Source organism: Neophocaena asiaeorientalis, unplaced genomic scaffold (assembly GCF_003031525.2).
Source record: "Neophocaena asiaeorientalis asiaeorientalis breed wild unplaced genomic scaffold, Neophocaena_asiaeorientalis_V1.1 scaffold183, whole genome shotgun sequence".
In the NCBI taxonomy this organism is placed as follows: Eukaryota; Metazoa; Chordata; class Mammalia; order Artiodactyla; family Phocoenidae; genus Neophocaena; species Neophocaena asiaeorientalis.
In genome coordinates, this window is record NW_020175199.1 from 1,251,845 (window position 1) to 1,396,023 (window position 144,179).

Here is a 144,179-nt window from a genome sequence, read left to right on the forward strand (position 1 = left end):
GAAAATCATCATTTCTAGTATTGTATCACCTGATGTCCTAGATACCCTCCCTTTGTCTCTGAAAATCCATTTTCCACCCTACTTTGAGCTCTGGAAGCCTGATCTGCATAGGCTGCATTAACCAGCCCCCTTTGGCTTCTGGACTCCTATTAGACTTGGCTAATGGGAAGCACCAGCCAGAGACTGGAAGGATGGAAAACAGAGAAATTGAGGCATTTATTCTCCTTGTTCACTTCCTTCTAGATCTCCATGGATTGGGTGTATCTTTCTATAAAAGGCCTCAGCTTCTGTTAGACGGCCCTCTCCACATAGCCACTTTCTGGGTTCTAACAACTATTCCCTTTAAATCCTTTCTACATCTTTGTAAATAGTCCGTTTATTAAATTCTCCTCAAAATACCTGCTCTGAGTGTGCCAATCGTAACTGTCAGGAACCTGACTGATAGACCAGAGATAATATTTTCTGTATTTATTCCAACATATTTCCAATAACTAATGCATAGTTTGGATCATTCTCCTGTCTCTTAATATTTTCCCATATTATTAACTATTATTTGAAAATATTACTTGCATGGTAATATTTTTCCATTTGTGATTTAAGCATTCAGTAATTATTGAACACTTAAATTATTTCCAATTTCTTGCTATCATGATATGATGAAAAATATCAGTATTCCTACCTTTCTGATTAAAAAGCTCTTTCCTGGGCTTCCCTGATGGTGCCATGGTTAAGAATCCACCTGCCAATGCAGGGGACATGGGTCCAGGAAGATCCCACATGCCTCGGAGCAACTAAGCCCATGCACCACAACTACTGAGCCTGCGCTCTAGAGCCCACGAGCCACAACTACTGAGCCCACATGCCACAACTACTAAAGCCCGCATGCCTAGAGCTGTGCTCTGCAACAAGAGAAGCCACCGCAATGAGAAGCCCGTGCACCGCAACAAAGAGTAGCCCCCGCTCGCCACCACTAGAGAAAGCCCGCATGCAGCAACGAAGACCCAACGCAGCCAAAAATTAATTAATTAATTAATTTAAAAAAATAGTAAAAAGCTCTTTCCTTACTCTGAGGTTATTAAAATATTCTCCTATATTATCATCTAAAGCTTTATTGTTTTGCCTCATATTTAGATCTACAATATAACTATAGTGGAATTTTCTTTCAGGACACCCAAGCTGTCCCAACACCATTGATTTGAGTGACCATCCTTTCTCCCTTGGATCTGCAGGGCCACCGTTTTCATAAGTTATATGTCCATATATACATAGGTTTATTTCTAGGCTTTAGTCTGTCCCATTGGTTTATTTATTCTTGTGTCAATAATACTATATTGTTTGAATTAACATGACTTCATAATAAGTCTTGATATCCAGTACAGTAAGTCCTTGTACCTCTTCTTCTTCTAAATTGTCTTGGCTATTCTTTTTTTTTTTTTTTTTTGGCTATTCTTTTATTTTTAGGAAGAGGAGAGGTGCTGAAGGATTTCCTGTTTTGTTTTTAATTTTATTTTTTAAATGAACATACAATAACGTTGAATTTTTTGAGGGGTACAGTTTTATGAATGTTAACACAACTATAGATTCATTTTATTACCACCCAAGTCCGGACATAGATGGCTTCATGACCCCAGAACTCTCTCATGCTGTTCCTTTGCAAGCCACCTTCTTTCCCACCCCAGCCCCTGGCAATCACCGATCTCTTCTCTATTGGTAGCGTTTTTCTTTTTCGAGAAATTCGTCTAAATGGAATCATACAGTATGTAACCTTTTGAAACTGCCTTCTTTCACTCAGGACAATGTCTTTGATATTTATCCAAGTTGTTGCATGTTCCTTTTTTTTTTTTTTTTTTTTTTTTTTTTTTTGTGGTACGTGGGCCTCTCACTGCTGTGGCCTCTCCCATTGCGGAGCACAGGCTCCGGACGCGCATGCTCAGCGGCCATGGCTCACGGGCTCAGCCACTCCGTGGCATGTGGGATCTTCCTGGACCGGGGCACAAACCCGCGTCCCCTGCATCGGCAGGCGGACTCGCAACCACTGCGCCACCAGGGAAGCCCGCATGTTCCTTTTTATTGCTGAGCAGTATTCCATTGTTTGGATGTGCCAAAGTTTGTTTAAATATTCGCCCTTTGGAGGACATTTTGGTTGTTTCCAGTTTTTACCGATTATGAAGAAAGCTGCTATAAACATTTGTGTATGGGTTTTTGTGTGAACATAGATGTTCATTTCATTAGGGTAAATACGTAGGAGTGCGACTGAGGGATAAGAACTGTATGTTAACCTTTGTAAGAAACTGCGAAACTGTTTGCCAGGGTGCTTCTACCATTTGGTATTCCCATTAGCAATGATTGATGGTTCCAGTGGCAGAACACCTGACATTGTCTTTTCTTTTAAGCCACTCTAATAGTTTGAAGTGATGTGTCATTGTGGTTTTAATTGGCATTTCCAAGTGACTAATGATGTTGAACATCTTTTTATGTATATATTTGCCGCCTTCTCTTTGGTGAAGTGTCTATTCAAGTCTTCTGCTTTATTTATTTATTTTTTGATTGACAGAGTTTATTTTCTTATTGTTGAGTTTAAGAAATTCTCCCTATATATTGGATACAAGTCTTTTTTGTAGGAGATGTGATTTGAAAGTATGTCACGCTCATCTGTAACTTGTCTTTTCATCCTCTTAACTGTATCCTTCACAGAGCAAAAGTTTTTAATTTGAGAGAGAACTTTGATGCTGGTGGTGCGCCAAAGATGACTGAAGCAATAGTTGTGGTAAAAATTCCTTGATGGCCTCAGGGTGATGTGGTGCCCCGGGTGTCTGTGATGGTGGTTGTAGGGGTCAGAAAAGGAAGGCCTGTGTGACCTTAAGTGGTCACCATCACGATCTTGCCCTCCAGGTGCAGCCCAAGCATGTGAATAGAAAGTAGTAGCAGCCAAGGTGGTGAGAGAACAGATTAGAACAATACTGTCTGGGGTTTACGGAGTGACATCTTAACAGACTGCCCTTAATGGAATTCAGAGGAGGGGGAGGTCCCTTTTGTGCAGAGTGGTAAATTAAAATGAGTTCTTTGATCCCAACACGTATTAAATAGTAGTAATTTCTCCTTTTCCTGTCCTGGATATTCCACTTCACCAGCTGCAGCAAGTTGACTATCCCATTAGCTTAGTACAACCTAAGAACACTGTCTTCCAAAATAATTACCTTGGGTTCATCTACAAAAGGCTGAAACTTTCCAATAAAAGCAAACACAAAGATGTGCTTTAAACAAGCTGTGTGTGCCCTCTCATAGTTTCCTGTCAGATTCCCAGAGAAAGTCCATTATTCCTCCAGATGAGTTTTTTGATCACTTAAACAAATAGAGCATTCCGTTCCTCTCATGATTTGTCATAATGAATATTTTCAAATTAATGTATCACACAGTTAATAAGTATGGTATTATTGTTTTCTTATAAATTTGCTATCAAGCTTTGGAATAAACAGGCCCATGGCAGCAGAATAGATCTATACAGTTTCGAATAGTTTCAAAGCTTATTTCTATTCCTACCATTCTAATTTCTGAAAGAATAACAGAAGCATAATAAATTCCTCCTTTCTTGAACATAATTTTTCGAAGCTAATGAGAAATATAGGACACTAAAAATGTTAAGCCTCAAAACTGAAATCTTTCAATATTTGTCCAACAAACATTAGCTTTTGTCCCATGTAATAGACAGTGGGATTTTCCATTGCTGTTGATGTTTTAGAGTAGTGAAAAGAAGGTGGGAAAGAGATGAGAATCTTCTTTATTTCTATAGAGGAAGATGTTTTCTATGATGAATTTAGATTGTATATAAATATAGCTCTATTCCAAGTTAATATTAACATTAAGACACATTTTAGAATAACATAAGTTTAAAAGGGGGGCTTGGGACTTCTCTGGAGGTCCAGTGGTTAAGACTCTGCGCTTCCACTGCAGGGGGCACAGGTTCAAAGATCCCGCATGCTGTTTGGTGTAGCCAAAAAAAAACGGGGCAAGGGGGGTTATTTTGCAAAAGTCCTTCTTTGATAACATGGCCAAAGTCAATAGTCAAGATGAAGAATAAATCCATATTTATTTTTTAATGATTTAAAACAATTTTTAATTTATTTTTTGATTGCATTGGGTCTCCGTTGCTGCGCGCGGGCTTTCTCTAGTTGTGGTGAGCGGGGTCTACTCTTCGTTGGCAGTGCGTGGGCTTCTCATTGCGGTGGCTTCTCTTGTCGCAGAGCACGGGCTCCAGGCGCACGGGCTTCAGTAGTTGTGGCTCACGGGCTCTAGAGCCCAGGCTCAGTAGTTGTGGCACACGGGCTTAGTTGCTCCGCAGCATGTGGGGTCTTCCGGACTAGGGATTGAACCCGTGTCCCCTCTATTGGCAGGAGAATTCCTAACCACTGCGCCACCAGGGAAGTTCCTAAATCCATATTTATTAAACAAAAGGTATTAAGAGATGAAATGCTCTCTCTCTTTTTTCTCTCTTTCTTTTTAAAGAATAAATAGGTGATAAATTCAGGATGATCAGTAATCTGACTGAGGTATTCTTAACCTGTCACCATAGGATCTGCCCCAGAAGAACTTTTCTTTCCTCAACTTCAACCTCCTTACATTATTTCTGCTTCCTTACTTTCTCCTCTTCACTTTCTGAACTTTACTGTACTGTGCAGTGGTGGTGCAATAGGGGCTTAGTAATTCAGCTTTTCACAGTAAGTAAACAGGTTCCAGCATGTAGGTAAATGAGTGTGAATGGATCCTTGAAGCCTCAAAGGAAGGCCAAGAGAATTTTAGCTTTCAGAATATGTATTATCAAAACAAAACAACTCAGGAAAGCACCAAATGAACTTTTGACTTTAACAACATCGCTTCTTGGAGAACTCACTTGAGAGAAAAACAGTAAAATGTATCCCTGGGAAATTAGTTGTTAACTATAAGGCAGTTAATTTTAGGGGAACATTTTCCAAATGTGATCATTTTAATTATGTTATTCAGTGTTTAAGTCTTTTTTTCTAGCAATAATTAGAAAACTGGGTAAGTTGTCATTTCATTTCATGATTGATCAAAATCAGTAATTCTTTGTTTTTAGGTCTTTATTGTATCAATTGGAGATATTTGTAACAAGAAGTTGTAATTGAATAATTAGATTCTGAATCTGTAAAGAACCTTGGAAAAGTCCTATCCACACTTTCCCTACTTCCCAGCCCACCCACTGTTAATTTCCTGATGTGAATACTGAGAGGCTAGAACACTTGTCGAAGGCCACTGGCAGAGTTGGAAGTAGCCTAGAATTAGCCAAATGCATCAAGAGTTTAACTGCCCCTCTGACTTAGCTCATGGTGTTCTCATCATCTCAATTTTTTAAAACTTGGTTTTCATCTCACCCACTCTTGGAAAGTTTTTTGGCAGAAACTGATGCCTCTCCTTTGCTGTTCTCTTGTAAAACCATGACACGCAGTGCACATGGCATTTATCTTCTATGTTGTAATCACGGATTTCCCTTTATCTCCCTCACCAGACTGGGATGACAGGTATTGTGTTCTGAAATTCTGTATCCTCAGCACCTATGTAATATCCTGGATTGTTCTAGGAAAGGATATAGAACTCAAGTCAGATTCATCTGACTAAATCCTAGGACTGCTTTCAGAACTCTATTGAAGGAAGTTATCCTTAGGCTGAAACCATAGCAGTAAATATGATGTTAGTCTGAACCTGCCTGGGGCCACTACCTGGAGCCTGATAATGAAGCCAACACTGAGGAAAACAAGAGTTGTGAGAAGAACAGATAAATATTTGTTAATATCCCTCAAGCTTCTGAACACTGCAATGCTTGAAATCAGCAGTATCAACTAGGATGCTTTTGGCTATAAATAAAGCATTCCATTACAATGAGCATTTCTTTTCCTCATATAACAAAGAGTTCAGGTGTAGATTGTTCTAGCAATGACTCAATAGATCAAACTAGGGCTCTTGGCCCACACATCTTGTCCAATCACTGCAGCATCACTTCACACAACCATGTCCAAAGACAAGAAGGAAAAGTGGATTCTCCTTAAGGACTTTCTCTTTTTATAAAGAAGGAAAGTTTTTTAAGGGCCCTAAGTTGGCTTCTCCTTATGTCTCACTGGCCAGGATTGGGTCACATGCTCATATCTAGGTCAAGGGAGGCTGGGTAAGGGCAGATCTGTCATTTTTCACCTCCACAGTGAGAGACAGGCTCTTCCAGCAAGCAAAAAAAATGGTGGTAGGGGGAGGTAGACCACTAGCAGGGTCTACAACACTGATTTTCCACGGGTTTTTCAGGTACATGAGGAAAAATATTTAATTTATTTAAGACTCTTTGAGTCAGTTTCTGTCCCTTACAACAAATCATGTATAACAAAATATTTCATTTTACACATTTATTTTTTATTATAAATTTCTTAATATTTAAGATAAATTTCTTATAAATTATATACCACTTCCAAAGAGATAAAAAATTATGAAGATTATAAAGGCTATTTTTTTTTTTGCTGTCCATATTTTCAGGAGACCCAAACATTCATGTATGTTAAGTAGAGCATTCATGCACTTACTGAGAAGATAATTGAGCTATTATCTCACAAATAGGGTTTTGGTACAATTTCAACGTAAAATCAGTTAATATTTTATAGAATTATTCACTGTTATCTGTTTTCGATCTCTGAGATTAGAATTTAAGATTAGTGTGCTCTTTTATCCACCACACATTCTGCAAATGCATGTCATTCCATTGCTCACGGTTTAAAAGAAATTCACAGAAGAAGAACATAGAGTGTAAAGACATAAAAGCTGTACTCAGTTGACTGGCAGAATTGGGACTCAGAAGTTTTCTGTACTTCACAAGAAAAAAAAAAAAAAACTTGGCTACTTCCAGTAAAAAATGTATTTCTTTAGTGTATTTTTCAGTGACTAACTTTTAAAGACTTGAACCATTTGTAAATTAGATATTCTTTCCAATTTTTTTTCTTAATGATGTTGCTTTATTTTTTTCAAAAGCCAGGACAGATGGCTTTTTTATTTTCAAATTTAATTATAGCTGTGCATATGAGAAGCAAACTTGTCACTGCCTTTTGCATGAATTTTCTCAAAATTTTGCAGACAATTTTATACATACTAAATTTTCTCAGGTTTCATAATGGGTTCAGAAAATAGATATCAGCAGGACAGCTGGACAAATTTGGAATGAGTAGTATTAAAAAATGTGCCTTGTACCCCAATCACAATTATATTGAGATATCGAACTCTTATGAGTATAATTATATTTTAGTGAATAAAAATATAATCTGATCAGGGAAGCAAGGTGAATGCTAATCCTAATTGCAGTTTTTTTTTTTCCAAGAAACTTAATTTAATGGATGGACTATTTGTTTAGCTTCAAAACATGTTCATTTGGTTTGAGGCACACCCTGACAACAAAAAGAGTGGGTGATCATTTTTACCGAGGAGCTCTGAGAAATGGAAGAAAAAGAGACATCTAAAAGTCTATACACATAGACTTAATATAACTTGAAGCAGAATATGACACTTCATGGGAAAAATCTGAGCTTTTTTTACCAGCTTCCATGAACCTCCAGGAGACCACGGCATGCAAATAATTGCAGTTTTGAACTCTCTTTAAAGTCATTCAAAATTTTAAAAAATCTATGGTATATCTCAAATCATGTTAAAAATCATTAAAATTGATGTAATTAATGCCAACAATTACTGTCTAAAATGTGAAGATGATAAAAATATTTAGACAAACTGGAAAAAGTTGGGGAAAAATATCAAGCTTGACTTGACTGGGCCTCTAGAGTTCCTCAACCTTGGCACTGTTGGCACTTTGAGCTAGATAATTCTTATTGGGGCAGGGGGCCTTTCCCATGTATTGTAGGATAGTTAGTAAGTATCCCAGGTCTCTTCCCACTAGGTGCCAATAGCACTCACTTCCAGTGTGACAACAAAAGTGTCTCCAGGCATTGACAAATGTCCCCTGGGGGCAAAATTGTCCCCCTAACCCCCACTGAGAACCACTACTGTGGATCCAACTACCAATTTACAAGAAATTCAGAGGACAGAGGAACAGGAGATGGAATCAACAAAATTTACTCTGTGGGAAATTCTGCAGATCAAATGACCTTGTTTTTTCTACAAATAAATTGCAAGAAAGAAAGAAAAAGAGGTTAAAAGAGACTTAAGAGGCATCAGCCAATTGCAATGTATGGAACATATTTTTACCCTGATTCCTACAAAGTATAAAAATATTGTGCAACGATAAGAGAAGTAAGAACACACTGAATGGATATTTGATAATAGTATGGAATTACTGTAATTGTGAGATTGTGGCTATGTCCCTAAAAAAAGATTTTATCTTTTAGAGAGCCTACTGAAATACTTTCAGAAGACATGATATGGAATTTGGGATTTGCTTCAAGGTTGATCCAGGAGGGCTGGGGTTGGGAGGAGGGAGCAACTTAAATAAAACAAGACTGATTATGAGTTGATAGTGTTGAAGTCAGGTGATGGGTTCATGAGAATTCACTTAATTAGTTTCGTTTACTTCAGATTATGTTTAATATTTGCTATAATAAATAATTTAAAAATATTTAGACATGTCTTTTCGAATAGTTTTAGCCTCATACACTATCCCTATAGTAACAGCTTAATTTTGTACTGAGTTATTAATTAATAAGTTAATTGGCCAGAGAAAAACACAGTGCATTTGCTTTAATCTATATTGGTTGGCTCTATTGATCAACTTAAAATTATTGGTAAATCACTGTCTTATATTAGGTAGACAGAACAAAATCTGACACAATGCTCAGTATTGTAGTTTTCAGGTAGTGCCCCCCTCAACCCTGGGGTCCCACAGAAGTACTTTCAGAAATATTTGATTCAAATTTCACTTTTTAAACACTTTTTCCAATTATTTTTTTAAACTGTCATTTAAAATAATCCAACTTGGAGATTTACCTATCTGTTAGCCTATAAGTAAAGTTAACTTGATTTTCCTGACACTGAAGAGTGAAGTTACGTCTGCCATCACTGTTTAATTGAGTAAAGAACATACTGCAATTGCAAGGTGAGAGGTTGAAAAGTAGTACAATTTCCATGACTAGTTTGTGTGAATTCAAAATTTCTCAGCGTTTTGTAACCCTCCCCAAATGCAAATATTTAAAGTACCTTATGACTGCAACTTGCAATACTAATATCCAAATATTAATTTTTTGTTATCCTTGATCATTGTATAATACTATAGAAATGTTTTCAATTATACTAAAATAATTGTGTGCCAATCAAATGCTGTATCATTTACTTTATACATTTGAAAAAATAGTGCTAGAGCAAGAAGTTTGAATATCAGTGTCCATGTGGAAAGAAAATCAGGAGACCTAGTGAGGCCTGGACATCAGGTTTGAGCAAACATACCAGATGGATCTGAGGCAGAACCACATTTCAAGAAATGAGGCCTTACATGTTAGAAATTTCATTCCAGTTAGAAGCCCCATAAGGTCAGGAATCATATCTGGGTTATTCACAACTGTATACCCAAGCCATTACCAACGAATGGCTTGTGAGAGCTTTATTTCCCACCTGAATCTCCATTAGTTCCCACCAAGACACTCTAAATTCCAAATTAATTATTTGCAAAGTCTCTAATTCATAGTTTATATAAGTTTCTCGAAATGATTAAGTTATTATCTAAGCAAACAGACTCCAATTCCATTTTTAAACGTGGTAAATATTTAGAACATGTAGAAAACACTTAGAAAAATGGCATGCTTTCCTAAGCATACCATTTATTCAGCATACTAAGGTCCATAGATACAATTTAAGAGTAGAAAAATAAGCCATGAAATCAAAGCCATTAGGAAAATATGTGCTACTTTTAAGTGATGTAGGTGAGAAAGGAATTGGCCCCAATTAACTTAAATGATAAACTTAACATTAAGAATAATTGGTTGGGGGACTTTCCTGGTGGCACAGTGGTTAAGAATCTGCCTGCCAATGCAGGGAACTCCGTTCAAGCACTGGTCCGGGAATATCCCACATGCCTTAGAGCAACTAAGCCCGAGCGCCACAACTACTGAGCCTGTGCTCTAGAGCCTGTGCTCCGCAACAAGAGAAGCCACTGCAGTGAGAAGCCCGTGCACTACAACCAAGAGTAGGCCCCGCTTGCCGCAGCCAGAGAAACCCCATGCCGGCAATGAAGACCCAATGCAGCCAAAAATAAATTAATTAATTAAAAAAAAAAAGAATAATTGGTTGGTAGAGTTTTCAAAAAAGAATTGTGTTTTCAGGTTAATGATTCTGCTTATCTTTATCCTGCAATTATTTTCACAATTTTTTCCATTTTATTATTCATCTGTAACTTAGCAATTGCTAAATGAAGTGGTAAATTCTATAAGTACATAAAGGGAATGAACTTTCTCAAATATAGAAACTATGGAAGAGCTTAAGCCTCTGTCAAAAACCCAGCATCTCTTCAACATGCCTAAGATTCAAAGGTTTAATTCTTATTCAACATTTCAGATCTATATTATTTACTATAGCTTGTTAGATAGTATGACTCTTGCTAGTATTATATCCTCTGCTAAAAGAAAATTCAAAGAGTTTGATCCTTAATCTCTTGGACTCTAGCCTAAATTAATGACAGATTTGTGTACCAAACATGAAGTCATAAAAATCCAAACCAGAGTACAAAATAATTTTAAAATTAAGGATGTTAATGTCCCCTTTTATACTTTTAGCTAAACATCTTGAAAATAAGTTTCCCCTAATCAATAGTGTAATAATGAGAATGATGTTTGTACTCTGAAGTCAAATATGATTAATTTTAGAGTAAATCAATTTTACAAAATTTATTAGAAGTAGAACTAATAAAATTACTGTGGTATTATCATATTAGTATATGATAATTAAAGAGAAAATGAGCATATCAAATTTAAAGGATCAAAACATGATTTATAATATCCATAAGGATTAATAACTTACAAGAGAATCACTCATTTCTTTAAACAGCTTTGGTTTATTAAAAACTAAAAGTGTGAAATGACTAGCACTCATTTCATGTTGACCTATTTTAGAAAAAAAGCAAGTTGATTATTAGGAAAGCAAATGAGAGCCAAGAGAAATAATCTATCCTAATTGATCATTAATTAATTTTGACTGGTTGTTCTTGCTAGACATTTGTATGAAATTATTAACATTGAAAGTACTTCAATAATTTAGCCAAGTATTTGACACAAGTTATTTTAATGATACATGAAAGACATCTTGTTAACATTCTGGAGTGAATAATGTTATTCATACAATCATAAATATGATGATCATAATAATAGATTCAGATTTGTAGTCTCATTTTTTAAATTGATTACCATGGCATCAGACCAACATTTTATCTAGTTTTGTATAACCTTTTGATATTAACCTTGTTAATTTGGGGTTTATAGCCACAGAAATAAATAATAATGATCCTGAGGAATTATTTAATTCAACATACAGCATTTTATAAAGTATATGGGAGAATTGAGACTGAGGGTGAAGGTGGCAAGGCTTTTTCTTATACTTTTCATCTGAAAAATCAAGTACATAAAATTAAGCAGGTAAAATCCTATGTTGGTTATACTTCTAACAGAAACCTTTCTCTAATAAAACCTGAAAATGAATTCAACAACACTAAGGCTGACTCTTGACTTTAGAGAGACTGAGATGTGACTACTGATCAAGAGCTCTATCTTAAAAGCTAGATTATGCTTTATTTTTCAAAAGAAAAATTGCTGCTACTGCTAGGAAGAAAAAAATTACTTTCTCAGTGGACAAATGAATATGTTTGTTTTTTGGTTAGTGCAGCTGTACCATAGTGCAGTCAAGGAAGCGTTTTATTTAAAAGACATTACAGCTGTCACGACCCCTGAGCTCCTGGTGATTAATGAATCTTACATAAACTATGACAATTGGATATGGAAGACTGGAAAACAAGTGGCACAGCAGGATCTTCAATACTAGGCATCTTTTCCTTCTCACTCTTTTCTTTCCATTTAACTGTTTACATGTCCCATAGTACATGTAAACTTTTAGGCTCACAGCCTGAAAGAGAAACCATAGCAGGAGCCTTTCATATATTTCTGTTGATGTTGATGAACATGAGGAGATGGCCATTGGGGAAATCATAAATTGCTACCTGGGTGAAACCTTTACCAATACTGTAAGCAGTCATTTTAAAGTGATGGAAAAATATTGTGGTAGCCAACCATTAACAACCAATTCATGTCCTTCAGTAAATGTTATCATCAAAAAGGCCACATCAGAAAACCACTTTATGAAATGTTCTTTTGTCAGATATAGGAACTGCACCTTAAGATGCCTTATAGTATATATCAGTGTTTATACAAATACATAATAAATGAAAGCTAGCAATTTATCATATTACTAAAGATCTTTAGGAAGAGATTGCCAGTATGCCTCAGTAGCATATTAAAGGTATTTAATAAGAAGTAAATTCTTTGTTATTTTTATAACATTTTACAATCATTACATTGTTTCTATCCTCTTTTATACAATTGTGGAATAGAACTAGATAGATAATCTCTAAGGCTTGTTCTAATTTCTAAAATTCTGTGATTGAATCTTTTTTGCTCTGAAAGTCCTATAGTACATTTTAGTAATAGTCACAAAAATTCTGACCTGATAAGCCATAAAGAATTGACATCAACCCAGATCTTTTTTTGCTAACATTGTTACACAATACATTTTATTCTATACCTTAGAAAAACATAGTATAGCACCTATCTTGTTCATCTGGTGATAATTAATAAACCATTCTCATATTCAAAATATGTATTGTAAGATCTTCTATTTATTTAATAAATTTAATCTGTTATTCTATTAAGATGAATTTTCTGGGACAACCTACATTTTTTCAGGGGGAAATATTTTGTTTGAATAATAAAAGGTGATTGACATGCTTAGTCAACAATTAGTTTGTTTCCCCTATTAATGAATTAAGGCATAGAAAAAAAAGATACACTAAGGGCTTTTAAGAATTCTTTTTTTTTTTTTTTTTTTGCGGTACGCGGGCCTCTCACTGTTGTGGCCTCCCCCGTTGCGGAGCACAGGCTCTGGATGCGCAGGATCAGCGGCCATGGCTCACGGGCCCAGCCGCTCCGCGGCATGTGGGATCTTCGCGGACCGGGGCACGAACCTGTGTCCCCTGCATCGGCAGGCGGACTCTCAACCACTGCGCCACCAGGGAAGCACCAAGAATATTGAAAATTCTACAGACATCTTCAACTTATAAAACTTATATTTGTTAAAACTGCAGTATGTTAAAAAGTAACATAGTAATCCCGATTTTGTTAACCATTATTTTAATTTTTTTAATTTTATGAATTTGAAACACAGATAACAGAGGCAAATTTAGTTTCAGTAAATAAATATAATGTTCAAAAGGGGAAACTAATTTCACATTAGGTAATAAAATACGTATCATTTTGTATGTAATTTCTATAATTAGCTTGAACATAAGAAACTATTAAGCAAAGATGCAAAGTAGAACTCAATTAAATAAAAACTATGCAGAAAAATAAGGTATTAGGCATTGGGAAGAAAATTCTTTCAACAGGGAAACTACCTTATCTTTTCTATTTAGTATAAATATCCTTTCTCAGTACAGCAACATTTAAAAGAATATTTTGGTTAGATATTTTTCAAGTAAAAATCAAGTGTATGATTAGTACATAGAATTCTTCAAAGTATTTAGAGCTACACATTAAGGAACCTACACATTAAACCTGCATGTAAAATCTAGGGTTTTATTAATACTATGCTAGGGAGAAAGAGTGACATTGTTATACTAACATCTACAAAGCAACAAAATGAAACTCCAAAAGATGAAGATATTGTTAGGACATAAAAAGTACAGATGTACATCTAATGACTATATGCTTTGGCATGCACAAATGTCCTTTCAAGAACTCAGAGCCACATTATTTGAGTTATAAGTGACAAGTTTCTTGTTGATGCTATACTATATACTATTCTATATTTTACTTATTTCAACTAAAGAGTTTAGTGCATGTTTTACAAAAGGAATATTTTTCTGTAAGTAGCAGAGAAATGATTTGAAGAAGTAACTCAGCATTTCATGTATAATTATTCATCACACATCATCCTCATTACTGTGATAGCACCAGACAACCAAGCACTTTATAGAATTAGCATGGAGCCCCATCCTACCTGCCTGGCCATTCATAACACAGCGAATGGCAAGCCAAAAATAACATTCCCATAAGACCCAGAATTCTCTCTCACGGACAGCTCTAGTGAACAGTTTACGGTCGTTGTTAACCAGTGAAGAAGAGCTCAACAGGCTCACACACTTTGCAAAGTGGTCAAAGGATTCTCCTGCCTTTAGGTTTTCAGAAAATAATAGAAACAGCATTTTTTTTTTTTTTTTTTTTTTTTTTGCGGTATGCGGGCCTCTCACTGCTGTGGCCTCTCCCGTTGCGGAGCACAGGCTCCGGACACGCAGGCTCAGCGGCCATGGCTCACGGGCTCAGCCGCTCTGCGGCATGCGGGATCTTCCCGGACCGGGGCACGAACCTGTGTCCCCTGCATCGGCAGGCGGACTCTCAACCACTGCGCCACCAGGGAAGCCCAGAAACAGCATTTTTTTCAAGACTCTGTGATTCATTCTTTCCAATGTGAGGATCTCAATGGAAGACAGGGGTCAAGCCCTTGGAACTCAGAATGCGGGGGTGAAGGAAAGGCAGATGGAGTTTGAAAACAAAACAGTTTAATAAGCTTGACTCTGCAATTTGTGGTAAACAAGCCAACTCAGTGCTCACCTTGACATCACACAAAACAAAAATGTAATATTTTCTAAGGTCAAAATAAACTTTTTTCTTCTAAAATTACCTTTGGTTTTACTTTTGTTAGCCACAACTTTTTAACTTACAATAAAATTTTAAAAGCATTAAAGACTCTTTAAAGAAGTTTATGGTTGTAAAAGAAGGTGTGCATAGTTATTTAGCTACTTTAGATGGAAATATTACTACTTCATGCTGAAATTATCAAGTCATTCATTCCACTGTTATCTGATTTAAATCTAGAGTTTTCATAACTTCCCTAATGTTTTCTTCTTGGGATTAGGATTATATAGGGGAGAATAAACCAATTCAGTGTTGTTAATGATACTACTGGCATATATTTGCACATGCTTTACATTTTTCAAACACTTTCACAAATACTGGATACCAAAAAAAAAAAATCCAGTGACAAGGGAAGAATGATTAATCCTATATCACAAGTGATGAAACTTACATTTACAGATGTCAAGTGACTTGGTGCATAGATATTTGGTGGCAGGGCTAAGACTATAGTTTAAATACCATCTCTTAGTTTGGTACTTGTATCAATCAGGATGGGCTAGGTAATGCTGTAGTGACAAACAATCCCCAGATCCAGAGGCTCAAAACAACAAAGATATATTTCTTGCTCCTAATATATGTCCATCAATAGATGTCTGTGGGTTCTCCAGTTCTCTCACTCTGAAACCCAGGATTTTGCACCATCCACTGTCTGCAAGGTTGCCTGTCACTGGGACAGGGGGAAAGAAAATTATAGCAAATCACATACTTGCTCTTAAAGCTGCTGCACAGACACTTCTGCTCCCGGTTCATCAGCCAAAGCATGGCTCATAGGCACAGTCAACTGCAAACAGGCAAACTTAGGAGCAAGGGAACCAAACCAAAACTATTTTGTGAATGTCAGTGATTACAACAGTCAGTCCTATTAGGCACTAAACATTCAATTCACTCTTCTTCCTATAGGCAATATGTACTCACCTGTCCCTGAAGGAGAAAACCCAGAAGTGTCTTTCAATGAGAACATCAAGTTCAAAGAGCAGAATCTATGGGTGATACAGTGTAGTCCCTACACCAGGAAGAAATATGCTTCATGTCTGAGTGTGGCTCTGCTTGATCCAAAAAACCTCTGAACTAAAAAGGCAAGTCATCATTTCCCTAAACATCCAGTATACACTGGTAAACTTGTGTTCAGGGTAACCTCAATAACTATTCCCTGGAGAAAAATAGGAGACACAGCAGTTGCTGGTGTGTAGCAGGTGTGAAATCCCAGTAGGCAGATATTGTAAGGATCCTTTATCCCGAGACGAGAGAAATGTTCCTTGATTAGACCCGGAAGGGGCTTCCCAGTCCACTTATTCTCCATGGCTCTCTGTTCTAACCTTTGAAAAATGCTGTCTTTTCCATTTTCCTTTTTGGACACATTCAAAGTGAGCATCAGAATATGACCTTGTTAGGACACAAAGCAGCTTCTTCAGTGGCTACATGTGCAGAAGGAGAAAAGCAAAGATAACATGGTGAGTTTTCCTTAAAATCGAATATGTGCAATTTGACTGCTTTTTATTCTGTAATTATTTACTTCTTATATTTGTGGTGTTCAAATACCCTTTCTTGTGGACTTTTATATCAGCAGCATGGTGGACTTCATGAATAATGGTTCCTCTCACTATTGAGTAATTTTGCATGAAACATAAATTTTGCATAAAATATAACTTTTGTAGCATTGCTGAGATCTCCAGAAAGAAGAAAAATCTCTAAGGGACTAAAATTAGAATAACAACAAAAATAACCAACCAAACAAAAAAACCTTGAGTTGAAACCAGAGCTGTAAGCTATATGTGCACACATGCATATGCACTGACACACAAAGCATTTTGCTTTGTCACTGGCAAGTAGAAGGATCTGTACCTGGGAACCTTATATTAAACTTAAGAATCTGGCCTGACTGGTCTTAGGTACCTAGAGCCTTTTGGCTCCAAGCAGAAGCATAGGCAAATCCTCTCTGGAAAAAAGTCAAGATTAGCTGAATTTGAACACAATAAATAAGACGATAGAATAAGGTTTAACCTCTGTCTAATTGTAGTCCCTGAATAACAGAATAGAGAGAACAGAAGAAAGGCAATTTTTGAAGAGTTAATGCTTAAGAATGGAGAAAATAAATCCAAAGTTACAAGGTGAACAATGTATACTTAGTGAGATAAAGAGTTAAAGATTAGAAACATTTCCTTTAAAATCATGAAGAAAACAAATATGCCCACTATCACCACATCATTTAACACTATAATGGCCGCCTGTCTCAGCCACTGCACTAAGTGAGATAAAAAGAATAAGGAAAATGAGAAAAGAAAGAAACAAAATTGTTATTATTCACACTGAGTCATTTACATAGAATGCTCCCCCCCAAAACCTACAGACGGTTTATTGGAAATAATAAGAGAATTTAGCAAGGCATCTGGATATAAAACCAGCAGATGAAAATCGGTTTTATTTCTATATACTAACCACAAAGCGAAGACATATTTTTAAAACATTATTTCCAATAGCAAGAAGAGATACATGGAATCCAAAAATGGAACAAAAGATATGCGAGGCCTATGTGGAAAAAACTGTAAAACTTTAAAGACATTAAAGAATCTAAATTTGCAACATATGTGATGTTCACGGATAGGAACGCCCAATAACCTAAATATATCATTTCCTTCTAAATTCAGTGCAATTCTAATCAAAATTCCAGTAGGCTTCTTTTTTATTTCTTTGGAACTTGAAAAGCTGATTCAAAATGTTATGTGAGAGTGCACAGGCCTAGTATGTTGGCTGGATACTCTTGAGACGGAGAAAACAATGGTGCATATCCATAAAGAGAACCTTAAAAGAACCAAAGCAGGAAGAGAAGGGTTTGTCTTTAGCCTAACTGATGGCATTAATGCGCCTAAAAAAAAAGTTACCTAGAGAAGGAGCTGGGTTTGTCTTGGAAACGAGGGGTGCATATGAGAGGCTGTGAGGGAAGATGGGGAGTGGAAGAAGCAGAATTAGAAAAATTTGAGGAGGTGAGTCTGCAGGTATGCCCTCTGTTAAACGTAGATGGGTCTGAGTATTGTAGCATGATGCTATTAGATATGTAAGTCAGCGGTTTTCAAACATTTTCGTGCAAAACACCTAAAAGAATTTTTAAAAACTTTTTACCCCTTACATATTTTTAAGGCGGCATCTGTTATGTTTTAGCATACATCTAAATAGTTACAAAGGATGTAATTGCTGATGTATTAAAAAAATATAATTTAAAATTTAAAACATATTTATTTAGTGTATCCAATGGAATCCAAAATGTCAAAGACCCAGCCACCATTTAAATATATGAACAACTTAATCTATAAGTTGGAGATTTTAGTGTTCCTTTTCCTACTTGAACTTGTATTTTTATTCCACTTCCTCCACAGAATTTTATGCTCATATAAAATATTTTTATGCTTGAGAGGTCTTTATTGCTCATCCTATCATGTTTCTCTGCAGCAAACATATGCATGTTAATTGGAATTTTATATTTAACTGTCAAGAGTTTTCTTTTGGGTTACATTATTAAAATCATTAGTAGTACACAATTGATAAAAACAAAATAAGTATATTACAGATTATAATGGATCAATATTAAACATCAAAAGTGAAATTTTCCTGGCAATGAACCTCATAATGAGATGGATGAGCCTCTTCTTCCCTCCAATTAGTTTATGCATCCATGGGTGAATATTAAATAATGCTAGAATGAGCCAGCTTTCAACATCAAGTCCACATCTGGTTTTCATTTTTATAAATGTAAGCCCTAAGCTTGTGGTTCATTGCTTATAGCAACATCAATACCGATAAATTTAATTGTCCCTTTGGCTCCCAGATGGCTTTTATACCCTGGGGCATACAGTAGGAATGGGTAAAAGTGATGCCTTTCTTTTGTCAAGTGGGAACAGGTGGCTGTGAAAAGGGGCCTCATGTGAAGCCTAGAGAGCAGGCAGGTCACAGGATGGGGAATATAAGTTGAAGATCATGATGATGATTCCTTTAAAACTGCCCAAGCCTATATAAACCCTGACAAGGTCTTTGTGTGCTATAGTTTGTGGCTCATTGATTCAAGTCCTAAAACCAATTCCTCTGGCTGATTTGCTTGCTCAGTATGGAGCCCTCTGATTTTAACGCCATTCGAATGTCCTTAGGCCTGTGTGTAATACGCATGTCACGTTAACAGTAATAACTCAAATTGCACTTAATTTCATCCCCACCTGCTGACAGAACCTCTCATCCTTTGCAAATTCCACCCACCCAACCCTCCACCCAAGCTCCTAAGCAGCGGCTCTTAAGTGTTCACAGATAAATCCACATGGCCAGTTCTTGTCTCTCACTGGGCATGGGCACCAATGCATTACGGTTGTACTTTTAACTTTCACATAGTATAAAATGTACTGGAAATGAATTAAATGTAAATTAAATTTTGTAAGCCAAAAAATGTATTATTATTTTTTCAAGTAAGTATCTGTTAAAATACCATACATTATTACCATTGTTTAACTTGTACAAGAATATTTTAAATGTTTTAGAAATATTTCTTATTATGAAATGTTTAAGACACACAAAAGAATATATGTAATATTTAGGTAAGTTACCAGGTAAACATTAAAATGAATACATGTGAACCCATCACCCAACATAAGAATTAAAGCATTACCATTACTAAAGCATGCTGTTTCCATCCCAGCCCACTGCTTTTCTCCCAGAGAGTCACTCTCCTGAGTTTTGTTTTTAGCACTCTCTTCCTTTTTAAATATAAACTTGTAAATACATATATAAGTATATGTATGTATTCCTAAGCAATGTATTGTTTAGATTCTCTTATTCATCTTTATAAAAATAATATATTTTATGTACTCTTCCTCAACTAGCTTTCTTCATTCAGTATTTCTAAGATTCAGCCATGATGTTACATGTATCTATGGTTCATTCATTTTTGTTGATATATAATATTCCATTGGGTAAGTCACCACAATTTTTTTGCCCATTCTCCTGAAATGAACATTTGGATTGTCTTAATATTTTTGTTATTACAAGCAGTGTTGCTGGTGCACATTTGCAAGAGTTTATCTAAGGATATATAGATCTAAGAGTGGAATTGCTGGGTATTCCCATTTTCAACTCTGTTAAGATAGTTCTGAATTTTTTTCCAAAGTGATTGAACAAAGTTACATCCCCTCTACCAGTGTATAATATCTTCTTGATTTTCACTTTCACCAATCCTTAGTATTATCAAACTTATTATTACCAATCTAGTGACTATAAAATATTATCTCAATTTTACAGGTTAAAGCTAATGATAAATTTGAGCAACTTTTCACATTTTATTTGCCATTTGGATTTACTGTCCTGTAATATGTGCCTACCATAACTTTTGATCATTTTCCACTGGGACTTTTTTTGATTTGTAGGAATTCTCCCCATATAATCTAGGTATTATTTTTCAGTGGTGGGTAATGTATCTTGAATATATCCAACCCTATTCACATAAGCTTTTCTCATTCAGTTCTCAGTGTTCCTCAGGTCCTGTACGTTAGCTCATAGGTACTGGTGTTTTCTTCCTGCAGTAGCAATGCCTCATGTTTATGTGGGATAGCCAGTTTACAAAGCACTCTCACAAATCTTATCTCATTTGGGTCTCTCAACAACTTCTAAAAGAGAAGTTGGGTATTATTATACTTGTTTTATAGATAAGGACGCTGAGTGGCTTGCCCAAGGTCACAGGGCTAATAAGTCTTCAGACTCCGTACTCCATATCCCCCTTATGATTCTATGATGCTTCAGCTGTTTATAGATGATGGCTTATTCATTTAAGCAAATGCTGCACTTCTGCTTAGCATCTTTACTTCAGTTCCTTCTTTTTTATGTTTATAATTCAAGATACAGCTCTAGTCTATGAAGTTCATTCTAAATTCATTACCTACAAGATAATGTAAGTATCCAGATGAGTGAAGGAAGCTCCAATATGATTATTTAATAGGGTTTTTAAAAAAAGAATGTCCAGGGCTTCCCTGGTGGCACAGTGGTTGAGAGTCCACCTGCTGATACAGGGGACACGGGTTCGTGCCCCAGTCCAGGAAGATCCCACATGCCGCAGAGCGGCTGGGCCTGTGAGCCATGGCCACTGAGCCTGCGCGTCCGGAGCCTGTGCTCTGCAAACGGGAGAGGCCACAACAGTAAGAGGCCCACATACCGCAAAAAAAAAAACAAAAAACCAATGTCCAGGAGGATACCAGAAACCACAACAGTTACCTGTTCTGGGGCAAATCACATTTTTGAAAGTAATGGGTCTATTATGTAAGAAAGCTGATTTCAAATTCAGTATTTTTCTTTCTTTTGGCCTTTTAGAGAGTTAAAAAGAGGAATACAGTGAATAAAGAGAAGAAAAATGTACTTTAATATTTATTAGTATTATCTAAATTGGCTGTTCTATTTATGTCAAATACTGATTTTCTATTTATTTATTAATTACTAAATATTTGTTGTATTAGCTATAACTAATACTTATAATTAGTATTAAATGTTGAACTTATAATGGGAAGTGATATTGATAGGACAGTAATTCCATCACTCAACCTCTGGCTGAAGCTCCTACACCTGGGCAGTTGAGTCAGAAACCACCTACTGTGGGAGCCCAAGTGGGTGGGCTGTTAGCTCTCAAATGAGAGATGCCCAAGTGTTACCTGTCAAGCATTTGAGACGGTGAAATGTAGTACTTCTTACTTTCTGGGAGTTGTTAAATTCGTTCATTCATTCACCCTCAAGCTGATCAAACCACTGCATGTGAAACCTTTAATCATTTGATAGTTTTCATAGATTATTCAATTTTTATGTACATCACATACACCAGAGAAAACTATGTTTGATGAAATTAGCAGTAATAAGAAAGGACCTGAGTATAAATAAAGAAATAGCATTCCTACTCTGAGGTATTTTAATCACCATATAATAGTTGTGTCTTAAGCACTTCCTGGGTACATCCCTTGATGAGTAATAAAGAGATAGAATCTCATTGTACCTTCTTCTCCAAAGAGAAAAGTTTTAATAGCAACTGTCTGTTCTACAGATAATTACTAAATATGACCTTTCCTAGGTCTCTTTTTTCTAGTATAAATGCATCTCCAATTATATACCTAGTATTTACTCATCAAATATTCCTACATCAGTGTCCAATTTAAAATTTGTTGGCTTGCTATTTTATCTTTGATTAGTGGCATTTTTGCTACTTTAATTAGGGTACTGAACATCACTGTCAGTACTAAGGTTTTTGTTTTTGTTTTTCTTGGGTCTTGCTTTTTTGGCACGTGTGAATTTTGTTTCGTATAAAACAAAATGACTTTCTCGTGGTCTCTGATGATGGTCTCCTTTAAAATTAAAGGAGCATCTGGTTTTGGTGTGGGGATGATCCACGATTACGTTGTGACTGATCTATATTAGTTACTTGTACATTCTTTTTTTTTTTTTTTTTTTTGGAATTTCACAAGGGGAAAACTACAAGTAACGAGTTTTATATAATTAAATTTGTTACAGATTTTCATGTTCAGGATAAATGATTTTTCAACCTTGGGTGAAAAAACTTGCATCAGTTTAAGGTGACTGTGTTTTACCTTAGGACAACTGTTGCATGCCAATTTGTGCCTGCGCACATGCGTGTGTGTGTGTGTGTGTTTAAACAGTTAAAACTGAGTTAAAAGATGTAAATTTAAAATTGGTTGTGTATCTAATCTGCCCCAGGTTCAGTAAATAAACAATTCTTTAAAAACAAACAAACAAAAAAATGGTTGGCTTGGTCCTGTTTCCATGAAGTGATGGTTTCTCTAAGTATTTTGTTCTGAGTCTGAGAGCTGTGTATATGAGAAATAATATATGGCTGATAACGAATACCCTGTGTGTATTTCTGAGTCAGGTACTATACTAGGCTCATAAGGCTCACTTTGAATAGGGGATAATTATACCACAAAGTGGTAAGCATGAGAGAGAGGTGTGCATAAGGGGAGAAGGGTACCTAATGACTCTAGAATTCAGGTCTGTGTTTGGAGAGAATGAGTTGAACTCTGTATTGGTAGTTTTGAACTCTACATATTTTATAGTTGTGTGTAAGGATATGGGTCATCCCTAATGACCCATACATTCCTAATGTAAGGGGAGAGCCATTCTTAGATGGGCAGCTTCTAGTGTCACTTGGTCCAGGGCCTTGAAGAGGCAAACTACCCTTTTGAGAGAAAGGGCATTCTTTACATTTTCACAAATTCATCTCCAAACTAACTGGTTTAAAAAAGTCTTGTGGATAATGTGACCACATAACTTAATATCCACTTTGCCTAGGACAAGACAAGATTTGTGGGACATTGGGACGACAGACCCAAACAAAGACTGTCTCAGGCAAATAAACAGTCACTTTATATATGGAATGAAAAGTGACCTAGGCCTTTATGAGGTGAGCTGGGATGGTTGATTTGATAGATTCTACCCTCAGGAGAAAAAATTGTCAGAAGCCAGAGACTTCTGTTGCCTTTTCAAGGGAAGGACTGTGGATATTTTTTGTTGTTGTTTTTAATAAATTTGTTTATTTATTTATTTTTGGCTGTGTTGGGTCTTTGTTGCTGTGTACAGGCTTTTTCTAGTTGTGGCGAGCGGGGGCTACTATTTGGTGTGGTGCGTGGTCTTCTCATTGCAGTGGCTTGTCTTGCGGAGCACAGGCTCCAGGCATGTGGGCTTCAGTAGTTGTGGCACATGGGCTCAGTAGTTGTGGCTCATGGGCTCTAGAACACAGGCTCAGCAGTTGTGGCGCACGGGTGTAGTTCCTCTGCAGCATGTGGGATCTTCCCCAACCAGGGCCCGAACCCATGTCCCCTGCATTGGCAGGCAGATTCTTAACCACTGCGCCACCAGGGAAGTCCAGGACTGTGGATTTTTAAAGAGTTTACAAAGGCCTGAAATCTTTGGCACTTCAAATCTGATTTTTAAAGATTCCATGCTTTGCCATTATATTTAATTCCCAATAATTAGTTTCCCATTATGATTAAAAGGGTCTTTATATTGGTCTTTAGTGACAGCAAGAAATGGGACTCTGGGGAAATGATACCTCATTCAGCTGTCACTTTGGATGTTGGTGGGGAAAGAGTAATGAAAGAGGTTTTTTGCAAGAAATAACAGACTACTCGGCTGGGGGGGAGGGGCATCTGGAATTACAAAGAAACACTGTGGACACAAGAAAAGGGCTTGTGAAATGCCTGACACGGTGTCTCACCAGCCTGATTAATAAAGCCATGATCTCTAAGTGACCCCGGGTGACAATCTGCGCTGTGTGTGAGTGATCGCTGAGGGCAGTGTCATTTGGTTCTCTGGGAGTGAGACCACGGGTTGTCTGTGGGAGGCCAGGGACTGCAGCCTTGGGTCAGCCCACCCCGAGCGCTTTGGAGGGCCTACGGTGGGATGCAGGCCGAAAGCTCCCTGCGCAAAAGGCTGGCCTTGAAAACCAGCAGCCGAAATCGTGCACCAGGTCAGGTGCTCTGAGTGACCAGTGCTTTCCCCACGACCCCGCCCACTCCTGTCTCAGGCCCGCCCACACCCCAAGCATTGCCTTAAGTCGGCCCACCGCTCCCTATTGTCCAGCAGGCACTGAGAACTCGGGTCTCCGCAACGTTCAGGCGTGGGCGGCGCGGGGCGCACCCACTGCGCGTGCGCGCGCCGGCTCGCAGGCCCCCTCGCCCCCTCTACGCCGGGACTTGGTACGGCCGGGACGTCCCGGCGGTTGGCGTCCTCCGCTGCTCCAGCCAGGGGCGGGCTTTTCAAATCTTACCTTTGGAAGAGTGGCGGCGGCACAGGCTGTGGCGCTGGTAATGGAGGGGCAGATCCTGAGGGGACCCGAGCTCCGCCCGGCGGGGCTTCCCGCTCAGCAGGTGAGTGAGGAAGGGAGCCGGCTTCAGGTCCTCAAGCGGTCGTTTTGCCTGGACGACGGGAAATTCCCCCCACACCACCGCCCATTCGCGTCTCGTATTCCGCCGTGGCCAGGAACAAAGAACTAGGCGACTGCACTTTTGAGGCCCTAATGGAGCTTGGAAATCTCCCCGTTCCCGTCTCCCCACTCACTCCCCCAATTTTCTTAGGGAGGAAACAGGCCCGGAATGGGGAAGCGGCGCCGGAGTCTCGAAGCGCGTTTTGGGGCGCACCTGTCCGCCGCCCCTCCTCCCAGGATTGGGACGCTTGTCTTTTTGCAAGGGTGGGTGACGCAGGGGGAATGGGAGCCCCGGGATATCCCGGAAGCCCACCCGAGGCCCGTGGAGGACACTTGGCTTATTACTAGATTTGACGCAAAGCACAATCACTGCAGGAGCTTTGTCTACACACAGTATAAACTTGGTGGAGAGGGGTGGAGAAGTAAACTGCAACCTCTGAACTCGAGAACAAGTTGGTCTGATAGTGGATTCTTTTTGAATTGGATAGGAGAGCAGTTTGGTGTTTGGTATTTATCCATGTAAAATGTGTGTTAGGAACCTTTCTACTTAATATAGTCCAACATTATTTCTTGGCCGTTATTAAAAGTTTATACTTTCCACTCTTAACCTTTAAAGAAAACTTAAAAGATGGGACTTAGAACTCTGATGTCTTTGAGCTGGATCTCCACTTCCAGTTTACTCTCCACCGTGTTTTCCCTATTTTTAAAGTAGATTAAACCATATGAAATTCCGAGTTTTGTAGGTCAAAATTGGTAGAATATTAACAATTTTGTATTGCCCCACCTATTACCTTTGCTTAGCAACCCATTTTCTTTTCTGTAAACCTTAGAACCCTCAGCAGATAGAAAATTGTTAGGAAGTCTCCATAATGCTGTGAAAAGGAAAGCAAGACCTTGAGTCGTTATGCAAAGAGGGCAGTAACTTTATCAGTAATTTATGCTGTGTTATGCCAGCATTTCCAAAAATTTCAAACATTTCGATGCAGAGTGTTTCTTTTCTGTTCTATCCTGTTATGTACTTTTGTTACCGATATTGGGGCCCGGCTGCTGGCTGCTCAAAAGCCAATAAAGAGGCAAGATTGGTGGAAAGGAGTTTGCTTTGTTTTGGATGCCGGCAAAGGCCGGGGTCGGGTGGTGGGGTGCGGTGTTGGACTTCTGTCCAAAGGCTGACTCTGCCCCGCTGACAACCTCTGGACATGAGCTTCTGTAGACAGAGGGAGGGGCCACATGTGGAAACGGCACAGCCAGCTCTGACAGCCGTCTTGAAATTGGTCTTGCAGTGGTCTGACCAGCGTCGTCGTGATTATTTTAAGCACAGTTAACCTTCAGTTCCAGGGTTGGTTTGTTCCCATTTCTTTGAGGCTAGTTCTCGGATTCTGGCAGCTTATGTCTCGGCGCAGTCTGGTCGCCATGTAGTTAACGTCCACCTGCTGGGGGTTTCAGTACCTATCAGACAGCTCCCAGGATGTGGCTCAGAATATTACCTATAGCCCTTGAGAAGGAACTGAAGGCCCTCGACTTGGCTTACTGACTAAATTATTATTGTTTTGTCCCATCTGACTGCTTTTCTTTGCTTCTGCATGTTCTCACTTGTCTGATTAAACTTATCGTTTGACTCAAGTTTTTCCACGGGCAAAAAGGCAGGCTGCGGACATGGGGGGCAAGGACCACAGGGTCCTGCTCTGTTTCCCTTTGATTGTACTAATTATTTTTTTAAATTTGATTTCTAGTGAATTGGTGATCTTGAGGTTCTTGCACTTACCATGTAGGTGTTGGTGAGGCCGATCAAGTATATTTCTTGAGCTGTGTGCACCAGTAAATGTTTTTGTATGGTACAAAAGAGATAAGAGGATAAGGTCATAAAAGAAGTTTAGCTACATGGAATGAAAAGAAATATTTAAATATACGTAAAGGCTGGATTATTTACATGTAGGAAAGTACGTTACTTAACGATTCTTAGGCAGCAACAAATTAAAATAATTGAGTTGTGGAATTCCTTCTGTTTGGATCTTGGAGAAAAATTGCAAAATAGTAATAGGTTTTAACCTAACAGGAATATTGAGGGTCAGTAAGAGAATTTTATACTTGACTAACACTGACTCTTTGTGTTTCCTTTGATCCTAACGAACCTGCCGTCATATAGGGATAGCACCAAAGATTTTGAGATGGTCACTCACTAGTGTAATACCTTTACTCAAACCTTGGAGTCATCTGTGACTACTCACAGCATAGAATATTGGCTTTGGAGTCAGATTAAGGTAAAATCCAACTCTGTTGTGCAGCCTTGAATAAGTTACCTGTCTTTTCTAAGTTGCAGTTTCTGCAGTTGAAGAATGGTAAACTGCTTATCACAGAAATTTGTTGGAATTTGAGAACCTCTTTAAAGTACTTACCACAGTACCTAGCACTCATACATGCTTGAGAGATGACTTATTTTTGTTATTATCTTTTGTCCCATTCATCTGAATAGTTGGCATAGCCACCTACCTTTTCTTACAAATGTTTAAGCTTTTGAAATTTTTATAAAAATAAAATTTGAGAAATAATATTTTCTCATTGCAGAAAAGTAAACATAGAAACATGAATTTAAGAATTCTTTCTCCAATTCCATTCCCCAGAATGAGCACTGTTAACAACTTCTAGACTTTTCTCTGTATGTAAACAACTCTTAAAATACACAAAATTTCTTTTGGAAAGAATGTATACTGTATATACTCTTCTGCAATCTTTTTCATCTTGCTCTTTTAGCTAACATGGTTTAACTATACCCATTAGTTGGGTGATAGTTTCTATCTGGATTACTACAGTTTTCTTACCAGCAGCCCAACTTCTTTTGTTTTTTTTCTTTTTTTTAGTCAGTGCCTAATTCCAACACTAAAGTCATTTTCTTTGTACTTCCTTTGTGCCCTTCTAGCTCTTAAAATCTAGTATATTTCCATTTTCTACATTATCTAAGTTTGCACATTTAAGTCATCTGTTTCATTCTTAGCCTTGCCCTATCCATTTATTTTTACCTGCCTGACTTTAAATACCTACGAGATAAGGCTTCTCTTTGACCTGATAGCAAGCCCTTATTTAGAAAATTGAAGAAGCAATAACAAAAGGAAGGCTCTCTCCCCATTCTCCGCTCTTCTTGGAGGCTTGAATTCACACACTTCTAAGAGGGATGCATACAGGGAAACATGCTTTTGTCCCGGGCCCTAGTCAGTCTTGACTCTGCCATTATGGTTGAGGCAGTGGTGATTTTCGCTCCCTACTCTTCCTCTTTGAGGTCAGTAAGCATCACCATTGAATGCCACCCTCATTACATGATCATTGTTCTCTCTGTGGTTCGCACTAGACATCACTCCTAGCCTAGGAGCACTTTGTACCCCTTTGTAACTTAAAACAAATCCTTTGACTCCATTATGTTTTTCTTGGCTAGAGTAGTTTGCTTGACCAGAGATGTTTTCTCTGCATGTAAAGTATAGATGTGTACTATATATTATAGTATATACTATACTAAAAGAACTTGTATGGAGAACACAAAACTGGCGAATACAATGGTCCATTTTTTCACCCTGAATGTGTTAAAAAAAGAAACTAGCACAACATTTTAAATCAACTATACTCCAATAAAAAAAATGCATACACTTAATTTATCCATCTTCTGTCAGCCCTCCCAGATCCACATCCACTCACTGTAGAGCAGGGGAGGTAAGGTCATAGTTTACTAAGTATGTTCATTTGGCTGGGTTAGGGATCAGCAAACCACTTCTGTAAAAGGACAAATAGTAAATATTTTCAGCTTTGTGGGCCACACAGTCTCTTTTGAAATTATTCAGCTCTGCCTTTGTAGCTTGAAAGTAGCCATAGACAACACAAATGGTCATGACTGTGCTCCAGTACAACTTTATTTACAAAAACAGGTACTGGCCAGGCTATAGTTTGCTGCCCACTGCTCTAAAGGACAGAATTCTAATATAATATCTGCTAGCTATATCTCATTTCCTTACTGAATATTTAATCTTAAAAATACTGTAATTTTTTTTAAACCCTGACTTTACATTTCCTTTCTCCACTATATCTCATGCCTCTCTACTTTTATGAAGTCTTTATCAATAAGTGAAGAAAGACAATCTTCATTTACCAGATGGAAACCTTTAGAAGTCCGAACTGATTCCTTAGTGTTGTCTCTGGCCACCTACTGGTTTCTAAAGGTTGTTGCAACTTTCCAGATGGCTGGGGAATTTCAAGTAGTGCAGCCCTGGTTCTCTGCTGTGGCTGTGCACTGAATCACCAGAGGAGCTTTAAATAAAAGTGCAGGTTCCACCTCCAGAGATCCTAATTGTTTTGGGGTAGGTCATAAGCTTAGGTACTTTTGTAAGGCCCTTCCTCTCTGCCTGAGGTGATTCTAATGTGCAGCCAGCTTTAAGAAGGACTGTGCTAGTCCTTCAACTGGCTGCCTGACTGTAGTATTTAAACTGGCTGCCTGACTGTAGTATTTAAAAAGCAAACTTGAATTTAATGGCACCAGATGGTATTCGTTTATATTTGAGTTGTGGGGTAAAGTTGTTCATCCCACTTTCAAGTTTCTCCCTAAGTAGACTCTCCAATGCTAACCCGCCTGCCAGAGTTTATTTCTATAGACATATGGGTCACATAGATAATTCTTATAATTGATTACTAATTACATTAAAGAAGAATTTACTTTGGGACTGACAAGTCATAAAAAGATGAGATGGAGTTGTTGAAATTCAGTCATGTGTAAAGAAGGAAAAGCAGCAAATGACTACATTTATATAGTACATCAGTTTTGAGTTATACTACAAAAGAAGGTTTTTCTGTGGCGATTACATGATGTAATTACAGGAGGTAATTAAACAGATCTGTTTTCTGCGTGTGAATAGCACATTTGATTGATTTGGATAATCAAGTTAAATCATCTGCAGTTTTTCTTTTTGGGTAATCATAGACTATTGCTCTAACTTTCAGCTTTTCTTTTTGAAAAGATTGTCCTTTCAATATCTGGAAATTTTGTTATTAGATTCATTCAGATTTTTGATATAAATTTTATTCCAGTTAAAAGGTAAACTATAGCGTTCATTTTTTGTTTTTTCTAACCGCAGAAGCTAGGATGATCTCTTCATTTTTAGAAATAGACATACTGAAGCATTATTACATGTTTGTAGTATATTAAAGAGTATCTAGTGATTTATAGTTTTTAAAAAGTCACTGAATTTAAATCAGAACAATACATTTCAGTTTATAGAATTTTGATGTTACATATGAAACTTGTTTATAGAGCCAGGCCATTTTAAGATCATTGTACAGAATGAAAGACTTTCAGAACTAAAATGATTTAGTAGTTTCATGGTGACTCTTAAAACTAAAATAAATATATCCAAAAACTGTGTTCTAAATCTCTGTTCCAGGTAGCTAAAGCTTCTGACATTTTCTTAGCATAGTTCTTTCACTCTCTTGCTTCTGAGATTTTATTTACATTGCTTACCCTAACAAATAGCCTGTTACCTCTCTGCTGTTAAACCTTAGTTCCTTTATTCAGCATCTGTTCTTTTAGAAAGTTTTTCCTTGGTTAATTTAGTGTCATCAGTTACATCTTGCCATCTCACAGTGCAACTTACACAATACATGCATGTGCTGTATTGTTCACATTGGTTATTATATTCTTGTATTAGTTTCCTGAGGCTGCCATAACAAATTACCAAAACTGAGTGGCTTAAAACAACAGAAATTTGTTCTCTCTGAGTTTTGGAGTCCAGAAGTCTGAAATCAGGGTACCTGCAGGGCCATGTTCCTGCTGAAGGGACTAGAGAAGAATCTGTCCTTGCCTTTTCCAGCTTCTGGTGGTTGCTGGCAATACTTGGTGTTCCGTGGCTTGTAGACTCATTACTCCAGTCTCTGCCTTCATCTTCACATGGAGTTCTCTATGTATCCCTCTGTGTCTTCACTTGGCTTTCCTATGAGGCCAACAGTCATTGGATTTAGGGCCCGCACTAATCCAGTATGACCTCATCTTAACTAATTACATCTGCAAAAGTATGTCCAAATAAGGTTACATTCTAAGGTTCTGGGAGGACAGGAATATGTGGGGGACACTATTCAACCTTGTACAGTTACAGTAAGAATATATATTATTTCTCACCTTTGTTTCTGTTCTGTTTATCTAGTAGATTGTAAAGACTTCCTAATAAAGCAAGAAATTAAGATTTTGCACAGAGCCTTTAAAAGATTTTATACTAGAATACACTAAAACTTTGTTACTTTCCCAATGTATTATAAAATTATAATACTAGATAGTACATTTTCCATCTATTAGGGGTAAAAAGAAATGTTATAATTTTGGGTTTTGCTACCTTTTAAAAATGCTTTTTCTCTCTCTCTTTTTTAAGGACTGCAGCATTCAAGAAAAAATACATTTAGAAATTCGAATACGAGAAGGGGTATGGAAACTCCTTTCTCTGAGCACTCAGAAAGACCAGATTTTGCATGCAGTTAAGAATCTCATGGTGTGCAATGCTCGAATAATGGCCTACACATTGGAGCTGCAGAAATTAGAAGAGCAGATTGCAAATCAAATTGGAAGATGGTTAGTGACATTGTTTACCTATGGCTTTTAATGTACTTAAATATTTACATTAAAAACACCATATAGGGCTTGCCTGGTGGCGCAGTGGTTGAGAGTCTGCCTGCCGATGCAGGAGACACGGGTTTGTGCCCTGGTCCGGGAAGATCCCACATGCCGCGGAGCAGCTGGGCCCATGAGCCATGGCCGCTGAGCCCGCGCGTCCGGAGCCTGTGTTCCGCAAGGGGAGAGGCCACAACAGTGAGAGGCCCGCATATCGCAAAAAAACCCCCAAAAAACGAAAAAAACAACACCGTATAATTTAACCTGAAATGTCAAATCACCAAAGCTTTTAAAAAATACACTGAAGTAGCCTCTGATATCATAAACATTTTTAAGTAGGGCTCAGAGTAAACTTACTATTAAGGCAGCAGTTTTTACTGGCCAGTTTTGTTGTGTTCAGTACTTCCAGATTGTAAAATAAAGTGGTTAAGAAGCAAGGAGTGAGGAAATATTTTAAGAAGAAGGACTAAGACTGATATCTGAGTGTATAGAAATGTAAATTAAAAAAAAAAAAACTAATTGCTTAAAAATAAACTGACAGAAAGATACTAGCTGAGAGTAATGGAAACTTAGAAATTGAAATGAGTGGGCAGCAAAATTAAAGATATAAATGGAATTAAAGCTATGAATGGGATTAAAGCTATGAATAGACTTAACGATATGAATGGAAGGGAACTTAAAAATCTGCTAACACATTCCTTTCATATGTTGAGTGTAAGTTCCAGAGAGGCAAGTGACTTACTCAAGGACACTTGAGTGACACTAGTGACGCTAGAACACTAGTGAGTGTTCTAACTAGTGACAGAAGCTAATGAGAGGTTACTTACCATTTGCTAAGTAACTTCTGGTCCTTGTTCTCTCTGTCACTACATGCTGCCTTTTTGGATCAGGTCTGGATTTTGTGTATGAAATTTACATCCTATCCTATTTACAATGCCAAGTCTTATTTGGACCTTAGGATTGACTCGATTTAGTGGCTAGATATTGGTTTCCTTTTTAATATAAATGGTTTCACATTATCCATTGTTGATCGGTCTTAAAGCTGTAACACTAACTAAAAGTTTCTTTTTAGACATTAATGGCCATTGATTGGGCTGTTCATGGTACACCTCCATGAAATTCTTGCAAAGTAAGGTAAAAACACAGGTCAGAGAAAGATTTTTGTAAAAATAGAATATTGATGAAATCGTATAATAAACACTTATGTACGAAGTGGCTAATATTTATTAGCTTTATTCCCTTGGGATAGCTATTTACTCTCTTTGTGCCTTATTTCCTTCATTACAGTTGACATAATAATATTTACATTTTGAAAATTAAGATGATATATATTAAAAACCTAATAATACCTTTTATGTAATTAGTACTCAACGTATGTCAAACAATTTTCACTATTATTTATCCCTGGCATTATAAAATGAAATTATTCCAGTATCATAATCCAGGAAAATACTTTTCAGATACACATACACTGGACTAAGTCAGTGCTTCACCAGCTGTGTCAAATATATTACTTAGAGTAGATGATTTTGTATCACAAGATATGCAAAGCCAAGGAATAAATATGGCATATCTTTTTATAGCATGAATTTTTAAGATAAAGCATGAGGAATTTAGGATTGGGGCATGGTTTTGGATTATGCTACTCATCGGGATACATGTTCCTTCTCCCCAGCCTTTATAACAATATGTTGTCAAGGGGTGGGACTGTTTAAGTGGAAGAATTTTAGAAGCACTGGTTTAAGTACAGTGTGGGACTAAACACTCAATATTATATCATTTCTCACAGTTATATGGAATGCTCCTCTGGGAATCATGTCTACCCTTCATATTCATGTTCTTTAAGTATTTATAATGAATTGTGAACTGGGCCATTTTCTTTAACAACTTTCCTGAAGTTGCTGATTTGGAAAAATGTTAAATAAGCTTAATTCCTGTTGGATTTTTATAACAAAGATAAGAAAAAATATCTGGGACTCTCAACTGAAGATGTGTACAATTTTCAGTTTCTTTACTGATTATCTTTGATAGATGAAAATAGCTTTGATGCTATATTTGTTTTATATTTGAACATTTATATTTGTTCATCACTTCTTGCCTCCATTAATTATTGAATTATTTCTTTAAAAATCTGAATATTCTATATGAATTATTTTGTTTACAACTTCATTTTGTTATGTGCAGATATAACCTGAGGTTACAAACGTAACTGGAAATTATAGTACTTTCCTTCTTACTATATAAAAATGATCTAAAGATAAAAGAGAATCCATGATAGTTTTTTTAGTTGCTTGAAGAAAGTTATGTAAATTATGCCATTTGATTAGTCAATCCAATATTTATTGAATATCTACTACTTGTAGAACACTTATTTAGTATTGTGCTACTGTATCCAAATTCAAAGAACAGAATTTGTCGAAATGTGAGTATATTTGTATATTCAGCAGTCAAATACCTTACCTTTAGAGACTCAGTAGTCTGTTCCTTAGCTTGGTTTTGATGGTCTTTAAGATAGAAAAGTGCTCCACTTTTACTTTGCTACCAGAATTAAAATAGCATTTTAACGAGTCTCCTACCTACCACTAGTCTTCCTTCTCTAAAATTTTATGATAAAATGTAAAAAAAAATTAATACAGACAATACATCTAGACTCTTTCAAAGAAGAATCAAATCAGTATGAAATGGTAGAATCGAGAAAGGTCTAATGGAAGAATTGGGTCTGAATCTTCCAGATCATAAAGGATGGGTAGTGTTTGGTTTGTTGAGTAGAAAGAAAGCAGATTAAAAGTAAGAAAAATAGCAAAACAAAAGCTTAGGGTGAAAAATGAGCATGAATTCAAGAACATTGAAGAGATGTGTTTGGTTGAGGCTGAAGATCAAGCCAAAGTTGAAAAGGACGTGGGTAGCAAAATTCAAGAAAGTTTACAATGACATCAGGTTAACTGGTATTAACTGATAGCCTTTCAAGGTGCCAGATACTGTGCTAGGGTTTCACAAATACCACATCACAAACTGAGAGAGGTATAAACCTCTTTATTAAAGATTTGGGAACAGGAAATTGGAAAATATTAGATAACTGTTTCAAAGGGCACACAGTGACTCTGTGACTAGGATGTGAACCCAAACGACTTAAAAGCCTGAGCCTTGCTTAACCCTCCCCAGAGAAGCCCATGTATTTTGTACTACCCCAAGCTGCCCTGTTAAGTTGTTATAGAGCTTTACATTTATTTCATTATTTATCTTTTACCATTTTATTTTCAGTAAGAAAGAGGCATGATAAAACAGGTGTTTAGGAAGGTTATCTGGCAGTAGAGTATTGAAAAGGATGGTGAGACAAAATAATTGAAATAATAAATTTTTAGGGAAAATATTTAAGAACAGGCAGATAGAGAAGTGATCAGATAAGTAACTTTTGATGAGATAAAAACTAGTGCATGAGTTTTGGGTTTTTTTAATAGATATTTACTCAAGGTCCTCTTGATACAGTAACAACCATTCTGCAAACAGTTTCACTTATTTCTCAATTTATTATGAGTTTATTAAAGTAAGCAAATAGTCTTACTTCATTTTACAGCCTGTTTAAACTGGGGTTCCAGGAAAGAGTTAAGCCCTAATGCCCCAAGACATGCATTGTATACAATGACTTAACTTCCGTGTATTTAGAATAGTACTAGTTTGGTACCATTCTTGGGAGAATTGAGAAAATAGTCATTCTCTGGTTTAGTTGAGGAACCCCACTTGAGAAATCAGTGATATAGTCATATCATTTATTCTTTTTTTAACCACCTATCTGAGAATATTGGTAATTGGTTAAATGTTCCATTACCATAATGTTCTAATAATGTAACAGAAGCTTTGTTCTCCTTAAATGTATGTAATTATGAAACACCTTCTGGTATACTATCTATTTTTTACATCTAAATATGCGAACGATACCCAGGTTTGTGTAAAATTCATAATAGAGTTGTGTAAAATTCATAATTATGAAACACCTTCTGGTATACTATTTTACATCTAAATATGCGAAAGATACCCAGGTTTGTGTAAAATTCATAATAGAGTCAGGGTGACTCAAAAAAAAGTAGAATATGGAAAGTTTTCTAGGTTGAGTAGACAGTAGCTAGTGAGGGTATGGAGTGGAGCACGGACAGCTGACTGCCTTATTAGTTCAAAGGGTAGGATTACTTGGTTACAGCAGTCTGTCAATATGCCAGTCTTTTAAGTGGTAAGCGAGACTATCTCCCTGCCTTTTCTCTGCATGTTATAGCCATATATACCTACTTAAAAGACTTGCTTATATTGGTCCACTTCTTAAAAAACAGCTAATGGTTTCCATTTACTAAAATTCCTTAGGTAGGCATCGCATTCCAGGATCTTCGTGGTCTGATCTCAAACTACTTTCATAGTAGTTTACAAATTAGTTCTTAACTTTCTACTTTACAGATTTATTTCAGCCAAATGCTTGATCTGTATCCCCAAAACAGTTCTTGAATTTTTCTGTCTCCAGTGCTTTTGCTTATACCGAAGTGCCCTATCTTCCATTCCCATTTCATAAGACCTCTTTTGCTCTGCAATACCCTACTTGCATCATCAAAGTTTCCCTTGAAATTGTATTCAGAAAAAGATCACTTCTTCCTTTATGCTCATAGTAAGGACTCAAAAAATGATTATTTGCCTCCTTTTAGTTCTAGTAGCATCTGAACCATGAATATCTCACTGTAGTATACTATATTCTATATTCCATTTATGAGCATGTATTATCAATTAAAGTATAAACTTTTAGGGGCAGGGACAATGTTGGTTCTTACTTATTAGATGAAGAAATAGAGATGATATCACCACTCATTTCATACGGTCATTTTTGAGGATTTAGTGCCTGGAGCTTGGAGGCAACTCAACTAATGTTGATTCTTTTCTCTTTCTTCTTTGTATCCCCAGAACACCTAACAGTGCTATATAACTATTTAAGAGCAATATAATTTGTGCTTCATAACGTTTTGCCTCCTCCTCCCTTCCATGTGTATCATGAGCAAATAGGGCTTATAATTTAATAACAGTTAATTATATGGCAGTTACTCATTTTTCTTCTTGTTACTTTCTTCCATGTTCTTAGGTTCTTCCTGTTTTTATTGGCCTCTGTGCTTGACATGTTCCAGATTATCATTTACTATTTTCTACTTCGTTCACTTTTTTAAAACCAACTTTTTATTATGAAATTTCATATGTAAAAAGTTTAAGAATAGTATAGACATCATGTATATTCTCCACCTGGAAGGACCAGTTAATAGTTTGCCATATATGTTCATCCACTCTCCTTCTCTATCTTGGTACTCATACACACAGACACATACTCACACACATATGCATGCATGCATGTACACACATACACATTTTTTCTTTTTCTGTGTTGAACCATTTGAAAATAACTTGCAGACAACATGGCATGTATATCTCAGTAGTTCAGCGTATATCTTCTAAAAACAAGAACATTCTCCTATATAACCAAAATATGGTTATCATATATAAAATATTGACAGTAATTGCGTAATCGTCCACTAATATTCAGTCCATATTCAATTTTACCTAGTTGTCAAAAGAAAATTCTTTATAGTTCCTTTTCCAAAACCAGAATTCAGTCAAGATTCATTTGGTTATGTTTCTTTAATCATTTTACCTTTATCTAAAAACTCCTTGCCATTGATGCTTTGAAGAGTCTAGACTTTAAAAAATATCCTTTAAAAATACTCTGCACTATATATTTGTCTATTTAGGGGAGGGAAGAATTTCTGCTCTAACCCTCTTGGTTCTTTTGACTGGTCTAATAATTAAATAGGTACAAGACATTAATAGGAGAAAAACAAATTTAATTTCGTACATATGGTGGTCCCATAGGTATAAGACTCAAGAGGTGACCAAAGCATGTTGTTTATACACCCTTTTAGACAAAGAGTAAATTATTTGTGAAGATTTGACAAAACGAAAGGGTTTGGGCTTGGAGTAGCAAATTAATGAAGAAGTAATGAAGTTTGTTTATACAGCTTCCTCTGCCCCAAACTCTGTATCTCTGGTAATAAGGATGCCCTCCATCCTCCAGCATAGGGAGGATATCTTCCCATGGGAGCTTTGTTTCCTGCTTTCAGGGGAACAAAGGAGGATTAGGGTGTTCTTCTTGCATGGGCTGTTTCTCAAGTGACTTGATTTCATTTTATTTTTAATAAATTTATTTATTTATTTATTTTTGGCTGTGTTGGGTCTTTGTTGCTGCACGTGGGCTTTCTTTAGTTGCGGCAAGCAGGGGCTATTCTTCATTGTGGTGCACTGGCTTCTCATTGCGGTGGCTTCTCTTGTTGTGGAGCACAGGCTGCAGGCACGTGGGCTTCAGTAGTTGTGGCTCGCGGGCTCAGTAGTTGTGGCTCACGGGCTTAGTTGCACCGCGGCATGTGGGATCTTCCCGGACCAGGACTCGAGCCCGTGTCCCCTGCATTGGCAGGAGGATTCTTTACCACTGCACCACCAGGAAAGTCCTCTCAAGTGACTTTAATTCAAAATAGTCAACATTCCACTTTGGCATATTTTGGGGTGGCCTCCCACAAACCCCATCATCTAATTGTTTCTTTTGGTATTATTGAACCGTTTCTCACATTCCCTGTTTTTGCTGTAACTGGAAGTTGGATCAGACTTAATCAGACTCAGGTTAAACATTTTTTTTGCAAGAATTTTTCTTGGTTAGGTTGGGTACTGTATATGCTGCCAGTGTGGTACGATGTGATATTTGTTTTTACCGCTCTAAATGATGCTGAGTTTGATCCCTTGGTTTAGATGGCGGTTGCCACATTTCTCTGTGATATAATGGTTTTCCCTTTGCAATTCATAAGTAACCTTTGGGCTATTACATTGGGGCTGGGAGAATATTCTGTTATCCAACAAGCTTTCACTTAATGACTGTATCCATTTATGATCCTTGCCTAAATTATTAGGGCTTTACAAGACAGTGATTATCTAATTCTATTATTTTTTTCTATACTTTTTAGCTAATATTCTTCTGTAAGGAAGGCCATTCCTCTTCTTTCTGGATTTTTATTTATTCAATGTTTTATCATTTATAGTCATTAATCATTTTGATAGATTAAATTTTCCTAATTTTGTTCAGTGGAAGTTCCGTCAAACTGGCTTCTTTTTTCTTTTGACCTGCTTCTGTATAAGTCTTTAAGAGCTTTCTTACTTTCTGGCCCAAAAGGTGACCCAGGTTTGCCTTGTATTTTCTGTGCCTTAGACCTAGAGTCGGCCATTTCTCTAATGACTCCTGATTCCCTTTAATGGTGAATAGTACTTTGAAACCAAGATGTGGGCACTAGGTGTGCTCATTGTTATTAGGGATCACTTCTTTTAGGTCTTGAAAAGGACATAGCTATGGGAAAGACTTTTTTAAAAATCATGAGTTTATATTGATATTTATAGGCTTTGTTTTCTTGAATTACTTTATATTTGTATCTCTTTCTCTTATGCTGAAAATCTTAATTGCTAACCAACAGTAATATATTTCCTTATTTGTTTTATATGTTTCTTATTTGTTTTATACTATGATTATATAAAATAGTTTCATAATTATAGTACCAATATGATTGCTGACATAAACCCACCTGGGCAAGTTCAAGATGTCCTTGTAGTTCTTTTCCAACATACAGAAATTATGGAAACTTTCCAATATACAGAAAAGTTGAAAGAATTGTACAGTGAAGACTGATATATCCATCACCTAGAGTCTGCAGTTAATATTTTACTATATTTATTTTATCCTATATCCTTTTATTTATCTGTCAATTCATCTTATTTTTTATGATGCAGTTCAAAGAAAGTTCCGTTTTGTGAGTGTGTGTGTGTGTGTATACATACATTCTTGTGGATAAAGGGTTTAGGAGACTATGTTTAAAAGTTACTTAAAATGATCTTTTTCTCTCTGTATGGTTATGTTATCAGTTTCATAAACAGTCATTTGTTACTTGTGTCAGTTTGGGGTTGCCTTTTTTTCCCTCTTTGAATAAATCATGCTTTCTGGATATGTTGTATTTCTTTTTCCCCAAAGCTGGATTAGTAGTACCTGCCTCTGTCCCCACTTCAAGAGGCAGCCACTGTTCTGCTTTTTTTCCCCCCACCATATGTTTTGCCTGTTCTAGAGCTTAATACAAATGGAATTGTCCAGTGTGTACCCTATCCTTTTCATCAGCATAATACTTTTGAGATTCTTCAGGTAGCTAGCGTGTATCAGTGATTTGTTCCTCTTTATTGGTAAGTAATATTTCACTGTATGAATATACCACGGTGCCACTTCTTTCCTCTGGGGTTGACTTTTCTCTAATTTCTTCCTGGTTTTGGTTGCTTGCCAGTCCCTTCAGGTAGTTGTTTTTTAATAGTTTTTCCATATTTTATATTGTTTTCTATGGGAGAATTTCTCTGATATGAGCTATTCCAACATTACCAGAAGATAAATTCATTTTGTTGCATCTTGAGCAAATAAATTTTTAGTTTTTTCTACTTTATGAAATATTTTGAAATTCTCTTTCTGACTTAATATGGTCAATTTTCATGACTGTCATGGGCTTTTGAAGTTATATTTCATTTTTCAGAGTACGAAGTTTGATATGTATATATATATTTATATATATGCAAAAGATTTATGTTATTGATTATGTTTTTATCTTTTGACCGCTTGAACTATCTTTGACTGAAAGGGATAGGTTAAGATTTTTGTTATTAAGGTTTTGCTGTCTTACCCTTGTATATCCTGTACTTAATGTTTTATGAAACATTTGGTACTTTAGTACTTGTTATATATTTATTGCCAGTTGCAGCCTTTAGCATTATAAAAGTGTCCTTTTGTTGTTGTTGTCCTATAATGCTTTTGGATCTGAGTTCTACAGTTTCCTGAGAACAAGATCATATACCCTGATTTCTTATTGTTTGTATTTGTTTGGTGTATCTTTGCCCATCTCTTTAGTTTATTAGCCTTTGTGAATTGTTTGGTTGAAGGTGTGTTTCTTGTATTCATCCCAGAGTTCGGTTTTACATTATAAGCCTATCTGAAAATCCTTTTACTAGAGGAGTTAAGCATACTTACATATATATTACTGATATATTTGGTTTCAGCTTTGTCACATGTTCTTTTATGTTATGTTAACTTATGTGTATTATAATTATAGCTTGTCTTTTACCCTGTAGTCTGTTTTCTTTTTTTAAATATTAATTAATTTATTTTTGGCTGCGTTGGGTCTTCGTTGCTGTGCGTGGGCTTTCTGTAGTTGTGGCGAGCGGGGGTACTCTTTGTTGCGGTACATGGGCTCCTCATTGCAGTGGCTTCTCTTGTTGCGGAGCATGGGCCCTATCTAGGCACGTGGGCTTCAGTAGGTGTGGCTCGCAGGCTCTAGGGCGCAGGCTCAGTAGCTGTGACGCATGGGCTTAGTTGCTCCGTGGCATGTGGGGTCTTCGTGGACCAGGGCTTGAACCTGTGTCCTCTGCATTGGCAGACGGATTCTTAACCACTGTGCAACCAGGGAAGCCTGGTCTGTTTTCTTTATTTAATTTAAGAAGAGTTTTATTGTTCATAGAAGTTACTAGAACTTTATATTTAAAAACTATATACTGATAACTTTATAATGACCTTAGTTCTTTTTTCTTAGGCTTTTCCTATTTTGTTTTTCTGCTTTAAATGATATCATTTTGTTTCCACTTACTATTTTCTGTGTAGAAATCAATGAACTTACTCTATTTTCCCATGTCTTCCTTTTCTACCTTTCTTTTTTTTTTTTAGGGTTGTATTTCTCCTTTGGTAGGTGGATAGTGTTTACATACTAATCTTGTACTTGTAACTTCACCTTTGTTTTAGTCTTTGATCTGCAATTAAATATATATAATGTTCACTACCTGTCCTTTTGTTGTACTTTCCAAAATTATCTCTTGTTTAGAGGAAGCTCATGAGCTAGTAGATTCCACAACCTGAGTGCAGTTTTCTTCATTCTTGCATGTTTAAAGTGCTTTTCTTTAGTGTTGGTACCTAAAGTGCAGCTTGGCTGGATACAAAATCCTTGGCCAACACTTTCTTTCCTTGAGCTTCTTGAATACCTTGCTCCATTGTTGTCGTGTTATCAACAAATCTAATGTCTAATTTTTTTTCCTTTGTGGACTGATTTTTTTCCCTGTAAATGACTTGGTCTTTTTATCTGGAAGCTGAAAGATGTTTTCTTTATCTTAAAGGCTGGTAATTTTACTGGAATGTGACTACGGCTGAGCATTTTAGCTCATTTAGTGCCTTTTAAATATGTAGATTCAGTTCTTTTATTTTCAGGTTTTCCTGGAGTTAAAGCCTCCAGAAAACATTAATTCTGTCCTATCTCATTGTTTTATTTTTCTTATTTAAGGACTCCAGTTGCACACAAGTTGGATCTTCTTTGCCTGTCTTCTATGTCTTTCACTTTTTCTTTGATGTTTTTAAACTCTTTATTTTATTTTTGTTCTTTTGGTTCTTTGGGTTCTCATCCACTGTGTCCCTTAGTGTACTTTCAGTTTTATATTTTTGTCCTTGGGCACCTTGTATTTACTCTTCATTTTAGAGATGATTTTATTTTTTCCAGCTTCTTTCCTTGTTCTCTTATTTTTTTCCTTCTTTTTGCATTATTTACCTGCTCTTTATCCTTTACTAATGTGAGATGTTAGATTTCAGATTCATGGTTTCTCTCATATTTGCAATAGCTTACTTAGCTACACTTAATTCATTTTGGAGTATCGTGTTACCTTGTTTGTTATTCTATATTTTTTGGAAAGTTTTTGGTGGGGTATTTTTATCAGCTGAAGCATTCTGATTCTTTCTACTTTCACTTTATAATAGCTTTCTATGGGTGTTTGGATCCTTTTTTGTTGTTGTTCCTAATGAAACAAAATTAAATACGTAGGATGTAGCATTTTCCTGGGCCAAGTGATGGTGGTGGGGAGGGGGTTGGGTAAAAAGGCTCTCTTGGTTTCTTAGTTCAAGAGTGTTTTCTATTACTGGAACTATGAAAAGTAGTTTCTTTAATAAATGGTTCCTTTTGGGATGTTGGTTGGTTGGTTTTCTGATACTTTGATACTGGTTTGTTTCTTAGGGTTTTTAACTTAAGCTGCTTTCTCCTTCTTCTCCTCTTCCTCCTCCCCCTCCGTGTCCCTCTCCCCTTTTCCTCCTCCTCCCTTTTTTTTTCCATGGCCAAGTCTTCAAAGGATACCTCCCCTATTGCATGTCTGTCTTCTCCACAGGACTAACAACTTCTGAGCCAGAATTATTTTGGAGCCCCTACCAGTGCTGTGGTAGCAGTGGTTTTATATGCATTCTCTTTTCTTATGATCTTCTAGAGGAGATCATAAGTTGATCTTATTTGCATTTTGCAATACCAGACTCTTTACTTGTGTAAGGCCTCCAGGAACTGGTTTTGATGTTTTCAGTTGTCAATTTCCTCTCTTACATGTAAATTGAAGTTTGTGATAGTCTCTTTTCCAGTTATGCTGTCGGTGTGGGCTGTAGATGATTTTGCTTTCCTTGTTGACGTGAAACCTTTTGTAGGATTTCCTGGAGAGACTCTAGTTTAGGTGGCTACCATTATTTTACACAAACTGGAAAGTCATACTCTGATCACTTTAACAAATGATTTAGTACCTCTTCCACATAAGCTCCAGGTTCCACATAAGCTCCAAGTTAATACTGAAGCCAAAAACACAAACACGCACAAAGTAATCCTAGTATTTGTGTAGCATTTCTGAGAATGATTCAGAATACATTAAAAATATTATTGCATTCAGTAGCTGTGAGGTAAGTAGATACTTCCTGCATTTTACAGGTGAGGTTGCTGAGGCTAAGAGGTTAACAGCAACTCATTAACCAGTTATTGATGGATAAGAGTCACACCTAAGACTTTAGTCTAAATCTACTGCTTGCTCCACCAAAAAGACATATCCTATTTTACTTCATTTAGTATTCACTAAGTCTTTACTGAATGCCTTAGAATGTACTGAGCTGTATACCAGGCACTGGTGATTGAGCAGTGAACAGAATAGACAAAAAAATCCCTATTCTTGCAGAGCTTACATTTTAGCAATAATATTCTCCTCTGCCCCAACCCACTAGTCTGTCTCTTGCCTTAACTTCTTAAAACTGTATTTGGTTTTGTGAAAATAATACTAGTCAAAGACATTTATAGTACCTAATTTTAGGTATCATTCACCATAATTCTGATTTTAATAATGCCACAAAAACTAGTTTCTCATACTCCAATTGCCTGGTTTAATTGCTTATATACTACAATATAAACAAAAATAAAAATGTGGATTGCCAGTGAAAATTAGGTACTCCTGGTATTTCTACAATAAAACATGGTATAGTTAAGACATTAATTATTTTATTTTTTTAAACTTTATATTGTTTGGTGTCTGTTGAAAAGAGGTTGTTGTCTCAAGGTTTGAAGTAGAAAACTGGTCTTCCCAGCTTAACATAGTTATGAAGATATTAATTTTATACCACATAGTTTTAAGATGGTTTAAAAGTCCACATTAAGCATTTCTGTGTGTTTTAGTTTTCACTTATTTGCACGAGGTGAAGAATTTTATAACCTGCTTTGAAATAATAGAATAGTATTTAGAATTCTTCTAAATGCTTTGTTAATATAAAATTCTTTCATCATTGTGTTATTTCTCATTGTATCTTGTTAATTCTGGAAAAGAAATGCTATTTTAAATTCCCATATGGAACAATATAAAATAGGATAATATGTATTTACTTAACCAATTTTAATACAGATTTTTGAGCAACAAAGTGGCTGATTGGCACCCTCTGTTGGTCATTTTATTTACCTACAGGCAGAAATATAAGTTAATAAAACAAAGTTAAAAGTTTGTCTTATATATTTTTATCTCTATCTTTTAAATCACAAATCCTACCAAAATAATGCTCTAAACTGGGTTGATAAGAATAAGGTACAAAAAAAAAAGAATAAGGTACACTATTATTTAGCTGTGCTTTTGTTTGAATGATTTTGTGGTTATTTGCTTTTTCCTCAGACTGGCTCTCTAACTGTAGCATTTAGAATTGACATTAACATTGCAGATTTTAAAACAACTATTGATTTAACTGTAGCAAACTGTTAGCTACAGTAGCACATTATTAAACAGATAATGTTTAACAATTTATTGTCAACTTGGATTAATTAGAAAAACATCACATTTTAGCACCCTAAATAGCAGTTGAGTTATTTGAAATGAAAATAATTCAAGCTTCTGAAACATGAGTCTGGATTACTTTAGTTCATCTCTCAATTTTTTAAAGAAAGAATCATTCTGTAAGATTATATGGTTAATTGGATTTATATTATAATTTGATAATATTTGTATATAATAAGTTTGTTGACAGGTCCTGAAAATGCCTATGCAAGTAATTTTATACTTATAGGGGAGAAAGCTATATTCTGCCAGGTGGTTGAATAGTTTGGAGGGGCAAAGTTTTTTTGGTAAATATTCAGCAAGTTTGCTTTTGGTGATTCTAGTATTTTAGAATTTCACTTGTCTGCCAAAGCCTCAAGTTTAATCCAATTTAATAATGCCTAATGGATTTCAATTTTAACATAATTTATGACCTATTCCATAATACTCAAGTTACTCACTGTATTAGAGCTTCCTTGTATTTTTTCACTGAAATAAATATTTTAAGAATTTATATTATGCATTGCTCATATAGAACGTGTTTTTAGAAGTATTACAAATGTCAACCAACTGTATTTATATTGTATTTCTTGTACCAATTTGAGGAAATTGAGATTTGTGTTTGGTTTCTAGTGGGCCTTTCAGTATATTATTTTCACCACAACATAGTAGACTATTCAATTGAATTTTTCACTCTGATGAATTAATAAGCCAGCTAAAATTCTCCAACGTGACAAACTGAACTTGAGTATAAAATACCGAACTTGACTCTTTTTAAAATTTATGATTCAACAAAGCATTATTTTGAAATAATGAGTACTTTTATTTTTCACTGAGTGAATTTCCTTTTAACTTAAATACCAATGTGACTATAAGGTAATTAGATAGGATCCTGAAAATTTATGGCTTTAAGTCTACAACATTACTTTAGTTACACCTAGTGCTTGATTCTGTAAATACCATATAAATGTCCCATATAAGCTTATCGACTTCAATACATCAGTAAATTCTTTTTGCTCCTTTGGAATATATTTCGCCTGTAATACTTATGTGCTTAATCCACTAAGAGAGTAAAAAAAGGTGGGATGATGTATTTTGTTTTCAAATTTGGATACATGATAATGAATATATTTGCAATCTTTTTAACAAGGCTACTGAAATGTGTTAAGATGTGTCACTCTCCTGCAACTTAGTTAGATACACTTCAAACTCCCACCCAATCTTTCTCCAAAAGCTCTTTTAGAATCAAAACAGTATTCAAATGAAAAGTTTCTATCTTACCACGTATTTGAAGTACCTAGTTAAATTAACTGGCAGTTAATTGGCTAACTAAATTAAATAGAGGCCAAAAAAGAGTGCAAAGAAGAATACTCCTGGATACATTGCTCTAGAAATGGAATGCTAATCTCTAAATGCAGGTTATTAGGAAATAGGATATTGGATAACTATTCAGAGATGGGATTGATTTGGTCTAATAGAAGATAACTATTTTGAAAAAAAAATTTTTTTAATATTTAAGTATTTATTTATTTGGTTGTGTCGGGTCTTAGTTGCAGCTCGTGGGCTCCTTAGTTGCAGCTCATGGGCTCCTTAGTTGCGGCTCACCAGCTTCTTAGTTGTGGTACATGGGCTCCTTAGTTGTGGCATGCAAACTCTTAGCTGTGGCATGCACGTGGGATCCAGTTCCCATACCAGGGATCGAACCCAGGCCCCCTGCATTGGGAGCGTGGAGTGTTAACCACTGCACCATCAGGGAAGTCCCTGAAAAAAATTTTTATGATAATAGTATAGTCTACAGTCAGAACTGGAAGTGTCTTATATCCCAAGAATTTCCTTTGAGACCTTTTCTATTGTCATGATAATGTTTTCCTCTCCACATTTTATTCTCTCTAGAGGGCTACTCCCTTCCTTTGCCAACTTAGTTCATTTATTGTTTCAGTGTATGCTTAGCTTTTTAGAACTTCAAGGAAATGAAATATGATATTACCACACATGAATATGTAGCAGAGAGTAATTTTTAAAATATTTGTTAGATTTTATAAGGATAAGATACTCTTGGGCAGCATGTTCATGGTTGGGAAGTTCATTAACTTTTTCAGGCAACTATAATCTGGTAAGCTAGAAATGTAATTTATGAAATGGTGATGCAAGGTATTATACTTCCTAGGACCTGTACAAATATTGCACATCTTGTTTTTAAATGTAAGAGGTCACAAAAGCCTTTCATTGTAGAGTAAGCCATTATATAATCATCAGGGAAGGTAAAGCTTGTATGAAAAAAATCAAAGATAATGGCTCTATATATTTCTTTTAAAGCCAGCTACTGTTGACAAAACATCATAAAGTTTGAGTCAAATAGTTTATGTTAACTGGAAGTCATTATTATTCAAGGATATGTTTATTTTTAATATTTAGGCATTTGTGAAAGTTCGTTAAAACAATTGCTTATTAGAGAAGATCCTTTTTTTCATTAGGGTATTTTTTCTTTTGACAGTGATGTGAATTTTGAAAGTAAAGCACGAACAGCATGTAAGGGAAAGATTGCCATATCAGGTATGCTATATTGGATCATTTTTCTATTGCTGAATAAATTCTATAAAGTAACTTCCTAGAGTTAGTGGGGCTTTTTAATTCCCTATGTCCATTTTCTTTTTTCATTTTATTTTGCATACCTCTATCAGAATATTTGTTCTAAAACACTGTTTTCATCATTATGCTCTACATTTGTGTAGAATTTTACAATTTGAGAAAACTGTTTCATGTATCTTACATATATTATGAAGTTTTTTCCTCACTGCAACACTGTGTAATAGATAGGGTAGTTCCCTTTTTCTATAGACTCAGAGGTTAAATGACTTTGGTTGAGCTGGGCTGCAAACTCAAGTCTTTAGACTCCCCATTCCATTTTTGCTCAGAAGTTTCAATACTGTGTTTAACGTTTGTCTACTCCAGAATTTCCATGAGGGTTGGAACCCTGTTTGCTTTGTTCATCACTATATACCCAGGAGCTAACACAGTACTTGTACGTAGTTATCACTCAGTGAATATTGATTGGATGGATGACTATACTCCATTGCCCATAGGATAGAGACTAGACTTCCCCCTAGAGTTTTCTATTCCCAAATATTTTTCTAGTCATATCTTCCACTACTCCTATACATAAGCTGTCTGCTTTAATGAGACATTTCTCTCCCTGTTCTGTCAACACACCCCATGTTCCTAATACCCAGTTAGCTGTTGAAATACCTATATTATCTTCAGGATCTCTTTGCTCATCTATAAAGCCTTCCCTGTTCCCTGCTAGAAATGTTTTTCCCTTCTGTAATTCTTAATGCAGTTAGGAGACACTTTACCACTAGATGGCACTTATGCTGTGTTGTCTCAGTTTCTCCAAAGTGTTAAGGAAGCTAAAGACAATGGCTTGGAGATGCCACAGATTGAAGTGAATAAATACATGGCTGACTCATGTGTATGCTAGTTAGATAATGTACCTTTTATAGATATTATCTCATTGGTACGTTTTGGAAACAACAGACCTCCAGCAGTCCTTAAGTAATAACTAGTTTGTTTCATTGGTTAAAAGCCTCAGGGAGGCTGCTGCTGTATTTCAGGCCCTCTTACCCAAGGAACTGTTTGGTTTTTTTTTTTTTTTTTTTCCCCAAGGAACTGTTTTTAAAAATGTCTTCATGTTAAAAATTCTCCTACAGGAAGGATATACCTGAATTTTACATATGACATAATTGTCCTAAATCAGAGGAATTACCCTCAGCAAAAATTTCTCAGAAAAATATCTGAGCTATATATAAAAATCCATTGCTTGTTTTATAGTTATTTATATTTATGTTTTCATCTTTCCAATTATGAATGGAATAAAACATGTTTTATATCTTATTTATCCTTTTGATGCCAAGCATAGCACTTTTACATATTAGTTGTTCACTATGTTCAATACATTTTAATGTGAAAAAACAAAATATTATAGATCTTTAAAGGGGGTTCTCTAAAAATACTTAAACATAATCCTCCATTCCTTGCTTCTGATGTAGTGCCACTCAGTACACAAATGAGATGTGTTAATTTGCTGTTGAAGACTGAATGCCATGATAAAGTTAGCCTCTACTGTCATTTCATAATAGTTTATTGACTGCAGCAATCATGAAATTAGCATTAACTCTCCATTTAGAAGAGTGTTTAAATAAAAACATTTAAAGTAGAGAAAAAACTATTTTCTTGACCATGAATACTCGAGTATAGAAATTAAACTTATTTCTGCATGTGTTTCTTCTTTTTAAAAGATAATTTTAAATTAAATTAAGGAGCCAAAAGTCTCAGAAAATGGGATACATATGTAATTTGTTTACATCTTTGCTTAGGCTTAATTATATCTTGTCTGTATATTTGTGAAAGATAAAAACAAAGAACATTAAAAACGAATTCACCTTTATGAATCCATTTTCTTTTGACATGGGAATGAAAATGTGACTTTTGTTTTGATCAAAATGAATATTTGCAACAAAGTTTCATAATGTTTCTGAGATTACATTGATTTCCAGGAGATACCTGGGATTTCTATTTCTAGCTTCACTCACTGGCCAGATCTTTATAAAAGTAAAAAGAATAATTGAGGTTTATCCCGATTGTTTCTGCTCAACACCAAATAATTGCATATGGTAATTGTCTCAGCCTATTCACTAACTACTAATTCGATGACTAAAGCCAAATCAGTTCACAAAGTACCTCGGTTTTCACTTTTGAAAACGATAGACTTCTAGGACCTGATAGCATCAAGTTAGCTATCCTATTATGGCTCTTTCACTTTACCATTAAAGTGTCAATTAAGACATTAAAAAAAAGACAAAGGTAAGAGTACTGTAAATTAAAACTGAGTCAACCATTTGCAAGAAGCTGGAAGGAATTTCTACTCTTCGAGACTGAATTTTAAAATGTAGCTAATGAGTTACACATCTTTTGCCATCTGAACAGTACGTGACCACCTGGGAAATAGATAAGAAATGTCCACCTTCTCCTCTTGAGGATCTGACATAGCTAGGCATGGGAAAGGGCAAGACTGACCAATAGGCCATGGTTGTACAGCAAAGTAAGTAAGGGTCCATGTTCCTTCCAAGATAGTGTAAATAGTTAATACCACCCTACTAGAAAAAGAATAGCTGTGAAAAAGAACAGTTGTGAACTGCAGTGAGTCAGCAATTCTGGTCAAGCAAGAAGCAGGACCTTTGACAGGACATCAGCCAAATCATAATTATAAAACAATAAAGGTGAGCCCATTAAAATCAAGAACAAAATAGCAATGTCTATTATATTAATATTACAACAGAGTTTTAGAAATTTTAGCTAAAATAGTAAGAATGAAAGATGAAACTACTGAAAATAAATAGATAAATTGAGTACTATTTGAAGATAATAGATTGCAGACCTAGAAAATATAAGGAAATTTACTGAAACATTGTTTGAATTAATAAAGAATTCAGTAGAAGTGGCTAGATTCAAGATATATACATAAAAAGTTGTAGCTGCTCTCAACACCAGCAAGAACGAGTTACAATAAAAGCAGCAAAAAACAAAAACATTAAATACTGCATGAATAACCTTAATAAAAATATGAGGGTAACTGTATTATGCTACTCTATGTAAATAGCATATTGTAAAGTTAACAGTTCTCAAGTTACTTTGGATACTAGAATTCTAATAAAACATTGGAGGGGGAATTTTGACACATTATTTCTAAGATTTACTTAAAGAAATTAGCAAGAGAGAATAAAATGTTTTTGGAAGGACATATTTCTGACAGATGGTAAAGTATATTATAATGTTTCAATGGTTATGATGGTATGGTATTGGTATCAGGATAGATAACGATTCACTTAGATCTATAAAGCATATAGCCAAGGAAAGAACACTTACTCAGAATGGCATATATGATAAAGATGGCATCATTCAATCAGTGAAGAAGAGAAGGCCTATTAAATATATAAATGGAGCTAGAACTGTTTTTATAAGAAGAATATTTATATGTTTACCTCACATACTCAAAATTCTTACAAATATTAAATAATTTTTTAAGATTCATTCATTCATTCATTTATTCATTTATTTGGGCTGCATTGGGTCTTCATTGCCACGTGGGCTTTCTTTAGTTGCGGCGAGGGGGGGTTATTTGTTGTTGCCGTGCATGGGCTTCTCATTGTGATGGCTTCTCTTGTTATGGAGCGCGGGCTCTAGGCTCACGGGCTTCAGTAGTTGTGGCACACAGGCTCAGTAGTTGTGGCTCACAGGCTCTAGAGCACGGGCTCAATAGTTGTGGCTTGCAGGCTCTAGAGCGCAGGCTCAGTAGTTGTGGCGCCTGGGCTTAGTTGCTCTGCGGCATGTGGGATCTTCCTAGACCAGGGCTCGAACCCGTGTCCCCTGCCTCAGCAGGCAGATTCTGAATCACTGCACCACCAGGGAAGTCCCTAAATAATTAATTTTTAAAAGTACAAACCAGAAATATATTTTTAAAAAGAAAAAGAAAAATGGGCCATGGATACAAACATATTCACTGAACTGGCCAGTAAGTTTATTAACATTTTTCTTAGTCAAGAAAATGCAAATGTCCAGTGGCTAAGACTCCATGTTCCCAATACCTGCCTTCGATCCCTGGTCAGGGAACTAGATCCCACATGCTACAACTAGAGATCCCACATGCAGCAATGAAGATCCCGCGTGCTGCAACTAAGATCCGGTGCAGCCAAATAAATAAATAAATATTTAAAAAAAGAAAAGAAAACGTAAACAATTAAATCCTGTCACTTGACTATTAAATTAGTAAATATATGTATATTTAATTGAAGTACAGTCAGTTTACAATGTTGTGTTACTTTCTGGCATACAGCAAAGTGATTCAGTTATACATATATGTGTGTGTATATATATATATTCTATTTCATATTCTTCTCTATTATAGGTTATTACAAGATATGAATATAGTTCCCTGTGCTAAACAGTAGGACCTGTTGTTTATTTTATATATAGTAGTTTGTATCTGCTAATCCCAAGCTCCTAATTTATCCCTCGCCCACCCCCTTTCCCCTTTGGTAACAGTAAGTTTGTTCTCTGTGTCTGTGAGTCTATTTCTGTTTTGTAAATAAGTTCGTGTTGTATTTTAGATCCAAAATATAAATGATACCATATGGTGTTTGTCTTTCTCTTTTTGACTTGCCTCACAGTATGATAATATCTAGGCCCATTCATATTGCTGCAAATGGCATTATTTCATTCTTTTTTATGGCTGAGTAGTATTCCATTGTATTTATGTACCACATCTTTTTTATTCATTCATCTCTCAGTGGACATTTGGGTTGCTTCCATGTCTTGGCTGTTGTAAATAGTGCTGCTATGAACATTGGTGTGCATGTATTTTTTCAAATTATAGTTTTGTCCAGATATATGCCCGGGCTGGGATTGCTGGATCACATGGCAACTCTATTTTTAGTTTTTTTGAGGAACTTCCATACTGTTCTCCATAGTGGCTGCACCAATTTACATTCCCACGAACAGTGTAGGAGGGTTCCCTTTTTTCCATACCTGCTCCAGCATTTGTTACTTGTAGACTTTTTCACGATGGCCATCCTGACCAGCATGAGATGGTACCTCACTGGTCAGGTAATTTTTGTAGTTTTGATTTGCATTTCTCTAAAAAATAGTGATGTTGAGCATCTTCATGTGCCTGTTGGCCATCTGTATGTCTTCTTTGGAGAAATGTCTTTTTAGGATTTCTGCCCATTTTTTGATTGACTTGTTTGTTTTTTTTGTTACTGAGTTGTATGAGCTGTTTATATGTTTTGGAAATTAAGGCCTCGTGGATCGCATCATTTACAAATATCAATACTTTCTCCCAGTCCGTAGATTGTCTTTTCGCTTCGTTTATGATTTCCTTTGCTGTGCAAAAGCTTTTAAATTTGATTAGGTCCCATTTGTTTGTTTTTGCTTTTATTTCTATTGCCTTGGGAGACTGACCTAAGAAAACATTGGTATGATTTATGTCAGAGAATGTTTTGCTTATGGTCTCTTCTAGGAGTTTTATGGTATCCTGTTTTATATTTAAGTCTTTAAGCCATTTTGAGTTTTTGTGTATGGTGTTGAGGGAGTGTTCTAACTTCATTGATTTACATGTAGCTGTCCAGCTTTCCCAACATCACTTGCCAAAGAGATTGTCTTTTTTCCATTGTATATTCTTACCTCCTTTGTTGAAAATTAATTGACTATTGGTGTGTGGGTTTATTTCTGGGCTCTCTTTTCTGTTCTGTTGATTCATATGTCTGTTTTTGTGCCAGTCCATGCTGTTTTGATTACTGTAGCTTTGAGGTATTGTCTGAAGTCTGGGAGAATTATGCCTCTAGCTTTGTTCTTTTTCCTCAGGACTGCTTTGACAATTCTGGGTCTTTTATGGTTCTGTATAAATTTTACGGTTATTCAAGTTTGGTATAAAGTGACAGGGGTTAATGTGACAGGGATTGCATTAATTCTGTAGATTGCTTTGGGTAGTATGACCATTTTAACAATATTAATTCTTCCAACCCAAGAGCATGGTATATCTTTCCATTTCTTTAAATCATCTTTAATTTCCCTTATCAGTGTTTTTATAGTTCTCAGCATATGTCACCTCCTTGGTCAGGTTTATTCCTAAATATTTTATTTTTTTGATGTGATTTTAAAAGTGATTTTTTTTTTAAACTTTCCCTTTCTGGTATTTCATTGTTATCGTAAGTAAATGCAACAGATTTCTGTATGTTAATCTTGTATCCTGCTACCTTGCTGAATTTGTTTATCAGTTCTAATACTTTTTGTATGGAGTCTTTAGGGTTATTTCTATGTACTATCATGTCATCTGCATATAATGACAATGTAACCTATTGCCTTCCAATTTGGATTTTTTTTTTTTTTCTTGTCTGATTGCTGTGGCTAGACTTCCAATGCTATGTTGAATAGAAGTGGTGAAGGAATTCCCTGGTGGTCCAGTGGTTAAGACTTTGTGCTTTCACTGCCGTGGGCCTGGGTTCAGTCCCTGGTTGGGGAACTAAGATCCCAGAAACTATGAGGATCCTTGTCTTGTTCCAGAATTTAGTGAGAAGGCTTTCAACTTCTCACCATACTCACTTTGGTAAGAGTTTTTATCATGAATGGATGTTGAATTTTATCAAGTGCTGTTTTTGCATCTATCGAGATAATCATGTGGTTTTTGTCCTTTCTTTTGTTGATGTGGTGTATCACATTGATTGATTTGCATATGTTGAACCATCCTTGTGACCCTGAGATAAATCCAACTTGATCATGGCATATGGTCTTTTTTATGTGTTGTTGGATTTGGTTTGCTAATATTTTGTTGAGAATTTCTGCATCTGTATTCATCAAAGATATTGGCCTATAATTTTCTTTTTTGATAGTGCTTTTGTCTGATTTTGGTATCGGGGTGATGGTGGCTTCATAGAATGACTTTGGGAGTGTTCCCTCCTCTTCAATGTTTTGGTATAGTTTGAGAAGGATTGGTCTGAGTTCTTTGTATGTTTGGTAGAATTCCACAGTGAAGCCATCCAGTCCTGGACTTTGTTTTGCAGGGAGTTTTTGTTTTTTGTTTGTTTGTTTAATTAATTATTTTTTTGTTAAATTTTTGGCTGTGTTGGGTCTTCGTTGCTGGGCGTGGGCTTTCTCTAGTTGAGGCGAGCAGGAGTTATTCTTCATTGCGGTGCGCGGGCTTCTCATTGTGGTGGCTTCTCTTGTCACAGAACACGGGCTCTAGGTGTGTGGGCTTCAGTAGTTGTGGCACGTGGGCTCAGTAGTTGTGGCTTGTGGGCTCTAGAGTACAGGTTCAGTAGTTGTGGCACATGGGCTTAGTTGCTCCGCAGCATGTTAGATCTTCCCGGACCAGGGCTTGAACCCATGTCCCCTGCATTGGCAGGCGGATTCTCAACCACTGCACCACGAGGGAAGCCCCTGGGGTTTTTGGTTTTGGTTTTTTTTGGAGATTCTATTTCACTTCTAGTGATTGGTCTGTTCAAATTATCCGTTTCTTCTTGATTCAATTTTGGTGGGCTCTATGTTTTTAAAAACTTGTCCATTTCTTCTAGGTTGTTCAGTTTGTTGGCATATAATTGTTCATAGTGTTCTCTTATGGTTTTTTTGTATTTCTGAAGTATCCATTCTTACTTCTCCTCTTTCATTTCTTATTTTGTTTATTTGGGTCCTCTCTTCTTGGTGAGCCTGACTAGAGGTTTGTCCATTTTGTTTACCCTTTCAAAAAACCAGCTCTTGTTTTTATTGGTTTTCTTTATAGTTTTTAAATCTCTATTTTATTTATTTCCTCTTTGATCTTTATTGTTTTCTTCCTTCTGCTGACTTTAGGTTTAGTTTGTTCTTTTTTTTTCTAATTCTTTCAGGTGGTAGGTTAGGTTATTTATATTTATTTGAGTTTTTTTTGTTTTTTGAGGAAGGCCTGTATTGCTATGAACTTCCGTCTCAGGACTGCCTTTGCTGCATGCCACAGATTTTGAATGGTTGTGTTTTTACAGTCATTTAAACTTAATTGATATTTTCAGGACATTATATCCAAAAAAATCCAGAATATACATTCTTTTCGAGTGCACATGGAACACTGTCTAGGATAGACCCACATACTAGGACACAAAACAAGCCTCAGCAAATTTAAGAGGATAGAAAGTTTTTCAAGCATCTTTTCCATGTACAACGGCATGAAACTGAAAATAAACCACACAAAGAGAAACAAGAAAAAACAATTACATGGAGACTAAACAACATGGTACTAAAAAACCAGTGGGTCAGTGATGAGATCGAAGAGGGAATTAAAAATTACTTTGAGACAAATGACAATGAAAACACAACCATAAATTAGTAAATATATTTTAAAAGTTATTGTTGGATGAAATGTATGTAAAGTGTTTAGCCAAGCTTTCTACCTGGTTGGGCAGAATAGGGATGGAGTAATACAAAGATGTTCTAGAAAAGAAATTGGAAATAGGCACTAAGAACCTTAGAATTCTAAACAAATAAAAATGTAGCCGAAAGATCATGGGATCTAAAAGTAAAGCACATCATAAAGGTAGCCAAATAGCTTATGTTCAGAAAGATTTATAATTATTTGAAAGTGGCATAATTAATAGGTATGAAAAATATGCAAATAAACTTCCTAAGTGTAATAAGGAAATGTCTTAAACAGAAATTTTCCAGAAAGGTTCGATATTGTTTTTGTACTGAGTACAAAATTAAAACTAACTTCACTTTATCATTGAGATTTCTACTGTGCTGTGTTATGCTGTAATCACACATCTTAATCTATTTGGTAATACCCTAATTCTCTAACTTTGAAACTAGGCAGATAGCATAAGAATGTCAGAGGAAAATTGTTACTACATAATGTTAACCTAGTATTAAAAGTAAAGGGAAGAATGGAGAAAACTAGGAAGGCAAAATTTTGACTGTGTCAAAGCTCTAGATTAATTTCCGGAATAAAGATTGTTAACACAGTCACTTTGGAGTTTGAAGAACGTGTGAATGAGAGAAATATGTTTAGCTCACTTTTAGAACGTATGCCCTTTTCTTGGCCTGAAAGAAGTAATACATTCCTCTTTTTAGTTTTCTTAAGGAAAATGCTACAGTTTGTAACATGAATATACAAAGATCTGCAAATTCTTTTGTAGACAAGTTAAATTTTCTTAATGGAGAGATCTTGGATTTGTTTGTTAAGAGCTGGGTCTCTCCCAGAAACCAATGATCTTAGACAAGTCAATCTTAGACAACTTAATTTTCTTCATCTTTAAAGTTTGCATAGTGGACCAAAGTTCTAAAGTCATTTCTACCTCTACTATTCTATGATTTTGAAATATATTTAACTACATTTGCTGCTACTGCTTACCCAAAATAGAAATTGAACACTAGGTTACCCAAATTTCACCTATTTCAAAAACATAAATCATGAAAAGAAAATTTTATGGCATAAGCTTATTACAGACCTTTCTTAATCAATTAATTTCTTGAGTAGTATTTGGTGGGTTTTTTTAGTAAAATAAATATAACGGATTTTATATTCCTAGTCTAAGCTGTTTTTAAGAGAAAACATTATTGTGTTTGAACATTTAAATAATAAATAAATATTGGCTTTAATGGTCAGAATCCATTGTGGAATTCAGAGGTTTATTTCACTCTAAGAAATGAAATTTACCAAAATTATTACTTGTCATTTCTTTTCCCTCTCCTCTATAGATATTCGTATACCACTAATGTGGAAAGACTCTGATCACTTCAGCAGTAAAGAACGTATGTATGATTTTAATTGTAATTGAAATATCTTCTGTAATATGTAGTAAATTTGAGATTATTAGGAGAAAAAACTGCTTCTCCACTGAAATAAATGGATGTCATTTGACAGAATAAGCAGAATCTTGTTGATAGGAACCTGTGCAAGGATGGTGAGTAACAGGTAATAGAGAAGGGAATTGTGCAATAAAAGGAAATGTTTGAGTCATGGTAAGGGCAACATTATTTGACCGAGATCTTGGAGATCTTTCTGCCTTGTTTTCTTACTTCAGATTATTTAACAGGATGTAAGAGGAAAAGATTTTTAGCTTGATCTGATTGTTTTCCCCTTCAGCATTTTATGGCTTCATATAGTCTTAACAAATCCATGCGTTGTGGGTCATGGAAATTAACCTCAAATGATTTTTAGCTGTTAGAGGCAAAGCAGAAAAGATATGATAATCCTTTATCTTTCTTGTATATTGTGATAGCTTTAAAATCTGAATCACATTGAGCACAATTAGTTTTATATGAAAAATCCAAAATCAGGTTATTATATTTGTTATTCAATTAGGAAATATAAATTACTTTACAAAGGAATACATGCAGGTATTAAGTACATCTTTCTGATTACAGTAGAGAGTTAAGTTTTTCTGAAGAGGTACATTTTCTCAGTAATGAGGTTTCAGTCCTTTAATCACCTAATACTTTTGAAAAACATCATCAAATTAGAAGGCCCAGCAGCTATGGTTTTTGTGTTCACATGTCTACTTTTTATTGTTTTTGTGGTTTCCTCCCTTTCAGTTTGGTGGAAAATGTTTTGCTGTTAATGTGCTTGCTCCTAACCTCTCATAATAGAAAACTTATTTTTCTTAAAATATACTTGGAAACCAAATGACAGGGGTAATAGTATGTACATAAAATAATAAATTTGCTATTAATTCAAGCTTAAAGAGTTTTCTAGGAATAAAATTTGCGAGTTTGGTGGGTGCTTTAGGCTGCTGAGAGGCCTCTATTTTTAACTTTATTTTTTGATACTCCCTACTTTAATTGTTGTGCCTTAGTTGGGCAAGCTATTAATATATATTGGCAAAACAGTCTCTATAAAAAGTTAAAGGATTACAGTGTACAATGTATGAAAATAAGAATCTATTAGCAAATATTTAGGCCAATTATTTTCATTTTCAAGCAGATTTTAACATAATATAGGCATGATTCCTCACATGAATCATTGTGTTATGTTGTTTTTCTTCTCTAGGATCACAGCGCTATGCCATTTTTTGTTTATTCAAAATGGGAGCTGAAGTTTTTGATACTGACATGGTGATTGTGGATAAAACAATCACAGATATATGTTTTGAAAATGTGACCATATTGTAAGTATTTTTTAATCTTCATTGAATGAAAAGAATCTAAAATTCTACCTTTTTCAAAGGAAGGCAAATTTATTGGATTATTTTTGAAGCATTAAAATCTTTAAATGTTTAAATTGATTTTGAACATTGCATTATTCAAAATAAGCCCATCTCTGCATTTGAGATTTTTCCAGTGTAAAATAAAGTGGAAATCATGTAATATTAGTAGTAACACTATGAATACAGTGGAATCTCATTATGACATTATTTTATGTAGAGTGAATTTGGGCATAAAAGAGGTTCTTACATCTCATATAGGAGATTTGGTTACAGAAATACCAAAATAGTATAACAACTTTATGAGATAGTTCTGAAATATGTACCAGAGGCAAAGTACTTTGGTAAAATTTTGAGATGTTCTTTTTCTTATGGTGCACTTTCATGTTTTCACTCCAAAACAATAAAAAGTTGGGTGATCCTCAGGGCTGTTTTTATTGCCCCTGCTCTTTTACAGGCTCATTTTATTGTGGTCATAATATAGAACCAGAAAGAACTCCTCAGGTAGCCATAGAAATCATTTTTAACTAACAGAAGTTTTTCCTGGCCTTTTTTTCTATTGGCCTAAATCACTATGTGATTTTTATTTCTTACAGGGTTTCAAAGACAGTATCTTTGCATCCAAATATTAATAACTACTTAACTATTAAAATCAATATACATGTTTTTTCCATCTTTAGCTATGCAGCTATATACAGTTGAGATTGAAAGTACTAGTTTTGCCACTCATGTAGCATTAAAAAAATGATTGCAAACCATGTTTTGTGGCTTTGGTTCAGTGTCCCATAAGGAATTGTACAGCACAGAAAAATAAAATACATTTTTCTGAGTTGTCAGCAGTAGTGCAGGCCATCTTATAAGCTCTACTGAACCAAAGAAATTTATTTATGATGCCCCAAATATTGCCAAATGTTTACATAATTGAGACTTAAAAATAAATATTTATTATTTATCTAAATATACTTATTTCCATTATCAACTATTACTAGTGCATCTTTTCTTGCCAAAATCATCCTGTTAATGGACTCTTTTCTTCACATCACTTTGCTATTGTTTGTTTTTACCACAAAGACAAAAATCATAATTTTTTTCACAGAAAGAACAATGCAAGTTACTTGGGAAGACAACTCATGATTTATAATTTTTTTTTAATTCTGTAAATATTTTAAATTGTTCTAAAAATAACTGCTCACAGATGTTCTAAATGTTATTTTAAAATGTGCTTTTTGTTATGATTGTTTTAATAAGTATTCAATATTTATGAATCTCTGGTTTTTCTCTAAATATTGACATTTGTTAGTCATTACCAGGAATACTGTATGTTTCAGAGTTGCCAAATAATAAACTATAAAAATATTTGGAAGTTATTCCTTGGATTTATTCAAACTATAGTTTGGCTATTTAAATCTTAAAAAGTCTATGCTGTGTTTTTAAAATCTCTGAGGCTGATGGATTGTCCTCTACAGACAACATCTACTGCTGATGGACCTCCTTTGCGATTTGAAGTATATTTTACTGTTACTAACATCACCACAATCGTTTATAGTAAAGATAGTTCACTGTGTCTGAGAAAGAGCAAAGCCAATCTTGGCATTGCAGATTTTCTGCATATTGGTTTAATAAATACATACTGAATATCTTTTATGCTAGATTAAGAACACAAAGATTACCAAGACATCACTCCCCCTCAAGGAGTTCATGCCTTGAAATATATCTCTTTATATTCATTTTTTTGTTTATTTTCTCCTGTACAACTAAATAGTGAAATGTTATTTCAGAGTTATTAGGTGCAAAGGTGGAGCAGGGAGGAGGGGCGCGGTGTTGAGTGGACTGTATGACTCTTTATGAAAAAGGCGTGAAAACTAAAGGTTTCAGCAGAAGAAAGCTTTTGTTTCTTTTAATTTTCTTTGTGTTCTTTGTTTTCAAATCTTTTTCCTTTGGAGGAATCGTGATTTCAGGAAATCATACATATAACGTAAATACCTTAAAAACAGCTATATTATAGGAATGAAAAGGAGAAATAGCATTGGCAACAAAATGACCAGGGCATTTTATTCTTTTCCTTTAAATAATTTGCCTGTAAATATTGGTTAAGTTGAGTTAAGATTGCCCTACTTTAGAAGCTGGTAGCTCTCGAAGTTGTAGTGACTCTCTCAGGTCATTTAGATACTAAATAAACACTGGGATATTCTATCTCATTAACATATATTAACATAAACCTGTTCCAAATGCTGCTTTTAAATGTTATGAAAACATCACAGGATGTTATTTTATTTTCTACTGAGTTAAATTTCTAACATTTTGATTGTCCTTGTTTTTAGTAATGAAGCAGGGCCAGACTTTCAGATAAAGGTGGAAGTATATAGTTGCTGTACAGAAGACTCTTCTATAACCAACACACCAAAAAAATTAGCTAAGAAACTGAAGACATCTATAAGCAAAGCTACAGGGAAGAAAATAAGTTCAGTGCTTCAAGAAGATCATGAAATGTGCTTGTCCTTCAGTTCTGCTATTTAGTAAGTTTTCTAATACAATATTTACAGTGATACAGTATAATTATGTATTTGTGACATTTTAAAGTATTGTATATGGAGAATATCTTTACATTTTAAATGGGAAAAAACATCCTGAGGCAGGAATATAACTTGGTCGTCTGACATTTACCCAGCTGAGTTATCCTTAATACCTTCCTTTGAAAGTAGAAAGTTGGGGCTTCCCTGGTGGCACAGTGGTTAAGAATCTGCCTGCCAACGCAGGAGACACGGGTTTGAGCTCTGGTCCCGGGAAGATCCCACATGCCGCGGAGCAACTAAGCCCGTGTGCCATAACTACTGAGCCTGCGCTTTAGAGCCCACAAGCCAAAACTTCTGAAGCCCGCGCACCTAGAACCTGTGCTCTGAAGCAAGAGAAGCCCCCGCAATGAGAAGCCCGTGCACCGCAACAAAAAGTAGCCCCTGCTCGCCGCAACTAGAGAAAGCCCAGGTGCAGCAACGAAGACCCAACGCAGCCGAAAATTAATTAATTAATTAATTTTAAAAAAGAAAGTAGAAAGTTGGGTGACAGTATGCTTTTAGTGATTTTGAATTCCAGTATCTAGCAGAAAGATGAATTATTTTTCTTGAAAAGGGACTATCTACATGTTAAGTTGTTTGCTACATATAAGTCTACTAATTGGATTTCTGCATATGTCATGCATTAGTCTTAAAGATTTTAAAAAATATTTTATTTCTTTATAACAAAACCACATTACCATTATCACATCTAACAAAATAAAAAATAAGTTCTGAATATCATCTGATGTCCAGTCTGTTTCAAATTGCCCCAATTCTGAGGAAGTTCTCTTCTGATCTGTGCAAGTGAAGATGAAAACAAGGTCTACAACATTGCATTTAGGTGAGTCTTTTAAGTTTCTTTTAATCTTTAACAATTTCCCATCTACTTTTTTCCTTGCCATTATTTATTGAAGAAGCCAGATCTTATAGATTTCCCATATTTTGAATTTATCTGATTCCATCTTTGTGGTCTTTTTAAACATCTTTTTCTATCCCCTGTGTTTCCTACAACTTGTAGTCAGATCTAGAGGACTGATTAGTTTCAGGTTCTCTTTTAGGACAATGTACCTTCTACTGTATCCCATTTGGAGGTCTTGTCTCACTTTTACTCATGTTAAACCTGACCAGTGGGTTCAGGTGTTGTCAGCCTGATCCATCCATTATAAAGTTCCCTATCAATCTTTTATCTAATGGTGTTAGCAGCTATTGCAGGTCATTCGTTATTTCATTAGGGGTTATAATTTGGTGACTTTCTAAAGTTGTCCTTTATTTATTTATATTTTATCTTGATTCTTTTCTCTCTTTTTTTAAAAAAAATATTTATTTATTTATTTTTGGCTGCGCTGGGTCTTTGTTGCTGCATGCGGGCTTTCTCTAGTTGCAGAGAGCAGGGGCTACTCTTCGTTGCGGTGCACAGGCTTCTCATTGTGGTGGCTTCTCTTGTTGCAGAGCACAGGCTCTAGGTGCGCGCACGTGCTTCAGTAGTTGTGGCTTGTGGGCTCTAGAGCACAGGCTCAGTAGTTGTGGCGTGTGGGCTTAGTTGCTCCATGGCATGTGGGATCTTCCCGGACCAGGGCTCTAACCCATGTCTCCTGCATTGGCAGGCAGATTCTTAACCAATGCGCCACCAGGGAAGTTCTGCATTTATTTTTAAACCTAGAATTCTCTCAAAGAAGAACTTTATTTTGTTAACTCTCTGGATATAAATGCAAAAAAATTGGTGGAGGAGAAGGAGGAAAAAAATACTTGGTTCCTTCATTTTAGAATAATAAGTTGATGTTCTACCATGGAGGTGATCAATGTTTTGTTTTATTTGAACTCTTGTATTTTTATATATTTGTGTTTCAATCTATTACAGTTATTCTCTTTGAAGCCAATTTGTCCCATCTTTGATCAGTGGGGAACCTTTAAGCTGCGTCCTTTTGACACAACCTAATCTCTGATTAGCTTCTTTGCTCTCTGGCCAGGGAACATGTTCCATGTTCATCTTTTGTTTTTTTGCCCACAGTTGGAATCACCATCTCTTCAAGGAGCCCTGGTTTCTTTCAGATACTTTCTTTAAACATTGTGTTTGCTTCTTTACAAGTATTTTTATCTTTATGTTTCTTGGGAAAACTGTTGTACAGGCTGCATTCCTAGAATTTCTTTGCATGTCTTGGTAGGGTTGGCTCTACAGCATGTAAGTAATTTTACTGTAATTACAAAAAGCAAAATATTTTAGGTGTAGATCCTGGAAATATCAACATCAAAATGTAACTGAATAACTCTTTTCATATCAGATATATTACATGTGAAAGTGACTAGGGACTCTAGCATTGTGGCTTTCAGTTTATTTTGATTGAGATCCACAGTAAAAAATACATTTTACGTTATTACTGAATGCACAGTAACATAAGCAGACAGACTTCGTGAAGCAATGCTTAGCCCTTGCTATTTATAGTATAGTCACTTGACTTTTTTTATTCTAGTTATTTTCAGTTTCTTTTAATTCCGTTTATGAATCGTTAAATTGATTTCATGATTGTTGAATGGGTCCCATCCACTGAAAAAAAGAAGGCATAGAAGATGTAAATCTTTGCTAATATACATGTCGTTAAAAAGGAGGGAGGGATACCCTTTCATTTCCTTCGTTTAGAATTAAGGCCGTCTTAAAACTTTTGTAAATTAAGATGATTATCAAGTATTTGCTGGAAAATGCTTTAATTCAACTATAAGGTAATGGAACTCTGTCTTTTTGATGATAGAATGAACAATTGTATTTCTAGTTTGAAGCATAGATTTTAGAACTGAAAGAGATAATCACCAAGTTAGTAGTTTTAAAACGTTTTTAAGCAGCAAAATTCTTTATTTAAAAAAAAAAAAAAGGACCAACATAGGCAGAACACTCTATGACATAAATCACAGCAAGATCCTTTTTGACCCCCCTCCTAGAGAAATGGAAACAAAAACAACAATAAACAAATGGGACCTAATGAAACTTAGAAGCTTTCACACAGCAAAGGAAACCATAAACAAGACCAAAAGACAACCCTCAGAATGGGAGAAAATATTTGCAAATGAAGCAACTGACAAAGGATTAATCTCCAGAATTTACAAGCAGCTCATGCAGCTCAATATCAAAAAAACAAACAACCCAATCCACAAATGGGCAGAAGACCTAAATAGACATTTCTCCAAAGAAGATATACAGATTGCCAACAAATACATGAAAGGATGCTCAACATCACTAATCATTAGAGAAATACAAGTCAAAACTACAATGAGGTATCACTTCACACTGATCATCAAAATATCTACAAACAATAAATGCTGGAGAGGGTGTGGAGAAGAGAGAACCCTCTTGCACTGTTGGTGGGAATGTAAATTGATAACAGCCACTATGGAGAACAGTGTGGAGGTTCCTTAAAAAACTAAAAATAGAACTACCATACGACCCAGCAATCCCACTACTGGGCATATACCCTAAGAAAACCATAATTCAAAAAGAGTCATGTACCACAATGTTCATTGCAGCTCTATTTACAATAGCCAGTACGTGGGCAACCTAAGTGTCCATCGACAGGTGAATGGATAAAGAAGATGTGGCACATATATATATACAAGGGAATATTGCTCAGCCATAAAAAGAAATGAAATTGAGTTATTTGTAGTGAGGTGGATGGACCTACAGTCTGTCATACAGAGTGAAGTAAGTCAGAAAGAGAAAAACAAATACCATATGCTAACACATATATATGGAATCTAAAAAAAAAAAAAAGGTTCTGAAGAACCTAGGGGCAGAACAGGAATAAAGATGCAGATGTAGAGAATGGACTTGAAGACACGGGGAGGGGGAAGGGTAAGCTGGGACGAAGTGAGAGAGTGGCATCGACAGTTATACACTACCAAATGTAAAGTAGCTAGTGGGAAGCAGCCACATAGCACAGGGAGATCAGCTTGGTGCTTTGTGACCACCTAGAGGGGTGGGATAGGGAGGGTGGGAGGGAGACGCAAGAGGGAGGGGATATGGGGATATATGTATATGTATAGCTGATTCACTTTGTTATAAAGCAGAAACTAACACACCATTGTAAAGCAATTATACTCCAATAAAGATGTTAAAAAAAAAAAAACAGGACCAGTAGTGTCCTGAACAAGTTACATTATTTCCTGGGCCTCAGTTTTCTCATGAAAGGTAAGGATGCTTAGACATAATCATCTATTTTTAGAAGGCTCCTTAGAGACATTTTAGGGTTTCATATACCTTTCAAGCATGTAAAAACAATGACTGGGCTTCTCAAACAGTTTAAAATTTCATTGTTTGGCAGGGAATACTTGATTTTTCTATCCTGTCATTTATTATTTGTGTGACCCAAGACAGATTAATTTACTCTGGGTTTTTATTTTTCCCTCTGTAAAATGGGAATAATAATAATGTAATAATATCTAATGCCATTGGATTATTATGAGACTCAAAAAGGTAATTCATGAGCTTGGTATGTAGTAAGCATTTAATAAATGTAGCTGTTACTATTATTGTTACTATTTTTACTGTTCTGAGACCAGTGCTTTTTCTGAAATTTTTTTTCAAATTCATGCTGAAGCACTTCAGTTTAGAAACCTTCTTAGGATTTGTTGGATTAGAAATCCTTATAGGATTATAAAATGTAGACAGATATTTTAAAATTGAAAAACCAATGTTTATCATTTCATAGAAGATACTCTAAGTGATGTTGGAACTTGTGTTTAACCTGTACTCCTCTTCAAAGCCTAGAGATGTATTTGAGAATAACATTATTGCTATTAAGCTCTTTGTAATAGGGACTGACATATTTGTCTTGACGTGTTCATTCTCCTGTTCAGATTTGTCATTCTATTTGGTTTATTTCGTGAATCCAAACACCAATTTTCCTTATCAACATTTCCCATGAAACTTGCATGCCATTTGCTTATTTATACCATTAAAGCTGATCAAAAGATAGGGTAAAACCTTTTATAACATTTCACCAAATTATATTCTTCCAATACCAGCATTCTTTTGAGCTTCTGGTGTGAATGCCAAGTATACTAGGTTAAACTCATAGCCCAGAACTACTCTTACCTGATACTTCCTTAAGTGACCACTTCAGCACCCTGATAGGAGTTTGAGAATAGCATTAGTAATCAGAATGCATAAGAGGATCAATTTTTATTTCTTTACTAGTGATCTAGTTCAATGAGAAGACTCCTAATATAGCTTTTAATTTTTAACCAAAATGGGCAAACTATATCTTCTCTAATTATATGGCATGTGCCCAAATATAGCTGTTCTTCCTGACAAAAGGGTGCATTTTTTTCAGACTACCGTTTAAGGTAGTCATTTATTTTTTCATAACATTTTTGGAACCCCCGCTCCATCAAATGTTACAACAATTGGCCTATTTGCTTTTTTAAAAAAATGTAGCTGATTAAACTTTTGGGAACTCAATATTAGGGTTGGCTAAAAAGAATGAGAGTAATGTTTTAGCAAGAAAACATTATCCTGACAAGAATGTTTTAAAACTGAGATCATTGTTGATTTTGGAAGCATTGGCATTGTAATTACTCATGGTTTAAAAATGAAGTAACTTGAAATATCATCATAAAGTATTGTTTGATCTGAAAGAAGACAGTGAACATTTTTGGTAATTTTTAGCATGCTCCCTGGTGTGATTCATTTACTCATTTTATTTGTGGAATTTAGCTTACTGAAATTCCTGTAGCTAGATTTTCCCAGTGTTTCTAATAGCTGAATTAACTATTTTATGCTCCTTGAGAACCATTTAGTACATTCTTCATTGTATAAATTGTAATTTTAAACAATTGTGAAAACTAGTAAAGTTGAGAGTGATTATTTACTGGACAAAAATGTGTATTAGAAAAAATAAGCCCCAATACTACATTTTAAATTAGATTGAAGTTACAAAACAAATATCCTTGTGCAGAATAAGTGGATTATTTATGTTTTGAGGAACAGTGGTGTTAATGGTTTGGTAGTGTGAAAGATAATGCAGTGTTCAAAAATAGCTAAGGAATTACTCACCTATTGGGTATAATTTTGTTTATTCATTCATTTAATCATCTTAGAAATTATAATTCAGCAGTTATGTCACATGGTACTTTGGATTTAAACGTTAGTAAGTCATGTTTCCTGCACTCAAAATTCTTAAGGAAGTATGAAGGTAGTAAGTAAAGTATAGTGGGATTCTGTTTCCAGTGTACCACTTGCTAGTTATAGGCAAGTCAATTACATTCTCTGAACTTCAGTTTCATCATTTGAAAATATGGACCGAAATATCTGCCCTGCCTACCTGAAGTAGCTGTTGTGAACTGTTAAAGATATTGCATGTTAAAGTGCCTTAAACTGCACATAGGAAGATGTAGTATTACAAAGCTTTTCATGTCTCTGATTTTTGGGGGAGGTTTTCATCCTACTACCACTTCACAAATCCTACAGCATTTATTATTTCATTACAAAAGTAATATAAACTTGAGAAATAGAATCTAGAAGAGAAAAAAATGTATTCATAGTTCACCCTAAATCAAATACTTTTTATAATTTTGAACTGATATTTTTCCTCCAGGTTTTAAAATTCCTAGCCTTGGGGATAGATATTCATAATTATACTACACATTCATATACATGCATGTATATACACACACACATTTTCTTCTTGAGTTATTACAGTCTTCACATGATCATTTTAATGACCACTATCAACTGTCTCTCTCATAGCTTATTCTTAGGGGAGGTTATCAATAATGTTTTTTGTATTGTTATTTTAAGATGTGTAATTCATTGGAAATAGAGGCAAATGTATTACATGTTTACCTTAAAGTAGTTGAGGAAAAGGTGTCTTAGTTACATTTACTTTTTAAGGCCTGAGAAAAAAATTAAACATATACTTGGGTCATCACATAATTTTCGCCTCTTTTGTCACACAGGTTGTCACCTCTCCAGCGCACTCAGTGCAAATGCACAGCCTATAACATAGCTACTTCCTGTGCTCACTAAAAGCAGTATTTCGTACTGCACTGCGTATGGAAATGATGCTAGTCCTGAAGTGACGCATACTCTGATGTTTTTAGTGGTCAGCGAGAATAAATTACATCACTCCTAAAAATAAAACGCAAAGTATCTTCATTCTCTTTCTCTCCCAGTCTGTGCCTCTCATCACTATTTCAGGTATTTTTCTTGTTGGATTTAAAATACATATAGACTGTCCATCTAATACTTTGACCTCTAAGTTTGATGACCTCTTTGCCTCCAGGGATCTTATTCTCATGCCTGTTTTAGCCATCCACCCCACAGTTGTACCCTAGGTCTTGTCTGGTCTCTGTAGTAGTGTCCCACACTATCTACCACCTCCCACGTTTCCAGCTTTCTCCTTTCAGTACTCTGACTCCAACTTAGCTAAAGTTCTATGATTTACCATTTTGTTCTTTCCTAGCATTTCTCTCCTTTTGTCATACTTACCTTGGAAAAACTTCAACCTTGGTTAAATCCTGCCTTTAGCTCTTCTGCACCTGCACTCATGAGGAATAGATGAGGAACCTGGAGAAAACAGTCATACTGACTGGTCTCACTTTAGAGGGATCACTAACCTTAAGTGAGTTCCAGTATGTGCAGTCCTACTAAGTGTCCGTAGCCCTCCACTTTACCTCTCGTCAGAGTATTTCACATTGTGTCACTCTCTCTTATGAAACCTCCAGTACCCACTCCTCTCCACTCCTTATTCAAAGCTGATGACTTCATTTCCTATATCATTGATGCTGCTGAAGTAATCAGAAGAGAGCTTGCATATCCTCCATCAACCAAATCTATCAGCCTACCTGCATCTGTATATTTATTTGCTGCTTTCCTTCCCTGTAACTGCCTCTGCTCTATCTGAGGCCACCTGCCTGTGCGCTAGGTCCCATCTTCTCAAGTACACAGAAGTAGTCTCCTGCACATGTCCCCCACTTCTACCACATCTTCAGTGTTTCTTCTCCTGCATCATTTCCAAAAACATACAAACATGCTGAAATACCTCACATTTCCTCTGCCCCATTTAACAGCTATCCTTTACAGAAAAGTTTTTTATATTCTCTATCTCCACTTTTTGTCCTCCCATTCTCTCTTGAACCATTTCAGTCAAGTTTCATCCATCGTTCAGAAACTGCTCTTGTCAAGGTCAGCAGTGATCTACATGTTGCCAAATACCATGGTCATTTATCATTATTCCTCCTCCTGGACCTTTCAGCATTATTCAACATAACTGATCACTCTCCTGAAACACTTTTTGAACTTGGCTTCCAGGATACCATTTTCGGGGTTTCTCTTCTGCCTCAGTGACAGTCCCTTGCCTGTCTCCTTTGTTCATTGCTCTTCAACTTAATCTGAAATGATGGAGTACTTGTGTCCCAATATTCAGTTCGCACATTTTATTTAACTAACTTTCATTGAATTTCATCTATTTACTGTTAACTCCCAAATTTAATTTCTTGAATAGTTTTTCCTCTCCTAACTGCAGATTCATATATCCACCTGCCTACCCTACAACCCATTCTCAAACTTAATCTGTTCAAAACGAAATTCTTACTTCCCATATCCATTCTCTCAGTCAGCCTCCTTGCAGTTAATGAAAATTCGCTTTTTCTAGTTTCTCAGGCCAAAAGCCTTGGAGTTGTCCTTGACTCTGTCCTTTCTTTTACATCCCATGACCACATTGGGTCAACTTTAAGACTATATCAGGAATCTTAGCACTTCTCACCACCCCATCAACTACCACCCTGTTCCAGGCCTGCATCAGCTCTGGACTGGTGAGGTGCAGTAACTTTCTAGTTGGCATTACCATTTTCAGTCTTGGCCTCTGTGGTCTGTTCTCAACATGGCAACCAGAGAGATCATTTAAAAATACAAGTCATATCATAGCATATGCCTCTGCTCCAGATCTACCACTTGCTTCCCATCTCACTCAAAATAAAATCCAGGGTCCTTATCATGCTCTACAGGGCATGCCCTACTGCAGTGTAGAGTGTCTGCCCCTTCTTACCTCTTAGACATCTTGTCTCACTCTCCCTCACTGTACTCCAGCCACACGGCCGTCTTGTTGTTTGCCAGATACACGCAGCATCACTTATCCACGTACTGTCAATAATCTGTTCCTGAAAATAACATGTTTTGCACTAAAATGCTGATAAGGAGTCTATTTACCATTATTTTAAGCAGGAACAATTGTAATGTAGTTGCATAAAACCTATGTATCAGTTGACAAATTATCATGTTGAGATCATGTTTAACACATTGTGCCCTGATCACCAGACAACTCATATGATTGTTAATAGGCAGTTTTGTGTGTAGTAATATTTACTCTTCATTCTAATTGCTGTTCTCAATTGCTCCTATTCTTTCTCCACAGTTTTTTAAAATACTTCCTCCACTTTGGGGGGGGGGGCACTTTTTATGTAACAGTAGGGAAAAATAAGAGCTAATTATGGAAGGCACTACAGAAATTTGTTCAGGATAAGTGAAAATAGCAGAGAATGGCCCACACTGAGAATGAGGCTAGTGCCTCTTAGCTCTAGAAACAGTGGAGATTTGTTGATACTTAGTGGACTTTCCCAGTAATCTACACAGGAGTCTGAATTATATCAATCGTATTCAGAATGTAACTTAAAATTCTACTCGTGCATTGTTTGGTTAAAATTTTTTTGTTGAGTTTTGGAGAAAGAAACATAAATTTTCCTGCGTAAACACTGACAAAAAACATTGGCTGGTGAGAGATATCTCTGGTCTATATTGGTTGTATATTAAAAACCAAGATATATCAAACCAATAAATCAAATGCTTTAAGCCTTAAACTTATACAGTAATGTATGGCAATTATTTCTCAATAAAACTGAAAAAAATACCCAAAACCAAGAGGCATTCTCCCAGGGAACAACATTCCGTGCGGTATGCCATTGTTTATTAAAGAAGTGCGTGCATACATTGCATTCTTGCTACATGTATATATATTTTTTTGTGATAGAGATTTTATTACATATTTAGTAAGAGACAAAGAAGGTTTATGAAACATATCACCTGGCCCAATTAATAAAAATTCTCATCAGACTTTATACGGTAATTCTATTTTTAATTTTTTGAAGAATGACCACACTGTTTTCCATAGTGGTTGTACCATTTTATGTTTCCATCAGCAGTGCACAATGGTTCCAGTTTGACCACATCCTGGCCAACACTCGTTGCTCTGTTTCTTTTTATTTATTTATTTTAATAATGGCCATTCTAATGGGTGTGAAGTGGTTTCTCATTATGGTTTTGATTTGTGTTTTCCTAAGGATTAATGATCTTGAGTATCTCTTCATGTTTTTATTGGCCATTTGTATATTTTCTTTGGAGAAATGTCTGTTTAAGACCTTTGCCCGTTTTTTAATCGGGTTGTTTATTTTGTTGTTGTTGAACATCTAAATATTTTATGTAGTGGAACATATACTAAAATACTTAAAACATGTCTTTTTTCTCACTATTAGTGGTGCAAAGTACAGTTTGCTAGCTCATACTACCCTGAGCTTGGAAAGTGCTGAGAATAGCTTCAAGACCCATAGTCTGTCTATTAATGGGGATGGTAAGTACAGTCTATATTTTACTTATTATACATGTTATATCAATATATGTGTGGTGACAGTAATAATTTCTAATTTTAGTATGTTCCCCTGAAGTGATTATTGGCTTAAATAATGTAGTCACGAGTAACTCTGTGGATTCTTGAAAATATGTCTGTCCCTTTTCCCCAAAAGCAGAAAGTTTATTTTTCTCTTTCTACTGTTTGCTAGAGATTTGTTTGTGAGGCTTGCTTGGTGAGAACAGAAAGGTTTTGCATATTCTGAATCCTTGTCCTTGACTTGAAATTGGTGACTTTACCACTCTTCTAGTTTTCAAAGATGTATCTTATTTTTAAATTTGAAATTGAGGAAGCCAGTAAAAGCATGAAGAGCCGTCTATCAACAAAAGGTATAAGGAAGGTAGTATATAATTTTATATATTATACTTCAAAAAATGAAAAAGAATAAGTAACCCAAATCATATTTCCAAACTGCTTTACCAACAGTACTCTATATTTTTCATCATAGGTAAAAATAGTCTTGGAGCGTGGACAGTGCTCCTGCTGTTTTACAAATCTTCTAATCACTTACCTCCCTTCTTCACCTTGCTATATATTTCTTTTTAATAAACTATAACTACAAATTATCATCTAGAGAAAAAGGTTTAAGATTAATTTAGCCCTACCTTCCCATATATCCTCTGCTTGCTACCAACAGAAGGTAGGCATGAGTGATTCTGTGGATCACTCATTACGTCAGTATACGTTATGTCAATATATGTGTAAACACTGACAAAAGCATTGGCTAGTGAGAGATATCTCTGGTCTATGATGGTTGTATATTAAAAACCAAGATAAATCAAACCAGTATTTTACATTCAGTGTCAAATGGTTTATAACCCATATTATATGATATTAAGTATTTGAGTTTAAATCTACCATCATATTCTGTGTTTTCTGTTTGTCTTACTTATTCCATGGTGGTTTTCTCTTTCTTGCGTCTTTAAGGATTGATAGTTTTATCATTTCAGTTTTTCCTTGTTCTAATTAAAGTTATAATTCTTTTTCTCATCTTTTAGACATTACCTCTAGAAATTTTATTAATCATACTTACGTCTAAAATTAAAAGATAATTTTACCTTTTTCTCAGATCCTGCAAGGACTTTAGAATAAACTCCATTTCTTTGACCTATGTGCTGTTGTTATATATTATAATTCTGTTTGGTTTTTAAATTTCACAAGATGTTTTATACGCTTAATATTTATTTAGATTTGCCTGCATGTTTCCATGTACTGCTTGTGTCTTATACCTTACATCTGGTATTATTTTCCTGCTGCTTGAAGTGTAATCCTTAGAATTTATTTTAGTTTGTTCTGCTAATATCATACTTCTTAGTTCTTTGTGTATGTCTGAAGATGACTTTGTTTAGCTTCATTCTTGAAAGATATTTTTTACATGATGAAAAAACCTTAATATTTTACTTTGTGAATATTGAAGATATAATTCCAGTACCTTCTGGCATCTCGTACTGGCTGTCGAAAATCATTTGTCAACGTGTTGCTTCTGTGAAGGTAACTTTTAATTTTCTCTTTGTCTTTGGTTTTCTGAAGCTTCACCGTGCTATAGGTGTGGAATTTAATTTTATTTGTGCTGCTTTTGGACATCCTTGAACTTCTTTAAATTGATGGATGTCTTTCATTATTTCTGGACAAAATCTTACTTGTCTATTCAGGCAGCCTCTGATCCATCTATTGCCTTTCTCCCTGTAGCATTCCTAGTAAACCTATGTTAGTCTTTCTGACTGTATCCTCTATGTTTAGTGCCCTTTATGATGGATTCCTCATCTTTTTGTCTGTCTTTGCTGCTTTTCTGGATTTTTAGTGCACTATTGTCTGTTTCCTTTATTCTCTTTGCAGCTCTGTCTGATCTGCTGATAAATCTGTATACCAAGTTCTTCATTTCACTTATTGTACTTCTTATTTCTAGAAGTTCTGTTTGACTTTTTCAAATCTGCTAAGCCACTTTTCACTTTTTATTCTCTGCATATATTGTTAATATTATCTTTTAGGTTTTTATTGAAAGAGTAGGCATAGCTATTTTATAGTCTATGGCTAATGATTCAGATATATAAAGTCTTTCTTGATCAGTTTCTCTCTTTTTTTTTTTTTAACTGGTTCTCAGTCATGATGTGTCAATTCCTTGCACGTCTAGTTATCTTCATGTGCTTGTCATTGTAATTGAAAGTCTACATAGAGGAATAAATTAATGCTCGGTGTCTCTTTTTGCATCTCGCAGGCACCTGGTGAGACTATCATTCTGGCCTCACTTTATCCAAAGACCATGTCTGAGTTTCTCTGCATCCCTTCATCCCTACCTCCAGGCAGTGGGAATCCTGGGCAGTTAGGTTGGTTTACTCATGGTTCACCACTACCCTGTTGGTGATTCCTTTGGGATATCAGTTTAATACGAGGAGAATCGTCCCGTTAATCTGCCTACATTGTTCAGGTCCTAGACTGTGATTTCTGTTCTGCTTCCCTCGTCTTGCAGGATCATTAAGTCATAAATTGAGATTTTCTGGGATTGGCAAATGCTCTCAGGACAAACACAGCTTCTGTGCTCATTTAACTCACTGGTTCTCATCAGATTTGTACTGGAAGTTTATTATAGTTTTGTGACCTCTTTCTTGCTCTGGGGAAAAGTTTTAAAATATATTTGGTTCAGCATTTTTAGTAGTTTTCAGTGGGAAGATTGGTCTGAACAATCTAATCAAGCCTTCTATCACCCCAAACTTGAAGTTTGCAATAGTATTAGCATTGTCAATTTTATCAGAAAACTTGGCAAATTAAGTTTGTTTAATTCCATTTGTGTTAGTTCTCTAGAATTACCAATATTATCACCACATGTTGAGTGCCTATTATGTGCCAGACATTGTTCATTGAAATATTATTCAGCCTTGAAAAAGGAAATTCTGCAATATGTGACAACATGAATGATCCTTGAGAACACTATGCTAACTGAAACAACCAGTCACAGAAGGACAAATACTACCTGATTCCACTTATATGAGGTATCTAAAATAGACAAACTATTAGAAGCAGAGAGTCGAATGGCAGTTCCTAGGGGCTAGGAGAAGGAGAAAGGAGGAGCTGCTAATAAACAGATCTAAAGCTTCAGATATACAAGATGAATAAGTTCTAGAGATCTGCTGTACAACATTACAACATTTGTTAACTCTACTGTATTGTACACTAAAAATCTGTTAAGAGAGTACATCTCCTATTACATGTTCATACCACAATAAAATATAAATAAATAAATGAACACTGTTAAAGCAGTTTTTATTCTTAGTCTCTGTGAGATGTAGTTATAAGGGAGCATCACAGTGAAGTGATTAATAGTGGAGACTGGAGCCATCAGCCTTAGATTTGTATTCTAGCTCTAGCACTGGCTAGCTGTGTGCTTTCACAAGTTCCTCATTTTGTTATCATTTATATTTTACAAGTGAGTAAAATACAGCTTAGAGAATGTAACATGCCAGATTATGTAGCTAGCCAGTGGTCGAGCCAGACTTCAAGTAATCCAGGAAAGGCTGTGCTCTTTCTGCTATGCATTCCGGTTAGGCATGATTACTGATAAAGCACCTAAAGACTCAAAATACTATCGATGTGTGAATAATGGAATTGGTGATGAAAGGTCCCATTCTTTCAACCAAGTCACCTGAAAGGTTGTGGAAGGGAATAAAATTCACAAAGAAATCATCGATTTTAGCAGTGTCACGTCTTCAGTGTTCTATAAGATATTACTAGATTCTCCTTTAATAAAATGCTCCTGAGCAAATAAGCATGGGAACTATGTGGTATACTTCTTTCTTTGAGAAACATAATAAAGACTAGCATGTTAAAGACTGTGAAAAGACCTGTGCTTACAGCAATAATACCCAACACCTGTTGACATTGGAACTTGTAGATTCCACAGAAAAAAGTTTCAAGAACACTAACCTGTAAGCCTAACCCTTTTAATGTGATAGGTATATCTCTAGAAATGTGTGTAAATTAAAATCTTGTAAATCAATTATATTTTGAAAAAAAAAGAAAGCTTGTCATTAAAAAGAAACAAAATTTTATACAGAAAAAATCCACCCTTGGATTTATTCATTAATAAATCTATGTTTAATAGGGTTTCCTAAATAAATTTATGTCAGTGTCTACCAAATACTATAAAATAAAGAGGAAATACAAGATTTTTGAAATTTATAACTCAACTGTATTACTTGTGCTAGTTTAAGGAAAATGCCAAAATGATATCTTAAGGCTTATATTTGTCATCAAGAAATTTTTATACTTTTTACAAAACAATGAAACCACATTGTAAAGATTGACTCACATGGAACTGAGATGTTATCGATTCTTCCTCTTGCCTGTGTTTTGTTTTTGTTGTTGCTGTTGTTTTTAAACTCCATTTTGCTCCCCGTCTGAAACTACAGATGAATTAGATAAAATCTTTAAGTAATGAAAAGTCAAACTGCTCTTTCACTTCCTGTTTCATTCCATCTTGTCCTAATACCACCTTTGGTTAGAAAAGAAGAATTAAGTATCTTGATTAATGCGTTGCACAAGAGCAGAAAGACAGCATTGAGAAATGGAAAGGGTATGGTTTGGGGAGTGAGAGTGCCCTGGATATGAAATTATGAGAAGCATCTTTTACATGCCAGACACAGCGATAAATGTCATGCACACACTATCTTATGTGATTTCACAGCCACCCTAGCACTTAATAGGTAGTATTTTAAGAATGAGACATTGATACTCGGGCAAGTTAAGTGAATAGCCTAGATGCTGTATTTCTTGTCAGAAGTAGGGAGAAAAAGCTGTGACTGTGCTTTATTCCACAGTGGTCATGAGCTGTAGAGAAACCTATGTAGGAAGTAAGTGGTGATTGCAGTGTATGTGGCATGTGATCTGTAGAGCAAAGAATTTTACATCCAGTATATCTTTTCAAGGTCTGCAGTGAGGAAGGAATTATTTTTCTTGGTGTGCCATGAAATCTGAACTTATTTTACTAGAGAAGCACACTGTTACATGTGGTATTTAGGTTCCAGATACATTATTGATCGTGACTGGTCTGAAAAACTAATCATTTATGATTCTGTTTCTTTAGGAGGTGGATCCTAACTTAAAAAAAAGCCATTCATAAATCTGGGTTTGCTATGTAAAGAAATTCACTTTTGGGGCTTCCCTGGCGGCACAGTGGTTGAGAGTCCGCCTGCCGATGCGGGGGACGTGGGTTTGTGCCCCGGTCCGGGAGGATCCCACATCCCGTGGAGCGGCTGGGCCCGTGAGCCATGGCCGCTGAGCCTGTGTGTCTGGAGCCTGTGTGCTCCGCAACGGGAGAGGCCACAACAGTGAGAGGCCTGCGTACCGCATAAATAAATAAATAAATACGCTTTCAAACTTTAAACTCATAAATCACAAGGGTGATTTCAATTGTATTACGTAGCTGCATGCTTTTATAGAATTTTTATTTCATTTCCTGCCTATTTTAGAAAAGGAGATTCTCATTTATTTATTTATGTCTGCATTTTTAAATCATTGACTTTATTGTATTTATACACTTATTTCTCTCAGATCAAACCCTTTGTTTCTAAAAGACAGCAGCTTTAACAAAGAGTTGAATAGTCCCAGACAATTTGTGGTATGCTGTTCTTTAGTAGAATGTTGAGCAGGTAAATTGTTTAAAAACTGTTTTTGTGTTAACTTTGTGCTCTTCATTTATGCTGGTCTTTTTCATTTAACTGATGTGTCAAGCCTTGGCTACACTGCCTCTATATATTAAATAATGGTATTTTTACAAAAAATGTTTTATTTTCCAGAATTACTAAGACCTTTTGGTCAATGATAGTAACAGCCAATGGTTAGTCATTTAATAGGCAGTTACCAACATGGGTGCAGTGAAAACTTTACAGATATTTTTTATGTGGTCCAGTGTGAACATAGAACCGTATGTTGCATTTTATTTATACCCCAATACACAGAATAAATTATGCAGTGCTTTCCTTCCATACAGTTATAAAGGTTGTATACCTACCTGCACACTACATTAAAGGACTATCTTAATGTTTTTTGAAAGAACTTTTTTAAACAATTGCAGACTTACAGAACAGTTAAAAGTTGAATATCAAGATTTTTTCCCCCCAAAATATATGAGAACAAGTTGCTTACCTGATGCTTCATTACTCCCAAATATGTTAATACCTGTTCCTACTAAAAGACATCTGGCTACATCACTACAGCTATTCAAGTCAGCATTAACACATTACTATTATTTCTACTAATACAGACACCATTCAAATGTTACTCCAATAATGTCCCTTATGACAAAAGGCTCCAGTGCAGATTCACGCATTGCATTTAATCATCATGCTTCTTTAGTTTCTTTCCATTTAGATGAGTTCTCCAGTCATTCCTTGGCTTTCATAACCTTGACATTTTTAAACATCATAGTTATTTTGTAGAAGTTCCCTCAGTTTGGGTTCGTCTGCTGTTTTCTTGGACTGAGACTCAGGATATGCGTCTTTGGCAGAAATATCACAGACGTGATGCTGCGTTCTCATTGCATTCTATCAGGTGGCATCTTTTGATTCATCCCATTACTGATGATGTTCACTTGATTAGGGTGGTGTCTGTTAAGCTTCTCTACTGTTAAGTTACTCTTTCTGTTTTCCTCTTTGTAATTAATACATATTTTATGTGTGGGAGGGGGGTACTTTGAAACTAAGTATATTTATTAGACTTTCAACTTATTCATTGATTTATTTATATCAACATGGACTCATGTTTTACAGTTTTATTCAGTGCATTATAATCTGCTAATATCTTGTTTAAAATTCAGATTGTCTCCATTTTGGCCAATGGGAGCACATTCAAGATGGCTTCTGTGTCTTTTTACATGTCCTTCTCATTCATTGGGTACTTCCTTGCGTAAGGCATAACAAGATATTTCAGGCTCATCATGTACTTTCCCTGCCGCAGTCCTGGAGTCATCCGTTTCTCCAAGGAAGACTGGTTCTTTTTAATAGAAATAATATTTAGAAGACATGATCTGAGCTATAGGTATATTCATTGCTATTAGACTGTCACTATTAGGTGTCACTTTTCCTAGGCCCTCTCAGTGGACGTACATGTATATATATTTTGTTATGCATTTCTTTTTTTAAATGTATTTATTTATTTTTGGCTGTGTTGGGTCTTCATTGCAGTGCGCAGGCTTTTCATCGTGGTGGCTTCTCTTGTTGCAGAGCACGGGCTCTAGGTGCATGGGCTTCAGTAGCTGTGGCATGTAGGCTCAGTAGTTGCGGCTTATAGGCTCCAGAACTCAGGCTGAGTAGTTGTGGCGCACGGGCTTAGTTGCTCCGCGGCATGTGGCATCTTCCCGGACCAGGGCTCGAATCCATGTCCCCTGCATCGGCAGGCGGATTCTTAACCACTGCACCACCAGGGAAGTCCTGTCATGCATTTGTTCTTTTTTTTTTTTAAACATCTTTATTGGAGTATAATTGCTTTACAATGGTGTGTTAGTTTCTGCTGTAAAACAAAGTGAATCAGCTATACATGTACATATATCCCCATATCCCCTCCTTCTTGCGTCTCCCTCCCACCCTCCCTATCCCACCCCTCTAGGTGGTCACAAAGCACCGAGCTGATCTCCCTGTGCTATGTGTCTGCTTACCCCTAGCCATCTAGTTTACATTTGGTAGTGTGTATATGTCCATGCCACTCTCTCATTTCATCCCAGCTTACCCTTCCCCCTCCCCGTGTCCCCAAGTCCATTCTCATGTCTGCGTCTTTATTCCTGTCCTGACCCTAGGTTCTTCAGAACCATCTTTTCTTTTTTAGATTCCATATATGTATGTTAGCATACGGTATTTGTTTTTCTCTTTCTGACTCACTTCACTCTGTATGTCATGCATTTCTTAATCTCTGTATGTTGAAAACCATGAGTTCACACCAGTATGTCTAGTTCTAATCCAATACCAAAGAGTTCATTCTGCACATTTGTAATTCCTTCCTTCTCCTTCCAGTGAGAAACCTGTCTTCTATTATCTTTAATGCTTTTTATTCTTTGGTCAGTCTCCTTAAAAGCAACCATTTTCCATCTTTCTCACGTAACTGCTTCTCTCTCCTGCCGGGGCTCTGACTCCCCTTCTGGGCTGCCCCTGGCCCCACAGGGATACTCCTTACCTTGCTCAGGCTCACACAGCGCCCCCAGGGCTGCCCTCCTCAGCCCATGTGAACACCGTCCTCAGCCTGCTGTGCTCTGACACCCCATACCCGGCTGTCTCTCTGCTTGCATTTCCATCTCCCCAGGCTCTGACACACTGTTCTGGGTCACCAAATGTGTGAATGGTCCCCTCGCTACTCTCAAACTGACTCCCGTGGCTGGACCGCCCCCTGCACTCTTCTTAATTTCCCTGGATTCGGACACCTCACTTGGGCAGCACCGCACACAGATACCCTCCTTACTCTACCTGGGCGCCTCCTCCCCACGCCAGGCCGGCCACTGAGCAGAGACCCCTTTTGGGTTCTGTATTCCCCATGTGATCCGTCCTCCTCAGCCCCTTCAGGCTCTGATTCCTCATGCCAGGCAGCTCTCCCACTCACCCTCCTTACCCTGACTGGCCCCAGCACCCAGCTCTGGCACACTACTGCTTCCTGCCCACCCCCTGCCCAACTCCTGGCACAGATACCCATTGTGGTGGACTCCACGTAATGGCTTACACCTGAGTTGTTCAGTAAGGGAAGGGACAAGGGGAAAGGTCAAAAGGGTTATTATTAAATTCTTATCATAAAGTTGTGCCCTGAAGTGTTTTATTCAGAGCATCACTTTGCTAATTATTATAATGAAAATCAGAGCAAAAAGTAGAATTTGACAAACAAAAATCACTTTATTAGGATGTTTTTTAAAATACATGAGTTTACTTATATGCCCTGAACTACCTCCATTGATTAATTACTTTAAGATCAAACAAGAGATCAAGAGACTAAAAGTTCCATGTCTCCTCCAGGTGATAGCATGCTGTAAACTATCAGTTTAATATCATCCTGTCCTGACTGCTTTCTTTTATTTGATTTTGTCATTGAATACAGTCATTTGAGCAGGATGAACCTTTACATATGTTCTTATATAAAGCAAAAAAAATTGTAAAAATAATCAAAATGTATAATAATGACCTGAAGTAAACATATATTTATAACTTGATTTTTTTCTCGTTTAAATAGAAGAGTCTTCGTTTTGGCTTCCCTTGTATGGCAACATGTGCTGCCGATTAGTCGCCCAACCAGCTTGTATGGCTGAGGACGCCTTTGCAGGATTTCTTAATCAGCAGGTTAGAGAACTTTAAATATCCTGCAACAATTATAGCTCTGATTTTGATCTTAATATCCTGGCAGTTGTTTGGCATTCTGATATTGTGAAGTATTTTTTTTTTAATAAAGTCTTCTCTTAAATGACAGTTTTCTCCTTGTTAGACATCAAATGTGGGGGGAGGGTGCAGCTGGGAGTGAGAAGGTAGGGAAGGGGAGGGGTCTGATGCAGTTTTGATGGCTAAGGGGCTACCTCTTCCAGGTTCCTCTGCTTCATTAATAGCAGTAACAGGATAATCAGTACCAGAGGACTCCTTGTGGAAACTGATGAGGACTGCTCAACACCTTTCACATGAAGGCCTTTCTGGCCGACAGCTTTTGGCACAGTTTAGGCCTCTGCGCTTCCAAAGCTGCCTCTGTGCCACCTACTCCTAATTTATTTATAACCATAGTTATTTGTATTCAGTAAATAATTAATTATGGGCCTCAATGAATCAATAGCTTTTTAAAAAAGACTCCATTAAGAGGAAAGAAAATTTGCATTCTTACAGGGAAGTCAACATTTTCCAGTGTTCTGAGAACAGTAAGGGAATATTTTGAATATTCAATTATTTTGAATATGCAGTTATTTTTATACTTTTCCTGAGTCATTACGTGAATTGCTGTGGAATTCCAATCACTAATTTTTAATAGACTAGCTTCTCTAAAACTGCATTGATTTATGATTTTATGTATATAAAAGTTATGTGATAATTATTACCTCTTTTGCTTAATGCTTTTGAGAATTCCACACCTTTCTTCTCTGATACAAACTTACTTTTTTACTTTGGGTTATTGACTTATTGTATAGTAAATTAATGGGTAACTCTATCGCATTAAAACATTTCAAAAAACTAACTTTGCTAATTCAAGTATTTTGTTGAATTTAGAGTTAAGATGATAAATAATGATTTAAAGTTGAGAGTTTCTTGATTTTTCTTTTTCAGCAAATGGTAGAAGGTCTGATTAGTTGGAGAAGGTTGTATTGTGTTTTACGAGGGGGTAAACTCTATTGTTTTTACACTCCAGAAGAAATCGAAGGTAAAGTGGAACCAGCTTTGGTAGTGTCCATTAACAAGGTAAATAAAATGCTATTTTGAAAATAAAGGTATAACATTTTGTGAAGTTTGTTCTTTTCTATTACAATTCACACTGTTGTCATCTTATTTACAAAAAGGGAAGGACTGCTAAAACTAGGTTAGTTCATAAAGATATTCTTATTTTTCTTTCCATTTATAGAGCTTATCTGGTGAAGGAAATACTATATATTTCCTCCGAAAACATAGTAATTGGAATCTATACTAGCAAATAGATTTTAAAGCAGAGAATGTAACTCTACATTAACAGGGTATTTAAATTTTTTAGGAATTTATTTAATTAAGAGATTATAAAAACATAAATTGTTAGCTCATGTTAACGATGATGCTCTTTCTAGTTAATACTTAAATGAACCCAAAAAAAGAAATTCCTGAGTATACTTTCTGATTTCTTATGGGGCTAATGGGCAGTTGTTCAACCTTCTGCCAGGACAAGAAAGCCTCACATTCTGTTTAGAATACCACATACACATAAATATACTGGTTTGATACAAAGGAAATTATAAAATTTTAGTTAGAAAGTTTTCACCCAAAAATCTGTAGGAAAAGTTTTCAGTCTAAGGCAGGCTTATTTTCTTTATCTCACAATCTTAAATTTGTTTTCATCTATCATCCAAGTCTAGTGTTTATTAGAGGATATTTTTCCCCTCTTTTTATAGCATTCCTACTCTAGAGTTAAAATGGCATTTCTAGAGTAGAATGTCATGTTTTCTGCCTATGGACGGCAATTAATCGTTTTAGTTTTTTTACTTTGCTTACCTCCAGAGTGGTTGAAGTGGAAGTATATGATAAAATATGAGCCATCACATCTGTTAACTGTAAGATACATGTTCTACTTGCCTTTAAGTTATCTTTTGAGGAAAAATGTAAAGTTATATGTCCTGAAAAAACATGTAGATACTGGTCTGCTAGTGTATAAGGATTTAGTTAATTTCTGTGATCTTTGCAATAGTAACATTTGATCTGTTTCTATCCTGCTTTTAGAAATGACACTACTTTTTACTCAAAGGAAATCCTTCAGTGAGACCTTTTTACTATGTAATTAAGTCCACTTAATTTGTCTGTTTTGTGTATAAGAAAGATTAATGTTGCTCTTAAATAATACACCTCAGTATTGTAACATAGTGAATTTATTTTCATTTAGAAAATTAGGTTAATGAAAGTATAATTTTATTATTGGAAAATTGATACAATTTTTTCATTGTTCTGTTTTGTTTATGCAGTGTTCATTCCCCCCCATAGTCTTTTGAAAATTTCAAATGTACAGAAAAGTTGAAAGAAGAGAAAAGTGAAACCTGATACCCATCACCTAGATTCTTCAGCTATTAACATTTTGCCACATTTGCTTTCTCTCTAGATAGTTAAAAAAATTTTTTTTCCGAACCACTTGAAAGTAAGCAGCATACAGCATAACATTTCTTTCCTAGAATATGTCAGCATATTTCTCCTGAAAACAAGGACATTTCTTTCATAACCATAATATTATTATCACACTCAATAACTTTATTGTTGATAAAATAATATTATCCAAGATACAGAGCAAATTGCCCCAGTTATTCCCAAAATATTCTTTCTTATTTTTATTTTTTGTTTTATCCAAGACCCCATCAAGGGTCACAGATTGCATCTGATCACTATGTCTTTTGTTTCCCTTTTACCTAAATTGTGCCCTTCTCTTGCCTTTTTTTTTTTTTTTTTTTTTTTTTAATGACACTAACATTTTTGAAAAGTCCAGGCAAGTCCCCAAATCTGTTTTTGACTAATTGTTTCGCTAGATTCATGTTAAGTATTTTTGGCTGGAGGTCTACATAGATGATTTTGTCTAACCTTATTTTCACTAGGTAGTAAAAATGGAATCCTACCAATTTTTTTCTTACATGATGCACAATGGAATATGGATAGCTATAAACCAAATTAAAATGTAATCTAAGCAAATGATATTTTAAAAGTTTGATTTGAAAACAGTCTTCAAAGTGTTCATTTTACCTATCTCAGCCCTTTAAGGAAGGCAGAGCATGTAGGTCAGCCCTGATTTACAGGTATCTTATTTCTGTTTTACAAGTGACAAAACATACTCAGAGATCAGATAGAACTTGTTTAGCTAGTAAGTAAAATTATATGGCTTACTCTTTCCTAATGGGTAGAAAAAAATAGATAAAAATTCATGGATTGTTTATCTGTTTCTTCATAGACATACTGCAAGACAAGATTTGGAAGGCAAAATTAGACTTTTCCCTATCTCCATATCCACTTTGTATCAGTTTTGAAAGTAAAAAGTAACTCTGAAATGAAGTTCTGAGTCCAAAGCCAAGTTACCTGTAGGCAATGACTTAGGCATGTATTAAATCTTTACCATTTAAATTTAAGAGGACAGTTATAATAGAACTCCTCTGTTATTGTAGTCAGTGCATCTGTATTTTCTTATTTGATGACAAGAGTCTAATTCCAGAAAAGTAGTTAACAGGATCTACATGGCCTGACTAAATTGACCTTTTTCAATTGACTCATTTTTCCTTGTGGTAATAAAGGTGATGGCCTGGCAACCGATGGGATTCTGTAGTCAATCGACTCCATTATTAAGATGACTGAAATCAGCGTACCTAGAAATCCCAGTGGTGGCTCCACTATTGAGCTTTACAAATTCACAGGAAAATGGTTTGTCTAGTAATTTGTATAGACTCGACCTTAGACTTGGCGGGACAGCGTGGGCTGTATTTGACCCTGAGGACTGATGACATAAATATCTCTTCCATCAAATATGACTTTTGTCTAAACTACCCAAAAGAATTTTAATATTAAACCATGAGGTAAGGTTAAGGTTGGGAAGAATAATATAATTTAGTTGCTTATCTCAAAGATTAAACTGATGACAAAGTGTTACATTCTGTAGCTTTGCGATATTTCCATCTTAATTTCCTCCAGTGCCGATTCCAGCACTGATTCCTGCCCTTTCTCTTTAGAAACTTTTCCCTTTGCATTTCCTACTTCTTTTTTTTTTGATTTTTATTGGAGTATAGTTGATTCACAATGTTGTGTTAGTTTCTGCTGTACAGCAAAGTGAGTCAGTTATACATATACATATATCCACTCTTTTTAGATTCTTTTCCCATATAGGTCATTACAGAGTATTGAGTAGAGTCACCTGTGCTATACAGTACATCCTTATTAGTTATCTGTTTTATATATAGTAGTGTGTATATGTCAATCCCAATCTCTCAATTTATTCCTCCCCCTCTTTCGTCCCTGGTAACCATAAGATTGTTTTCTACCTCTGTGACTCTATTTCTGTTTTGTAAATAAGTTCATTTGTACCATTTTTTAAGATTCCACATACAAGCGGTATCATGATATTTGTCTTTCTCTGTCTGACTTACTTAGTATGATAACCTCTAGGTCCACCCATGTTGCTGCAAATAGCATTATTTCATTCTTTTTTATGGCTGAGTAATATTCCATTGTATATATGTACCGCATCTTCTTTATCCATTCAAATGTCAATAGACATTTATGTTGCTTCTGTGTCCTGGTTATTGTAAATAGTGCTGCAGTGAACATTGGGGTGCAATGTATCTTTTTGAATTATGGTTTTCTCTGGGTATATGCCCAGGAGTGGGATTGCTGGATCATATGGTAGCTCTGTTTTTTAGTTTTTTTAGGGAAACTCCATACCATTCTGCATAGTGGTTGTACCAATTTATATTCCCACCAACAGTGTAGAAGGGTTCCTTTTTCTGCACACCCTCTCCAGCATTTACTGTTAGTAAATGTTTTTGATGTTGGCCATTCTGACCATTGTGAGATGATACCTCATTGTAGTTTTGATGTACATTTCTCTAATAGTGTTGTTGAGCATCTTTCCATCTTTTTTGGCCATCTTTGTCTTTGGAGAAATGTCTATTTAGATCTTCTGCCCATTTTTTGATTGGATTGTTTTTTTTTGTTGTTGTTATTGAGCTGCATGAGCTATTTGTATATTTTGGAGTTTAATACTTTGTCAGTCACGTTGTTTGCAAATATTTTCTCCCATTCTGTAGGTTGTCTTTTTGTTTATGGTTTCCTTTGCTGTGCAAAAGCTTTTAAGTTTCATTAGGTCCCATTCGTTTATTTTTATTTTCATTACTCTAGGAGGTTGTTCAAAAAAGATCTTGCTTTGATTTATGTCAGAGAGTGTTCTATGTTTTCCTCTAAGAGTTTTATAGTATCTAGCCTTACATTTAGGTCTTTAATCCGTTTTGAGTTTATTTTTGTATGTGGTTTAGGGAGTGTTCTAATTTCATTCTTTTACATGTAGCTGTCCAGTTTTCCCAGCACCACTTATTGAAGAGACTTTCCTTTCACCATTGTACATCCTTGCCTGCTTTGTCATAGATTAGTTGACCATAGGTATGTGGGTTTATCTCTGGACTTTCTATCCTGTTCCATTGCTGTATATTTCTGGTTTGGGGCCAGTACTGTGCTGTTTTGATGACTGTAGCTTTGTAGTATAGTCTGAAGTCAGGGAACCTGATTCCTCCAGCTCCATTTTTATTTCTCAAGATGTCTTTGGCTAGTCAGGGCCTTTTGTGTTTCCATACAAATTGTACAATTTTTTTGTTCTAATTCTGTGAAAAATGCCATTGGTAATTTGGTAGGGATTACACTGAATCTGTAGATTGCTTTGGGTAGTATAGTCATTTTGATAATGTTGATTCTTCCAATCCAAGAACATGGTATATCGTCCATCTGTTTGTGTGTCATCTTTGATTTCTTTCATCATTATCTTACACTTTTCTGAGTACAGGTCTTTTGCCTCCTTAGGTAGGTTTATTCCGGTATTTTATTCTTTTTGATGCAATGGTCATTGGGATTGTTTCCTTATTTCTCTTTCTGATCTTTCGTTGTTAGTGTATAGGAATGCAAGAGATTTCTGTGTGTTAATTTTATATCCTGCAACTTTACCACATTCATTGATGAGCTCTAGTAGTTTTCTGGTAGCATCTTTAGGATTTTCTATGTAGAGTATCATGTCATCTGCAAACTGTGACAGTTTTAACTCTTCTTTTCCAACTTGGATTCCTTTTATTTCTTTTTCTTCTCTTATTGCCGTGGTTAGAACTTCCAAAAGTGTGTTGGATAAAAGTGGCGAGCGTGGACATCCTTGTCTTGTTCGTGATCTTAGAGGAAATGCTTTCAATTTTTCACTGTTGAGGGTGATGTTTGCTGTGGGTTTGTCATATATGGCCCTTATTATGTTGAGGTAGGTTCCCTCTATGCCCACTTTCTGGAGAGCTTTTTTTAATCATAAATGGGTGTTGAATTTTGTCAAAATCTTTTTCCACATCTATTGAGGTGATCATATGGTATTCTTCAATTTGTTAATGTGGTGTATCACATTGATTGATTTGTGTATATTGAAGAATCCTTGCATCCCTCAGATAAATCCCACTTGATCATAGTGTATGATCCTTTTAATGTGTTGTTGGAGCATTTCCTACTTTTATCTCAGGTTTCCTTTGAGCCCTTCCATTCACCTGAAAACTTCACTCTTAATAGTAAATGCCACTGGTCTCGTTATTTAACTATGTCAAACACCATCTCAGTCAAGAAATCTATTTGTTACTTCTAAAAACATGACTGTTATCTAATTATATCTTGTATTAAAGTAATTTTTACTTATTTTTTTCAGCTTATAAGATTATTCAAATTTATAGAAAAGTTGAAAAAAATACTACAGTGAACACTTGTATACCACCCAGATTTAACTGTTAACATTTTGTCATATTTGCTTTATCTATTTTTCTTTTTTGGGGAGGGGTTTAAGCACTTTATATTTTATTTAATTTTTTAATCAGCTGTTATGGTGGTATGGTTTACATAAAATAAAATTCACCAGTTTTAAGGGTACAGTTTGATAACTTTGACAAATAATATACAGTTGTGTAATCATTACTATAATCATTATTGGATTATAGTTTTTAAAATCTTTTTTATGAGAACATTAAGTCTACTCTCTTAGAAAATGTTACTTATTCAATAGTGTTATCAACTATAGTCACCATGTTTTACGTTAGATCTTTGGACCTTATTTATCTTATAGCTGAAAGTTTTGTTTTGTTTAGCTGCAAGTTTATAAAGTCTCTTATCTATATTTTTTGCTGAGCCATTTGAACATAAGTCTCCAACATTGATAATTCATCCCTGAATACTTCAACATCTTCCTTTTAAAAATAGGAGAATCTCAAATTATATAAATTTATATATATGCGTATATATATATATATATATATAATTACAATACCATTATCACAGCTAAGCAAATTAACAGTAATTCTCTTATATCATCTAATATCCAGTCCATAGTCAAGTTTCCCCGTTGTCTCCAAAATGTCCTTTTAGCTCTTGTTTTCAATCTAGGACTATTCAAAGCTTGTGCATCCTTTGTACTTCTTCTAAACTGTAAATTAGGTCTAGGGGCTTGATTAAATTCATTTTAAACATTATTATGAGAATATTTCATGGATAATAACAAATACTTTATGAAGAATTCTGTTCAGAGGCATATGATGTCAAGTGTCTTACTATTGGCAATGCCAGGTTTAATGACTTGGTTAAGGTGGTTACCACTAGCTCTTTCCACTATAACGGTAAATTTTTGTCTTTACAATTAGCAAGTCAATGAGGTGATGCTTAGACACAGTGTGACTATCTTTATTGTCCAGCAATCTTTCACATAATGGTTTTAGTGAACTGATTGCCCTTACCTGAATCGGTCATTATATTGGAGATTGCACATGTTTTTCTACTACTGTCCTTCCTTCTGTATGTGTTAGCTGGCATTCTTTTGTAAAGGACTTTTTCTTATCAACTAGGAATGAATTACAGTCTTTCCTGAAAAGGCTGGGTAAATGTTTAATGTTAATGACCAATTTTCAGAGTAAGGAGTTGTGTTATTACATATTGACATTGTATTGTTATTGGCAATATGTATTGGAGCGGAGTTACCCCCTGCAGAAGTAGCACATGAGTGTCGTTTCTGTTGTCCCACACCACCTCCAATATTATGATAAACTCATAGATTTTAATCTATTCAATCTACTCAGTGTTTTAAATTACTTGGTTTTTAAATATAAGGTAGATGTTTTAATTATTTTGCTTACTTTGTAAATTTCTAAGGGACATGTACTATTAGAGTATTCTTAAATAAAGGGGATCATTGATAAATGCCAACTTGGTTGGATAGTGTTTTTGTTTCAGTTTTTAGTGTATTTCCAGTGCTGGGTCTCTAAGATCTTTTTATGCTTAATAATGTTAAATGTTAAATACAAAGTTTCTTTCTTTTGGCTGTCTTTCTCCTCTCATGATTTAGAAAATAATAATTTTTGCTTAATGCTGCTTTAAAAATTATGTGAAAACATGAATTTTACAGTTGCTAAGGTATATAAATAATAGTTCTGCTATTTTGATCACAGGATCTGTTCTCTGACTATAATTCTTGTCCTTCTAAATGGCATTTCCTGTAAGGCTAAGTCAGTTCATTAATTTTCAGAGGGAGCCATCTGTGGAAATAGTCACATTAAGGAAAGAAAAGCCTAAAAGCTATCCCCCTCCTCTTTTCAATCCAAATTTGAAAGGATGATTTACTTCAAAGTGATTGCTTCAACTTCAAAAAACTTCCCTATGAATGTTCTTGAGCTAGACATTCTCAATAAGGGGTACTTAACTGGAGCCACTGAATCTCCTATACGTTGTAGAAAGCATTTTATTAGCCAAAGTTTTATCCATTGCCAGTGGGGTGGGGAGTGGAATGGAAAAGAAATGTGAGTCTTTGAGATCAATAGTCTTTTCTTGATCTAAATAGTATGCATCACTTCATTTTAATGAATAATAAAATCTGTACCAAACAAGTCAATAACACTAGTTGGTGTGATAGTCCTTTGTTACATTGTCTTGAAATTGTTTTTTTTTTTTTTTTTTTTTTTAAACATTTTTTTTAGCCATTCTGACTGGTGTGAGATGATATCTCATTGTAGTTTTGATTTGCATTTCTCTAATGATTAATGATGTTGAGCATTCTTTCATGTGTTTGTTGGCATTCTGTATATCTTCTTTGGAGAAATGTCTATTTAGGTCTTCTGCCCATTTTTGGATGGGGTTGTTTGTTTTTTTGTTATTGAGCTGCATGAGCTGCTTGTAAATTTTGGAGATTAATCCTTTGTCAGTTGCTTCATTTGCAAATGTTTTCTCCCATTCTGAGGGTTGTCTTTTGGTCTTGGTTATGGTTTCCTTTGCTTTGAAATTGTTTTTAACCATTACATTTATCATGGACCCTAGCAAGTAAAATTACCATGAAGCACATGGGATTTTCTTCATATTATGTTAGTCCTCTTAATGCATATATCACCTATTCAGATTGTCCCTTATTAAATACAGCAAAAAGAATTTTTTAAGCAGTCTTTTCCTTTAAGAGTTTACATCTGATTTCATTGACATAAATTGAAAATAATTATATCACTAATACTAATCAGACCTAATGCTTGGTTTAATTTATGGTTATGCTTTATGTACTTCAAACATTCCTTGTCATATATTGTAGAAGGTATGCTTTCTTTGTCATTAGAATACATATAAGGTCTAAAGCTTGTTTTTAGCCATCAACAATTTTGTCTTCATCCCTGATTAACAAGACTTTAGACCAGACGCCTTTCAAAGAACTCATTTATCTTTACAACATGTTTGTGAGGAAGGTGTGAATGAAATATTATCTCTGCATTATAGATAAGAAAGCAGGCTCTTAGTTTTTTGTACTTGTATTTTATTTTTTAATTGTTTTTTTGAAAAATTTCAAGATAATCTATAGAAAGAATGGTATAAACGAACCCATCTGTACCCTCACAGATTTCCTCCACCGTTGGATTATTTTGAAGCAAATCCTAGCAATCATATCATTTTACTTGTAAATATTACAACTGCCGTACTTAAAATTTATAGCCGTACATAAAGTCAATATATCATCAAAAATCCAGACAGTGTTCAAATGTCTCAGTCTTGTAATTTTTTAAACAACTTTTTGAATCAGGATCCAAATAAGGACCATACATTGCATTGATTGATTAGTTCTCTTAAATCTCTTAGTCTGTTGGCTTTTATTCTAACCCCCTCTTTCTCTCGCTCTCTCTTTCCCCTACACATATACACACACAATTACACACAATTTGTTTGTTGAAGAAATTTGGTCATTTATCCTACAGAGTTTTTCAGAGTCTAGAATTTGCTGATTGCATCTTCAAGTTGTCTTTTTTCTTCTATTTCTGAATCAGATTTAGGTTTCTTGGTTGGTTGGTTAGTAAGGATATGTCTTAGTACTTTTATCAGGAGGCGTATAATAACATCTGGGTCTTCCACTCATGTTAACATCCACTGATGAACATTGCTTAGATTCTTTATTTCATTAGGGATTGCAAACTGCTGCTATTTTAACATTCTTTCCTCATTTATTAGCTGGGACACCTCTACTTCATCAGCTGTTAGGTTGAAGGACAGTTTTTACAAGAAACCCAAGATAAAGGTTTGATTTTTTGCATTTATATACTAGTTACCAAATCTATGAGGCAGTTCCCTAGCATCCTTCAGAGGTGACCAATGAGTTAGTTTTTAAATATCATTATGAATTTGTGGATTTAAAGACTTTTCATGCATCAGTCCATTACCATTGTAATTCTTATTGATGTTCAGATTGTCCCATCCTTGGCTACTGGAAGCCTCTTCAAGTTTACTTTTGAGTCCTTTTAGTACAACCCTAGTAATCTTTGATTTCTGGTAGGACAAGATGTTCCAGGCTCATCCTATATATTTCCTGGCCCAGGCTTGGGATAGGCCATTTCTCTAAAGAGTTCTGATTCCTTTTAGTAGGAAAGAGTATTTAGAAACTATAATCTGGGTATGTAGTAGACATTTTTAAAGTCATATAGTCAAAAGTAAAGTAGGAAACAATTTATAAATCTAGTTCTGATCTGATAATTTTCCATTACTACAGAAATGGAGAGGTTGAAGTACAGTTTTAATTCAAAAATAATGAAAAACCTAAAAGAAACTTTCATTTGACTTCAGAGTTAATTATATTTTGTTACAAAATTGACTTTTCAGATTGTACTTTTCTTGACTTCACTTGGCCTTCTCGGGGTAACCATCGTCTCATGCAGTGGAAAGTTGTAGTTCAATATGTGCCAATTGACAAAAGTAGAGCCAACCAAGGATGAAAATTTCATCGTGAATAATCTCAAATCTATCTACGTATCAATAGGAGTTGATTTTGAAGCCTCCCAAATCAACTAAAAGGGTTTGGAATTAGCAAAAGCAAAACAAGAAACTGACCTTGCAGAGAACGCTTATCTCAGAACATGTTTCCTCATCTATAAATTAAAGAGCGGATTATCTCTAGGATCTGAGTCTATCAGTGTAAAACTTTTTAGCATTGTCTGAGTTATTCTTTTGTTATTCATTTATTTATCAAATATTTTTCAATCACTTAGTGGGTACCAGGCAGTATTTTAGTTGGTGTAAATAATGGGGGCAAGAATACCAAGTTGCTTTTTGCTTTCATACCCTGCTGAGAGGAGATACTTATCTTTACATTGTGTGAGCCCATAATGATAACAGTCCTAAAATTCATCTCGTGTTTTCTAATCTATTCCTTGTTTGGGAAGTGAAGTCCTGAGCACTATGATTGATACTTTGCCCACAGTGAAAAAAAAAATTGCACGAACTTTCTGACATTTTACTCACTTTTTCTTTGACATGCAGTTTTTTTGGTTGAAAAAATTTCCCATTAGTTAAATTATTTTGGATGATAAAATATAGAGGTTAATTCAGATGATCTGTGTTTCATTTGCACCTTTTAAAAACCTCTCGTGTTGTAAAAATTTAGCAGTATTTATGGTTACCAGAGTTAACGGAGTGTACAGTATTTATATACTATTGTATTATTTTCTATTAGAAGGATATAAATGACCCAGTTTGTCAGATTTTCTACATAGCTATTTTTGTTTGAAATGGTATCCTGGTATTATTAATAATTGTACCTATTCATCTGTAAAAATTTCAACTTATTTAAAAGTTGAATCTATTTTAATTCTATATACAAAAAGTAGTCAGAAATTTGTATTAAAATGGATTTGGGTGGAGGGAATCACAATTTCAGCAACAAGAATACTTCATATTTTATCATTCAGGTTTTTTTTTTTTCAATACAGCAATAGAGGGTTGTCCCCCCAGCCCTCCGTCTCTGAGTCAGCTTTCATTTAGTCTGAAAGAAGCATATCAAAGATTCTTCTGAGAGCTTAAGTCATTCTCTGCTAGTGATAATAAACTTTTATATTTAAAGAGGTTGATTACATGTTATCAGGCTCCAAAGATGCCATTTAGGCAGCATTTTTAAATACTGTATAAGTAATTTAAAAAGTTAATTCACAAAGTTTATTACCAAGGAGTATAAAGTATAAAGGAGTATAAAAAGACCCTATTATGATAAAATTACAGTGTCGGCCATAAGTGTTAACAATGCTCTGAAGACACTCGCATTCCTGCTTTTTAAAAAATGACAGGATAGACTGTCTCTAAGTTATCAATCCTTATATTTTGAGATACTTGAAAATTTCAAAGTTATGTTGCTACTTTATATAGCATACATTTTTTCTCAAGTGATTTTTGAATAGGAGTTCCTTCCTTCAGAAAAGAACTTCTTATGTCGCCTGTACGGTGTTCACCTGCCCATATTTACCTGTTTTTCAGGGAGTGAACAGCTTTTCTTCCAAACTCTCTCCTACTTGTGTAATGTCCACATAGACAGCATTAAATGTGTATTCTGGTGCGTGACTCTGCACACAGACTTTCTTCACTCTAAACTCAATGAAGTGAAGAATTTCTTCCCACTCTGAATCAGCTTTTGTAACTGCCAGCCAAGTATTCTTCTACACGCATTACAGTAAGCTTAACCATACTGCTGTAGAGCTGCTCTACCCCATACAGTAGCCACTAGCCACCAGTGGCTGTTAGGCACTTAGGATGTGGCCAGTCCAAGTTGAGATATGTTGTAAGTATAAAATACAGACTGGATTTTGGCGGCGTAGTGTGAAAAAAGAATGTAAAGTATCTCAAATTTTTTCTTATCAATTACATGTTAAAATAACACTTTGAATATATGGGTTACAAAAAATACATTATTTTAAAATAATATATTAACTATTACATAATTATTTTCACCAGTTTCATTTTACCCTTTTTAATGTGGTTACTAGAAAATCTTAAGCTACTTACATGGCTCACATTGTATTTCTAACGAACAGCATTGCTGTAGAAAATGTCATGTCAGTCATTATCCAGGCAGCCAAATCACTATCTTTGCTTAATAGATAGGTCTATTCCAGACTTTCTTTTCCACGATTCCTTGGAAACTACATGTAGTTGCTCGCTTATCATGTGACTTAGCAGTGCCTGTGTGTGACTTGGGAATAGTCTCTTCTGCACATAGGCACAAGAAGGATCACACAATGTCATACCTAGTACCACTCAGATAAAAGGTTTAGACTATCAACATGTATGAAACCATTGCCTTTGTTGTAAAATGTTGCATTCATCATTTAAAAAAATAATTTCTTACCATAATAAAGGTTATATTACTTTATGGATCTTTACCTATGAGCTTTGTAAATGAATGTTACATATGAAATAAGTGTTAATGATGAAAGCCTAATTGTTTACTGTAGTAAACATTAAGTTATGGTTTTACTGCTTTAACTGATAACACTGTATACTATGCATGAGTATTAGAATAAGAAACATACTTTACTGATTCTTCTATTTTATTACTGTTGAAAACACAGTTAACATAACTCAGAGTTATAACATACTGTACTTGTTTTATTGCAAATTTTAAGACGTATATAAAAGACAGCAAACTCCTGCTTAAACTAAGAGATAGACACAGAGATTATGTTTTAATCTCATGTAATTTAACATAAGTGCTATATGTACTATACTTTGAAATATTACTCAGTATTTTTAATATCAAGCATTTTTAAAATAACCTTCTAGATATGAGCTTGAATATTCTCAAAATTACATATTTTAAATTTCAGACGATCAGCAATAAGATTGTAATTACATCTGGTATAAATATGGTAGCTAAGCAATAAAACATTTATTCGATCATTACAGAAATAGTCTCTTGTAAAACAACAGTTTTGTCTTAATATTTAGGAAACCAGAATTCGGGCAATGGATAAAGATAAAAAGAAAAGAATCCATAATTTCTCTGTCATCAACCCTGTTGCTGGACAGGCTACAACTCATATTTTTGCAGCTGACAACAGAGAAGATCTTCAGAAGTGGATGGAAGCCTTCTGGCAGCATCTCTTTGATCTTAGTAAGTTGACATTTGGATTTTCTAGTAGTATATTCATGTCACATGAAGGGATGTACATAGCAAACTAAATATTAAGATTATATTATAATTGTATAGCTTGTATCAAGAATTTGTTATGCTCTTGAATAAAATGGTAGTATATCATCAGTGCATTGATGCTTTTTTCTCTCCATCTTTCCCCAGTGCATGACTGATTATAGTATAGTGTACCTTTGAATTCCTAGTATACTTACCTGTTACTTTTAAGTTCTGGTCTCTAAAACAACTAGACCACATTTTTTCAAAATATTCGGTCAAACTACTTAAGGCAGTGTGTTTGATCAAAGGAATAATAAACTACATGAGGAGTAAAAAACTTCTCTAGGGTAGTGATGATCATAAAATATTGAAATGTTCAAAAGGAGATTCATTTTTATGTAGGCTTCTGTTAACTCTCAATTCATTATTATATCATTTTGGACATCATCCAAAGAGATTTTTTTTTTTAACTGCACATATGGTTTTTCAGTTTCAATAATACAGTTCAATGGCATGGATTATAAAAGCAATGTGATAGTAATGTAATAGAGTCCTAGTATGTAAAATATGTGAAGTTCTAATATTCTCAATTTAAGGAGGAATTTTATCAACAGGAAAATATTAAAATTGTATGTTGAAGATGTAGACTATTGATAATGGCTGTTTCTAAGCAAACTAAGCCTACTGTAGATTCAATCAGAATTTTATGTCTTTAGAACACTTTTCTACAGAACTGAAAAGTAGAGCCATTTCCAAACAATAGAAAGTTATTTCTGCAACTCCTAGAAATAATCCTGGAGATATTTTAGGACATTTTAGGAGCTGTTACCGAGAACTCTAAAAACAGTTAATATCTGCAGTCCTCAGATTAATTTTTATAAGCCTTCTCTGATCCATGGCCTGGTCAGTTATTACACTGATGGCTGAGGAGGGGGAAGAAAAGGGATCTAAATTTATTGATTACCTTCCACATACCATATGGCTTCATTTATTTTTCATAACAACCCAGTGAGGTAGAAGTTTTTTCCCACTGCTCTAAAGATGAGAAAATTGAGGCCTGAAAAGGTTACAGGTTTATTGCAGGGAACCAGAGGACTCTCTGCATGGCTTTCTTGGATTCTTTATAACTTGTTTTCCTTAAATACTGTCCTTTGGCACTCAGTAGATATTTAAATATTTCTTCCAGGCTTATTAGCATGCGCTACATTTCTTTATTTTAAAATTTCAGCTGATCTTAGGTGTGTAACTTAAAAGACAGCAACTTCCTTTCATTTGCTGATCACAGCTAAAATTTTAACCGCTTTCCTAAATGCTCTGATTTAGAGAGTCTGTCTTATAAAAAAGACTGTGTTACTTTTAGAAATGATTCTGGTATTTTATAATTTTTATGTAGACAAAAACAGGAAGGAGGAGTAAAGGAAAGTAAAAATGCCAGAATATTATAGTCTGGATATCAACTACTATTAGATGATCTCATGTTTTCATTCCCCAAATTATGTAAAAGAATTTATCATGCTAAAAGAGGGACTTAGAGGGATAAGAATCTCATGACATTTTTATAGTGTCAAAGTAATAAGAAAGTGATGACGATTAGGTTCTCAGGTCTGGCTACTTTTTTAGTATTTAATGCTTTGAGGATAAAATCTGCCAATCTGTCTAATTTTTAAAGTATAAATTCTATTACATTTGCTGTTTAGAATTCATTGTGTAAGATATGAAGGTATGAAGCAAAGATGGAAGGGTTTATACTATCCTGAAGATTGACTTGTACTTTAAAATTTTTACCCTCCTAGTGATAAGTGTAGCCTCTTATGATCTTAGGTGAAATATGATGTGTAGAACAAAGTAAAGGATAGATATCCAGGGCAGAATAAAGTAACAGTAATTTAATACTTAGAACAAATTTCAATTACTTGACTTAGCTTAAGAGTATAAAATTGTGAGGGTGAGATAACTGGAAATCATGAGAAAACACTAATGGAACTTGGTGTGTTTAGCCTGTGGAAGAACAGCCTAAGGAGTGAAGGTTGGGAGGCAAGGGGGAGGTAATAGCTAATTTTTAATATTGGAGAGCTAACAAACATGTAAAAGAGGAATGACACTTGCTTTGGACGATCAAATAGGGTAGAGCTAGGAATGGTGAGTCAAAGATAAAGTTTTTCAAATATTTAATAATATAAATACTGAGTTAAATAAGCAGCTTAACTTGACTGGGAACATTGTAACAATAAATATGGTGGGAAACATCTTCAATATACAGATTTTACGTGAACAAAATGTATCCATTTAATATTTCATATTGGGCCTTTATTTTTATGTTAGCATATTAGTATTACATTTAGCTGTGCATGGTAAAATTTATTTACTGGTAAAGTAAATGTTTTATTGTGACATCTTGACCAGTGAACATACCACATTTATACCTATGACTCTGTAATACATGGGATAATGTGGCTTTATATTCCAGTTTTCAACATGATTAGTATTCTGCTATCAGTTTAACAATGAAAAGCTTTCATCTATCAATATAGAAAAAAATACTGCGCTACATAACTTGTCTATGGTTTGACCGAGAATTGTTTGCTGGTTTAAAGTGTTTCATTACTTTCCCAGTAGATAAGGCCTTTTTTTCCTGCCCCCAAGAAGGAAAGGCTGGCTTTTACATATTCATCTAAAAAAGTAGAAAGGCGGAATAAGTTATCAGATCTCAGATCCTACTAGATTTAAATTCTACAGGGCAACCTCTGAAGGCTCAAACTCAAGATTTTATTCCCTTTATAAATTGCTGTGTGAGTTATTTTGAAATTTTTACCATATTCTATACTTAGCATTGTAATAAAACATACTGAAAGGTTTTTTTCATGCTTCTTAACTATTTTTTATGTTTCTAAGCATACTGAAAGGTTTTTTTATGTTTCTTAACTATTAGGTGGTGGATTTTAAATTTATGCATATATTACCTTATTAACATGACAGTAAATTAGACTTAAATCAACAAAAATAGATAATTTGACTAAACATGAAGTGTCTTTAATTTTTAAGCCATGGAAAATAAGTTGGATATTGAATATGGAGGTTGAGAATTAATGAGAGAAATATAGATCATAAATCATTATAAAAAGGCACATGTATATTACATTTACTCTTCTGCTAATGTAAGATAGAATGTAAGAATGGTAAACCTCCATAACTTACTTTTATAATGAATATATAGACACATAGTTTCTAGCACAGCTGTTACCCAGCGTGCAGGTCCACAATAAAGATGGAAAGGTTACATTTTTTTTACACCCACTCAGGAGAAATAAATCTGAGAATTTTATTTTGAGATGAACATAGTAAAACATAATTACAAGAAAAATTAATGTTGTCCACACTTTTGAATTTTAACTTAATTGAAACAGCTTATTCAAGAGTATTTTTATTATTATTCTGAATGCCTAATGGCTTTATTTAACGTGTCCTTCCTAAAACAGATTAGATCCAGTTAGAATTTTGAGTGATCTGTCTTTATAGTAACAGGTTTTTATATATCCTAACTAAAATGAAAATACAGCATTTTTCTAGTTTCCTGATTTTTGAAAGGGCATGATAATCATCTCAAGAGATCATTTTTATATAAGCAACTCTTATTTCTTAATTAAAATTTTCCAAGTTAAAATCATTTTTGAGAACCACTACTCCTAACGTTTTTTCCTACTTCCTGCTAGGTAACAATATTTCAGTTAATTTTTACCTTTCAACTGTCTTAAATACTGGATGTTTTTATTTAATATTTAAAATGAGAGAATTTATACAAACCTTTGCTGTAAATAGAGATTTTAGTTATTGACCATCTAGTGAAGTAGTATAGTATTTAATAGCCTACAGATCTTAGCTTAATATCTGTTCATAGAGATTTATATTTAAAATAGAGTACTTTTATGCCTAGACTTAGACTTTGAAATCATGGGAAGTACTAGGATTTTATAGCTTCTTTAAGATAATGCTTTATAAATTCACTTACTTTTCAAATCAAAAAGTGTGTTAATATCTGTTGAAAATTAAATATACATCTTCACATTTATGTTTTAAACTAGCGTGCCTTTTTCTGTCTTTCTTAGGCCAATGGAAGCATTGTTGTGAAGAACTTATGAAAATTGAGAGTATGTCACCACGGAAACCACCTTTGTTCTTGACAAAAGAGGCAACCTCAGTCTACCATGATATGAGTAAGTGGGGTTTGTCTTTTCTAAGCTGCAGGATAACAAAAACAACATTGTCCTTACTCAAGCAGCTTATTCTGTTGACATTAAAATGCTAAAATTTTCAGGGCACAGTCAAAATGAATGAAAAAAGACTATGATTATAGTCTAAGGAACTCATGTTTAATAGATGAATTAATACAAAATTAATGAATACACATTTTTCATAGTTTGAATGCTTAAGATCAAACAAAAATGTTAAGGCTTCAAAATGAATAAGGGTGCACTGAAAATAAATATTAGCTAAGTAGCTGATGAAAATTCTGAAATGTAAACTTGAGATTCTAAAATATAATTATGTTCAGTAATTTTTTTCCATATTTTATTAAATTTGTTTTAAAGTAGCATTGATAAATGAATATTAATAAATGGACCCTTTCATCTCAGGCCAAAAAATTGGTTAAGTTTAATACTTTGGAAAATTTTAAATTTCTAGACTCATTAATATTCCATTTCCCCACACTTTGAAGGTTATTTGTCTTTGTGGGATTGCCTCAGTGAATAGTGTTGTGAATAAGCACAAGTCAGAGCTAAATTCTGGTGTATTTTTCCACCAGAGTCCCTGCACTTACATATACCTTAAAATGTTGGATTTAAAATGAAACATTTGAGTTTACACATTTGAATATATCATGTAATAGACGTTTATCTGTGTTCTATTTTTCCCAAGGATCATAACCAAAATGGTATTAAGGCTTCACTCTGTTTCCATGGGTTTTTTGTTTTGGATTTTTCCCCTATTACAGAGACTGCTGGTCTACAGGAAAGAATACTAATCCAGTTACATTTTCCTAGTTTACATATCAGGGTTTTATAAAAGGGAATCCACTCTTACCTAGAAGTCAGAATAGATTTTAAATCCAACAAAAGATATTTTATAAATACTTAACCTGTAGAATTCAAAAAGATTCTGATGTAGCTCTACTCCTTTGAAAGCTGGATTTTACACATTTGTTTAGGAATATCTTTAAGTGTGTGTGTGTGTGTGTGTGTGTGCAGTGCACAGTACATGATCTCCTTATTTATTTATTTTTGTGGTACGCGGGCCTCTCACTGTTGTGGCCTCTCCCGTTGCGGAGCACAGGCTCCGGACGCGCAGGCTCAGTGGCCATGGCTCACGGGCCCAGCCGCTCCGCGGCATGTGGGATCTTCCTGGACCGGCGCACGAACCCGTGTCCCCTGCATCGGCAGGCGGACTCTCAACCACTGTGCCACCAGGGAAGCCCGATCTCCTTATTTTTTGGTTCCATTAGTTCGGTTATTTTTACAAGTAAACACATTAAAAAAAAAAAAAAAACTTGCTTATCCTAGTCTGTTTTTGATAACTATTTTTAGATAACATATTGTAATAACTTTCTTGGGCAAAGCATATACTGCTTTTGAATTTTTTTCCATGTATTTTTTCTTAAAATTATTACAGGCATTGATTCACCTATAAAACTTGAAAGTTTAACTGATATAATACAAAAAAAAATTGAACAGACAAATGGAGAGTTCCTTATTGGTCAGCATGAAGAATCCTCACCGCCTCCTTGGGCCACACTCTTTGATGGTAATCACCAAGTTGTCATCAAGAAAAAGGTATTATCTCCTGCAAGCAAACAGTTACATGATGGGAAAGGGAAAAAGAGACGAGCTCCCCTTCCTCCTTCTGGTAAAGCTGCATTCAGCTTAAAAACACAGAGCAACACAGATCAATTGGTTAAGGACAACTGGGAAAAGACAAGTGTATCTCAGACCTCACCTTTGGATACCAAATTATCGACCCTAATGCAACACTTACAGAAACCAATGGCTGCTCCTCGAAAACTTCTTCCTGCCAGGAAAAATAGTTTAACTGATGGTGAGCACACAGACACTAAAACCAATTTTGAAGCCAAGCCAGTGCCAGCTCCACGGCAGAAATCTATCAAAGACATTTTAGACCCTAGATCATGGTTGCAGGCACACGTGTAGAAAACCCTTAATGTCTAAGACATTTAACAAAATCTGTAACTGTGAGGCTTAATTCAGAAGCACTATAGATGTAGTAATATGTAATTATGTAGGTAAATATGACAGTGATTTACATCAATAATTAATAAGCTATTAGTTGTAAAAAAAATGTTTTATAATGAAGAAATGGATTTCTCTAGCAGAGTGCAGGAGGCAGTTTCTAGACAATATCCCAATTATTGGAAGGGTTAATTTATTCCTAAGTTAGTACCAGGCAGTGAACAAGCACTAGGCAGAAGAAAGCATTAAAATTTCTTTGGGGATGGATTGTCTAGTAATTTAAAATGTGTTAAATAAGAGCCATATTCTCATTATGAGGATTTTAATACTAATGGAATGTTTCAAAAGTTTTATTCAAACCACAAATTATAGAATCCACCCAAGAAAATTTCTTCTTAGCATTCTGGAATTCTCATCTAATGCTCCACTGGCTCTCATCTATTGTTTAACTCACTAGTTAACTCAGTGACCTTTCAGATTCCTGAGATACATTTTTGAATATTAAATTCTTCATTTTTGAAGGGAATATGTAATGTGCTGTTCAAAGTTGTTTCCTTGATGAGCCCTGAAATCCTGTTGACATTAACTCTCATAAGTAAAGCAAAACATTTTTTAGTTTAAGGAACAGGTAGATGAAATGTACTTTACTTCCACTTTTCTATGCATGGTACTAATTTCTATTGTGACATCGGCATTTGGGGAAGTGAGTAGCTGATTAACACCTTAAGATTCATTCAGTACTTATTTAAAAAGCACATGGCCGATTCAAAATATCAGAAAAGTTGGCCATGATAATAATTTTCAGAATTAATCCATCTAAAAATTTTTAATTAGATTTCCTTTTTCTAGTAAGGGTTCATGTCTGCTGCTGATATTTGTCATTAAAAGTCATACTCTTTCAACAATGACATTGGAATCATTTCCATAGGAGGTAATTTCCATAGCAACTAATCATAGTGACACAAACAAGATTATGAAATCAAGTGATGAATAAATAGCAACTGAATGAATACCTCAAAGGAACTAAAAAATCCATTTTCTTAGTAATTATGCTTCTTGTAAACAACAGCTAGACAATTTTAAAAAATCTAATCAGAATTTCCAAGTAAAATAAAACAGTTTCCTTAAGGTGTCAGCAACAGCACTAAAAATTTCAATTCACACTGAACCCTAAATGTCATTGCAACAAATGAAAATATAAGAATTAAATTACTGCCCTGTGTATAATCTCTAGAGATCTTTTTAAAGCTTGTAAGAACTCTATTTGGATCGGAACTACATTATTTAAAGTAAAATGAACACTTGACAAAAAATAACATTAATTTAAATGGAGCCTTTCATTATTTTTAGATAGCAGAGTCTTTTTTCATTTATGTAGAATGATGTAACTGCCAGGTTACTTTTGTGTTTACCCAGGACTCCTAGTAAGAATTGGGACTCAAGGGAGTAATGATACAAAAGGTCTCTTGTGACTGGCGACACCAGGATAGACATAGCATTTGATGAGAAGGAAATCCTATATGCTTGCCTGATAGAATTTAGAGACAATCAAGTGTATGAAAACCTAAAAAGGTAGGATTAATTTGTTTTTTCTAACTAGAAGGCTCTCGTAAATCTCAGTTGTGATTGCCGATTCCGTAAATGACATTAAAAATCTAATGGATATTATTTTTGTTTATTTTTTAAACCTCACTGCTGTTTTTGACAGCATTTTAACTGTCGTTGCCACTAAATTATTGAGCTAGAAGATGCTGCAGGAAAAATTGTTTCTGAAACTGGCATCTAAGCATTCTTGTTTTTTTGGTTTTTTTTAGTTAAAGCCTTCCTTAGAACAAACCAGTGTTAAAACTTCTAAATTATATGCTTGTCATTTCTCCTTATGCGTATTATATCAAGAAGGATTTAAGTTGTACAGGAAACAGAATTTGTTCTTAGAGAAATTACCTAGCAGTTGTGCCCTTAGGGGGCACTTTGAAACAAGCCTGAAGCCCATCTTCCTAGAAACACTTAGGCGAAGCCTGACCAAGGACCACCTCCCCCCAAAATTATTTAGGCTGTTTCTGGGGTCCCATCTTACTGTATGTTACAAAGCCTTTAAAATCCGACTGTAGTCTTCAGCTGTAGTTCTTTTGACATGGTACTCATTAGATGTTAGTTCTCCCCACTCTCCACTCCCCTCGAAAGGTATAATAAAAAGTTAAGGATCCTTCCCTCCTTCCCTCCCTCCCTCTCCCTTCCTTCCACAGTTAAACAAAAATCTAAAAATACTGAGTTAAACACTTTGTCAAGGAGTTTGTCAAAAGAACTATTTGTTTTCTCATTTCCTAAACCGGAAGTTTATGACAGAGAAAAATATACCATGTAATAAAAACATTTCAGCTTTTTATGAGCTGGCTTTTTACATTCCTTGTTTGTCCTTTTCATTTGTTTCTTGATATATGAAGACTAATAAACTTGAAACAAGGAGTTAGCTGTCAGATCTTGATAATAATGTTATAATTGGAGATACATAATAGAAAGAATAGGTATTTTATTATAATTCAGATGATCTGATAATAATATCTTAGCAAATTACATTTCAAGCTCTGGGATATAAATTACTTAAAACATCATTAAGATAGTATTTTAATTGCTACAAAGTAATGAGCTTTTTATTTAAACATCTTGCAAGGACAAAGAAAGCATTTTGTTACTATAAATGCACACCTCCTAAGGTAAACAATCTTTAAAAATATCAGACATGCCAACTCGTGGTTAGTTTTGTTAAATCCTCCCTAACTGTCTGCAGTGCCCCCCTGACTTCTTTTAAATGGACGTGCATGTATGGGGAAAACTAAATCCATTTATTATAAATGCCTTATCTTTACCCTTTAGGTTCCTACTAAATGTATTTTACCGGGTACTGTTTATTAAAATGGAAGCTTCCTTGATTTAGAGACAGTTCATGTAAGGTAGGTAAGCAGTCAAGTATTTCTTTAGGCTTATGTTCAGCTCCTCAGCCACCTACTGAGAAGTTAATTAATTCAGTACAAAATGAAATTATAGGGCAGTTTGGTGCAGTTTATGTTAAATGCCATTTGAATGTAATCACCTGTGTTACCTTGAACGAGGAACAACCATACTAGATAGAGATAGAATGCTGCACCATGAGCAAGAGAAGTGCTTTGGCAGGAAAAATATCTGTCCCTGTGGTTAGAATTTATCAAAACTCATTGTCTTTTTAAAGAGTGAATTATTGAGCAGTAATTAAACTTTAACTGATGACCATTTATATTCTCATAGTTGTCTTTGGTGTTCTATTAGTCTTAAACTATAATGTAGATAGAGTTGACTTTTTGCATTTACATTTCAAAGACATTACTATTTGTAAATGTTTACATGTTTATGTGTAACTGCTTCATTGCTAATAATAGTTATAATAAAAATGGTTTATTCTGTATCATGCATATTCTAAGTTAATACTAGAAAAGTGTTACCTTTGATTTTTCTTCCCGGACCGGGGCACAAACCCGTGTCCCCTGCATCGGCAGGCGGACTCTCAACCACTGCGCCACCAGGGAAGCCCCTTTGAATTTTTAAGAGATGAGACTTCAGTTGAAAATATGGTCAGATATGTTATTTTCTATGACATACTTATATGATTGGCATTGTTTATAATTTTTATTTTTTAATTAAATGCGGGTCAAGCTTCTGGATTAGAAAGTATTATATCATGGATACATATATATATTTTTTTAAGTATTAGAGATTGATAAGGAAGCCAAGGTCATGTGATTAAAACTTCTATATTTTAGAAGAAGTGATTCATGAAAGCATTTTCTAGATTTTTCCTTTAGGTACCCCCTCTGGGCTATAGACTGGTAGAAGTAAACAGTGTTGTGAAATCAGGTTAAACAGAGAAAGACATACTACCCAGCAGCTGGTGCTAATTATTGTAAGACTAATATTCACAAGCCTTGGTATAACTTACATTTATTACAATGTTGTATATAATCCTCTTACACTGTATTCTTCTGAAAATCCATTGAAGTATCCTTAGTTTTTAGGTTAGTGGTGCATAATTTCCCCAGAGCTTAAGTTACTCTGATAATAAATTAGGGACCTAGGATACTCAGTTGCTGTTAGCCACAAGGAGACTCATTTTAATGCACCTCCCTCAGTACTTAATTTATTCCCATGGAGCACCTCAGGGAAGAGGGAGAGAAATGAGCAATCCTGGCTCAAATATATTATTTCAGCATTTTACTTCTAAATCTGTAGTGTGACCAGAAATATTTAACATTCCTTTTTAGAAGAAACGTCCCTTTCTCTAAGGAGAGAGGACTGCTAATCAATGTGCTCACAGAAGCAAAATACCTTAAGTTTCCAATAACATAAATTTAACTATTAAAGAAATATTAACATTTTTATTTATCTCAAGATAGGAAAAAATACCAATCCTGGCATGTTTGATAGGCAAAGTCATTCCAAATCTTGGTAAAATTGTGTTTTAAATTGCAGCAATTTGCTTTGAGAGATGTGGTAATCTCCTAATGTAACTACTAAAGGAGAGATAGATTGAAAAGATCTTATATATACATAATTATGCTGTATCATAAACATGTTGCAAGATATCCAAATAGATCATTTTGCTGAAAATGGATACTTTTCTGAGTGTTGTATCAAGATATATTTTATTTTTGTTTACTCAAAAGAAGACAATTTTTTGTGTGTGTGAATGGATATATTTTTGTTGAATTTAGCCAACTGAGAAACACATTTTCAACTTAATTAGTTGCAGCAATTTTAATTTTACCTTAAAGGGGAGAAAAAATATCAAGAGTTATCCATCTATTCACCTTAAGTATTAAAACATATGTTTTATATTTATTACATATAAAAGTAGAAGTGTATATATACATACATGTACCCTGTCATATCTTCAATCCAGATATTTTCAATTAATTTTAAAAGATTCCTTTAAAATGTGCTGCCAGTGCTAGCGGAGTCAAAGTCCAAACCTCTTTCCACAGTTCACAGGAAACATCACAACCCAGCTTCAACTGCCATACCCTTCTAGGCGCTTTCCTCTTATGGCTCTCATCTTTTGGACGTTGCCTCAACAATCTGTGCTGTTTCTACTTGCTCTTCATTTCTTATGCTGTCCTCTCTTTGCCTAGAATATCTTTTCTGCTCCTCTTCTTCATGCATTCTCCTCTCAACCCACAGTCAGCAAATTTTATTCATTCTTCAAAATGGTAGCACCACTAAATTCACAGACTTTGTACCCTCCTCAACCTCTCCATCTAGGCGAAGTTATACTCCTTCCTCGTGCTTTATATGTACCTCTATTTATAGCCTGAAGTCCTTGTTTGTATTTTTGTATTCCCCTATGTATTAATTTTATGAATTTGTTGCTCCTGCGTAACAAATTACCATCAACTTAGAACAACACCCTTTCATTATCTCACATTTCTTTGGAATAGAAGTCTGGATGGGCTTCAATGGGTTCTCTGCTTAGGATCCCACAAGGCTTATATCACGGTGTCAGCCAGGCTAGGCTCTAATCTGGAGGCTCTGGGAAAATCCGCTTCCAGTCCTTTTTAGGTTGTCAGCAAAATTCAGTTTCTCATGCTTGTTGATTGGCCAAGGGTCACTCTCCTAGAGACCACCCTCCAGTCCTTGTACGTGGCCCCCTCACTCTTCAAAGCCAGTAATAGCTCATTAAACCTGACACATCCAAATTCTCCTTAAGGAGGATTTGAATCTGTCTGACTTTTCTATCCACAATCAACTGGAGAAAACTGCCTTTGAAGGGCTCATGTGATTAGATGTAGCCCACCAGGATAATCTCCCTTTTGATTAATTCAAGGTCCACTGATGAGTAACCTTAATCACATCTGGAAAAATCTCTTTTGACTATAATGTAACATAGTCATAGGCATGATATCATATTCATAGGACAGGAGATCTTGGGGGGGCCATTTAAAAATTCTGCCACCTACCACAAGTTAGATTTTTCAAGGGCAGGGAGCATGTGTTGTTTGACTTTTAACCCTGTCATAATAGTAATGAGGGAGGATTATTGTGTATTTATTATGTGTAAGGTATTGTGCTAAACACATGAACTAACTCATTTAATCCTTAAAATAGTCCTCCTAGTAACCCCACTAAACAAATGTAATGTAGGAGACTTGCCCTGGGTCACACTGCGTGGTAGTTAAGAGTGTGATTTCTGGAATTAGACCTTGATTAAATTCTAGCTCTGCCATGACCTAGCTGTGTGATGGTGCTGGGTTTTTTTTTTTAACCTCATCTAAGTTTGGGGGTTTTTTTGGTGTTTTTTTTTTACATCTTTAAGCTAGAAATAGTACTTACCTCATAGGATAGTTGTGATTACTCAAAAAGATAATGCATGTAACACATAGCCCAGGGCCTTCAGTTGTTTTCATGACCTGACATGTAGCATGAAACAAATGCAGAAAGAAAGGAATGAGAAGATACAGCTGATATATATGTGTGTGATATGTGTATATACATACATATATATTCTTAAAAGAAATTATAACCCTTGTCCCATTTTTATTTTTTGCTTGTTAAGAACATACTGGAATTACAGTACATAAGAATTTAAGAGATACTTAAGATATGTCCATATACTCACTGTCCTAATATAAGAACCCTATGTTATGCACTCCTGGGGTTTATACGATTAAGAAGAATACTTGGGCTTCCCTGGTGGCGCAGTGGTTGAGAGTCCACCTGCCGATGCAGGGGACACGGGTTCGTGCCCTGGTCCGGGAGGATCCCACATGCCGCGGAGCGGCTGGGCCCGTGAGCCATGGCCGCTGAGCCTGCGCATCCGGAGCCTGTGCTCCGCAACGGGAGAGGCCACAGCAGTGAGAGGCCCACGTACCGCAAAAAAAAAAAAAAAAAAAAGAAGAAGAAGACTTATTCCAGAGAAGTTCACATTGTAGTTGGTGGGATCAACTGTATTAGAGAATATTGACGTGGATTACTGCTTAAACTTGACTCCTGTATATATAACACAGATGTATCTGTATACAGACATTTAAAACAATCCCTACCTACCATCAGTGAACTTAAAAAATTAGTTGAAAAGGTTAAATAATACATAAAATAACAGTGGGCAATATAAAAAAACAGTCAGTGTAACACAATTAAGCATCTGATTTTAAGTGCTGTGAGAGATCTGTGAGGGGTATGAGAACTTTTACACAGCAATTTTTCGACAAGAGCAAAAGGCCTTGTATCTTTTTATTACTGAAATGATGAATTAAGCAGTGCAGAATTATATACTATGAATATCTTTGCTGTGAGAACAAGTCATAATAGGAAGATTTTTCAAATCTAGGGGAAATAAGTGAAATAGAAGTCAATTTATCCAACAGGCTCCTGGAGGAGTTTAATTTTATACCATTCAAATTTAAGGGAGATTAGTTGTCATGGAAGTCTGTGGAAAGGAATGGATTGGATAGGCAGTTAGCCTATTGTTAAGAATCAACAAGAAGATTAGCATGGCTGAAGTAAAAGTGGCAGTAGGGGAAAGGTAGGGTACGTTGGACCACATGCAGGACCTTAATGCCAGTTCAAAAAAATAAGTTAAACTAAGTAGGAGTAGTTGACAACAGGACTAGAGTTGGCAGAGTTAGTGGAAAGAGCACGCAGCTTATGAATTGGGAGAATTGGATTCTAGTCCCTGGTTTACAATTAACTAGCCACCTTGCATTGGGTAAGCTATTATTTACCAGTTCAACTTCATTATCAGTAGAACCACTGAAATGGCTGTTGGTGTTTGTCTCGAGCTCATCTAGAGAGCCCTAGGTTCCTGAGTTGATGCCCTGAGAGGCTGCAACCAGTGGGGGTGATGCCAAGTGAGTGAGTCTCTGGGGCTCCCTCTCCTAAACCTCCTGAATCAGCTAGAGCAGCTCCAAGTTGATCTGTTTAATTTTAAACCCCATGAGGTAGTATTATAATAGCCACCGTTTTACAGATGAGCAATTTGAGGCACAGAACAGTTAAGTAACTTGCCCAAGGTCTCATGGTGAATGAGACAGGATTTGAAAGTAATCAGTCATCATCCAAAGTGAGTGATCAACCTCCTCATTGTACTACAACCTCTAATAAACGTGAAATAACAAAAAAACATTGAGAGCAAGTTTTGCCAGCCTAGCCTGAAAACTGTTTTTCCCTAGTGATGTGATCCCTTGGAGTATCTCTTTGTATTAAAGCCCCCCGTGAAAATCGGTTTCATTCACAGTTACATCCAGCCTGTACTATTCTGGGCATCATGTCTGGCCCTGGGAGGTATTTGGGAGGGGAGGTTTGGGTATATGTAAACCTGACTCTACTAGCAGGCCGTGGAGAGCATTATAATAGAAATATGAAAGGGAGGAAAAGATAAATTCCATCCAGGAACATCTGGGAGGATGGGTATTTGAGCCAGGCTTGAAGTATGAGCTGGTTTTTATTAATTACATTTCTTTTTGGTAAAAAAGCAACAGGTGATAACTTAAGCAAAAGAAACAATAGCAAAACTGGTGGAGGACTTTATTGAAAGGCTATTAGAATCATCCAGAGGAATGAAGGGGGGCCTAAGGAAGGTTGGACAGGACAAGTCAGGGTCCTCAGCAACATAAAGACTGAAAGAATAAAGTTTTATTCTCCTAGAGTAGTGACTACATCAACATATTAAAACTTTTTAATATTGGGGTGAAAACATGAATCACAGAACTTAACATCTAGAACTGTGGTTCTAAATCAGGAGTAATTTGTGTTCACCGTGGAATATTTGGCAGTGTCTGGAGACATTTTTGATTGCCCCGACGGAGGTTCAGAGTGCTGCTTGAATCTGGTAGGAAGAGACCAGGGATGCTGCTAAGTCTTGTGGGATTGGGCTCTGCAGATATGGGAAAGGGCATTCCGAACAGGGAACAGAAAGAACAGTGGAGCAGGAGGATCACCGTGGTTTAAAATATGTCCACAGATCCTTTCACACTTCTTCAAACGTAGAACGTAATTCTCCTCCCGTTGAATTTGGACTTAGGGATTCACTTCTAATGAATAGAGTATGGTGGAAATGATGCCGTGTGACTTGTGAGGCTAAGATATGAAGGAGAGTTTATACCTAAGCACTCTGTCTTGGATCACTGACTTTGAGGGAAGCCAGCAACTACACTCCCATCAGTCCTGGAAGAGACCCATGTGGAGAGAAACTGAGACCTCTGCCCCACAACCAGCACCAACTTTCGAATGAGCACTCAGAAGCGGATCCACAAACCTAGGCATGATGGCAGCCTCTGGAGAAATTCCAAGCCAGAACCACCAAGCTAAGCACCTCCTAAATTCTTGACCTGTAGAAATTGATAATAAGATAATAAATGTTTATTATTTTTTAACATCTTTATTGGAGTATAATTGCTTTACAATGGTGTGTTAGTTTCTGCTTTATAACAAAGTGAATCAGCTATACATATGCATACATCCCAATGTCTCCTCCCTCTTGCATCTCCCTCCCACCCTCCCTATCCCACCCCTCTAGGTGGTCACAAAGCAGCGAGCTGATCTCCCTGTGCTATGCGGCTGCTTCCCACTAGCTGTCTGTTTTACATTTGGTAGTGTGTAATATTGATATGTATGTTTTTATTACCATTTTCTTAATTGTTTTGGGTTTGTTATTATAGGTCTTTTCCTTCTCTTGTGTTTCCTGCCTAGAGAAGTTCCTTTAGCATTTGTTGTAAAGCTGGTTTGGTGGTGCTGAATTCTCTTAGCTTTTGCTTGTCTGTAAAGGTTTTGATTTCTCTGTTGAATGTGACTGAGATCCTTTCTGGGTAGAGTAATCTTGGTTGTAGGTTCTTCCCTTTCATCACTTTAAGTATGTCCTGCCACTCCCTTCTGGCTTGCAGAGTTTCTGCTGAGAGATCAGCTGTTAACCTTATGGGGATTCCCTTGTATGTTATTTGTTGTTTTTCCCTTGCTGCTTTTAATGGTTTTCCTTTGTATTTAATTTTTGATAGTTTGATTAATATGTGTCTTGGCATGTTTCTCCTTGGATTTATCCTGTATGGGACTCTGTGCACTTCCTGGACTTGACTGACTGTTTCCTTTCCTGTGTTAGGGAAGTTGTCTACTATAATCTCTTCAAATATTTTCTCAGACCCTTTCTTTTTCTCTTCTTCTGGGACCCCTACAATTCTAATGTTGGTGCATTTAATGTTATCCCAGAGGTCTCTGAGACTGTCCTCAATTCTTTTCATTCTTTTTTCTTTATTCTGCTGTGTGGTAGTTATTTCCACTATTTAATCTTCCAGGTCACTCATCTGTTCTTCTGCCTCAGTTACTCTGCTGTTGATTCCTTCTAGAGAAGTTTTAATTTCATTTATTGTGTTGTTCATCATTGTTTGTTTGCTCTTTAGTTCTTCTAGGTCCTTGTTAAACGTTTCTTGTATTTTCTCCATTCTATTTCCAAGATTTTGGATCACGTTCACTATCATTACTCTGAATTCGTTTTCAGGTAGACTGCCTGTTTCCTCTTCATTTGTTAGGTCTGGTGGGTTATTACCTTGCTTCTTCATCTGCTGTGTGTTTCTCTGTCTTCTCATTTTCTTAACTTTCTGTGTTTGGGGTCTCCTTTTCACAGGCTCTAAGTTCATAGTTCCCATTGTTTTTGGTGTCTGCCCCCAGTGGGTAAGGTGGGTTCAGTGGGTTGTGTCGGCTTCCTGGTGGAGGGGACTGGTGCCTGTGTTCTGGTGGATGAGGCTGGATCTTGTCTTTCTCGTGGGCAGGACCATGTCCCTTGGTGTTTTGGGGGTGTCTGTGACCTTATTATGAATTGAGGCAGCCTCTCTGCTAGTGGGTGGGGTTGTGTTCCTGTCTTGCTCACTGTTTGGCATAGGGTGTCCAGCACTGTAGCTTGCTGGTTGTTGAGTTGAGCTGGGTTTAGCGTTGAGATGGAGATCTCTGGGAGAGCTTTCGCCGTTTGATATTACGTGGAGCCGGGAGGTCTCTGGTGGACCAGTGTCCTGAACTCAGCTCTCCCACCTCAGAGGCACAGGCCTGACACCGAAGTGGGGCACCAAGACCCTGTCAGCCACACGGCTCAGCAGAAAAGGGAGGAAGGAGGGAGGAAGGAAGCAAGGAAGGAAGGAAGGAAGGAAAAATTAATAAAATAAAAAAATTATTAAAATTTTTTAAAAATTGAAAAGTAATTTAAAGAAAAGAAAGAAAGAAGAGAGCAACCAAACCAAAAAAACAAATCCACCAGTGATAACAAGCGCTAAAAAACTATACCAAAAAAACAGAACCCTAGGAGAAATGGTAAAAGCAAAGTTATACAGACAAAATCACAAGAAAGTCCATCGCCTCGGTTTGGGATGATTCGTTGTCTATTCATGTATTCCACAGATGCAGGGTACATCAAGTTGATTGTGGAGATTTAATCCGCTGCTCCTGAGGCCACTGGGAGAGATTTCTGTTTCTCTTCTTTGTTCGCACAGCTCCCGGGGTTCAGCTTTGGATTGGCCCCGCCTCTGCGTGTAGGTCGCCTGAGGGCATCTGTTTCCGCTCAGACGGGACGGGGTTAAAGGAGCAGCTGATTCAGGGGCTCTGGCTCACTCAGGCCAGGGGGGACGGAGGGGCACGGAGTGCGGGGCGAGCCTGCGGCAGCAGGGGCCAGCATGACGTTGCACCAGCCTGAGGCGCGCCGTGCGTTCTCCTGAAGTTGTCCCTGGATCATGGGACCCCGGCGGTGGCGGGCTGCACAGGCTCCCTGGAAGCGGGGTATGGATAGTGACCTGTGCTCGCACACAGGCTTCCTGGTGGCTGCAGCAGCAGCCGCCTTAGCGTTTCATGCCAGTGTCTGGTGTCCGTGCTCATAGCCACGGCTCGCACCCGTCTCTGGAGCTCCTTTAAGCAGCGCTCTTAATCCCCTCTCCTCGCGCACCAGGAAACAAAGAGGGAAGAAAAAGTCTCTTGCCTCTTCGGCAGCTCCAGACTTTTTCCCGGACGCCCTCCCGGCTAGCTGTGGCGCACTAACCCCTGCAGGCTGTGTTCACGCCGCCAACCCCAGTCCTCTCCTTGCGCTCCGACCGAAGCCCGAGCCTCAGCTCCCAGCCCCGCCCGCCCCGGCGGGGGAGCGGACAAGCCTTTCGGGCTGGTGAGTGCTGGTAAGCGCCAATCCTCTTTGCGGCAATCTCTCTGCTGTTCCCTCCACACCCCTGTTGCTGCGCTCTCCTCCGCAGCTCCAAAGCTTCCCCCCCACCACCACCACCGCCCCCTCCCCGTCTCCGCCAGTGAAGGGGCTTCCTAGTGTGTGGAAACCTTTCCTCCTTCACAGCTCCCTCCCACTGGTGCAGGTCCCGTCCCTATTCTTTTGTCTCTGTTTATTCTGTTTTCTTTTGCCCTACCCAGGTACGTGGGGAGTTTCTTCCCTTTTGGGAGGTCTGAGGTCTTCTGACAGCCTTCATTAGGTGTTCTGTAGGAGTTGTTCCACGTGTAGATGTATTTCTGATGTATTTGTGGGGAGGAAGGTGATTTCCGCATGTTACTCTTCCGCCATCTTGAAAGTCTCTCAAATGTTTATTATTTTAACCAGTAGGTTTTGGGGTATTTGTTTCCATGGCAGTATATATATTTAAAAAGCATAAAAATATAGGGTATGCCAAGGGCTTGAAATGGTTTAATTGTGTATGATTGGGAATTAGTGAGAAATAAGGATGACTAGGCAGGTGAACTCAGGTCATGGAAGGCCTTGAATGTCAGGCTGAAGAATTTACCTTTTGTTTGGTAGCTGAAGAAATCTGCCATATGGGCGTAGTATATCCAGATCACATCTGGCTTATTCTCTGTTAGAGTAGCAAGGGAAGAAGTAACTACAATTCGTATTGGGGTTCATGCACATCATTAAATTGTCTCTAGAAGAAAAACAACCTATAAATGTCACCACTACATGTTAAGTTCATGGAGGGCAGGGGCCATTTTATCTGTCATGCTTTGTCAATATAAAGGTACTGAGAAGATCAAGTCTCCCCTGGCTTTATAAAAAACTTTTTGAAGAAGAGAGAAACCTCTCACAGGTGTCCAGGTCACTAATATGACACCATTGAGTTGATTTTTCTTACCTGCCAGCCTTTTTGCAAGGGTAGGGTGGAACATTAAATTGCTTCCACCTGCAGCATCTTAGCATGGCTGGGTTTATCAAGTTCTCTTTTCAGTAGGCAAGAAGGAAGGAGAGGCCTGAAGGGCTGTGAAGAGTGACACAGAGGGGTGAACAGATTGAAGGGAGGAAGCATTCAGGGGCCCAGAGCAAACCTCATTGGCATGCGTCCACACCAAGGGGTTTGAGTGGATTCCATGATTCCTCCTTCCTGCTGGGGGAAATTCAACTGTGTATTTTGTTTGGTTTGGGTGGGGTTTTGTTTGCTTGTTTTTATCATTTGTAATACCAAAAGTGTTTTTTAAATAGTCAATTATGAGAGCGGAGCTGTTATCATCCCAAAATCAATCACTCAGGGTTTCTCAGGGAAATTAGAATAGCATGCCCGGTGTACTTCAACACCTTTACTATGTCATGTAGCAAACATCCCAAGAAATTAAATTCAGTAAAAATTTGGAGATATGATTACACTTGAGATGGATTTCAACCCAAACCAATTGCTAAAATAAAAAACTGAGACTGGAGAACTCAGAAAGTATAGGACTAAATGTACCACAAGTCTTATCAACTCCAGTGTAAATAGTCTGTTTAATTTTCTGCCGTGAACTTCCTGGGAAGCAGTTGATAACTTGTTCTGTTTATATATTATTTTGGGGACGAAAACAACATGTATTCAGCCGACACTTTGCTAATCGCCGTCATAGGTAGACCTCTGCTCATTGCCTGGGCGTGTGAAGACGAGGATGAAGGCTAGTCTGTCCTCACAGAGTGTATCGATTAGTTGGATTGATTCGTGCGGTTTAGTTCCAGTGTCAGAAAAAAAACAAGTATTTTTCTGATCAGTAACCAGCATTGAAATGACACCAGTACAATGGTTTACTTTTGTTTCAGCAGCAGAGCCCTGTTTCCAAATAAAATTTTATGTAGGCCTTTTAATACGTAAAACAGGTCAAAGTGAAACTAGTCTGGAGTGGGAAGGGAGTGAGGAGCCCTTGGCTTCCTATCCTACCTTGTCACCCATTTCACCTCCTAGCAGTCCCAGAATCTTCTCTGTAGGACCTTGGGGTTTCCCAGAACAGTTTGAAAACTGCTGATCTAGTGCATTGCTTGAGTCTTGGTGAAGTATTGCTGGACATTCAGTTTAGAAGCTGATGAGCTATAGATTAACTCTTCTTTCTTTTTGCAGTTAATTGGCCTTTTAGAACCTTACATTTTGACTGCTCAGTACTGGATTACTCAGTAGGCAAAAATAAGCAATGCTCAATCCAACAAAACACACACACACACACAGAAGAAAGAGACCAGACTTTTTAATAAGAAAAAAAGAAACTATATTAATTCCATCACAAGTATAATATTTATATTTTATGGGTTGGTATAGTATTGTTTTTTAATTATATAGGGTGGAGGGAAGAGGGCACCAAAATTTTCAGTGCTTGAAGTCTTCCAAAGGCTTCCTTCCCCACTCAGTAGCCATCAACTGATTCCCGGGGCCATGAATCAAGGAGAGAACATAGCTCCTTAAACCACACAGGTCCTTCTCTGTCGGGGCTGGTAGCCACATTCCCTGTTGTACCAATGCCCATTCCAGTTAGCAGACAGAAGAATGCAAAGATGTTCACTGTGCCCTGTCTGCCTCCATGGTTGCAAAGTCTCCATATTTGTCCCCGTCAAGTCAAGAACAGTTTCCCTCATCAATTCTGTTTCTCGTAAATCACTCACTTAACTTGTCCTTTAAGCAAAACTTTACATGGATTTGTAGAGAGGAACCTTTGGGGGAACTTCTCAATATCTAGATGCATTAAGTAGAAACTTTCACTGAATTATAAAATATTTCCCCAATGTAAAATAAAACAAGCACAAAATAAAAGTTTATATGTTAAGAATAGGTGAGAGTGAGATCCCCTAGGCAGGGCAGTCAGGCATGGAGGGGAGAAAAGCAAAGGTGTGATGGCCCAGCTCCCTCCTGTGGTTAGTCACGTTTTACAGTCTCCTTCCATTGCAGTGCTAAAAGTGCACCACCCTGGGTTCCAGTCCCAAAGGTGCTGCCTTCACCGACCCGCTTTAGGTCAGTACCTAACTCTGCTAAGCCTCAGACCCTGTAAAATGGTAGTAATAGAACCTTCCTCATAGTGTCGTTGCAAGCATTCAATGAGAAATTGTAAAGCTATCTGTAAAGTTCCAGGAAAATAGTAAGTGTCCAATAAATGTTAGCTACTAAGTCTATTAGTATGGCAGCCACTGAGGTGCACGAACAATACCTGATACACTGTTTAGGAAACAACACAGCTTGGGGTGGCTGCAAGGTGAGGAGCCACTGGTCAGGTACCGTGGCTTCTCTTGTTAGGTTCACCTGGACTCCTCCTTGAAAACCAGCCCAAGAGCTCGTCCTTTGAAGTCTCACTACAGTTTGAAAGTGAGGCAAGTCTTTACCAAAAGCATTTTTTTTAATTGAAGTATAGTTGATTTACAATGTTGTATTAATTTCTGCTATATAGCAAAGTGATTCATTTATAAACATATATAAATTCGTTGTTATATTCTTTTCCATTATGGTTTATCCTGGGATATTGAATATAGTTCCCTGTGCTCTACTGTAAGACCTTGTTGTTTATCTATTCTATATATAATAGTTTGTATCTGCTTCTACGAACGCAGGGGTGTATGTACCTTATTGAGTTATAGTTTTGTTTGGATATATGCCCAGGAGTGGGATTGCTGGGTCACATGGCAACTCTATTTTTAGGTTTTTGGGGACCTGCCATACTGTTTTCCATAGTGGCTGCACCAATTTACATTTCCACCAACAGTGTAGGAGGGTTCCCTTTTCTCCACACCCTCTCCAGCATTTGTTATTTGTACACTTTTTAATAATGGCCATTCTGATGAATGTGATGTGATACCTCATTGTTGTTTTGATTTGCATTTCTCTAACAGCAATTTGAAGCATCTTTTCACGTGCCTGTTGGCCATCTGTATGTCTTCTTTGGAGAAATGTCTGTTTATGTCTTCTGCCCATTTTTTGATTGGGTTGTTTGTCTTTTGTTATTGTTGAGTTGTATAAGCTGTTTGTATATTTTGGAAATTAAGCCCTCGTTGGTCGCATCATTTGCAAATATTTTCTCCCAGTCCGTAGGTTGTCTTTTCGTTTTGTTTATGTTATGTTTCCTTTGCTGTACAAAAGCTTGTAAGTTTGATTAGGTCCCATTTGTTTATTTTTGCTCCAAAAGCAGTGTTGGAATCAGAGGTGGAGGAACTGATGGAATCAAATGCTTATTAGCTTAGGACTCAGTGCCTAAGTCAACTTGGAGAGGCTGCCACTCAAAAATGTGAGTTTTTATTTTTACTGTGGAGGTCATATTTATGATAACTTCTAGAAGCAAGAAATGGCAAGTTAAATTATCATAAGACAAAACAAGAGTCATCTGAAGTTGACACTTAAATCAGATATGTCGGTGGCAAAATTAATTAGAACATGGAGGCAAAAGCAATGGGAAAGATTTTAGCAAGATTTCTGGGGAGTCGGGGATGGTGATGGTGGGGGAGCCTGGACTGACCATTGACCAGTGGTTTACCTATTAAATCTGACAGGCATTTGGCCAGTGAATGGTAAGATTCATTATGAGGCAAGAGAATATCTGGTAAAACCTATACTTTTATTCTCTCTTCAGTAATTAACAAGGCCTGTTTGTTTTCTTTACTCATCTCTGGTTTGAGATCATCATTAAATAATTATAAAATATAAACAGAGTGCTAGCATCTTGGGTGTCTTTGGTTTTTGAGAAATATTTCTCTAGAGAATATGTAACTTCACAATCGCTGTACTTATTTTAAGTTCCTTAGGCTGGAAAGGAACCTCAAAGGCAATCTACTCCAACCTCCTTCCCAAGGCAGAAGCACTCCCCTAACCCATGATATCCATGTGTGCCAGCTTCTAGTTGACATGACTTTTTTGTTTTTTACTTTTTAGATTGTTTGTGTTTAGAATATTCAGACTGGTTTCTTGTAAGTTCCAGTTCTAAGAAAGGTCGTCTTACATATTTTGATGGCTCATTTTTCTTGAAACTTGCAGCTTTCCTCTGACTCCCCTTTGTGATTCTGACTGGCAGTGCCTTTCTCGTTTTCTTCTCACCTTTATGGGAGTAAAGGTGATTTTTTTCAAAATATTAATAATCAACTACATAATCTCCAGAAAGAGATACTGCCAGCAGTCTTCAAATTCCTCTTCACATAGTATCTCAAATACTATATTAAAACAGCTGCACAAAATTTAAAATACAATATGGCATTTCTCTGGCAGAATATAAGCTTCATAAGGGAAAAGACATGTGTTTTCTTCTTGTATTCTTAGCACCTAATACAGCACCTGACACATAATAATGGCTTTAGAACAATTATTAAGAGGCATTGAATGAACGTTTTGTAGAGCTGTCGCTGTTTATTATTTTCCATTCAGCATTTACAGGTAACTTTCTTTTAAAGACGTCTGCTATTTACATAGCCACTTCATTGTTCATTAGTACATGACTCTGGTAAGCGTATCTCCTGTGAAGAGAAATATTGTAACAAATTATTACGGCATTCAATACTGGTATTTCAGTTACTCAACTAATCCACCCACTGATAGAGTGAACTGAATTAAATACTTTGAAGAATAAACTCAAGTAAATCTTGATAAAAATCAAAGGCTGAGGAAATCTTGTTTGACAGAAGTCATGAACAAAAATGCTAAAATGAATACTGTTTAGGAAGAAATCCTCATTCTACAGCAGACTAAATGAAGAGTAATAGTTCAAGAGTATCAAAATGCCTATGTGATCAAAAGGCAGAAACAGCTTCTTTTTACTATGTCTCTTAATGTTCCAGGACTCATAATGAGCACCTGTCTTTGTGGTAATTCAGAGTATTTGAACACCTTATCTAATCCAACCTCAAATTTCCTGTGAGGTGGGTAAGCGCTGAGAGCTCTTGGTACTGTTTTCAAGATGAGGCAAGTGAATTAGAGAGACCATTTACACACTCCAAATTTCACAGAAACTTAAGGAGGAAGTGAGGGTAAGAATTAGCTGTTAATTCCCAGTCGTAGAAATCAATATCAGAGCTTGAAAGGACATTGTTGATAACCTGGCCCAACATGGGCTTTCCTGATGATACTTACTTGTGGTGACTTGATTCATTTCACCAACCACACAAATTCTGTGTAATTTTTAAATCATAAAAATAATATAGAACATAGTTTTATGTGTGTGTGTATATATATATATAAATACATGGTATAGAAGGATATTAAATTTTAAAAACAAACAAAAGATATGTATTACTCCCTCCTCTCACATCTCAGTGCCACTTTTGAAGATTCTCATTACCCAGATGTAGCTATTAACAGTTTTTAATATATATTTCAAAAAAAATTTCTAAGCATTTTAAAGTATGTGCGTGTATACATGTGCACACACACACATGCAACTGTATGTTCCACTTTCTATTAAATAGCTATCCTTGGAAATGTAATAGTCATTCCAAACTTAACATGACCTTCTGCTGTTCTCTCCCAACCTGATGTTCCCAGTTTTCTCCATCTGGTGAATATCAACTTCATCTTTCCAGTTGCCCAGGTCAAAAATCATGAAATCATCTTCAGCTTCTCTCTTTCCTCCCTACTCTATGTCCAGTCCATCAACAAATCTTATTGAGTATATGTTAAAAATATATCCGGAATCCAACCAGTTATCGCCATCCCTGTTGCTTCCACCCTAGTTCAAACCACCATCATCTGTTGCCTGAGTTGTTGCAATAGTCTTCTAACTGTTCTCCCCACTTCTATTTAGCTTCCTGTTGTCTATACTCAGTATAGCAGGCAGGCATCCTGTGAAAACACAACTCAGTTATATCTCTTCCATATTCAAAAACCATCCATGGACTTTCCCTGGTGGCGCAGTGGTTAAGAATCCGCCTGCCAATGCAGGGGACATGGCTTTGAGCCCTGGTCCGGGAAGATCCCATGTGCCATAACTACTGAAGCCCGCGTGCCTAGAACCCCTGCTCTGTAGCAAGAGAAGCCACCACAATGAGAAGCCCATGCACCGCAACGAAGAGTAGCCCTTGCTTGTCGCAGCTAGAGAAAGCCCTCCTGCAGCGACAAAGACCCAGCGCAGCCAAAAATAAATATAAATAAATAAATAAGTTATTTAAAAAAAAAAAAACATCCAAAGGCTCCCCATTCAATTCAGAGTAAAAGCCAAATGACCTGTAAGACTCTACATGATATCTTGACCCCTTACCTCTCTTACTTTATCTCCTGCTCTTCTTGAGATGCCTCACTCTCTTTGCTTTAGACATACTGGCCTTTTTGCTGTCTTGAACATTCCAAGCATGTTCCTGCCTCAGAGCCTTTGCACTTGCTGTTTCTTTTGCCTGGAATGTTCTTGCCCGACTTATCCTCCCTTCCTTCAAGTCTTAATTTAAATGTAACTTTCTTAATGAGTCCTTCCCTAGCCACCCTACTTATAATTGTTACTCTATTCCCAAGCTCATACTTTCTACACCCTTCCTTGCTTCAGTTTTCTCCTTAGAATTCATTTTTACTTATTTGTCTTACTAGTTATCAATCCCTCTGAGATAGATGGCTTCCAAATATAACCACATTAACTTCCAGCCCACATACTCTTTTCTGATGTGACATTGCTGCTCCCCCCACCCTTCAAGAAATGGAGTCTGTTTCCCCTCCACTTGATTCTGGGCTTCCGTCTTCCATGTTTGGAATGCTTCCATTGGAGGCCGGTGGCCACATAAGAAAACCAACTACCCTGAGACCACCAAGCTTTAAGGAAGACCAAGCTAGTGGAGAGAAGCCACATATGGATGAGTACCCCAAGGCTCCAGACATGGGTAAAGTCTTACTCCAGACTGAGCAAAGGCTTCTTGAACTTTCTAGCCCATCATAGCCATCAGCTGAACGGAGTCAAGTGAATGACCCATCATCCGACACGATATGAACAGAACTGTCAAGCCAGGCCCTAAATTCCTAAATCATAGAATTGTGAGGAAATAAAAAGTTTGCTTGAAGACACTATGTTTTGGGGTAGTTTATTAAGCAACAATAGTTATGTGAAACATTCCCATACTAGAATGTAAGCTCCATGAGGACAAGGATATTTACTGGTTTTGTTGACTGCTGTATCCCCAGTGTATCCAGTCGTACTTGGAACAAGTTAGGTGCTCAGTAAACATCTGTTGAGTGAACGAATAAGTAAATCAAAGAGAGAGAGAACATAATGAAGGGAACATTACTAGCAGATCAGTATTTCTTTCTAATGCCATAAAACAGTAGGATATGGGTCCTAACTATGGCCATGATGCTGCCCACAGGGCCAACTTCCCAGGCTGGCCAGGACACAGAGGGTGCTCAGCACTGCATCTCAGGAAAACCAGGTTCACAGACATTGTCTTCAAACTTTTTATTTGAGATATTAAATCAAACTTTTAATTAACCAAATAAACTTTTAAGATGAAGTTTGTCTTTCTAAATATAAAAGGAACACAGATACATGGCAAAAATTTTAAACATCACAGGAAGTTTGTGCCATGAAAAGTGAGTTTCATTTTTATCCCCGTGTTAACAGTTCATTTGGTAATAGTCTAGAAAATGTCTAGGCACAAGTGAGGCCTAAAGATTATCCCATTCTGTTCCTTGCTTTTTTCACTCTACACAGTATATTAAAGAAGGTTCCCTAAATGTACCAAAAACAGCATTTAGCCCCCATTTACTGAATACCTACTATAGCCACCATCCAATGGCCCATTTAATCCTCACAACAACCCAGTAAGGTAGATAATATCATTTTATAGATGGAGGAATTGAGGCTTGAATAAGTGACATAACTTGTCCAAAGTTAAACACTTTGGAAATGATAGATTCAAGGTCTAACTCCAGAGCTATGCTTAACTTCCTTCCTCTACCGCCTGTGTTGCAGAGATGGAACTCATCGAGTTCTGCATTGTTATATTCCATTGACATTGTTATATTCCATTTGTGCATTTTAGGCTTGAGCAAATGACTAAATATATTGAAGGTAATGGGAGCCAGGTTTCCCACTATTGGGGAAGGGAGTTATAAGTATGGAAAGGGAAAGAGTAGAATATACCCCTTCATGTTAGATTGGAATTGGAAGTATCACTATGAACTCATTTTTATTACATATCTATATCTTAGCTCTGTCCACTGAGAAGGCCTAGATATAAAGACATACCAGTAGCAATGAATGTGCTCAGATCTTGCTTCTAAATACTATTCTCCACTAAAAGGAACCAGAGTTCCTTGGAGAAATGAGTGAGTCTCTTGCTGGCACAGGGACGGCACAAGATAAGTCTGGAACATTTTAACGCACCAGAAAGTAAGAAAGTGCTCCCGGTAGTCAAGCTGGAACCATTTGAGCAACCAAATAAAGTAGTCTTGGATTATAACACACAGTATAAAATAACTATTCATGAATTCATACTGACAAAAATAAAAGAATGAGTAAATAACAAGGGAGAAGAATTCCAATATACCTTTATATACGTTATATTTATACATTTATAATTTACATAGATACCCCTTTCTCAAGGAAGTGGGGCATAACTCCCCACTCCATGAACTGGGGCTACACATAGTGACCTGCTTCCAAAGAGTACAGTATGGAAAGAAGGAAGAAAAGTGTGGTGAGATGTGATAAACACTACCTCATCTAGGTGAGCTCTTTCACTTGGCCCAGTATTCCTTTGACATACCTCATACATTGCATTTTTGTTTGAGTACTTCCTCGTTTTCTGGTACTACAGAATTCTCCAGGCTCATCTGTGTATTTCCGGCCCCAATCCTAGAATCACCGATTTCTCCAAGGAGCCCTGGTTCCTTTTACTGGGGAATGGTTTTAGAAACCAAGATCTGATTGCTCACTGTGCTCATTGTTACTGACGTATCCTTGCTTCTAGCTCTCTCTGCTGACAGAATAAGAAAATGTATGTGTATATACTAACATATGTATGTGTTTTTCAAAGAATTTGTGCATTTCATCTAAGTGGTCAAATTTATTGCCATAACACTGATAATTTCTTATTTTTTCTGATCAGTTTGGTTAGAGATTTATTGATTTTTTTATTTTTTCTGATCAGTATGGCTAGAGATTTATTAATTTTTTTTAAGATGTTGGGTGTAGGAGTTTATTAATTAATTAATTTATTTTTCCTGTGTTGGGTCTTCATTGCTGTGCGACGACTTTCTCTAGTTGTGGCAAGCGGGGACCACTCTTCATCGCGGTGCGTGGGCCTCTCACTATCACAGCCTCTCTTGTTGTGGAGCACCAGGGAAGCCCCATTAATTTTATTGATCTAAAGAAATCAGCTCCAGGCTTCCCTGGTGGCACAGTGGTTAGGAATCCGCCTGCCAGTGCAGGGGACAGGGGTTTAAGCCCTGGTCTGGGAAGATCCCACATGCCGTGGAGCAACTAAGCCCATGTGCCACAGCTACTGAGGCTGCGCTCTAGAGTCTGTGTGCCACAACTACTGAAGCCTGTGCACCTAGAGCCCATGCTCCGCAACAAAAGAAGTCACTGCAGTGAGAAGCCCGCACACCACAATTAAGAGTAGCCCCACTCACAGCAACCAGAGAATGCCTGCACACAGCAACAAAGACCCAATGCAGCCAAAAATAAATAAATTTATAAAAAATTTAAAAATCAGCCTTTACTTTATTGATTTTTTTAATTGCTTCTTTGTTTTCAAGGTCATCAATTTCCACTTAATTCTGTATTATTTTTCTTCTTCTCCTTTGGATTTCATTTGCTCTTCATTTTCTACTTTCTTAAGGTGGAAGCTAAGGTCACTAATTTGAGACTGCTTTTCTTTTTTTTTTTTTTAACTACAGGCACTTAGTGCATGAATTCCCCTCTAAGTACAGCTTTACCAGCATCTTACAAATGTTGATAATACTGTGTTTTCATTTCATTCAGTTCAAAATACTTTTAATTTTCCTTTTTTATTTCTTTTTTGATCGTGGGTTATTTAGAAGAGTATTATTTAGTTTCCAAACATTTTAAGATTTTCTGCAGATCTTTCTGGTATTGATTTCTAGTTTAATAGCACTGTGTCAGAGAACATGCTTTGTATAGCCTGAATTCTTTTAAACATGTTGAGTTTTGTTTTATGGCCCAGAATGTGGTGTCTCTGGATGAGTGTTCCATGTACATACACTGAAAAAGAATGTATATTCTACCGTCATTGGGTGGAGTGTTCTATAAATGTCAATTAAGTCCAGTTGTGTTGTTTAACTCTTCTATGTACCTGTTATCCACCTTTTGTCTACCTGTTTAGTCAATTATTGAGAGAGGGATAGTGAACTCCCTAACTATAATTGTGGATGTATTTATTTCTCCTTGCAGTTTTATCAGTTTTTACTCATGTATTTTAAAAATCTGTTATTGGTTCATAAAAGTTTAGGATTTTCATGTCCTCCTGATGAACTAACTGATCCCTTTATCTTTGAGAAATGACTTTTTTTCTTCTTATTACTATCTTTGCTCTGTAATTACTTCATCTGATATTAACATAGCCACTCTTACTTCCTTTTGATTAATGTTCGCTTGGTACCTCTCATTTCAGCCTTTTACATCATTTTACATTTAACCCCATTTGTTCTTTATGTTTTAAGTGAGTTTCTTATAGGATTAGACAGTTAAGCGCTTGCTTTTTAATCCAATCTGACAATCTCTGCTTTTTAATTAGGATGTTTATTTAGATCATTTACATTTAAGGTGATTATTTATATGATAAAGTGTAAATTTTTCATTTTGCTATTGTTTTCTTTTTTAAAATATTTATTTGGCTGCGTTGGGTTTTCATTGCGGCATGTGGGATCTTCGTTGCAGCACGCAGGATCTTTCAGTGTGGCGTACAGGAGTTGTGGTGCACGGGCTCAGTAGTTGCGTCATGTGGGCTCAGTAGTTGCAGCATGCAGGCACAGTTGTCCTGCGGCATGTGGGATCTTAGTTCCCCGACCAGGGATCAAACCCATGTCCCCTGCATTGGGAGGTGGGTTCTTAACCACTGGACCATCAGGAAGTCCCTGCTATTGTTTTCTGTTTAAGCCATCCATCAGTTCATTGTTCCTCTCTTCTTTTCTTCTTTTTTTTTTTTTTGCCTTCTTTTAGATTAACAGAGTATTATTATTATTACATTTTATCACCTTTGTTGGCTTATTTTTATTATTATTATTACGTTTTGTCACCTTTGTTGGCTTACTAATAACTCTTAGTAACTCTTATCGTTTTAATGGTTCTTTTATACTGTAATAAAGACCGACTTGTTAGATTAGCAGTTGAATTTCTCTGTTATATTACTGCCTAACTTTTAAAACAGAAATAACATTTTTGAGTATCTACTATGTGCCAGGTACTGTTCAGCACTTGTAATATCTTGTAATTAGCTCATGTAATACAAGAAGACTGTGAGGTATGGACTGTTGCTTTCATTTTACAAAACAGGCCTGAGAGGTTCACTTGCTCAAGGTTACACAGCGAGTAAATTGTTGAGTCTGGATTAACCTACCCTCTCCTTAGCCCTGTATCTCTGAGTCTTAGTAAATTCACAGTGGTGATCTCAAATCAATACTGTCTGATTTGAGATCACCACTGCTTCCTTTGAAAATTTAGTTTTATATGATTATTTTTATTTTTTATTATTTTAACTCACAAATCTATTTGTGGTAGCTTAACAATTAAGGGTTTCCTTGCATTTTTAATTTTATGTGATTTGGGAAATTGCCATACCACGTGGCTCTAGCCGTGGCCTTCTCAGTTCCTGCAAAGTAATCCATCAAACAGAAACCAGAGCATTTATTATTGTAAGTATTCTTCCACTGGAGGTTATATTGAACTCCGTAATTTCTGAGGTTGTTTACCAACTTTACCAGTCTGCATTTAAAAATTCTTCCATGAACTAATTACTTAAAAATCATAACTTGTTTATAATTTTTTAAATTTGGTGTTTTCCCATTTAATATGGATGTACATTTTCTTGTTGCCAAGAAGATGTTATACCAAAAGAATAAGATTCCATTACTGGGTGATTTCAGCCGATATGAATGTATGTTTAGCAGGTTGGTATATAACTGATTTTCTAAGTATGTGCCAAGGTCCGCAAATCCTTGGCAGTAGTGGTAATAGGGGTATCTCTGAGACCCCTTCAGCAATATGAGAAAACAAAACAATTTTCATAATAACACTAAAAAGATAATTTGCCTTGTTGACTTTGTTGACATTTACACTGATGGTAAAAAAAAAAAAAAAGCACTAATGGATAAAACTGCTGGCACCTTAGCGGGAATAACAGACTATACTTAGTAGTCATGTTTTCTTCACCACCATGTGGGAGAAAAAAGACAGTTTTGTTAAATGTCCTTGATGGATCAGTTAAAAATTATTAATTTTATTAAACACTGATGCTTGGTTACATGTGTTTTTAGTGTTCTGTCTGATGAAATAGGAATTATGAATATTCCTATATTTCATAATTAGGAATATGAATAAAGCACTTCTCTGTACCAAAGTATGACAGTTGTCTCGAGGAAAAGCACTTACGTGGTTGCTTGGGTTGTGAGCTCAACTAGACTTTTTTCATGGAACATTTTTACTTAAGAGAACAAGTGACAGGCAAATTATGGTTATTTAGACTTGGTTATTTGGCAGACATTTTCTCAAAAATGGATGAAGTCAGTCTGTTTCTACAAGACATGCAATTGACAGTATTTTTTTCCAATGCTGAAATTTAAGCTTTCAAGTGAAAATTGGAATTTTGGAAAACTAGTATCTGTTACCATGAATGTGACAGTTTCCCAATACTTAAAAACTTTTCTGAAGAGATTGGTAGTGATATTAGAAGCTGTGATTTTTGTATATTGTATAATGAAATTCATCAACATTTGGAATATCTACATAACTCTGTCAGCCAATATTTTCCAAATGACCCATGCATAATGTTACAAAATCCTGCACAGGTAAAATTGCAAGATAAACCAATGGATACTATTGTAATAGAGTACAAAATTTCCATTGATATGATTTCAGATTCTAGATTGCATCTATCTCTTGTTAGATTTTAGCATAGTATCAAAAAAGAGCTACGATTATATTAAAAGGCTAAAATACTCCTTTTTTTTTTTTTTTAAACTACGTACATGTCTATGTGAGGCCAGTTTTCTACATACACTTTAGCCGAAATAACATAGATTAAATGTAAAAGCAGGTATGAGAATCAGGCTGTTTCTTATCAAGCCAGACGTTAAAGAGACTTGTAAAAATGTAAAATAATGCTACTTTCCTCACTAATTTTTTATTTTTTTAAATATAGTTATTTTTCATAAAAATTTTAACGATGTTAACGTATAATGGGTTTTTTAAAATGAATTAGAAATGAAATATTTTTATATTTCTCAGTTTTAATTTCTAATAGTAAATATTTATAGCTACAGTGCACATAAACACTGCTGGGGTCTTGGAATAATTTTTACGACTCTAAAGGGATTTTGAGACCAAAGCATTTGAGAACTGACGGTATAGATCTTCCAGCTCACACTGAGCCTGCCTCTCTGACAACTGACCCTCCCTCTATCCACAGCAGTTGTTTATTTACCTAAGCTACAATTCTTCCCCTCCTCCCCCCTCCTCTCTAGTGTACTGGGGGCCAGGAGGAAATGGGGAGACTGAATGGATACCTGACTCCAGCAAGGCCTGTCTTGTTCTCTTACAGTTCAAGTGGGGCTAAAAGAGTGTTGGTGTCTCTCCAGTGCCTGATCCCATAATATATGACGTCAGTTACCACACAGGGCCCAACTTTCCACCTAGTGGAGGAAATAAGAGCAGAAACTGGTTTGCAGACCCAGAAGTGAAGGAAGCAGATAGACAAAGAGAAGTAGAGATGAGAGGCAGAGCAAAAACATAAATTCCTAGGGTTTCCCACAGACCTCCAGCTTGGTTCCAGTTTATGGCTGAGTACTGGCTTGGGTTCTGTGAAAGAGCCCAGTATCCTAGTAATAAACAATATCTTTCCCTTTAGCCGGCTTGAGTGGGTTTCTCTTTCTTGAAACCACATGAATCATTTATAGCTAATAAAGTAGGACTCGTGATCTGTTATCAAACTTTATAAAGTTTATGATCTGCTCTACATTTCAGAGTATATTAGGCTAGAAACACAAAGCCAGTTTCCTGGAAATGCAAATGTACTATTTTTATATTGAAATTAAAAGGAATAATTAGCATAGGCTACATATGGATTAATTCCTACCTTCAAAGAATTAGGACTCTATCCAACATTCTTACCACAGAATTACGCTGAACAAAATTTAGTCTTTCTGTGATTCAAAAGAATTTAGACTCTTTTAATGCTTCAGGGACATTACCATTTTATAAATTGCACCAAAAAATTCTCATTATTTCAGCTTTCTGGTAGTTTGGATTCAGAATAAATGGGAATTTACTGTAATACTTTGAATTATTAAGTTCTGAGGAGCTCAAAGTACTTCAAATTCACCTGAATTGTATCATTTGTCTTTCTCAACAGTAGAATGAAATTTACAAATGGAAACAGCAATGGGTGGATTCAGGATACAAAGTCATGTTTCTCAATGTTCAAATGAGTATTTCTTCTATTGGGCTATTCTGAATGGATACTGGCTTCTTTTTCCACTTCAAAATATGATTTTTTTCAGCTAATGATCAAATAGGACTAAGGCCAGCAGCAAAGAATTTGGGCTATAATTTTATTTTATTGTTAAGTACATAGTGATTTGATTATGGGTATTGGCTCATAAATTTTCTGATGAACCTGGATCCTGCAGTTTATTTTCATGAAAAAGGAAAACTCAAATGTAATGGTGAAAAATCAAATGCATCTACATATACTTCTGGCTTTCACCAGGGCTAAAAATATGCTTTAAGAGGTACAGGAAATAAAGTGTTTTAATTTTAAAAACTTTTGCTGTAGTGTGCAGCCTTGGCCATAGTATACTAGAGTTTGATTTTCTATTTATGGATTATCTATGACCAAATACAATATTTAATATATAAATGACCCTCTTGCCATCCAAGCTCCCTCTGAACACCTCTCTCCCTTAAAATGTAATTAGTTTCTTTCTGCTGCTAAAAAATTTAACGCTCTCTGAAGCCAAAGCTTATTTCTATATCACCTGCTGTTTTGGAGTATCTGTACCTTTCCTCCTTCCTGCCAGTTAGCATGGATAATCAGAAGCGAACCGTAAGGAGAAATCTTCCATTTAGAACACATCAATTTGTACTAAGTCTAATCTAAAAGATTAATATGGAGCATGTGATACATTCAACAGGAAAATGGCATTTAAATATTAATACTAGATAAATACATTCTTGCTGCTCTCTTTGATAATTTATAAGTCATACACTTCTAGAAGGAAGTAAATCACTTTTTTCTTTTATGCTGTTACTCAGTAACATTATACAGCAACATGTAAAACAAGGCACCATTTTCCTAGTCAGATCTGACAAGGGAAAGTGAAAAATTTGGGTCCAATTTCAACCTCATTTCCTTACAGCCTAGATTTGTGTCACATGCTTGATCCTAACTGGTGCTTTCCAAATTAAATGTATATTTCTCAAACCAATATCTTAAGTGGTAATGTTCCAACAGTCCAAATGTCGATTACCAAAACAAACATTTGTTTCTCTAGCGAGTGTTTTCACACAAAAGCATTTGATTCACGTACTGCAGCAAACAAACATTTGCTTTAGGCAGTTGAGGCAGCCAAAAGTTCTTACAGAAACATTTCACAGGCTGGCTGGCATCCCTCCCTGGAGCAGGGCTTGCTGATGTCCGAGAATGCTTGTGAAGCCGGTTGCTGACCAAGAGAAGCCTTTGCAAGACATTTAGGCCATGAAGAGGCACAAGCATTTTCAAAACAAATCTTATGCGAAAATGTGCTTCTAATTATGATGTTTCTATTAGAAAATTTCTTCATGTCTTCACAAAGCTACATTTGCTGATATAAATTCAGCCTTTGATGTAATCACAAAACCAAATTCTTATGAAAGTTCACAAAGGCAGATTTCACATAAAAACTCATACAGTTCAGGAATCATTATTTATGCAAGAGCCCATGAGAGTTTCATTACATAAATAGTCCTATTACTACATTAAAGGCTATTTTCTCTCTGAACAAGATGTAGATGATATGCGTAAATATGTTTTTCTTAAGTGCGTGTCTACTTCACTGTAAAGATGCAACTTCCACATAAAATTCTCTTAGTTTCCATATTATTTGAATGCTATTAGAATGAATCAGTATTTCTGAGGAAGTCATTTACTTAACTATATGTTCTTTAAGGCATGGGGAAATTGATTCTTTACTTCTGCACCAAAGACAGAGTTTCCTAGCAACAGGGTGAAGACTGATTCTTTGAATAGTTCTAAACTGAGAATAGTTACTAGCTGGCTTAAAAGCAAACTAAGAGAGGTTATTCTTAGATGAATGAATGATTGAAAACACACACAAAGTGTCGCTTGGAGTATATTTGATAGAACACATGACAAGTTGGATTGCTAAGCTAATCAACTTGCAAGAAGAGTTTACTGATTACTTTCTATGGATTTGATTCTATTTTGACATTGCTGCGATGGGGCAGATATGATGCAGGTATGCAACCATAATCATTATAGTAACAATTGATTTAGCATGTATTATGGGCCAGTGCATACAGGTGAAATAACTTAAAAAATAGGTAGAGAATGGCTGATCAAGGTCCAACCCAGGTCTGTCTGATATTAAAACCTTGTAAACTGTACTGCCTTTACATGGGAAGCCCAAAGTATTTCTTGTCTTCCAGAAACTTTCAAGCTCATTGTAAAGAAAACACACCCAAAAGATTTAGGGACTCACCTAAGAGAGTAGTTGTTTAAGGATTAATAATATTAAAGTAACAAAAGCTTGCTTTTATTGAGCATTACTTGGTGTCAGGGACTGTGTTAAGGACCTGACATCATTAAGGAGATGGAGCTTGGGTTTGGCCTCAAAACGGGTGGGGCAAAGATAGAAGCAAGGTCCTTTGAGAGGATGAAACAGCATGGGGGAGGGGGTGCTATTTGGCATCTGTCAGGCTTGGGGTGACAGGTCGGTGTGAGGGGTGGCACTGAATGGGTAGGTGGCCCCAATTGTGGAGGGCCTTGAAAACCAGACTCTAATGCAGACACTTGACCCAGGAGAGACGTGTGGACTCATTCCATGTTCTTAAACATTGGAGACATGATCATTCCCCCCTGTGATTACTAGGATAAAGGGAATACAGTTATGCCCCGCTTCTCAAAAGTTCACTTTACACCACTTTGCTTTAGCAAAACACCTACACTAACACCTGTTTCTGAAAGCCAAAAGAAATCCAAAGAATATTTTCACTTTTACAAAAAAAAAGGGGGAAAGTGCAGATAGCATTCAGTATGTGTTTTGCAGTGAGCCATTATAGAGGCAGCTCACAGCTCACCCCAAGCAGTGAGAAGAGCAGTGAGAACAGCACCGCCAAGCTCCTTCCCGGGGACTACACTCAGCATCTCAGCATGAAGCTGGCATAACTTGAACTGAGTCCATGAGCATCTGTGCTTTGTCTTGATTTATTTTGTGCATTTGTTAGCAGAATGTGTCCTAAGGTAATTGCTTCTCCACTCTACGCCATTTCTGCTTATGAAAGGTTTCACAGAAGCACTCTACTTTCAGATAGTGGGGGGAACCTGTATGGATTTTCTGTTGAAGTAGCTACTGCCAATGTACTCTCTGAAAGGCTTGCCAATTACTCTACCACCAATATGCCAACAGGATTTTAGAGTTTTCCATCTGCCATATTTTCAAACACTTTAATATTTGCTAATTTTTTCTTTAAAAGTGATATCCCATGTTTTTTGTTTTGCACATCTTTGGCTTTTGATGTGATTGTACACCTATTTATATATAAAGTTAATTTACAGTAACTGGCCATCTACATTTATTTTTCTGTGAATTCATGTTTGTATTTCTTTTCTTATCCTAGTGGGTAGGTTTTTTTCTTGTTGATTTGTGGAAACTCTTTATATATTATGTTTTCTGTCTCTTTGTTTATCATATATGTTCAGTATTGTCTCAGGGTATTGTTTTTCTTCCAACTTGGATTATAGTGTATTTTTTCCATATACATTACTATTTATGTAGCTAAAGGTAAAAATCTTTTAAATACAGATACTAGGCTTCATATGCCTAGAAGGAAATGCCAACATTATAAAAAATATTCCAGTATTTTCTCCTAGAACTTAAATTTTTTGATACATTTACATTTCTACACATTTGATACATTTGATCCATCTGGAATATAATTTGCTTTAGGTGTGAAGTAGAAATTTATTTTCATTTTTGCTACTGATTTGAAATGTCTAATTATCATATGTTAATTTTCTATACATGGGTCTGTTTCAGATTTCTGTTCTATTTCCTTACTCTATGATGAAATGACACCATATTGGTTTAATTACTATCATTTTACTAAAATGTCCTGTTACAGTATAGCACAGTGGTTAGGAGCCTAGTAGAGAAGAGCACAGACTCTGGCACTGAGACAAGTTGCTCAGTCTCTCTGTTCCTCAGTTCCCTATCTTTAAAACAAGGATAATAGGGTGGTCATGAGGATTTTATGAGTTTCTATATATAAAGTACTTAAAACAGTGCCTGGCATGTAGTAAGTATTTTAAAGGTGTTGACTGTTATTATTTGTCATAATTTTTCACCAAAATTTTCTTGCTTGTATTCTGCATCTTCTGGATGATTTTTAGAATCAATCCCTAAGAGGGCTTATCAAGAGATTCTCAAAAGACCATTCCCTTCTTACAAGGAACTCTGATGCCACCTGTTAAGGTAATTTCATTTTCCCCTTGGCGCATAATAAGCACGTAATAAGTGGCAATAACTTCATTGTTAAAGTTATTATTTTGGAAGGAACAGCAATAGTGCGAAAGTGAATACATTTTCCTCAGATGTGTCATTTTCCTCCACCTGCTTGTAACGGAATCTATGTAGAGAAGGGAGAGAAAGCTGGGGAGTGGGGGATGGAGGGAGGGTGCCAAAGGGGCAGCTTCTCTTACATTCCTTTGCAGGAATTTTAAGTAGGTCTCTTTCTTGCCCCCTCAGCATTCTTCTGTGGCCCTTGCCGTTAAAGAACTTTTGTGGAAATCAGAAAGGGTATTTCAGCCCCTTCCTCCCCAGCAAGCATGTTGGATCCTCAGAGATCCGGGGGAGATAAAAACTCCCAGAAACTGCACTTGGGGATTAACATAGGCTTTAGCAGAGAGATACTCAGTTGTTTAGCTAAAGCAGAAATCGTACTGAAATGCCTACAGGTGCCAGCAGCCAATGCAAAGCAAAGGTAGTCAAACTATTCTCTCATGAACCTCCTGAAAAATTTTCGGAAAACCATGTACCCTTATCAGATTTTAGGTTAACATCTAAAATTCTTAACAGTGAGCTTAATAGTTAGTTTTACAAGGTAATTAGTGGCGCACTGTAAACGGTGACATTTTAAAATAAAAGCCTTATATCACTCTGATAGAAGTTAAACCCCATTGCAATTTGATAACCACCATCAACCATAAAAAGGTATACCAACAAATTTTATTTGACAAACAAATTTTACTTCCTTTTTCTCCTTGAACTTATTTTTTAATTTCTCTTCTCCCACAAAATTTTATTTGAATATAATGTTTGATTTTAAGTGTTTTATTCATCACACTTTCAGACTTCTCTGCCACATAAGTTAAAATACAAATTGAGAGTTTATTTCCTGTGACCGTAAGAGCATATGTGTTAAAATCTTTTCTTCTGGAAAAATTGATTAAAACAGCCTGAATATACTTGTAAAGTTGTTATGAATAACTGTTAAACATAAAATTTTATTTTAAATGCATACCTGTATGAGATAGGTGGGTTTTATTTTTTCCAATTAGTTCATATATGCGTAGGTGAACATTAACTTAATGCTCGAATGAGATCGGGTTCAGCACCAAATCTGTTCCTGTGTTTGGTGTTTATAGATGTAAGGGCCTCGTTTATAAAAACAAGTAAACAGGAACAAGAACCATTTTGTTACAGCAACGTCAAGATCAATATTTTGAATTGTCTTATCGTCACCCAGGGAGTTGTAACACCCCGAGGCAATGCACCACGGTAGGATTTGAGATGGGTAGAATGTGTGCGTTTGTTCTGCCTGATGGGTTGGGTTCTCTGGAGGCAGATGCTGAGACAGAAGGTGAGGGCAAGCGTTCTGGACTGGAAAGAACTTGTTGAGCACATGGCCAACCCAGGAGGCAGCTCTGAAGCAATTATTACCCATTAAAGTTGTGTTGGTGACAGGCTGAGGTGGCGGGCCTCGATGCCGCCACTCGCTCAGTCACCCAGGTAGGGTGGGCCTTTAGTGGATGAGGCCAGCCCTGAAGGAGCTTGCCCAGGGGGCCAGTGTAGTCATTTCCTGGGGTTGCCATAACCAATTGCCACAAACTGGGTGGCTTAAAAGTGACAACTTTATCCTCTCAGTTCTGGAGGCCAGAAGTCCAAAGGCAAGGTGTTGACGGGCAGTTCCTTCTGGAGGCTCTGAAGGAGACTGCTCCGTGCTTCTCTCCCAGCTTCTGCAGGCTCCTGGCGCTCCTGGGCATTCCCTGGCTCAGATCTCTGCCTCTGTCTTCACGTGGCCTTCCCCTCTGTGTTTCTGTGGTTCCCTACTTTTCAGTTCCTTCTAAAAAAACACTCCTCATTGGATTTAGGGCCCTCCCCCCATAATGTAGGATGATCTCAAGACCCTTACCTTAATTATATCTACAAAGACCTTTATTCCATGTAAGCCAACATTCTGAGGCTCCAGATGGCTGTATCTTTTGGAGGTCACCATTTGACCCACTACAGCCAGCTAGTCCTTTGTTGAAGGGGGAGTTGAGCAGTGTATCTTGGTATCTCCCACATTTTGCAACGTGAGAAAAAGGTGATTGTAAAGGGGAGCTGAGAAAAAGAGGGCAACTCTGAGGCTCAGAAGGCAAGCAGTTTGCCAATCAGATCGGCCTTAGAAATGAGAGCATATGGAAGCTGAGTGTCTAGAAATTGATACTCCTTGGAAAGCCTTTGAGTACCCCAGGGTGACAAGTAACCCAATTTGAGGATTTAGTTCAAGCTGACTGTTTCCTTGCAGGAATACAGGCCTCAGGTTGCTAGATCTCCAGTTATTTAAGAGAATGAGAAATTCACACTTTAAGTGGTATCTCCTTATTTTTAAATGTTGTCAACTAATTCAAAACAAACAAACAAATAAAACCTGTAGAGACCCAAGGAAAAAAATGTTGTGAGCTGAATATATAGCCACTGAGATAACCTGTGCTCTATGTTTCTATCCCTACTCCTACCGTAGTAAGTAAAAGAAATATCAGTGCATCTTCTTTGATGGCCAACAGTTTACCATCTCACCTGGAGAGCTGTATCAGTCAGGGTTCTCCAGAGAAAGAGAACCAATAAAATATGTGTGTATGTATGTGTGCGTGTATATATATATATATATATAAATAGAGATTTATTTTAAGAAATTGGCTCATACGATTGCGGGGGCTGGCAAGCCTGGAATCCATAGGGCAGTTTGGCAAGCTGGAAACTCAGGCAGGAATTAGTGCTGCGGTCTTGAGGCAGAATTGTTTTCTTCTCCAGGAAAGCTCAGTTTTTGCTGTTAAGAACTTCTGGTGAATTGGATGAGGCCCGCTCACATTACTGAGGGTAATCTCATTCACTTAAAGTCCACTGGTTTTATTTTATTTTATTTATTTTTTTAATTTTTATTTGATATTGGAGTATAGTTGATTAACAATGTTGTGTTAGTTTCAGGTGTACAGGAAAGTGATTCAGTTATACATGTACATGAATCTATTCCTTTTCAAATTCTTTTCCCATTTAACTTATTACAGAGTATTGAGCAGAGTTCCCTGTGCTATACAGTAGGTCCTTGTTGGTTGTCTATTTTAAATATAGCAGTGTGTACGAGTCAATCCCAAACTCCTAATCTATCCCTCCCCCCAACCCTTCCCTCCTGGTAACCACAAATTCATTCTCTAAGTCTAGGAGTCTGTTTCTGTTTTGTAAATAAGTTCATTTGTATCCTTTTTTTTTTAAGAGTCCACATATAAGTGATATCATGTGGTATTTTTCTTCCTCTCTCTCTGACTTACTTCACTTAGTAGTATGATAATCTCCAGGTCCATCCATGTTGCTGCAAATGGCATTATTTCATTCTTTTTTATGCCTGAGTAATATTCCACTGTATATATGTACCACATCGTCTTTATCCATTCCCCTGTCAATGGACATTTAGGTTGCTTTCCGGTCTTGGCTATTGTAAACAGCGCTGCAATGAACATTGGGTTGCATATATCCTTTTGAACCATGTTTTTCTCCGGATATATGCCCAGGAGGGGGATTGCTGGATCATATTGTAGCTTTATTTTTAGTTTCTTAAGGAACCTCCATGCTGTTCTCCACAGTGGCTATACCAGTGTACATTCCCACCGACAGTGTAGGAGGGTTCCCTTTTCTCCACACCCTCTCCAGCGATTATTGTTTGTAGATGCAAAAATCCTCAGCAAAATACTAGCAAACTGAATCCAACAGTACATTAAAAGGATCATACACCTTGAACAAGTGGGATTTATCCTAGGGATGCAAGGATTTTTCAATGTCCACAAATTAATCATTGTGATACACCACATGAACCAATTGAATAATAAAAATCATATGATCTTCTCAACAGATGCAGAAAAAGCTTTTGACAAAATTCAATACCCATCTATGATAAAAAAAAAAACTCTCCAGAAAGTGGGCATAGAGGGAACATACCTCAATATAATAAAGGCCATATATGACAAACCTACAGCTCATATCATACTCAACGGTGAAAAGCTGAAAGCATTTCCTCTAAGATCAGGAACAAGACAGGATGTCCACTCTCGCCATTTTTATTCAACATAGTTTTGGAAGTCCTGCCACGGCAGTCAAGAGAAGATGAAGTCAACTGATTTTAGATGTTAGGCGTATCTGGAAAATCACCGTCACAGCAACACCTGGGTTAGTGTTTAATTAAATAAGTGGGTACTATAGCTTTGCCAAGTCTACTCGTAGAAGTAAATTATAAGAGCCATTACTTACTGTGTTGAATTGAACCTGAGATGTAGAAGGGATCATACAGGTCACCTGGTTCAGTAGCACCTCATAGTACAGAGGAGGAAAATGAGGTGCCGGAAGGTGAAGCGACTTCTCCAGGATCACACAGCTGGCCTGGGAATGCAAACTCAAAGCAACGCTCTGGCCTCTGAGCGCAGTGCTCTTACCACTGTTTTACCTTCATGCGCCTCAATGTCTCAAGGCCAAAATCATGGCATTTCAGACGGACAGAAAGTCCCTCAGAGGTTATATGGTACACACCTCTCATTTTATAATGAGGTCTATAGACATTATGCTTATGGCCTCAGTACAAAATGAGAATTTTGATTCCTAGTGAAAGGCATTTTATGCCACACTGCATAGCCTTTCACACTAGGCAGAGATGATTGTACTTAAACTCGTCTCTGTTAAGTTTTTCTTTCAAAACATCCTCTCTAATAGAAGCTAGTTTGCTTGTCATTGACTTCCCGTGAGTGTGTAATGGTCAACAAAACAAAACAAAGACGGTACCAGTCTGATTAATTTAAAAGTTGTATTGGTTGGATGCCAATCAATATTTTTCCTGAAATTTTTGTGGATATTGACTATATTTCTAGAACTGCAAGACCAAGAATTCAGCAGTTCCCTTATGGATAATCCTTTACGGATAATAACCCCCACCTTTTCTGCTCGTACCAGTTATTCTCCCAAAACCCCATAGGACTGGCTCCATTTTATTAGCTCATAACAAAATAAATTTAACTCTAATCAATTTTATATCACATTACAGTCATTTCTCTGGCTTAGATCATAAGTTATATTTCTGAATCACCTTTGAGGGGGATAAGAATTCCCCCCCACCAAAATACATCAATTTGGTATAAAGGTTAGTTTGAGCTGAAGGCATTGAGGAAAATGGCAGACACATTAAGAGCTCTCTGCCCTCCCCAAGTCTGCCTAAGAGTGGGGCATAAATTTTCCTTTGTGAAGGTGTACCCCTCCCATATCCCATACCAGGAAGGGGAGAACAGGCCTTGTCACTGGAAACAGAGATGACACTGTCATGAGTCTGCATAAGTAAACCTTACTAAATAACCCTTATCTACCTTTAGTTTCCCTCATATGTTTACCTTCCCACAAATGTACTGCCCTTAGAAGCCCAAACCCCTCTTTCCTTTGTTTCGTCACTTCTCCGCAATCTATTGCCCTTTGTAAAAATAGTACATAAGCTCCCAAGTCTAATCACTTCTTCAGGAATTCACTTCTTTTCTGTGAAGATTCCACGCATGTAAAATTTTCTCTTGTTAATCTGATTTTTTTGTTAGTTTAATTCACAGGCCCCTGTGACTGAACGTAAGAAGATGAAGGAAAGGTGTTTTTCCTCCCCTCCATCTTCTCCATTATATGACCCCAATTCAGCTGGTCCCAGCCATAGGATGAGGAAGAATGGCCTCTATGATGACGTTGTCCCATTTTCCAAGTACGGTTATCATTAACCCTAACATGCACATTTGTAATCCCAACATGCTTAGAGCTGGTCAAGGGCACCTTAGGTGATAAAGGGCGGCCAGTGTGAGGCTTTCTAGGAGGCCAAAGCCAGAGTCATTTCTGATTTCTGAGGTCTAGCTGAGAGAGGGAAGTGATATCTAAATGTGTGCTGGGGAGCAAGCTCTTCCTTTTCTTACCTCCTCCATGATAAAGCTCTGACCTTCATTTCCAACAGGGTCTTGATATTTCTAATATATTTCGTTTATTATTTTAAGAAGGTCTGAAATCAGAGATTTTGCTTGTGTGTTTGAGAGAGGGGCCAAAAAAAAAAATCTATTTACAAGGCTTAGCTGAAGAAAATGAAAATTCCTAAAACTGCATAATCTCTTCTACCTCGATGTCTCTTCCCCATTAAAAAAAAGAAAGGAAGATGGGAGAATGAATATAATTTTACAGTAGCGTGGATTTCACTGTTTCTCTAGGCAGCGAGGGGAAGAATCACGTCTCTGGATACCACATGTCCTCTGAAATAACAGTGAAAGAAAAATAATTCAGCAAATTCTATTTATTTTCACAGCCAAAGTCACAATTCTCTTCCCAGAGAGCCGAGGTCTAGAATCCTGTTATCAAATTTAACAGTATCAAATTCTTTGTTTTCCAGGATAAACAGGTTTGAGAAATGGCCAGTGGAATTTTCCAGTTCAGTTAGCCACAGTGGGGAGTTTATATTATTATACAACTGCAGTGAAGTTTAGTAATGGGCATCACAATGGAAAATTAATAAAGGCTCAGTGTAGCCCAGCCCATTCAAGTAATTGTCAATTAAGGCTACAATCAATACCGAGGTAATAGCTCATGAACAAGGATAGTTGGGTACTTACTTCATTAACATTGCAAATCGATGTCAACCATTTGGGAGTTAGCGCAGAGAAATGAGCTCATATATTGGAGGTAATCATAGCTGGGGAATTTGCTGGCTGGCTGGAGATTTAGGGATCAGAAGCTACAACAGGCAAATGCCAGGGAATGGCCCCATCTGGTTAACAGAGTGTTCTGGTTACTAAAAGGCGAAACCTTCTTTGTTCCAACCCTTGATGCTGAAATCCTTTGAAAGGACCTTCATCTCTTTTCCTATATTTTGGGCACTGATCGATTTGCGTTTATGTCCTTCTTATTCTTCTTGAGTCTCCTACAGATAATTGTGTTGTTCTCCCATTAAAAAATGGCTATAAATATATTTTTTCGGTAGTCCTGTGTAGCACCAGGCAGCCCCCCCTGAGTAAGGTATATTCATTCGGCAGGTGGACCTTCAGTTGGTATTTGCTTAGGGAATAATCTCTTTAGGGTCAACACCGGTTGACACTATCTTTGCCCTCCCCCCACCCTCTATCCCCTCTTCCCCTTCCCTCGCAATAGCACCTAAAACAGATCTTCACGTAATATGAAGTCAGAATGTATTCCTAAACCTGAAATAATTATTGAATGATATGCCTGATGGGAGGAGCCTGATCACATAGCGAGTACCCCAAACAGTGTGTGGTCGTTGACTCTCCATCCTAAGCTGCAAACAGTACAAATCCAGCAGTGTAGTCATGCCAGTGAATTCCCCTTATTGTCATGCAAAGAATTAATTTTCCTGACCTTATTGTCTGAGAATTTATGAATGTCTTTCCTGCCTCATATTCCTCACCAGAATGTACAGCCCGTGGTGCTGAAATCTCCCTGGTCCCTTGGTTCAGATGTGAGCACTCAGAAAACCTCTTGGTATTGGTCATGTTGTGTGGAAAAGAGACACGATGACAGGACTAGGGTCCCAGACAAACCTGGGTCAGCAGGCTAGGAGGGGATTCTAATGCCAACCTTGTGATCTGAGGCTCGGCAAACTTCCACAGCCTTTGTTGGTTTCTGAGGTCTTTATGTTTAGAGCATTTCCACTTGGGACTCATGGAAAAGCAGATATCTGTGCAAAGTGGGAATAGCAGATAAGACCATGGAAGCAGCTGCATTCATAGCCCTCAATCTAAGAGTATCCCTTTAGTAGAAAAGTGGAGAAAAAGGTAAGAGGTGGGGAAATGAAGAATTGTTGGGCTCGACATCCTCTCATGTAAAGAGCTCTCAACTGAGTTTAGAAGCTGGGAATTTAGGAGCCACCTGTGTGGCCTTGGAAATGGCACTTAACCTTTGTGGAGGCTCCACTTTCCCATCTACAAGCGGTGACAAAGAACTTTGCAAGAGGTAAAGCTTTCCTTTCAAGTGCCCGACATCATCAGAGCATAACATAGGTTATGTCTGCACACACAGATCTGGTGGAAAATCCAGGGAGTTTAAACCGTGCTTACAATCATTCAAAAATAACAATATTTTTCAAGGAGACGTTTTTCTGTTTTGAATTCACCGTGATTTTCTTTTCGAAACCAAATGTCCTCTTCCATGAAGAAGCCATTGAGAGTCTATGCTTATGCAACAGCAGTATATGCCCTTACTGATTCCAGGGGAGCTGTAAAGTACGGCACACACACGCAGCCAAAGGAAACCATTTCCTTGCCTGTCACCTCATATGTCAGCCATCAGTCAGGGCCACGTTTTTACGGCCCAGGAAGTGGGGGACCCTGATGGAGCTGCACGCAGGCCTTGGACGACCCGTCCACTAACTGCGCACGTTTTGTGAGCTTGTCTGCCAGGAGATGCTTTCTTCACAGAGTTGAAATACGAGGTATTTACTATAGCACTTCATGAAGATTCCCCCCTCCGCAAATCTCTCCTCTGCGTAGGCCTCCCTCTCCTTCACTTTGTTTCAGGAGGGCAGAAAGCTGCTCCACACAGGGTGTAAGTGGGGAGGTATCTCCTGTAGTCTGAGTTACCCCGTTCCAGAGGCGTGCAAGATGTATGCATGTGCCTGGCTCCATCAAGCTCAAGCGCGCTTGGGTCCCAGCCACCTCGATCCTCGGCTTCCCAGCCCGCATCTGTCCCTCTGGTACCCAACCTTGGTCACCAGAAAAGTGCCTGCTCTGCCTCTTCCCAGTCACCTTGATCGAATTGGGCCCAGTTATGCCTGGATAATGCTCCCGGGATTTTCCAGAAATGGCCATTTGAAACTCACAACTGCATTGTTTTAGGGATGTTGTTATATACTACCTCACAGAAAATCACTTTATGAAGACCCATAAAAATTTTTCTTTGACTCAATACAAGAAAAGAACTGGACTTTTCCTGAGCCACTGGCTTCTTGTTCTTCATTATGTATCTGTGAATCTAGCAACTGACCTTGGTCTCTTTTCTCTGGCTGCTAACAAGACTTTATAATTCACCTCTGTTCAAAGCTACTTGCTAAGGATTTTCAACCGTAAAGTATTTCCCTACCTTTACATTTCCTTCCTCTAATTTTCTCATTTATTTTGTGTTTTAATAATATATGTAGCTCTGCATACAATTTCATAACTTTTTGTAATTGGATGGTGGATAAATACCCAAAAAGCAGACCATCTATTCCAACATTTGTTGAGCAACTTTATTGAGCTCCTACTCTCTCCCAGGTACTAAGCTTGGTCCTGAGGCATGTAGGTAAAAATAACGAGCTGGCTGCTCCTGGGGAGTCCACAGCCCGAGTTTGCTGTAACCTCCTGTGGACCTTAGAGCCTGGAAGTTACCATCAAGCAAACTGCACTTACATCGGACCCTGGGGGGACGGGAGGCAGAGCCATGACAAGGAAGGGCCACTCGCTTTCTGGTCACCATCTCCTTCTCACACCTCCTGCAATGTACAGGCGTTGGTCTTCTGCACGCTGGCTACTTGTGTCTGTCTCTTCTCTAGAAAGCTAAATCTCCAGCGCAGTTCATGCCCACAAACACCAGGCAAGAGAAGCATCTCAAGTAACGTTCATCGACCGGAAGGATGATTACTTTGATGGAATCATAGAAGCTTCTTAGAAGGGGGAGGTCAGGGTGGAATATTAAGATTTTGAGCTTCTAGTTTAAGGTGGGTCTTTCACTGTGGAGTCCTGGTTGGAATTGTGCAGTTTGTGGTATAATAGTTTAGGATGGATGGACACAGCAAGGTGAGGGCTTTGCAGGGGACCTTGAAGGGTACATAGACAAGTTGGGTTGTTCTGAGAAAGGAGCAACCACCCTGATCCCCATTAGTTGAAGAGTTTGTTGTTCAGATAAATGGGTTTTCAGGAAGTTCCTAAAACAAACAGTACCGCTGTTTGCAACTCCATCTTTTTGGACTAGAATTTTCTAGAATGTTGCTGTCATGTTAACGCGGAGTGTCAAATAGTTGAATCGTGTTAGCATGGACAGTAAGCCTTGTGGCTGCAGTGGTTTCGGGCCTCATTTATTACTAATGTATGAAATTATATTTGTTTACTCTCTTATTATCTGTCTCCCCACCACACACACACACACACACACACACATGCGCGCACACACACACACACACACACACACATATATAATTTCACACGAATGTGATTGCTCTAGCCTGTTCGTTTCTGTGTCCATAGCACTTACTACGCGGCCTGGCACTGATACTATTTGTGAAATTTAAAGCAAAATCAGGACTTTGCGTATGTTCAACAC

The 144,179-nt window shown here is 36.4% G+C and overlaps 1 protein-coding gene across 1 annotated transcript; it reads left to right on the plus strand.

The window, feature by feature from the left end:
* The first annotated feature begins 24,579 nt into the window (after positions 1-24,579).
* RTKN2 (rhotekin 2) lies at positions 24,580-101,685 on the plus strand. The gene is made up of 12 exons (XM_024765244.1): positions 24,580-24,826; positions 31,275-31,471; positions 47,217-47,275; positions 56,993-57,046; positions 58,284-58,401; positions 60,759-60,953; positions 71,502-71,596; positions 80,849-80,955; positions 81,919-82,050; positions 95,302-95,467; positions 99,589-99,696; positions 101,150-101,685. The coding sequence occupies exons 1-12, from the start codon at positions 24,767-24,769 to the stop codon at positions 101,683-101,685; spliced, it is 1,827 nt and encodes a 608-aa protein (XP_024621012.1). The 5' UTR covers positions 24,580-24,766.
* Positions 101,686-144,179: the final 42,494 nt, after the last annotated feature.

Excerpts from the sequence above, each read along its gene's own strand:
- RTKN2 (XM_024765244.1), top strand. The coding sequence starts at position 24,767 with ATGGAGGGGCAGATCCTGAGGGGACCCGAGCTCCGCCCGGCGGGGCTT. Across the intron at positions 24,827-31,274 it reads CGGGGCTTCCCGCTCAGCAG|GACTGCAGCATTCAAGAAAA; the intron begins GTGAGTGAGGAA and ends CTCTTTTTTAAG. Across the intron at positions 58,402-60,758 it reads TTTGAAAATGTGACCATATT|TAATGAAGCAGGGCCAGACT; the intron begins GTAAGTATTTTT and ends CCTTGTTTTTAG.